We start from the raw sequence: 144,179 nt of genomic DNA on the forward strand, positions 1-144,179 counted from the left end.
CTCAAATTGTTGAGTTTTTTTAATTCCATTACCTTGCACAATATGCCTCCAATAGTGTTAACTAGGGTTTTTAAACTTTCATCCTACAACCACTTAGAATACATATTGAATCAGCTCATTGGCTTATGCAATTGTCCCTTGATTTTAAACAAGATCAGAGAGTAATAATATTCTCTACCCAACCCAACCCATTGGCACATAAACCCAAACTTACGCACCAAAGGCTCCACCACCAAGAACTTATCAATATGTTTTTATACACTTTCCTCGCCAACTCTCAAATTCCTCCAAGTTGGCTTAAGCCTGCTAGTCTCTATATCAATAAACTTGCAAGAGTATAAGTGGGGAGAAAATAAATCAAAGAGCACACTTGGTCTAGCTCTCACACCCCACGATTCTGCCACCCCCATAGAAAATTGGGATCCCATCCCAGAATGAGATTTCTTCACTAGACAATCTACTTTGGAAACAAATCATTCCAGAATCCTATTATCTCTTCATTTAAACCATAGATGTTCAGTAAATTAAAGGTTGTATCAAGTTCCATGGAAAATAATTCCATCCTAAGTCCTGCAAATACACTCCAAGTGTTGTGGGCCTAAATTTTGCGGCAATTCCACCCCAACGCCATTCCCCCAAAGCATCATCTAACATCCATCCATACAAACTTCGAATAAGGTAGAGAACACTCTACAAAATTTGAGATAATATCCTTTTTCCCTAGGATATATTTTAAGAAGATGACCTGAGGATATTATATCTAGATCAATCTCTTAAAAGAAATTTATTTAGGGTTTCTTGCTAACCCTCTATAGTTGAATCAAAGGATTTTCATTGGGGAACAATTCCATGGGCCTTCAAATCTATAAGGGCCCTGTCGATAGAGGATTTTCTTCCTGTAACTAGCTCTTCTCTAGCTTGATATTTTGCCAAAAATAAGTGAAATTTCCTCCCAACCTTTTTCGTAACCAATAAGGGAAGGGAGTTTTCCTAAGCCACCTAGATGACTAGTTAAGCCAAGAGGAATCTGCCTCGACCTCAAATTGTAACAGATCGAGTTAATATTCTCTTCTTATGAGAAACAAGAGTCAATGTTATGGTAGGGAATGAGGACCCCCGATTCCATTCAGGAGGAGACATGAAACTTCCTTAAGGGATAAGGAAGTTACTATATTCTTGTTGTAGCGGCTACAACCATCCTCCAAAATTTTTCCTATGGTTCAATTTTGGAGCCTTCCTTCTTAACCAAAACATCTCATCTCATACTGATCCAGGTATTCATGCTTCAACTGAGACTTATCTTTTCATTTTCACTTTTGTTTTCTTGCTTAGTTGATTTTTTCTAAGTCACAAGCTAATCTCCCAACTTGGTCTAACAATAGTTTTGGGCTTGCCTCCAGAAACTGTGTAGTCCTTGAAGGCAAGCAACCTTGATGGGAATTGTGTAGTCTTGACTACCAGTGAGCCTTGAGATTATAATTGTGCACTGAGCCGAAAATTTGCCTAGTTCCCCACAACTGCACAATCTTTTCTAGTAGTGTGCATGGAAAGTTTACCGGAAAAAAACAAAAAAACAAAAAGAAAAAGCATCCCTAAAAATTAAGGATCTATTTTTACTATCCTGAAGGAGGCACTTGAACTATTTTTAGAATCTTTCGCCGAGTGCCACATATTCCTTGATTTTAGGCATGCATGTCATAAACCTTAATTTGTCAAAATATATTTAATCAATTCTTCTGGGACTCATTTTCACACTCGATCTTTGAGCTCTAGAATTCCTGTGGAGATCAAAGAACCTTCGATGTGATCGTCATCGCTTTTTCGTGTAAGTTTTGCTTTTGTTGCCTTTTTCTACTTCTTCTATCACTTTTTGTCGTTTAGCTTGTGTGAGTGATGTTTCACTTGTTTCTCTTAATGGTTGCTGGAATTTTGAATTGTTTTAATATGCAGAAGTGTTGGTTTAAGTTATATATTTCTTTCCCAAGTGTCGCATTAGTTTTCCTGTTTTTCACTAATGGTTTTTGCTGCGGAAACTTTCCTCACTTACTTTGTTTTCCTTCCAGTTGATCAATTGTTGCACTTGATTCACATGTATTTATCTACATTTAGTCATATCTGCACTTAGCTTCAGACTATCTCTCAGACCTGATTTTTTTCACACTTCCCTTAGGCAGATTTGGGTTTCCCTTGGCCATATTTCACTTTGTGCAGTTGGCACTGCACAATATGGAGACTCAATCCATAAGCTTGGCCTCTGGAATTTCATAGTGCACAATTCAAGCTGGTTCAAAATACATAATGTGAAGTTCCAGGAGACAACCTCTTAGCTTGGCCACTGAGACTACACAATATCCAGTCTCTCCTAGACTGAAATACGCATCATGTAGTTTCAACCATCGGGCTTCCACCTTGGCTACTGAGACTACGCAGTGGGTAGTTCCCACAGGCATCCAATCCCCCCCTATCAGGAAAAATTGCACAATCCTTCCCATCTACTACCCGGTTTGCTTCCTGAACTTGCCTTGTAGGTTGTTTTTCTTTATACTAACATTTTCTTGCAGCGAGTGTCCTTTTTTTCCTATAGGTACACCATTTGTTGAGCAACTCTCCAACAATAACTATTACCATGGCATCTAAGAGATTTGCATCAAAGGAAACCACCGAGATTAATACTCGAAAAGAAGTTTAGAAGACATTAGTTGATTTTCCAGTATATGGAGATACTCAGTTGTTTACAGAGAAGGAATCAACATTGACATGGAAATAGATTAAAGACACTTTTGTAAATGAATTTGAGGCATATTTAGAGGACCAAAGATTTTATCTTAGCATCTTACAGTCAGGGTTATACAAGGTTGCATGCAGGTATCCAGCCTTCCCATGTGTGGATATCATCAGCTAGACTGTCTCACATATGGATGAAAAAACCATGACATTGATCAGTTCCAACAATCAAAAGCTTGCCACCTTCAAGGAAAAATATTTTCAACAGATGTATCAGTTTCCCAAGTTAGTAGAGTGCATGGAATCACTCTTCTATGCCACCCATAGCTGTGTGAACACAGGAGAAATTGTCAATCACTGGGTGAAAGAGCCATCGAAGTTTAGACAGAAACCCACCCATGTGTATAAGAAAAAGTCCCTCAGGAAAGCTTACCAGCTCTTGGTTATATTGTCTTGTAGAATATATGGTCAAGAGAGCACTAAAACCTTTCCTAAAGGGTGGGAAGTCTTATTGGACCAGTTGGTGAATGATGGTAGGTTGTTCAATTGGTCAAATATGTTGGCTCAACAATTGAAGGCACATGTATAGCAAGCTTGGAATCCGCCCAAGGATGAGAAAGAAAGGTTCTATATGTATGCATACTTAGTGGATGCAATTTGTGTGCAACAATAGTTCCTTGGCATGAGATGGACATGGACACCACAAGAGACTTCCATGAGCATCTAATACAAGTTTCTTTCAGACAACAGTTATTGAGGAGTAATGGAATGACTACGTGACCACTTTCATACCGTTGTACAATCTTATCTTTGAATAAGATCCACCTTGCATGTCTCGAGAAGGAATGGAGGTGATAGTAGACATTTCAGATTGGTATGCCTCACTAGGTGCCACCTTCATTAGATTTTTTGGCAGAGAGAAGTCTCTGCATGTATTACCAAGGTATGCCACTGACAAACTGATCATGCAAGAAGTATCATACCATCTCGCTACAAGGTTTTCAATAGCACTACACAAGAGGAAGAAATAACCATGGCCCACTCTTTCTTTGGAGAGAGGATTATACAAGATAAATAAATTAAAATTCCCAAATGCCAAGGCCAAGGAGATAGTGAAATTTGAATTCGTAACTAAGGACTTTAATCCATATGATCCGCACAATATTTGCAAGGACCATTGTACGAGGGTTTACTTTCTATGGATCGACTAGGAATTTCATTGGCCATAGGAGGATCCTTGGAGGTATTGCTACAATTCCTCCAAACTCGATGAGTCGATCAGTATAGCAAGGACTTCATGGGTTGCTCCACAGACAGTGGCATCTTCGGAAGCAAAAATAATAGAAGGTAGAGATCCTGTGTAGGACAAGGGAAAGAGGAATACTATTGATAGTCCAGAGGGAGAACAAAGTTGCAAAATGAAAGCAGATCCTCTTATCGAGAAAGAAACTTTGGAAGTAGAAGAAAAGAGGAAGCAAAGGATGCAGATAAAAGAGAGGAGGAACAGAGAAAAGAAAATGTTGTAGGAATAAAAACTAAAGCTGAGGGAGATAGAGAATAAGTTGAAGGAAGAACAAGAGTTGAGGAGGAGAAAACAAGAAGAGAAGCAGAATCAAGAAGAAGAACAAAGGAAAGGCTCGATGGGAGAGGAAACAATGCCGACATAGGTTGAGGAACATGGAAAAACAACAATTGAGGAGGAAGGTGAACAAATGTAGGATCGATAGCTTGCTCAGTAGATTGAGCAATTGATCGAAATGACAGACATTGATTTGGAATATGAGCCAAAACATGAAGATGACGACCTGATGAAGATGGCTACCAGGAAATAGGCAGAACAACTCTAAGCAGCATTACAGAATGCAGTTTCCACATTGGGAGAGATGAGAGCAGCGATACTTGCTAAAATATCGACACTTGGAGAAACCATGTGGAAGCTCTATGAAGGATTTGTCACCGTACATAAAGTAGTTGTATTATTGCATGGATTACAACAGTAGAGAAAAGAGTTTGTTAAGAATATAAAAACCATACAAGCTTCCATTCCATATGTATAAGAATGGATAATTTTGTTCAAAGGGGACCCACTTGACTTAGTGAAGAAAATGAAGCCACGAGCAGAGCCAGAGAAAGTGAAGGTTTGGATGTTGATTCAGAACAACAAGCAGCTTTCCTCATTCATTCCCAGCATACAAGCCTTATATGTGCAATTTTACAATAGTTTGGATATCTTGGTGAGAGCACACCATATCCCATCAATTGGTTCCCTCACCAAAGCTAAACCCAAGAACCAAGTCCGATAGGAGGTCAAAGAGTACTTGGAGTAGTTAAGATAGGAGTCCACCAAGGATGAATTGGAGTTGAACACACACAACATGCAGAATTTCATCGGTGGTCTTGTCAAAGTCAAAAAATTATTGCTCATGCTTCAGAAAGAGTTGGACACAGGTTCTAAGATAGTGTACCTAGATTCCATGAAGACTAGAGTCTGCTTCCAGCAAGACACAATTAAGCAGTTTGGAGACACCATCACACAGTACGAAGATTAGCACCAATAAGTGACTAAGAAGTAGTAAGTGGAGGTTGTTGAGATGAACTTCTCCAAAAATCCAGCATCTTTTGGAAATACTGAGGGGGGGGTGAATCAATATTCCTTTCAATTAGAGTTATTATTAATCTTTTAGAGCATTAGTTAATCTTCAATTATTATCAATGTTTGTACAATTATAGCAGTAAACAAAAGGAACACGAATGCACACAGTTTTTAAGGTGGAAAACCCCTCCGAGACAAAAACCACCTAAATTCTTTTCTAATAATTATTTAATCTTCAACTCCAATTAAAAAGAAAGCTCCAACTTCCTAGAATCTAGAAAATCATTCTTCTCCAACTCCCACTAGATGGATGCTCCAACGCCTGAGATTCTTCAGTAGTCAACTGAACGGATGCCCCAACACCCAATGAGCTACAACTCACCCTAGCACCACCCTACCACCCTATAGAAGAATAAAAGAAGAATGGACTCCCGTACCAAGGAAAATGGTCCACTTTATAATGATATAAAATGATGTAGAAGAAGAAGACACACTAGACCATAACCCCAACTATGACACAACCACCTAATGATGATCCTAGACCTCCCAACACCGCCTCTTCAACTCTTGGCACATAGAAAATTTTACAAATTTTACAATGATTCTTTTACAATGACTCTGTCTAATGACACTTTTACAATGACTGTATGAAGTGCTGCCCACTTGAAGACTTCATGTGGTGAACTTATTGCTGTTGTTCTGCACCTCGATTTATGCTCTTGTCATGCTACCCTTTCTCACTCTTAATAAAATTAGATTATGCATTGAGTCTTCTCTTGATGAATATATAATACCTGCAAAAATTCTTCAAGGAAATACCCATGACATGATAATAGCAAAACTTACCTCATCCTACAGAGCATATGTTCGTGCTAAACAAAAACAAAAAATTAGAATACAAAGAACCTAATGCAATTAAGATATGAACATGCATAAACAAAATATACTTACCTGGACCTTACCTTTTCTGCATCATTTTGCTGCACCTTGCTCAAGTTTGCTGCCCTAGAAAGTCTGGTCCTTTGTAGCCCTTAACAACACTTGATCTAGTTTTTTTTTCTTGCCTTCTAGGAGCATGATATTTAATCTAATGTATCTCTGTGATTTGAGATCCCTAATATGTGATCTTCAGTCCTGTAGTAGCCCTCTAAGTCTTCTTTCCAATTCCGCAAGTCTGACCTGACTTGGATTCTTCAAGGCAAAGTTATGCCCAATCTCTCACAATGACCTAATTATGGACTAGTTCAGTAGAGAGAAATTGTACGAAGTTCCATGTGTCACTGTTTCCTCCTTCGGCTCTGAAATTGATACACAGAAAACTATAGTCCATGAACTATCCTTCACCATTTACAAAATTCCAATCCGCTTCTTAGAGAGAGAGTTATGAAAATTTTCCCAAGGTCACCTCTTTAAGATGAAATTCGGAAGCCTGCAAAAACCCTAACTTCCACAGATCCTATCTCTGAAAATATATCAAAACAAGATCTTAAATTCGGTCACAATGTTCATCAGGATTTCGGCTCAAATGGGTTTTAATTTTAGAATCTAATAATTCGCAGAAATAAAGTTATAGAAAAAATTCCATGATCACTACTTTTGGAGGATATATGAGATTTCTTTTTATAGAGTTGAGAGGGGCTTCTATAAAGAATGTTGGAGGGATTTTAGGAGCTTAAAAATTTATTAATTATTGACTATTAAATGACCAAAATCAATGATAAATTCCATGCCACAACCCCATGTGGTTTTAGCCCACTAATTGGGGTTACTAACTTCAATCTTGAATAACTTACAAACCGTGAGGAGTTACGAGGAGTGCTATATACCGCTAGAAATATATTCTTGAGTAGAGTATTACCATAATGGTTATGAGATGAGAAACCATGAATGATGATGCCCAATGTTCCATGGAAGTTCAAGGTCATCCTTGGTGCTACTTGGGTTGACATCAATGACAACCTTAGATCATCGTTAGATCAACAATATCCCCCTTTGGCATTGATGGCAACACAAGTACTCCCCTTGCGATCAAGGCACCTCTTCCTACTGCCTTCTCTCCCCCTTTGACATAAATGGAAAAGGGTAACTCCCCCTAACACACAACCATCCCACGGACTTGTACACACTTCCACTCCCCCTTTATTTTTTGAATAAGGAAAATCTAATGAGAACTTAGGATAATCCCAAGCTTCTAGTGAAGATATTCAAATACTTCACGAGGTAAAGGTTTAGTGAAGATATCAGTGATTTGTTCTTTTGTACCAACATATTCAAGTTGGATATTATTTTCAATGACTTGTTCTCTAACAAAATGATATTTGATGAGAATGTGTTTTATTTTTGAATGCATGACATGATTCTTGGGGATGTTGATGGCACTGGTGTTATCACAGAGGATGGGAATAGGCTCACTGAATTGTACTTGAAGATATTGCAAAGTTTGTTTCATCCAAAGGACTTGAGTACAACAACCTGTCGCTGCAATGTATTCTGCTTCCACTGTAGATAACAAGATTGAGGTTTGCTTTCTGCTCAACCATGATACGAGACAACCACCTAGATAGAATGTTGCTCCATTAGTGCTCTTACGATCATCAATGCTTCCTGCCCAATCTACATCTTTAAAGGCTTGAATAATGATATTGTTTCCCTTGGGATACCACAAGCCATATTCTATTGTGCCCTTTAGATATAGAATAATTCTTTTGACAACAATAATATGTGACTCTTTTGGTGTTGCTTGGAATCTTGCTACTTGTCTAATTGTTTGCATAACATCTGGTCGAGAGGCTGTTACATATAGAAGACTGCCAAACGTAGATTTGTACAACCTCTAATCCATATCCTTAGATGAGTCGTCTATGCTCAATTTACAACCTGTTACCATCAGAGTAAGGACGATTTTGCAATCTTCCATTTTGAATTTCTTGAGCATTTCCTTGATGTACTTGGCTTGACATATAAATATTCCTTTCTCTTGTTGAGATATTTGAAGCCCTAAGAAGTATGTAAACTCACCAAGTAAATACATCTTGAACTCACTTTGCATATTTGTAGCAAATTTCTTACTTAGTTGATCATCATTGCTACCAAAGGTTATATCATCCACATATACCTCAATGATTATTAAATTATCTTTATCTATTTGTACGTAGTGATTGTTATCAACAGTACATTTCTTGAACCCCTGTTGACGTAGATATCCATGAAGACAAGCATACCATGCTTTGGGAGCCTGCTTGAGACCATACAGAGCCTTCTTTACCCTGTAAACATAGTCTTCTTTTTCTGATAGTAGAAAACCTTCAAGTTGTTTGATGTAAACTTCTTCTTCTAATTCACCATTTAGAAATGATGACTTAACATCCATTGGTAGACTTTTATTTTTCTTGAACATGCATAGGCAAGAAACATCCGAATGGCTTCCATTCTAGCGACTGGTGCAAATGTTTTGTCAAAATTGATTCCTTCAACCTATGCATATCCTTTGTAGACTAATCTTGCCTTATTCCTAGTAACCTATATTTCTTCAATTGTTTTTCTCCCCCTGAACCTTTAATGAAACTACCATCTTGTTCAAACTACCTTCCTGTCAATCGTAGACTTGTTCCATATACTATTGCATATACTCCTCCTCTACAAACATTAAGGAGTCAACAAGCCAGATTGTTCAAAATAGTGAGTCACCTAATGGGCCATCTTGACTTGAGTCATTATCTGAAGCAACTACTAATTCCTCGTGACCTTTTGCTTTTACAAATCCTGAAAGCATAATTGTTGAAACCTTGTTATCTACTTTGTCTTCCTATACTTATTTCCTTTTCCATACCTTCTTATTCCTACAATCTCGAGCCATGTGCCCATATTTATGACACTTGAAGCATTCAATGTTGTCCATAGGTGATTCCATCTGATATATTCAACCACGAGCGTTATGGCCATAGTTATGGAATTTGAAACATTCAATATTTGGCCCATCTAGCATGTATTCTCTTCTGACAAAATCATTGTGGAACCTATCTTGTGATCCTATAAACTTGCTTCTAGGGTTTTGCAGATAATGATTGTACCTGTCAAAAACTTCAGAATCCCTAGCCATATGTCCATAGTTAGCACATAAAAAGAAATAACCGTTAAATAAATGAACATACTTGGAAGATTTTTCATTCTTCTTTGGAGGCGGTGTTGTAATTTGTTGTGGTCCTTTGTTCTTGATTGCTTTGGTCTTGTTCTTTGGAGTTGCAACATTCTTCTTTGGCTTTTCACTTTGATCAACTTCCTTCTTGGAATCATCCTGCAAAGATGTGGAGCTTGTACCTTCATCAACTGGAGCTTTACCATCTTTAATTGCCTTCATTTTCTCTTCTTCATTTGTCTTATCTTGTAAGAGTTATTTTTTCAATCCCTTGAGTTTTTTGATCTCATCACGGGTTGCATCCAGTTCTTCTTGCTTTTGAGCAAGATCTTCTTGAAACCATCTTTTCAATATCTTCCTTCTTTTTTTTTCCTCCTCAATGTGTAGCTTGAGAAGAGTGGTCTTCTCTACTTCTCTATTGAGAACATGTATCTGTTCCTTCTGCTTCTCATTTTCAATCTTAAGCCTGCTTATTTCTATTGAATATGTTTCTAATTCCTTTTTCTTTTGGTCAACATGGGATATGTATCTTTGATCAGATTCCTTCCTTTCAATTTCTGCTTCCTACATCTATTGTGTGATCCTTCTAATCTCTGCAAATGTTGTGTCGAGTTCTTGTTGCTTCTGTTGGACTTCTCGCTTAAGGTCTTGTGTCGCTGTATTATTGATTTCTTCCAATTCCCTTGAGTTGTTGGCATAGTTTTGGACAATGTTTCCCTTCTTCACTTCCTTACGCAGTGAGACTACTTTAGCTTCTAATTCTTCCCTTTCTTGGTTGCTTTCTTCCAACTTCTTTTGAAGTGACTCTTCAATACATTTGTGTTCTTCAACTTCAATTTTGAGACCTTGAACTTGTTCTTCAAGAGTATTGGAACGGATCTTCTCAACCTTGAGCTCTTTTATAAGCTTGATTGCCTCCTTAGAAAATTCTTCTATGGTCAACCCTTCTTCTTCGTTGTTTGATACCTCTTGTTTATTATGCTTGGCCATAAACAATACTCTCTCATTGGCTTCTTCTTCACTGTCAATGTCTTCATTGGATGATGAGCTATCTTCTTTAGAGAGAAAGTTCCTTTTGAATCCTTTCTTCTTGCCAATTTTTAGTTTTCTCGTAAAGTAAGCATATTCTCCATCTAAAAAACCTTCTTCATCATCTTCCTTTTCTTCACACTTGTAGGTGTAGGTCTTTGCCTTTGAAGGTTGTTTTTCCTTATTGGTTTTCTTAGATGCAGTGAACGCAGTTTCTAGATGCGAAGTACCCTCTTCTTCATCAAGTCTCATTTCATATGCTATGAGAACTCCATGTAATTCCTCTTTGATGAGTTTGGCCATATTTGCACTGTATTCTAAGACCGATACCTTTGGGCTGAATCTTCCTTGTAATGTTCTAATAATCTTTCGTATAATAGTCTTCATCAATAGGCTCTCCCAATCCTTCCAGAGTGTTGGTTATTTCATCAACGTGTTGGAAGTATGCAACAATGTTGTCATATTCTTTCATTCTGAGTTGCTCAAATTTTTCTCTGTAGATTTGAAGCTTTGCTTCTTTGACATTTGAGTCACCTACATATATATTCTCAAGCTTGTCCCATACATTTTTGGCGGTTTTACAACCCAACACCTTATGACAAGAAGATTCAATATGTCCACTGATAACAATATTCTTTGCTTTTGCATCATTTACCAAATTCTTCTTACCTTGTGCATCCGCGGTTGGTGTAAATCCATTTTGAACAGTGTCCCATACTTCGTAACCTTGCGCCAAGAGATAGACCTCCATTCTTCCTTTCCAGAGTGCATAATTATTTTCATTGAACAGAGGTACACCATTGTTGGTATGCTCCATGATGTCCTTCTAGTTGTTAAATTGCTATTGAAGGAACCAAGCTCTGATACCACTTGTTGGAAATACTAGGGGGGTGAATCAATATTCCTTTCAATTAGTATTATTATTAATCATTCAGAGAATTAGTTAATCTTCAATTATTCATTGTTTGTACAATGATAGCAGTAAACAAAAGGAACACAAATTCACACAATTTTTAAGGTGGAAACCCCCTACGGGACAAAAACCACATGAATGCTTTTCTAATAATTCTTTAATCTTTAACTCCACTGAAAAGAAAGCTCCAACTTCCCAGAATCTAGAAAATCATTCTTCTCCATCTCCCACTGGATGGATGCTCCAACGCCCGAGATTCCTCAGTAGTCAACTGAATGGATGCCCCAACACCCAATGAGCTACAACTCACCCTAGCAACACCCTACCACCCTATAGAAGAATAAAAGAAGAATGTACTCACGTACTAGGGAAAATGATCCACTTTACAATACTATAAAATGATGTAGAAGAAGAAGACACACTATACCATAACCCCAACTATGACACAACCACCTAATGATGATCCTAGAACTCTCGACACTGCCTCTTCAATTCTTGGCAGATAGACACTTGTACAACTTTTACAATGACTCTGAACAATGATACTTTTACAATGATTGTATGCAGTGCTACCCACTTGAAGACTTCATGTGGTGAACTTCTTTCTGTTGTTCTGCACCTTGATTGCTTCTCTTGTCATGCTACCCTTTCTCACTCTTCAGAACATTATATTATGCATTGGCTCTTCTCTTGATAAATATATAATACCTGCAAAAAGCCTTCAAGGAAATACCAATGACATGATAATAGCAAAACTTACCTCATCCTGCAAAGCATATGTCAGTGCTAAATAAAAACAAAAAATTAGAATACAAAGAACCTAATGCAATTAAGATATGAACATGCATATATAGAAGATACCTAAAGCTTACCTCTGCTACATCATTTTGTTGCACCTTTCTCTTTGCTGCCCTAGAAAGTTTGGTCCTTTGCAGCCCTTGACAACACTTGATCTAGTTTTTTTTCTTTCCTTCTAGGAGCATGATATTGAATTTGATGTATATCTATGATTTTAGATCCCCAATATGTGATCTTCAGTCCTGTAGTATCCCTCTAAGTCTTCTTTCCAATTCTACAGATCTGACTCGATTTGGATTCTTCAAGACAAAGTTATGCCCAATCTCTCACAATGACCTAATTATGGACTAGTTCAGTATAGTGAACTTGTACGATGTGAAACCTCATTGTTTCCTATTTAGGCTCTAAAATTTATACATATAAAACTACAGTCCGTGCACTATCCACCACTTTTTACATAATTCCAATCTGCTTCTCAGAGAGAGAGTTATAACGATTTTCCCAAGGTCACCTCTTTGAGATGAAATTCGGGAGCCTGCAGAAACCCTATATTCCACAAATCATATCTCTGACAATATAGTGAACCAAGATCTAAAATTCGGTCAAGACATTCATTAGGATTTCGGCTCAAATGGGTTTTAATTTTAGAATCTAAGAGTTCGCAGAAATAAAGTTATAGAGAAAATGCCATGATCACTACTTTTGGAGGATATATGAGATTTCTTTTTATAGAGTTGAGAGGGGCTTCTATTAAGAATGTTGGAGGGATCTTAGGATCTTAAAGAATTATTAATTATTGATTATTCAATGACCAAAATAAATGATAAATGCCATGCCACAACCCCATGGGGTTTTATCCCACTAATTGGGGTTACTAACTTCAGTCTTGAATAACATACAAACCGTGAGCAATTATGAGGAGAGATATATACTGATAGAAAGATATTTTTGAGTGGAGTATTCCTATAATGATTATGAGATGAGAAACCATGAATGATGATTCCCAATGTGCCATGGAAGTTTAGGGTCATCCTTGGTGCTACTTGGGTTGACATCAATTACAACCTCAAATCATATTTAGATCAACAACATCATAGTGTTGTGTATTGTTAGGTTGTCTCTACCCTATTTTGTCTTATATGGGTACAAGTGCAAAATGTAATATTATTTGTAATTATGTTGTATGTGAAATTCCAAGTCTCAAAATTGGAATATGAAAATTCACCATGTAATGTAATATTTCATTTTGTAAAAAAGTTGAAGAGTCATGTGGGTAGGCCAAAGGTCTCAAAGGGGAGTTAAAGAGTCACCCCCTCTTTTTATAACTAGAACCTCATAATGCATGTAACGGGCTTTTGGGAGCCTAACATTTGGCTAGGCTTATGCTTAGAGAGATTTTGGGAGTATTGTGAAGAGCCTTGGCTTCTCCTTAGCATAGAGTGAGAATAATTCTTTGGAGGAGCAGGTGTTCTTGACTGTAATGTTCCAATATTGGGACTAGTGGTCATTAATGATGTATGTATGGATGGAAGTTTCACTTATAATAATAAAATCATATCCAACACACTTTCATGCATATGTTGTTAATACAGTAGGAATATTCTTGTTGTATTGGAAATGTATGTTATTTAACTTAAACATATACTTATGAAATATTTTGTTTTCATTTGTACAAATCTTGTTGAATGCATGTTGTTGGATTAACTCATAACTTTAAATTGTGGACTATTTTGTATCTTGGCTTGTGATGTCATTTCGTTGGTGTGTTCCTTTTAAGCTGCATACTATTACAGGCTTCCAAGGGGCACACTTCCTTTTCCCTTCATGTGTTGGAACCTTCATGCATCGCACTTGACTCTCCATAGGTTCACACACTTTCTCTTACCCAAATTTATCATACTTTCCTCTACGTGTTTTTGCGGCCAAGATATAACATTACCACCCACTTCTAGGACTCCTACTACAAATGGAGTGAGGTCTAGTTGGGGCTTCATACTCAGGGAGATTCCCTAAATGTTGGCGGGTCCAACACCATAAACATTTTCGGCACTAGAAGGAGGGTCAAATGACAAGTTGAGCCCTTGAAGTTTGTTTTGAATTTATGCACATATTTGATGACTTCTAACAAATTCATAACCCTGACATGTTTTTCTAACTCTGCAAATATGAAAGTGTCAGTGAGAATTTTAAATGACTTGTTTGAATCCAATTTCAATGGCGAGGGTGGAACAACCTTACTTAGGCACACATTTGATTTTCTTGGTTTATGTGACAGGCATGCCATCTAGTATGAGGATGTTGCATGTAGGTTGTTTTCTCTCGTGTTCAAAGGGTGCATGAAACAATGGTGTTACACATTGCTTGAAGCCTCCATACAGTCTTTCAAAAAGTTTGTTGTAGAATCATGTACTTCTTTTGTTATCTACAATCATAAAGCCCTTAATAAGAAATTTTAAAATTACGAAAATCACTTGACGAATCTCTTCAATATTTTCACAATCATTTTATTCATTATTGCTTTGAATTTCCTCAAAATGAAGTTGATTGGGAGTTCTTAGCTAGAAGATTTCAATATATTGTTCACATTTATGAAATCCACACGAGTTAGAATCTTTCGAACCTCTCCCAACATATCTCGGTGTTAGAGCTTATAAATCGGAGATAGACAAGGTTGTTGTCCCAAGTGACCCTCCATCCCCTTCTCATCAAACAGCGTTAGCTCCACAGGTCAAGGTGGGAGAAGTTGAGAATTCACTTGTTAATCTACCACCATCTCCTCCTACCCCACTTACTCAGAATTTCAATGCAGATTTGGATTGTGACTCCGATGGTTGTGATGAAGTGATATCTCCTCGTCCTCCATCCTTTGGTCCCTTTGATCCTCCAGATTTTGATGTGTTGTTTTCACCTGTTTCAGATTTCTCTTATGATGTTCATGAGGATCAAGTTTTGTATGGAGTTGGTGTTGAAAAACCAACATTTGATATCTTTTTTTATGAGTATGTGTGGGAGTCTGAAAAAGAATCTACGGTGAAGGACGACCTCCTTCTGTCTGCACCTCTTCCGCATTATCCTAACATTTTCCACAATTCTGTCATTTCTATTCAATCTTGTGAAAGTTCATTTTCAAATGTTGTTACTTTTGATAATTTGTAGAACACATGGAATGCCAGTTTTTCATCTCAATGCAATGACGACAAATTTGTTTTCCCTGATCCTCCCAATCTCTCATCTTATCTTTCTGGGAACATAGAGGGCGAAATTTCTCATTTTTCACTATCCCCTCTTTATGATTCATCATATCATGAGAGTGCCTCTATTCGTGATCTTGAAATTTATGATCGTGGTTGTCATGATTTTTTCCTTCATTCATCTACTCATGATTCTGATTCTTCCACTGTCAATCTTTCTAAGCCACTGATTTTGATGATCCATATTTTGATAATTGGAACCTCCCCAAGTTGTTGAGCCACTACACCCTGAGATGATGGTTATGTCAGGTTCTCATATCCTTGAGGTCCGTTTCACTTCTAATCATAGATGTGTTGAATCTTTCCAAGATCCTCATCACTCTGTTGTTCACATTGAAAATCAATCTATCTTACCATTTTCACATCCTCCATCTGTATCACACGATCCTATTGCTCAATCATTGGAGGAGTCGTACATAGCAAGCACTATTGAAAAATGAAAAATTTCTTCTTTATTCATGTTTTCTCGTTTTTCAAGTTCGAAATTTTGTGCATACTTGTCTTCGACTTTCAATGTGTTTGAACATCATGGTACATCCGAAAAATGCCTTTCATGCACTTTTTATTTTTACTTTTCTGTGGGTTCATTCAAGCTTTAGGCATTCTGGTTTGTATAGCCTTATCTTTCTTGTTTATTGGTTTTCTTGTATATCCTTTTCGACATACATTTTGTCGCCTACATGGGCCAACCAATGCGCTGATGGCTGCATTGGAAGTATCACTTTACGTAAATCATCCTATGTTCTGCTTAGGTTAGGAATAGGAGTAGTTGTTTTCTTTTATTTTTTGTTTCTTTGATTTTCTTTACTTTGTTTTGCTTTACCCCGCTTCTTTCATTTAGCCATTTTTTTCGGTTGTAGGTTATTTTTCGCATGAAATCATGTTCGGTTTCTTAGCCAAGAAAGGTGAATTTCAAGAGGAACTTGTACTGCTATCAACACTCGGTTATGTGTCTATTCCCTCTCTTTATGTGGATCTTTAATTTCTTATAGTTAATGATATCTGAATGGAAAATGTGTTCCTTTCAGAGAGAGTCATGGTGAAATCACAATGCTTGCACTTTTAACTAGTACTGCCTACTCTAATTGGTTTTCTATTTTTGGTTAACCCTTTTAAACTAAGTCAAGTAAAGTAAGGATATGGGGAAAACCTTACCAAGTATGTCATAGGTATATATAAATATCCTTCTTTCAAGGGACAACCTCTTCTGCTCTCAATAAGTCAAGATCCTTTTTCCACCTCATGAAATAAAAAAGTGCCTATGCACAATTCTTTGAACAAATAAATATGAAAAAATGAAATAAAGGGCGAAATAAGAGAAAGGCTTCCTGTGCAGAGAGGTGGAGAAAGTAACTCTGTCAGGGTATTGTCCAAGCTCACTGGAAGTGGAGCAATTTTTTTTCCCTGAAGTGACTCCGCCAAGGTACTGTTTAAGCCTACTAGCAGCGGAGCAACACCATAGGTGAAAAAATTTGACAATCTATTTTACTTGTGCATCTATATACCCCTCATCCCCAATTGAATCAACTTAGTTTGACTTGGCTTGGTATGTGTGCGGAAAGAGAGAATGGTAGGACCTACATCTTAAGTCAAGCTACATGAAGAATCTATGATAATCAAAGAACTGAACAATGCTCTCAGAAGAGTTAGACTCGCTTTGCATGAGACAAGATCCATACAAAAAGCGGGAGTTCTACTAGTGTGTCGCCAATGTTGTAACGACTACAACCACCCTCCAAAATTTTTCATGTGCTTCAATTTTTGAGCCTTCCTTCTTAACCACAACAACTCATCTCGCACTAATCTAGGTATTTTTGCTTCAACTAAGACTTATCTTTTCATTTTCGCTTGTGTTTTCTTACTTAGTTGATTTTTTCTAAGTCACAAGTTGATCTCCCAACTTGGTCTTACAATAATTCTGGGTTTGCCTCCAAAAAGTGAACAATCCTTGAGGGAAAGTAGTCTTGATGATGGGAATTGCATAGTCCTAAATTCCAGTAATCCTTGAGCTCAAGAATAGTGCATTCATGGGAGGCAGCCCAACATTGAGCCCAGAAATTGTGCAACCCTCACTCAGCTTAGAAATTATGCAGTGCACTGAGGTGGAAAGTTGCCTAATTCCAGACAATTGCACAATATTTCCTAGCAGTGTGCATGGAAATATTCCTGGAAAAATAAAAAAATCAAAAAGAAAAAAGCATCCCTAAAAAATATGGATCTATTTTTAGTATCCGATGGAGGAACTTGCACTATTTTTAGAAACTTCTGCCAAGTGTCTCTTTTTCCTTTATTTTAAGCAAGTGTGTCATAAACCCTAATTTATTCAAATCTATTTTATCGGCACTTCTAGGGCTCATTTTCAAACTCGATATTGAGCTCTGGCGTTTACTGATGAGATCAAGGAGCCTTAAAAGCGATCATTGTCACTTTTCTGGGTGAGTTTTGTTTTCATCATCTTTTGCCATTTTTTTTGTCTCTTTTTGTCGTTTGGCTTGTGTGAGTGTTGCTTCATGTGTTTCTCTTCATGTTTGCTATAAATTTTACTTGTTTTAACATGTATAAGTGTTGTTTTAAGTTTTATATTGCCTTCTCCATATGTCACATTTAGTTTTCCTCTTTTTTCACTAATGGTCGTCCTTGCGGCGACTTTCCTCACTTACTTCGTTTTCCTTCCATTTGATCAATTGTTGCAGTTGATTCACATGTATTTATCTACACTTATTTAGATCTGCACTCAACTTCACTCTATCTCCAAAATCTGCTTGTTTTTCACACTTCCCTTGGGTGGATCTAGGCTTCGCTTAGCCAGATTTCACTTTACACAGTTGGCACTATGCAATATAGAGGCTCAAGCCACACGCTTAGACTTTGGAATTACGTAGTGTCTAGTTCAAGCTAGCTCCAACTATGAACTGCACAGTTCTAAGAGCCAACCTCTCATCTTGGCCACTGAGACTACACAATGTGCAGTATTTCCCATGCCTCTCCCCAAGCTCAACTACACATTATGTAGTTTCAACCATCAGGCTTCCACCTTGGCTGTTGGGAATGCATAGTGAATAGTTCCCATAGGAAGCCAGTCCCCCCCTGTCAGGAAAAATTAAGCAATCCTTCCCATATAGTGCCTAGTATGCTGCTTGAACTTGCCTTGTATGTTGTTTTACATTAGACTGACATTTTCTTGCCATGAGTGTCCTTTCTATCCCACACGTACAACAATTGTTGAGAACCTCTCCAGCAGTCACTATTACCATGGCATCTAAGAGACTCGTGACAAAGGAAACCACTGACAGTAGTACTGGGGAAGAATTTGAGTAGAGATCAATTGATTTTCCAGTATATGCAAATACTCAGTTGTTTATAGAGAAGGGATCAACACTGACATGGAAACATATTAAAGACACTTTTGTAAATGACTTTGAGGCATATTTAGAGGATTGAAAGGTTTATATTGGCATCCAACAATCAAGGTTATACAAAGTTGCATGCAGGTATCCTACCTTCCCATGTGCGGACATCATCAGCTGGATTTTCTCACATATGGATGAAAAAACCATGACATTGAGTAATGCCGACGGTTAGAAGCTTGCCACCTTTAGGGCAAAATATTTTTATAAGATTTATAACTTTCCCAAGCCAGTAGAGCGCACAAAGTTATTCTACTATGCCACCCATAGTTATGTGAGCACAAGATACATTTTCAAGGGTTGGGTGAAAGATCCATCGAATTTTCGATAGACACCCACCCATGTGTACAAGACAAAGTCCCTCAAGAAGGCTTACCAACTCTTAATTATCTTCACTTGAAAAATCTATGGTCAAGAGAGAATTGAAACCTTTCCTGAAGGGTGGGTAGTCTTATTAGACTAGTTGGTGAACGATGGGAGGTCATTCAACTAGTTGGATCTGTTGGCTCAACAATTGAAGGCCCATGTAGCATAAGCTTAGAATCTTCCCAAGGATGAGTGAGCAAGGTTTTATATGTATGCATACTTACTGTATGCAATCTGTGCACAATGGCAGTTCTCTAGCATGAACTAGACATGGACACCACGAGAGACTATCGTGAACATATATTGCAAGTTCCTTTTAGACTACAATTATCAAGGAGTAATGGAACGATTAACTGACCACTTTATCATCTTGATGTACAATCTAATATTTGAACAATATACACCTTGCATGTCCCGAGAAGCAATGGAGGCAATAGTAGAAATTGAATATGAGTATGCCTCACCAGGTGGCACCTTTATTATAATATTTGGTGGATAGAAGCCTCTGCATGTCTTACCAAGGTATGCCACTGACAAACTAATCATGCAATAAGTATCATACCATCTCGCTACAGGGTTGTTAGTAGCACTACACAGGAAGAAGAAAGCACCATGGCCCACTCTTCCTTTGCAAATCAGATTATATGAGATAAAGAACTTGAAATTTGTAGACGTCAAGGCTAAGGAGATAGTGAAATTCGAATTTGGCACTAAGGAATTTAATTCGTATGATCCCAATAGTATTTATAAGAACCACTATACGAGAGTTTACTTTCTGTGGATCGACAAGGAATTTCATTGGATAGAGGAGGATCCTTGTAGGTACTGCTACAATGCCTCCAGACTCAATGAGCTGGTCAATATAGCAAGGAATTCCCAAGATGCTCCACAGATAATGGTAGCTCTGAAAGAAACAAAAGCAAAAGGCAACAATCATGTGTAGGACAAGGGAAAGAGGAAGATTGCTGACAGTCCAGAGGGAGAAAATAATTGTAAAATTAAATCAAATCCTCTTATTGAGAAAGAAACTTTGGCAGCAGAAAAAAATAGGAAGAAAATGATGAAGAGAGAAGAGTGAAGGAAGAGATAAAATCAGAGGTTGCAGGAAGCAAAACTAAAGCTATAGGAGACAGAGAAGAAGCTGAAGGAAGAACAAGAGTTGAGGAGGAGAGAACGAGAAGAGAAATGTAGAAGCAGGAAGAAGAACAAAGACAAGGCACGATGACAAAGGAAACATCACTGATATAGGTTGAGGAACATGAAAAACCAACAAATGAGGAGGAAGGTGAATAGATGCAGGATCGAGAGCTTGCTTAAAAGATTGAGCAATTGATCGAAATGACAGACATGGAATTGGAACAGGAGCCACAGGATGAAGATGTCTACCTGATGTCGAGAGCACCATATGTTATACCTCAATATCAACAACCTCCAATAGCGGAGCAAAACCCCTGCCGAGTAAGATGTTTCTCTCCTTGATGATGATCTGTTCATGGATGTGTACAATCTATAGTTCGATGAGTTCCAAAATAGGATTGTACAAGTGCGGAGGAATAAATTTCCGTCAATCACACATCACCTACATTCATAAGAGGAATGATGACAGTTTCAGATACCGGGAAGAATCCAAATGCCATTGTCAAATCCATCTTGGCCTATGCAGGACCAACAAGATCTAATGTTCATTATTCGACAACCGAGAATGAGCAATTGGCACAAAACTTGCAAGTTGCTAGGAAATAGGTAGAACAACTCTGAGAAACAGCAAAAAATGTATTTTTTGCATTAGGGGAGATGAAAGCAGCGATACTTTCTGAAGTATCAACACTTGGAGAAACCATGTGGAAGCTCTAAGACGGGTTTGTCACCATACATAAAGCAGTTTTCCAATTGCATGTCTTATAGCAGCAGAGAAAATTTGTTAAGAATCTCAAAAAATACAAGTTGCCATTTCCTATGTACAAGAATAGATAATGCGGTTCAAAGGGGCCCCACTTGACTTATTGAAGTAAATGAAGCCATAGGCAAAGCTCAAGAAAGCGAAGGTTCAAATGTTGAATCAGAACAACAAGCTGCTTTCCTCATTCATTGACACATATAGGCCTCATATGTGCTCTTGTATAGCAGTTTGGATGTATTGGTGAGAACACAATAGATCCCATCGATTGATTCCCTCACCAAAGTTAAACCCAAGAACCAAGTCGGTAGGAGGTCCAAGAGTACTTGAAGAAACTAAGATAGGAGGCCACTAGGGAAGATTTGGAGTTGAACACACACAACATGAAAAAATCATCGGTGGTCATGTCAAAGTAAAAACAATGTTGCTCATGCTTTGGAATGAGTTGGACAAAAGTTCCAAGATAGTGTACCCAAATGCCATGGAGGCTAGAGTCTGCTTCTAGCAAGACACTATTAACTAGTTCGAGGACACCATCACACAATACCAAGCTTGGCACCAATATGTGACCGAGAAGCAGCAAGTGGAGGTTGTTCAGCTGGACTTCTCCCAAACTCCAGCATCATAGTGTTGTGTCTTGTTAGGATGTCTCTACCCTATTTTTTCTTATATGGGTACAAGTGGAAAATGTAATATTATTTTTAATTATGGTGTAAGTGAAATTCCAAGTCTCAATATTGGAATATGAAAATTCACCATGTAATGTAATGTGTTATTTTGTAAAGAAGTTGAAGAGTCATGAGGGTAGTCCAAAGGTCACAAAGGGGAGTTGAAGAGTCACTCCTCTTGTTATAAATAGAACCTCATAACTCATGTAACAAGATTTTGGGAGCCAAGATTTTTTCTAGGCTTTGGCTTGGAAAGAGCTTGGGAGTATTGCAAAGAGCCTTGGCTTCTCCATAGCATACAGAGAGTATACCTCTTTGGAGGAGAAGGTGTTCTTGACTGTAATGTTCCACTATTGGGGCTAGTGGTCGTTAATGGTGTATATATGTATGGAACTTTCACTTATAATAATAAAATCATATCCAACATGCTTTCATGCATATGTTGTTAATATAGTAGGACTATTATTGTTTTATTGGAAATGTATGTTGTTTAACTTACGCATATGCTTATGAACTATTTTGTTTGCGTTTGTACAAATCTTGTTGAATGTGTGTTGCTGGATTAATTCGTCACTTTAACTTGTGGACTATTCTGCATCTTAGCTTGTAATGTCATTTCGCTTGTGTGTTCTTTTCAAGATGTGTACTATTACAGGCTTCCAAGGGGTGCACTTCCTTTTCCCTTCATGTGTTGGAACATTCATGCGTCACACTTGAATCTCCGCAAGGTCACACACTTTCTCTTACCCAAATTTATATTACTTTCCTCTGTGTGTTTTTGCGGTCAAGGCATAACATTACCACCCACTGCTCAGAGTCCTACTCCAAACAGTGTGAGGTATAGTTGGGACTTCATATCAAGGAGATCCCCTAAATGTTGGCCGGTCCAACACCATCAATAGTTCTGTATGGTATCCACATTTGGATCATTACATTTCTTATCCCAATGTTGTTATGATATTGAAGAAGAACAAGAAAATAAAGTAACATAGAGATAAGGAGAAGAAGTACCCTTCAGGATGTTGCCAATATCCAGTTGTATGTCCATGTTTGTGACCTCCTCATTTTGTGACCTTGGCTCCAGGTCATGTGGAAATAAATCCTCTGCCTCACCTATATCCATTTCCCCAAACACAAGCACGCCTCCAACCTCCACCCCTCTTGTCTCCATACCCTTTACCCTAACTTCACCAACACCCTCCACCCCTCTTGACTCCTTCCCCCCATTCCCATACACCTCAGGCTCGACCAATAAATCACTCTGGATCCCCAGTGTAACCACTTACCCCTTTGATTCCTTTGCCTCATACCGCACACTCGATCTAATAGCCCCAACCCCTCTAATTTTTCTCTGCTTTTTATTTGGCATGGATGACTTTAAAGGACATTTTTCAATTACTCAGAATATGTCCTTATTTATGACATCTATTGCATATGAAGGGATCCCTTCGTAATTGAGGTCAGCTAACCATTCATGCTCTTTCTCGATGTTAATAGTTTTATATAACTTTGATCTCAAATATAAGCTAACCATAATTCTTTCCACCGATTAGTCCTTGGAATCGAAAGAATAATCTGCCCCCCAAGAACTTCCTTAGGGTATTTCCAATGTTCATGAAACTCTACAGGTTCCACATATGCACTGCAATTCCTAGAATTCATACCCAGATGGACATCTCATCCATTTTTCCCTACGAGCATCAAATAGCAGGGACCAAATTTAAAAGCAATTGGAGTCAAATAAATAAACCAAACCTCTTTGAAAATTAGATATGCATCTGCCCAAGTTTTGAAGAACAACTGAAACCACCATTTTGCAATAAATCTAACCTCTTGAGGATCCAAAACCATACCAGTGATATTTTCATCTCTCAAAGCCTCCAGTGTTTCCACATTGAAAATCCTCATTCTCACCCTCCTGACCAAAGATTTTTCAGCTACCTCTACTGCATGTTCCATCTCCATGTCTTCCTCGACACAAACATTATATTGGATTGACCCACTTTCACACTTCAATACCCTATTCTTCTTCTTAGTTTTTTTTTCCACATCCTTGACTCACACCAATAGGGACCTCTACTATACTTCTATCCTCTTCATTCCTTCCCTCACCTCCTGTGCCCTAAGTAGGATTTTTTTGAGGGGTAGTTGCCCTAACAACTTCAAAAATATCACATGATAATTAGATTTGGGAGGAATTTATACCATGGGAAGAGGTGTCTCCTCTCCTGGTTGACCTAGAGTGCCATACGAGAAGATTCTCCCCACATTGGTTCCAAAGTTTAACCCCTTTTCCCCTAAGACCCTCGTTAGTTTCCTAGGACCAAAGATATTTTCAATACCTCCTCCCCTTTAAATATAAAAGGACCCTAGTCCTTATAAGTCCTCAATTAGAAAACCCTGATAGCCCCTTGCATCACCGAACCCTACCCCTTGCTTCTTAGAGTAGTTTATTTCCAGGATTCTGGTAGGAAAAATGACATAAGGAGAGAGAGAACTATTGTATATGCTCGAAGACACCACCTTGCCTCTAACATTCACGACTGCTTCCACAGGTGGTTAATAGCACACAACTGCCCCCTAGACTTGTCATATCCTGCCACTTGGAACAGAGAAATCCCACATGGGCATTGAATCACTACCCTCTTAGCACTAGAAGCCCTATTCCTTGTCAAAGTGGTAAAAATTGACCTACTCACAGGGATTTCTGGTTCATAATCCACCAAATCCATATATGCTTATTCTAAGAATATGTTCCCATCTCAGCTTGAGACTCTATCCTTACAACCCTACGCAAAGGTAAACTGTGACCGGAAAAAAAAATAAAAAAAATAAAAATAAAATTAAAATTAAAAAAATAAAAAAATCACCTCCCTCTCCTCTAATATCATTAACGCCAGTCTAGGGAAAATTTTAAGAACCCCCCCTAAATTTATAAATATAATAAATGGGCGAATCTCCATGGTATATAGGAAAAATGAAAAGCGATTTTATCAATAATATAATATGTATATATAATTTTTTGGCGAATCTCTCACCAGGCATGGCGAATATTTTACTCAATTATAGAATCTTGTAAGATCTTGGCGAGTTTTTCACTAAATAATAAAACTTTGTAAAGTCCTAGTGAATCTTAGCATAGGCTACATGCTGGTTTAATTCCCCCATTTAAATAGGCTACATTCCAGGTGAATACCATGGGTCAATACCATGTGCCATTTTTATTTTTATTAATTCTAATATTAGGGTTAATAATGGTTTTTTGCATGGTATTAATAACAATCTAGTCCATGGTATTTGTCCCATAGTATTTTGGCCATAGGTTTCACCTAAACATAACCCATTTTTTGAGTGTTCTTAAATATAAGGTGACTTATGGAGTAAATATAAAAAAATGTTTTATTTGTTTACCATACCTCTCGTTTATTTATATTTTTATTAATTTACCATACCTCTTTTACAAATATGGTATTTGGCCCATAGGATTCACTTAAATAAAACCTCTTTCTTGAGCCTTCATAAATAGAACGAGGGTTATGGACTAAATATAAAAAGAGGTTTTATTTATTTACGACATGTCTAGTTTATTTATATTTTTATTTATTTACCATACCTTTTGAGTAAGTATAAAAAGACGTTTTATTTATTTACCATACCTCCACTTTACTTATATTTTTATTTGTTTACACCCTTACATGTATATAAGGTGACTTATGGAGTAAATATAAAAAATGTTTTATTTATTCACCATACCTCTCATTTATTTATATTTTTATTAATTTACCATACCTCTTTTATAAATATGGTGTTTGGCCCATAGGATTCACTTAAATAAAACCTATTCTTGAAAATGGGCGAAAAGATTCACTTAAATAAAACCTATTCTTGAAAATGGGCGAATGGAAGGTTGTAAGTCCTAATTTCAAGGGCTAAATTTACCTTTTTTACCCTCTCCCTTAAAATAAGGTGGGCTATTTGAGGTGATTTGTAAAAATGTACTATGATACAAAATATTCGCCCACTAAAAATTTAAAACCCCTTAATTTCGCCAAAGGGCGAACATTCGCCCCTAAAATTATCATTGCGCCAGTCCCTCCTTTAACTAGAAGAACCATTTACAACCTCTTGCTTCCTTAATTGCCACCAATATGGGCCTGCAATAAACCCTATCCACCTCAAGCTTGAACTTACCTCACCTCCCATCATTTCCTCTTTCTAACCAACAACTTACCCATGTAACTATCTTTAAATTGGTTGCATTATTAAACTACTATGTGCAATAAGTTAGATAAATACCTAAAACACTGCATAAACCAATAAAAAAAGAGAAAAAAACCATATAATTTATTTAAATTTAAATTTAATTGATTTAAAATTATTATAATTAATTGTACACAACTTAAAATAGTTATGGATATACATGTTTAAGACATTCAACATTATTTTGTATTTCAATTTCTATGGTTAGGATTTAAAACAACCAAATTATGCATTTTGTTATCATTGTTAATAATAAGTATTTATAGTGAGGTTGTAGATCGAATAATTATAATTTATTATACTTATTTAATATATAGTAAATCTAAAAGCATTAAATTTAATATGTTAATTGAACCTTTTTAATGATTAAAACAATCGAATTTTAGTTTACTCATATATTTTTTAATGGCTACTTATAATATGTGCGATTAGGTATATTTTGTTTTTTCATAAGTATTATATAAATATGTAATTAAAATGAATAAATATGCATTTTAGGTGTGGTTTTTATTATTTCACTGAGTCAAGATTTATCTAACAATATGCAATTCATTTAAAGAACATGAGTAGTTATTCAAAGTAGGAACAACGAGACATACAATAGATGTGTTGAGCTTGATATATAACTTGTTGAATAGTTTAACTTTCTAACCATACTAATTAGAGAAATTTTGAGGTAAAAAATGGGCCTCAAAACAAAAATGTACAACCAAAATCAGCTTTATAAGAACCAATAGGATTCAAGATGATGATGTCAACCACGAGGGATGATTCACCATTTCTTGAGTGAAAAAAAACAACAACAACAACTACTTTTTAACTCGTATTTTCAACTTATATCCCTACATTTTTACTCAACTTTTGAGCAGGAGCCCTCGTTGGAAGTGGAATTTAATTTCTCATCCAAGGAGTACCCATGTTGCATACTTTTTATGGACCCTTCTACGCAAAAAATGAAAATACATGAAAAATGTGATTGCAATTATGTTTTCTTCATGCATTTCTCTTTTTTGTGTAGCAATGTCCATCATAAGTATGCAAAGTGGGTACTCCTTGGGTGAGGAATTAAATTATGTATCCAACGAGTTCTCACTAAAAATTTGAGTAAAACCATAGGGAGATAAGTTGAACAAGTAGTTTTTTCTTTTTTTCCCTTTAAAATTCGATGATATAATCTAATTTTATGTTATTATTTTATAATAGTCCTTAGGAAGCCCATTCTAGACCTCAAAATTTCTCTTATGGTTCATAATCATGAACATGAATATATGTGGAGTAGTGATTTGTGTGAATCGTTGCACCACCACATAAATGGGCCTACCATAGCCACAAGGAACAACGATGAAAGGAATGGAGTTGCCCCTAATTTACAAAGGTCGAAAAAGCCAAAGAGGGGAGGTAAAAGGAATCCACTATGTTAATTATTAATCTCATGTTAATGTTTTCCTAGGTTTGGGTAATTTAGGAAGACACTTCTCCTGGGTGTTAAGGCTGCTTGACAAAACAAATTTTAATATGCAAAAGGAGAACCAATTGTGGAAACAAAAAAGAGAGAAAATATTGGAGGAAAAGAGGGGAAGAAGAATAAACACACGTGAACCAATAAGAGGTTGTAGCCTATGGTGATGCCAACAAAGAGGATGAAACTCTGACCAAGCTTCAAACCACCAATGATCTCATTGATTTGTACCTAAACATAGTCTCCATTGGTTTGTAATATATCTATAAATCACATTAAGATCTACTAAAACATAAATGATTAATATTACTAAATAATAAACAATGTTGGCCCTCAATTGCAAGGTATTCTTGCTACAAATATGACACCAATAATCCTCCTTGGAAGGGGGGTTGAGAATATCTAAGAGAAACCCACCAAAGAAAATCATAGATCCAAGCTCAACCAATAGTTGCAAAGGGAAGAATTCAAGCTAAGGAATGAGAAAAACAATAAAAGTAATAGATATTAGATGCCCAAGTTAAAATATAATTCATTCTTAATGAGTGACTTATTAGTGGTTAGAATTGAGAGATCCATGAGTTTTTTGTTGATTTAATGCTCTTCGAACGATTTGTCTATTGGAAATTAACAAAAAAATTGTGGTGTAATCCATGGATGACATGCTAGGAGTGGAATGAGAAGGTAGGAGATCATCTTTGAACGTGTCAAATCTTATGTGCATCCATAATGGTTATGTGGGCATTTGATACATGAAAAATAACATCTTTAACTAACCAACATGGACCAAATCAAGGAGTTTGATCTAAGGTAATGAGGGGAATTCCCAAGTAACGAACCCACAAGATATACTCATGACCTAGGAAAACAATAAAGGGGACCTTGTAGAGGTACTAAACATCAAATGGCAAGTGCACATTCATATGTCTAAGCCTAGGCAAGGGGTTAACCAAAGGGATCTTACCAACAATCATACTTTGTCTCAAGATGATGTGAGGCGTCATAGTCATCTTTGGGTGTTGAAGGCATGGATGCAAAATCTATTACATTCAATCTTTTTTGGATCCCAAAAGCCACATAGTAATGCCTAAAAAATGTAAATTGCACTTTTTAGTTGAAACCACAAGTTTGGGCATTTGCAAAATCTAATTCCAAACAATCATTTGGATTAGAAATCTCATAGATACATATTTCATGTCACCTATGTTGTCTCATTTATGCAAGCTATTTAGTGCATGTGGTTATTCTAGGTGCAATTCTGGAATGTCTTTGGCAGAGTATATATCTCACTCACTACTTCTAAACAAAAGGAGTCTTCAAAGAGTGTTGTAATCCGATTTTATTCTTTGTAAATCGATTTAGAAATGAAGAAAGATACAATACCAATTTTTTTAATTTTTTTTTCATTAATTTTATATTTAAAATCAAATTATTAATTAAAATGGCATAATATAAATACTCTTAAAATTTCAAAATTATCAAATAAAACTATAATTTTTTTACCCAAACTAAAAACATTTAAACCAAATTTTCTTTCTAAATTTCAATAATACTTTATCCAAAACTCTATACTATTTTATTTTCATCATCTAATTTAATTTATTCATATCTAAATGTTCAACCCAAATTTTACTTTTTATATCTAAATGGTTTTTTATTATTGTTTACAAACTGGCCAATCCCTTAATTAGTTATTCAACTCCCTTCTAGATAATGAAGCCAACTCCTCTAAAACACACGACTGACAATGAGATGGAAGTAAACTCAATTGGAAGTAACTCAGGCAACGATGATATACTCGATTCAAGGAAAGTATAATAAGCACTTACATGTCTAAAGATTGGGACCCATCTCTGGAAAAGAAACACACATTTCCTCAACCCATTTCTTATTCTCTACCATTGTCCATGTGTGGAATATGAATATTTAAATCTAAGGTTGGGAGAATGGACTGACAAAGAAACACACGTTGTGTCATCACACTTCTTGTTCTCTAACACCATCCATGTGTTGACTATTCAACTTTAAATTTGATGTTGTGAGAATGCCATTTGATTTCAAACAAAAATAAAAATTATTATGTTGAAAAGCATTATTGCAAAATATGGCCTCATGTTAGATAATTAGAGACACAAAACCAAAACCCCCTAAGTGTGTGTCACACTCTCTAAAACAAACTTTCATAATGAACCTTATGAGGGTAGCAAAACCACGATGACTCTGCAAAGTTGGAAACTTGTCCTATATCTTTTTTATCCAGGTATCCCATGAAAATTTCTAATGTTTCACTCCTTCCCTATATCAACCCCATGCAAAGCTACTTTTGTTGATTTCACTAGGTGTTTGGAAACCAATATTGTGTTCGATCATTTCTCTGTAATCAGAATAGGCCCTTGACATGTTTATGTGTTGTAAATCCATCTAACAAAGATTCGATTTTCTTGATTTTGTACCCATGGAGATTCAAAAGAAATCAATAACAAACACATGGTTTGATGTCAAATTGATCCACTTAAGATTCAACTCATTTTTTCTTAAGACTGCACCAAATTGTTTTATGATTGTGTTTCCTACTAGAAGCATGTCAATTATTCTTGAGGTTAATGGCATCAGAATTATTCCCTAAGAGAAAACCTCTTGCAAGCTACAAAGAGATAGAGTGGATACATAATTCACCCATGGGGGCTTCACTCAATGAACCTATAACATAACACATGCGTTCGTGGCATACTAAACAATACCTTTAATTTGACTACATATTGGAAAATACTTTTAGAAACCAATTTATTTAACCCCCTACCAATACAAATCCAATACACCTTCCCAATTTAAAAATCCCCTAATTTCACTAGATATTGTAGGTATCAATTTTTTCATTAACATTTTTTATACCCCTTTATATCTATATCGCTTTATTTTCATTAACAATGGTAAGTAGATTTTGCAACTAGAAAGAATAACCTAAATACTAGGTAGCTAAAAACTTGAAAGTTTCAATAAAAAAGAGGCAAATATAAGTTGGTTGACTTGCAAATAAATATTGTGGAAAATTTGAATGGAAAATTCATATATTTGAACTCTCAATTGCATCTATCTTCTATTGAATATTGAAAAAGATACACTACAACAGTTCAAAATAAAACCTTGATAACCAGCACGATGGCACACCTTTCATCTCGCTTATATAAAAGGAAGAGGCGAAAAAGTAAAATTAATATGGACACATGCAAAATCTTATCTGGTTGGAATTTATCAAATCGTAACCCTAGATTGATGACCTGATGTACCATAGTTGCATGGTAAGAGTCCCAAGTAAGTGTGTCTCCATCAAAAGATGAACTGAAGCATGCAAGCATGCATCCCTGCCTTGAGATTTGTTTCATCTACAAGATGGGAATTTCTCATGCATAAGTATTCTAATTTACTAAGGATTTGCACCCTCTTAGTAAGAATATATCATGCATGCTAAAAATAACAAAAGAAAGTATCTAATATTAGAAAAAACCTATTAAAAACTGAAATTTCTAAATTTGAAACAACATTTGAACTAGGATTAATTGAAGGTGTGACATGCATTCCCTTATCATGCATGCACCCTCTTCCAAAAAATAGTCAATTTCACTATCTCATGTGGCATGCATGTTCCCTATACCACACAATAGTCGGTATCAACTATCTCCTTCACTTTCATTCAACGCGTTCATCACTAATTTAAGGAAAGGGTGAAGGTGCCATACATGTTGTCTTCTCTACAACCCCATCATTGGGAGGATCACTAGCTTAGCAACAGGTAAAAAAATATTAACACACACATTAAACATAGATCATAGAGGTATTAATAATGTGATGCATGTCTGTTTTGGAGCAAGGCTGCTTGGCAGTGGGAGAGGAAGTGGCAAGTGCGAGTAGAAGCAGGAATTGGGAGTGGAAGCAAGAGCGAGGAGTGACATTTTCCAAAGCACCCATGTTGGGAGCGAATTTCATATAATTTATATTTTTATAAATTTTGATGGATATATGTAAACAAGAGATTCTAGAGTGATGAATTTGTGACAAAAATCATAAAAACATGGATTAAACCATATAACATCATTCATTTAGTAGTTATAATCTTCATTAGCCACAAGTCCACAAATGGCAAGTTCTCATTTATATAGAATGTAAGGGTGCACATAAACAAAATAACATTGAGTGCAATCCATTTCTTTACCAAAAATACATCAAAAAATAGGCTTAGGATGGCCTCTAGCATCCAAAGAAATCATGCTACAACAAATACCTACATATCATCAAAATCATTGCCTATATTGGGATATTTGTCATTAAAATCACCCACTAAGCATTAAAATAAGATAGAAAAAATGTAGCATGTCAAGTCAAGATTTTGTTTGAGTATAGGTACATTTTTAGTAAGGTCATGATAGAGGAGTTTGAAAATCAATGTCACTAACATCAAAGTACATAGAAGGTTTGGTTCTCTTGATTAAATATGAGTTACATTCCCTAGTACATGAAAAAATCCAATGGAAACATTGCAATTCCCCTAATCTTCAAATATTGAAAAACTAATAAGTATGCTAGATTTTGATTGAGATTAAAATTATACTTTCTCCATATGAAATCTAAAGAGTTTGGAACCACTCTCAAACATCTTGATTCATTTCATGGTAATGTTAAAAATTTAAGTAAAAGGATGAAAATGAAATATAAAGGAGGATGTCACTTTTACTTTATGAATTTAACATTACCATGAATTGCATGTCAATACTACGACCATATGTTTGAATATTAGGCTACTATGGACCTAATATTACCATAGTTTTTTCTTTCTTCCTCCCACTCTCAGTACTCCCACAATACTCGTGAACCTCTATTTCTATATCCCTCTTGTTTTTTGACTCCATGTGGCCAATGTATTGCATAAACAATACCTTATAATACGCATATTTCTATACAACATATACAAACTCTTTACCCCCTTATTATATGCTCAATATATTTTTTCATTTTTTCCTCATTTTTTATACCCCAATATGAACGCATGTGATATGGTATTGCTTTGTTAGTGACTTTACCTAGGAAACTTATATCATTATTGTTAATATTCCCACCAATCATGGTTTTCCCTTTGAGCTCCATCATAGAGGCCAACTCCCTATTACAGGGAATTTTGAGAGTTTGTCTTTGGAAAATTCTAAGTCTAGGAAAAAGGTTTTTACCATGGAATGTACCTATGCAATATCTGTTGGATCTTCCTATATTCTATCTAGTAAGGCTAAAGTGCTCTAAGGTCTTAGTGAACCATTCCTTTAAGTTTATGTCATTGGGAGATGCTTGGGTCACCCTATAGTATTGACCAAGATGGTGCACTTGCTACCTTGTAAGAAATGTATCTGATGCATTTCTTTGGATGCAATACTTGAAAATGATGATACCGATGGTCCAGTAATCGACAAATTAAATTTTAAGTCTCAGGTGAACAAATTTTTTGTGCTTTTGGCACTAAAATGTTTGAATATTGTTCTTCATTACATTATTTATCGAGTATTTATTTTTGTAGGAAAGATTTGGATCATTGCTTCCAATATTCTTAATAAACCACTATTCTTGACCAATTCCTCCTTGATAATGCCTTTAAAATAGGTTCATCAATTTTTCCAGGCCTCCGTTTAATCCCTCTTGTTAAGATAATTAGATATTTTTTCATCTAATCCTTCTTTCAACTTTACATTGTCAAACATTCATCACTAGTCTTCTTCAACCATAATTTCAGTACATCCACCTTTCCATCTTCACCAAAAATATGTTTTTACAAAGTGAATTTTGAGCTATATCAATAGGACCTAGGATATTGTTTACACTTTATAGAAAATTAGTTCAAAAAAATCAAACTCTATTAAAGATTACATTTTTTTTACAACTACCTAACTCGAGTTAACAATCATGATGTTTCAATCACCACTTGAGGTCACTTTCTTTAAAAATCAGGAACTATCAAGCTCAACTTCATCCCCCAACACATTGGATGACCATTCGAACCCGAACCAAACTAAACGACCATAATCACTTCACATTACAATGCTAAGTGTATGAACCAATTTTTTTTGGAGGACTTAAAATCTTTAACTTTGAAGCCTTTAGCCTTTAATGGAAACTCCAATTATTAATCATTGTAATTAACATAAATCATATATAAGTTTCCTATTTATCTTTTAGGATGATCTGTGTATTTCTAAGTACTTTTTTGTCCCACTGTATGTATCTGTTCACTGCTGCGAGTTAGAAGTTTTTTCTCTTCTGATAGTTTCTCTGATAGCTTCTCTATGTATCAAGGAATATGTTTATCTTTCTCAAGATCTCAAAATATGTATGTTCTCTCGGACTATCAAGATCTTCCTTTTTCGGGATGTTTTTGATATCTGTTGTCGGATCACTCTGGTTATCAGTCACAAGATTTTGATGAGCTCTCTGCTATGTAATATGATTGTTATATTCTCTTAATATAATCTATGATGATTTTCTCTTCTGAAAAATATAAGTTTCCTATTTGATTTTTGAAAATTTCCCATTAGAGTAAAAATTATTAATCCAATTGTTGTAAATATCCAACCATGTTTCCTTCTCGATTGAATTTTGATGTAATGTTGTGAATCTATACGGGTATGATAAAAGAATAAGTTTGAAACTAGAATTTTTTTAATTTTATGCACATTCATTTTCTAGTATTTTTTTAAAACCTACAACAGAAAGAAAGCCTAAGGCTTGATTTTGCTATGAGGAGAAGTACCCTTTTTATTGGTTTGTATCTCTGATTTGATGATGTTTTCAAGAGTTATTTGCAGGTTGAGAAAAGCACATCTAGAACGTATTTTGGTTCACTTTGGCCATTGCTAACCAGTTTGTAACAGAGTATTCAAGGCACCTTTACTATCTAATATGGATGTGTTGTTGGGACTATGACTACCTTCACAAATTTTTTCTTTCTAAAATTACACAACTTAACGGTTATTTCAGTTTCTTATATAATTCCTTTTTCTTCTCCCTACAGGGTCATTATATTCATGCTAGCGAGACCTATAAGGTTATGTCATAGTTTAGGTTTTAATTGAAAATGACCCTGTGATATCTATTCCTCATCATTTTTTTCTCAGCATATTCTATATTTGAGATTTTCGTTTTCTAACTTGTTTATGTCTTAGCCTTGAAAATGCCTCAATAAAATTTATCATTGTTATTCATTTTACTATTACAGATAGGTAGTGGTTGTAGAGGCCCAACCATAAAAACACAAACATATAGATTCAATTTTTTCTTACAGGTCAATTGATTTTCTGAGATAATTCTATGACAAAAGGAGGCTAGCAAATGAAATACATGCATAATCCATGCAATAAGACGTCACCGCTTCCATGCAAAAAGCCAACCCCGATAGTGTCCACCATGCAAAAAAATTTTAGGAAAGAATTCAACAATAACACTATCATGGCTCTCGCAGGGACAATCCTCAACTCCAAATACACACGATTCTTCAAAATTGCACAGAAACCCAAGTAATATCACATAGCATTTTTATGTTAAGTAAAGTCAACATTCCAACTTTAAATATAAAAATTAAAACAATCCCTTTTAATCCACCAAATTACATATCTATATTTTTAATTTAAAATATATTTAAATTTGATAAATAATATTTTAGATTAAGATGTACAACGATGTACTAGCATGCTAAATGCACAACTACTCAACATAAAAGATTAATCCACCAAATTACATGTATATACTTTTAATTTAAGATAGATTTAAATATGACAAATAATGCTTTTAGATTAAGACATACATTAAATGCATATCGACTCAACATAAAGGACATTTAATGCAACAAAGTTATATTTCAGTAAGTGGACAGTTATTTGTTCAAACATTAAATGTATGATATTAAATGATTTATTATTTTGGAAAGCACGTTTCTGAATCGATAGTGAGTGCCATGCATGGCAACCAATATTTCCAATCCTATAAATGATTTATTATTTTGGAAAGCACGTTTCTGAATCGATAGTGAGTGCCATGCATGGCAACCAATATTTCCAATCTTATAAATGATTTATTATTTTGGAAAGCACGTTTCTGAATCGATAGTGAGTGCCATGCATGGCCACCAATATTTCCAATCCTATACGTTATTTAATACACTTACATCATGTAGGTAAGAAATTTCTATTTCACGTCTATAGCATTATAAATGTCTTTTTTTATGCGAGGGAAATAGCTCTAGCCTTTGAGTGACAGCGCGTGAAGAGAGAGCGAGTGTGGAAAGCGAAGGCAAACCCTATTTCCCTTGCATGTCAGAGAGCATTTATAATGCTATAGAGGTGGAAATAGAAATTGCCATATATATGAGGATACGGACACTCAGTTACATGGATTCCCATGATTTTCCCGCAACTATGATCCATAGCTTTCCCAGCGAGCGGCTCCCTTCCAACCTGTCACATGGTGGATAAAACAGTGCACTATACTCATTCAATGCAACCTCAGTGCCTACGAAATTTCTAAAACGAAGTGAAATGAACACGGATATATCGGTGGTATTGTAATTGAAAAATTCATCGAGCAAAAATGGATTTGTATGAATCGTTCATATCTCTCTTCCAAATCATGGGAGGGGCAAGCTCACTCTTGTCTTCGATTCGTACTTCAGCTCTGGAACTTAGGGAGATCGTGATGTCTACACTGGCAGTGGGAATAGTTTGGCACATTCATAGCCAGAGGAGCTCCTGCGCTTACGTGGTGGCCTTCAGCTACTGTAAGCCCCCGAAAGACCGAAAAATGAATACAGAGCTCTCCGAATACATCATTTGCAAGAGTGATCCGATGCCGGAGTCGTTGAAATTCGTGGTAAATGTTCACATAAAATCGGGCCTCGGGCAGGAGACTTACGTGCCCAATTCCTTCTTCCAGGGTGACATTGTGTCGTCAATGGCCGAAGGGTGGCTAGAGATGCACGAGGGCTTTGTTTCTACACTCGACATATTGTTCACCGACAACGGGATTCGACCCTGCGACGTTGACATACTGATAATAAATGTCTGCTGCTTTGCAGCGGCCCCGTCTCTGTCGGCAATTCCTATTTCTTACCCTATAGGAATTTTAATGCGGCTTGACATGGGGCCGGTATAAAGCGATACAACACGCCGTTAGGTGATGAGAGAGAAAATAGCGGCGTGTTGTATCGCCTTATACGACCCCATGTCAGCCGCATTAAAATTCCTATAGGGTAAAAAATAGGAATTGCCGTCTCTGTCGGCCTAGATTGTTAACCATTATGGCATGAGGGAAGACATCAAGTCTTTCAATATTTCCGGCATGGATTGCAGCGCCGGTATCATAGGAGTGGACATGGCGAAGGATCTGCTGAAAGTTCATAAAATTCTTATGTCGTTCTGGTTAGCAACGAGAATCTAACCATGAATCGGTATGTGGGCAATGACAAGCCGATGATGATGTCCAATTGTTGGTTCCGTATTGGGGGTTCAGCATCGTTGATGTCGATCAAGCCCAGTGATGTGGGCAGAGCCAAGATGAAGCTTCTGCGTTCTGTCCGAACCCATCTTGGCCAAAACGATGAGGCTTATAACAGCATAGTACAGATAGAGGACGATGAAAGCATCATTGGGGTTTCTCTCAGCACATACCTGATCGAAGCCGCGGGAATCGCGCTGAAAAACAATATCACAACCCTGGCGTCCAAGGTTCTCCCCTATTGAGAACAGCTCTACTTCGTCTACAATATGCTCTGCATCAAGCTCCTCAAAATCAAGGAGCTAAAGCCCTATGTGCCCAATTTCAAGCTCGCCTTCGAGCATTTCTGCATTCACCCGGGGGACGGGTGATCATCAACGGCATCGGAAAGAGTCTGAGGCTGATGGATTACGACACAGAGCCAGCCCAAATGACGCTTCACAGGTTTGGGAATACTTCCTCCAGCGAAACCCTCTGATTACAACGTGTGGAGGGATTGCATCAATGATTATCCCTGCAATACATGGAATCCCTTTGAGCAGGAGTATAAGCAGCGGTTTCAGATAGTCTCTAAACCAAAATAGTGTTCATAGGGGGTTGAGAGTGTTTGTCAGGTATTGCTTGATTGGTTATGAAGTGAGAATACATGTTTAATATAGTAGTTTATTAATTGTAAAGTGAGTATGCCTATGTCTAATCACCTGATTATATTGTTTGAGTCCTTGTAAGTTGAGTATGCTTATGCTTATTTACTCAGTCTTCTCCTTTCCTTTTCTTTGGAAAACTAAATAACTGTGTAAAACAACAGAACAACAGCCAAATAAACAAACCTTAGAATTGCTTTTCCCACTGTATAATCTTTTCTTTCTTACTGTCTTCTCTATTCCTCCTTCCTTTTTCATCCTTTCTTTTCCTCCAATAAACTAGCCTCCCTTTTCATCCTTTCTTTTCTTTTCTTTTGATAAACTTGCCTTGGTAAAAATTCACTGAAAGAATCAAAGTTAAAGTTAATAGGTTTAGAAGGGCGGTTTTGTACACATAGTTTTGGTAACCAATGTTAATAAGTTATGAAACCTGTAAAAGGTTTATAGATTCTTCATTGTAATGTGTTGAGCTAAATGCTCAGCTGCCTGATCCCTAATGTTTGTTAGTCAGCTTGGCTACCTAAAAGGCGAGGCATGAATAATAAATCTATTATTGGGAGAACTACCCTAACATAGATCATTCACTATACCATATTTGATTTCCTATATTGATGGTGAAACCCAAATCATTCATTTCATAGGCCAATTCATTTAGGTTATTCCCTTTCCTTGAGCCAAATTATGTGTATCATGGGCCATTCCAATAAGGCCATGCTTCTCCGTGGGAGATTTCCCACTCTGTCAATCTATGCCTGTCACGGGATCTCCAATAGATTTAGAAGTTTATCTACCTGTGTGCTTCTCACATGGAGTTTTGAACAGATTGTCATGTAATCAGACACAACCACTGTACATGGTTTATTGGGTTAAATGTAATCAGCCATAACCATTGTTCATGATTATGTTTGGCTTCATTTGAATTGTACAAATAGTACATTATAGTTAATTTCGTTATTTTTTGCTATGTAACAATGAATTATCTTTCATAGCAAATCTTCCATATTCTTAATTGTTTTTAAGGTGCCATTATCATAAATTCTCTTTTACAATTTTTTTTTTAATAGTTAAATTTATATTTTGTTATATTTTTCATATGCATTTTGATTTATTTATATATATATATATATAAAATTTTGATATAATTATGTTTTTTAATTTCATCTTTAATATATTAATTCATTATATATATTAATATATAATATCTTTCTCTCTCTATATATATAAAATTTACGGATTTTAAAAATCAACATTTATACATACAATATTATAGATTATAGATTAAATAATAATTATTTACACACTTATATATATATATATATATATATATATATATATATATATATATATATATATATAAAAGTAACCCTATTAAGTTAAAGGTGTTTTTTCAAATTATTATGATTTTTTTCTAACTTCTTTTAAAGCATTCTTCATAATATATTATTAATTATTTACCGATCTAAACCATGATTACCTTAAGGGTGGTAGGAGATTTGATCCTAATTGAATAACAAAGGTAAAAATTCTCATGGATCCTAGGAAGGAAATCTAACAACCAAGCATAGATGTATGGGCTTCTGCAAGGTCTATGCATTGCTTAAGACAAAGGTGTGGAAGATATTATTGTCTTAGGAGACTCATTGCTTACAATGCAATATCATAATAGTCAAAAAAATCTAAAAGACAACTCTCTTGCTATGGTACTCTAGAGAATTAGAATTTTGGTGGTATTCTTTCATTCAAAGAGGTTTTATCATATACTTAGAATCAACGGTACATAAGTTGATTTGCAAGAAAATAAAGTATGCTCTCTCGAAGAAGCAAAGATCGAACTTAATGACTATAGTAGTCTCTGTCCAATCCCCAAAATTGTCAAATGGTTCAGTTCTAAAATTTTGGTTACTAAATAGGTTCATCCCTCATTAGAATATGGGCTTAATTAGAAAATTTATAATTACTGACCCCTTCTATTTTATCCCCTCTGCCCTTTGTTGCAGCACCCAATACAAATCATCACAATCATTCCAATCGATCTAAGGTTTGGTTCTATGATAGTAGGGTTTCCCTTCATGCCGTGTCAAATAATGTGTGTCACCACCATGCAATGAATTTGTTCCTTACCTCACATGATTGGATTAACTACATTTATTAGCCCTAACCCTCAAAATGTCTTCCCATTAGAATAATGATGGATCTCTTTAGACGATGTAAAGGGAAATTTAATGTTATGAGTATGAGATTCATGTGGATTGACAAGGGAAGCAGTGTTAAATCAAGATGACACCCCACCTCAGTTCCATTCATGTCTGCGTTTGTTCCTCTGAATGTTTCGTCTCCACAATGGTCCACGAATTTGGTTTGGTTTCAGCCTCACAAGTCAATTGTGGCGTTAAGATAGCCAATCTTCTGGTAGCTCTGCTTTAGGTTTCAGTTTCTTCTCTTTTTGGGTGGTGAATTTGTGGGTCAGGCACTCCAACTTGTGGGAATTCTAGAGATTAGGGCTCGTTGGTACAGAGGCCTCATTGAAAGAGCTGGGGCTTGCTTTTTTTGTCGTTCTCAGTTTGGTCTAGGCTCCAATTCTGGAAGGTACCTCTTTGTTTCTTGTTTTTAATTCTATCTTTTGCACTCAATTTCTCTTGGATAGAAATTCCAGGATTATAGGCTCTTCTCTCAGTGCTATATATGTTAATTGGAAGTAATAAATGTGGTTTGAGATGGGTTTGAGGCTTTGTTAGTTAACACAACAATTTTGTTGTCCTTCTTCCCTGGAGCTTTATGCATAACCCTACTTTAGTTGCAGGGTGAAATTTTATTATTCTTGATTCAAAGTTGACCTTAGACTTCTTTGTAGAGATTGTTTTAAATCTTACATGGTTATTATATCATTTGGGCTAAGGTTTCATACAATTCAAGGTTCAAAAAAGCAGAATTAAAGTTCTCTAGTTATCATTGCCTTGAAGCCATCATGGGGTGCCTTGGGTCGCTTCCATTTGCAACCGGGCCTCGTTGAAGTCTTGCTATGTGTGCTCTCATGAATTGTAGATCAAAATCAGAGTCTTCCTAAAACAAAAGCCCATGCTCTCACTCTGTCTTCTCATGGATCTCTTCATAGGGAAGATTATGATCTACAAGTCAAAATTTTCCAAATGTATCACACTTAGTTGGATCTCACTAACAAGTTATTGACCTTCCAACACTAGATCTCCCGCTTGATAGATGAAGTGGACGTGATTCAAAATATTATAATGGAATTCACACCTAGTAAAGAAGTACCCACATGTCTTAACCATCAACAAGAGGATTCAGGCAAGCAAGACATAGATCTCAACAAGTCAACAATAGAAAAATAAATAAATTTCAAGACTGTCCATAAATGTGGGTCTTTGTCTTTTTGCAATTTTACAATTCTAATGTAATCGACTCTACTGTTAGTTTTTTTTGGGTCATTTTCTGTAATGGGTTAGTTATCTCTCTGAATTTTGGTCACTTTTGAATTTTAAGGATGTAACCCTCGTGTATTTGTTATGATTAGGCATACACTTCATATTTTTTGTGTAAAACGAAAACCATGATTACCTTGATAAACCAAATTATTCAATAATTTGTGTAAGGACACTTTTATAAGAGATTATCATAATCTCTTTATTATAAAATATTAATTTACATATATGTTTATTATAAAATATCAAAAAAAGTTTATTATATTTTTCAAGTCATTATTTTGGTTTGTTAATTGGTTGTTATTAATGTTGATGGGCATTTAGTTAGTTCTACAAAGAAATTAGAGGAGCAAACATAGGACACATATCACACACACAATAATTTGTATATTACATTCAAAGCCAAATTACAAGACACATAAATAGTGCTCATGAGATCGAACAAATTCCCAACAAGGAGAATATTGTTTGAGAAATATCCCAACAAAACTTCAACAACCAACAACCCAATCCTACCTATATACTATTTTAAGCATTATCCCAATTCCCCCTTTTAATGCTTACATTACATCATTACAAAGATTATTACATAAAACACAAATTATAGTTCACATATAGTCACATATGTCTCTCTGGTCTTCATCAACACTCATATCCACTCTGGAATCTCACAAAATCCGCTCTTTCTTCACCACCTCATCTATGATTTGTCATTTGAACTCCATTTAAAACATAAATGCTTCTAATAACATTTGACGAACTTGCATGATCAACAATGTTGACATACTTTATTCTGCCAAATTACATAGCTTGTTGTAACTATCAGAAAAAGTAGTCAAGTAATGAACCATCCTATAGACAACCTCCCATCTATCAGATGACATAGCTTGTTGTGTCTGACAGTTATCTAGGATAGTTGTCTGGGTACTGAATGTGTTCAAAATTTGAACATACAATTTGATCTGTCTCACACATGGATCTCATAAAATTAACATGTAATTGATGCTCTTGAAGCCCAAACCACAACAAGACCCATCAACATATAACAAATTCACACAATCAAATTAGCAATACGTTCTCTCGGCACCGAAGAACGTCGAGAACCACTAATTTAATTATATTTCATTGTTCAATAATTGGTTCTTCTCTTTTAATTTCCAAACCAAAAATAAATATAATTTTACTACACAACCACAGACAATCGCTCAAACCAAAACCAAATTTTTTATAGTAATAATAATATAATTGCACCTCCATCATATTTGCCATATGGTTAATATCACATTTTTACCCCAAATATATCAAAGCACGCAAATGATGTGAACACCTACAACATATCTGAAAACCCCACTGCCAAAGTAACTGAAATAATTTTATTGGTAGACATCCAAAATTTTCTCCATACAGGCTCACAACTTTTTTCCTCAATTTCATACTATGTGAGATATAACATAGACACTACAAAAACATTGATAGCAAGCTATGTGTGATCTAGCATATATGAAATATTTTCATATACGTAAGTCACACAAATTCTATACGAAAGTTGTGGATATATAGAAGATATGGGCATATACAAAAGATGTGTGCATATACAGAAGTTGTGTATATATGTGTATATGTGCATTTCTTGTGTATGTGTATATTCTATATATGTGCATATCTTTCGTAATGCACAGTTTCAGTATATGTTTAGATTTTGTATTGCGCATATCTTCCGTATATGTGCATATCTTCCGCATATGCACAACTTTTGTATATGCGCATACATTTGGTATATGCGTAACTTCCTATATGTGCATATCTTCTGTATATATGAAATTTTGTATATGTGCATCTACTATATACGTGCAACTTCTTGATATGCACATTATGAAATATATGCACATATACATAAGAAGAACATATACAGAAGTTATGCATATACAAGAAAAACATGTGCATATACAAAAAAATTGCATATACGGAAGTCACATGGCTTTTATACGAAAGATATGTGCATCTATGGAAGTTGCGCATATACAAAAGATATGCGCATATACAAAAGATATGTGCATATATGGAAGATACACATATACAAAAGACATGTACATATACAAAAGTTGATATACATATATGCATCAATGTGTATCTTTTGTATATGTGTATATCTTTCGTATATGCACAACTTCCATATATGTGTATCTTTCGTATATGTGCAACTTTTGTATATGCGCATATCTTATGTATATGTGCATCTATTGTACATGTGAAATTGTTTGATATGCACATATACATAAGAAGCACATATACGGTAGCTATGTGATTTGAATTGGATTCATAAAGAACTGTCAAAGGAACCATGACTGTATCAGGTTAGGATGAACATCAAAGAAATCAGAACAACGATCAAAAACACCTCTGCACCAGTGGCAGTGGCAGCCAACGTGGAACGATGAGAACCTCGGTTAAAGTGCGCTGATCGAGGCCCACAGAGACTGCGCGGGAGGCGAATTAGCCCCTAGGAGGCCCGGATCGGGAAACGAAGGTGGATTTTGATGCGCGATTGCTGGGCGAAAAGGCTTGAAATGGGGAAGCCCCGAGCACTCGGTCGCATGGGGAGCCGGAGAACCGTAGGACGAAAAGCGAAAAGAGCTAAAGGACAAGGCAGGACTTGCTCCGAAATCGGTGGTATTAATCGGAGGCTCCTTGAACGGTAAGCGGTTTTGGAAAAATTGGAGCGATCCCATTCAGCGATCGACGCATGGCAAGAGGAGGAGAGAGAAAACTGCCGCTCATCACACGCTAATGGTCGAGCAAGTCAACTGCACAAAATGAGCGAATGACGTTGGATCTGGGGAATTCAGATCAGATCGCTGAGATCGCGCCCAATGGGGAAGCAGAACCAATGAGGGATTAAGCCGCAGTTTGTAAAGATTTGAGGTTCGTTTGACCTCCACGGTGGAGGAAGACTCATTCCACGAATGTAACCAAAAAATTCAACTTACGAAGCAGGTTGGCGCGAGTTACAGGAGGACATGTGGCCACTCCTTGTGAGCCTGATGATGACGTTGAATAGGGAACTCCAAGCGCAATTGTAGAAGGTGATTCGACGGAGGCGGAAGAGGAACTGAACAGGCATGGGAATGAATGGCCTTAAAGCCATGAATAGAGACAGAGATACATAGAGAACCCCGAGAGGAGGTCAGAACACAGAGAGGAAGACAGAAGACAGAGAAGCAAAGAAGACAGTGAAGCAAAAGCAGAAGAAGACAGAGGGCCGAGCTGACCAAAGGCAGTGTCGAGCACTAGAGAGCTTGAGAGATTCAAGCCATCCCAGAGAGGATCTGTTCGGACTGAACACCACATTGGGCTCTCTCCATTGTAGACTAGAAGGTCACAGAGCTGGTAGGCAAATGAGTCTGTGCATTCTAGTGGCTTGGGAAATCCAAGAACCACCCTGCCAAGCAAACCTGTTTCAGGAGACTCATATTTAGTCCTTGCATTGTAATTCTCTACTTAAGACACAATAAAATAAGGCCACCACTGAGAGCTAGACCGGAGATGTAGCCCTGGAGGATAGGGTGAACTCCTTATTAATTTCTTGTGTTCTTGTATTTGGTTACTGTATTTCTTTGTTGTCTTTCCATTTCAAGTGTCTGTGTATTTGCAATCTGATCGATCCATTGCTTAAATAACATAGGCACACACACCAACACATGAGTCTGTAATACCTATATTTAATAAATATTCAACTGAGATCACTCATAGGATGATTATCAGATCAAGTGGTGATCCGAATCAGATCCACAAAAGACTGTCAAGAACCTTGATTGTATCGAGTTGAACAAATCCTTGAAAATTCCAAAACAGCGACCGAAAACACCCTGAACCAGTGGCCATGGCAGCCGGCGTGGAACGACGAGGACCTCAGTCAAAGTGCGCTGACTGAGGCCAATGGAGACTGCGTGGGATGCCAAAATAGCCCCTGGGAGCCCCAAATCGGGAAAAGGAGCTGATTTTCAATGCGCGATTAGTGCCTCGCGCTAGGCGCTGGGCGAATAGGGCTAAAATGGAAGAGCCTTAAGCACTCGGTCGCATTGGGAGCTGGAGAACTGCGGGCGGAGAAACAAAAAGTGCTAAAGGACAAAAGTGGGGCCCGTGCTCTGGAAAACCGGCGGCATTGATCGGGACGCCCTTGAACGGTAAGAGGTTTTGGAAGAGAGCGGAGCGATCCAACTCAGCGATCGACACATGGCAGCGGCGGTGAGAGAAAAACCGCCGTGATCGCGCGTTATCAGTCAAGCAAGTCAATCGTGCTCGACGTGCGTATGACGTCGGATCTTGAGGGAATTAAGCTGCGATTTAAAGGGATTTGGAGTCTGTTTGAACGCCACAATGGAGAAAGAACGTATCCATGACATAACTGAAGAAATGAACCGACGAAGCATGCTGGTACCAGTTAGATGGAGACGCCTGGCTACTTCCCGAGCGTTCATGTTGACGCCGAATAGGGAACTCCAAGCACGCAGGTGGTAGGCGAATCGACGTAGGTAAGAGAGGAACCAAACAGGAATAGGGATCGAATGACTAAAGCCATGAACATAGACAGTCGAATGTAGATTCAGAGAGGAGGAATAGAGAGGATTCCAAGCGACTAAGAGAGACAGTGAATAGTGAACCATGAGAGGAGGAATGAACACAGAACAATAAAGCCAAGCAGAGGAGATAGAGGGCCGAGCTGACTACAGGCAGCATCGAGCACCAGAGAGCTTGAATAGTCAAGCCTTTCCCTAGAGGAATCTGTCCGGACTGAGCATCACATTTGGCTCTTTCCACTGTTGACCAAGGATCACAGAGCTGGTAGGAAGAAAAAGAGTCTGTGAACTCCGAGTGGCTTGGGGAATCCAAGAACCACCCTTCCAAGCAAAATCTGCTTAAGGAGAACTCACATTGAGTCCCTGTATTGTAATTTCTCTGCTGTAAGACACAATAAAACAAGGCCACCACTGAAGCTGGACCGGAGACGTAGCCCTGGAGAATAGGGTGAACTCCTTATTAAAATTGTTTGTGTCTTTGTGTTGCTTACTGTATTTCTCTGCTGTCTTTCCACTTATTTTCTGTGTATTGGCAATCTAATCAATCCTTTGCTTAAATAACACAGAACACACACCATCACATGAGTCTGTAATACCTTTTGTTTAATAAATCTTTAACTGAGGTCACTCATAGGGTGATTATCAGATCAAGTGGTATCAGAGCTCTAGGCTGTAAGGTTAGACAAGCTTGTGTTGGTTTAGCTGTGAATTCTCACTAGATCAAAGCTCAAATTAGGAGAAGAGAGTTGGTGGAAACTAATCTTGAAATTGGAAGAGTCTATTCTTGGAAGACAATGTCAGAGGAAGGTTCTATAGGGCCAGACCCTCAATTCATAGAAAGTTTCCTAGCTATAAAGTCTATGGTAGAGGAAATGTATAGGGACTTTAGAAAGCATAAGGATGAAGATTCATCAGGCTCTAAGCAAGATAAAGAAGAAGATAAATCTCATTCCCATGACCACTCAAAAGGAAAGGGGAAAGAGGAAAGCTTTCTCACACCTCCTAATAGCCCTGTGCATAATAAGAAAGCATCTTTGATTAAGTTAATGTCAAATTTGATTTGCCTATATATGATGGAGAGCTAAATGCTGAAAAGTTGGACAATTGGATAAGACAAATTGATGTGTATTGCAGAGTACAAAATATAGACTTAGACAAGAGTAAGATTCAGCTGGCAAGCCTATGCCTAGGAGGCACTGCCTTGGTTTGGTGGGAAGGAAGAACCCAAGCTGATATGAAGAATCATGGTAAGACCATCTCTGTCTGGAGTGAATTTGTTGCTGCAATCAAAAAGCAGTTCTATCCATTGGCCTACATGCAACAAGCCATGATGAGTTGGCAAACTCTTCGGCAGTTGAAAGGGCAAAGTGTACAAGGGTATACTCAAGAGTTCAGAAAGAGAGCATTGATGTTGGGTATCTCATTAGACTCACCAGAAACTCTTTTGAAGTACATTTTTGGTCTACACAGCTACATGAGGCACACCATCCTCATGTTTAATCCCACTAGTATAGATGAGGTATATGTACAAGCTACTCATCTAGAAGCTAGAGGAAAGAATGGAAATCCAGAAGTTGGTGGACCATCCCAACCCACTGTAAGCAAGAGAAAGGAGAAAAGAAAGCAGAAGTGGAAAGCAAGGAAGGCTAACACTGCACAAAAAGGCAAAGCTTCATGCACTCACTGTAAAAAGGAGGGGCATGATGATGAGCACTGTTGGGTTCTGCATCCAGAGCTGAGACCTAAGAAGTTCGAGGGCAAGAAGAAGAAGACTGCTGCAGCTATTCAGAAAGATTTGGGGTCAGACTCGGGAGATGAAACAATCATTGCAGCCACGGGTATAAAAGTTAAGAATTCTGAAGCATCTACTAGTAATTATGCTCAATCTGTTATTGATGAAGAACATGAGAGAAAAGACATGAGCTTTTCCATATTCGAGTTATTTCCAAAAATAAAAAGATTGATACTTTGTTTGATAGTGGCTCACAAGTAAATTTGATTTCTGAAGCAATTGTAAAGAAATTGGGATTAGCAACTACACCTCATAAGAAGCCATACCCATTAGGATGGTTGAATGATAAAGCACAACTACAAGTGACTAGACAGTGCAAACTCAAGTTTTCTTTTGGGTCAACATTTGTAGATGAGGTTGAGTTAGATGTAATTCCTTAGATATATGTGGAATTGTTTTAGGAAGTCCTTGTATGATAGAAAAGCTATTTTCTATAGAGCTTAGAACAAGTATGTACTTGTTAAAGAAGGAATCGAATACTTTGTAAGAGCTCATAAGCTCAAGAATAATTATACTCTCATAAACTCAGGACAGATGAAAAGAATGATAAATTCTTGCAAACAGTTCTTACTAATGGTTGTAAAGGAACGAAAAACTGATAAAACCAATGTATTTGAGGGCTATAATTCTGATCAGCAAGCTGATATAGAAAAGATTGTTTCTGAGTATGATGTCTTGTTTCAAGAACCTCAAGGTCTGCCACCCAAAAAAGGAATAGTACATGATATTATTTTGTAGCAAGATGTTCCTTTGCCTAACATTGGGATGTACAGGTTATCTGCTTTAGAGAATGCTGAAATCAAGAAGCAGGTGCAGGAGTTGCTCGAGAAAGGGTTCATCAGGCCCAGCACATCACCATGTGGGTCACCCATCGTCTTGGTAAGAAAGAAAGATGGCTCGTGGAGAATGTGCATTGACTACCAAGCACTAGATAAGATAACAATAAAAAAATCATTATCCCCTTCCTCGCATAGATGATCTTTTAGATCAATTGAAGGAAGCTGTTTATTTCACCAAGCTGGATTTGCACAGTGGATACCATCAGGTCAGAGTTGCAGAGCAAGATGCATGGAAGACTGCTTTCAAAACAAAGCAGGGATTGTATGAATGGCTGGTTATGTCTTTTGGCCTAACTAATGCTCCTGCTACTTTCATGAGATTAATGAATGATGTACTCAGACCTTTTTTTGATGATTTTGTTATTGTGTATCTGGATGACATTCTGATTTTTAGTAAAACGTGGGAAGAACATTTAAAGCATGTTAAGCAGACATTAGATGTTTTGAAAAGAGAAAAACTTTATGTTAAACTCTCCAAATGTGAATTTGGCAAAACCTCTCTAAATTATTTGGGTCATATAGTAGGGGGAGGAGAATTGAAAATAGATCCCTCTAAAGTGGCAGTCATTGTAAACTGGCCTAAACCCAAGTATGCTACAGAAGTGAGAAGCTTCTTAGGAGAAACACAATATTGGAGGAAGTTCATTTCAAATTTTTCCTCAATTACAGCTCCCTTACATGCTTTGACATGATTGAACAAGGTGTTCCAGTGAGGAGGAAAACAGCAGAAAGCCTTCGACACCTTGAAAGAAAAAATTAGTACAGCACCTGTACTAGCACTGCCAGATCTACAAAGACCATTTGAGATCCAAACTGATGCCAGTGACTATGCCATGGGAGCAGTGTTGACACATCACGGTAAACCCATATGTTATCATTCTGAGACTTTTAATCCTGCAGTAGTTAACTATCCTACCTATGATAAAGAATTGTATGCATTAGTTCAGAGTGTGAAAAAGTGGAAACATTACTTAATGGGAAAAGAAACAATAATACACACTGATCATCAGCCACTTCAATATCTACACTCCCAAACTAAATTGCAACAATCAAGACATTACAGATGGATGGGTTTTCTACAACAGTTTCATTTAGTCATCAGATATAAAAAGGGCATACATAACAAGGTTGCAGATATGTTATCTAGACCCATTATAAATGCATCTACCATACTTAAGTATAATTCTGTGCTGCATGAAAGCTACATAGAACAGTATGCTCAGGATATGGACTTTAAATATGTATATGCAACTTTGAGTCAAGGCAAAAGAGTAGAAGAATTGGACTATCATGTGAATGACCGACTCTTATATCATTGTGGGAAACTCTGTATTCCACAAACTGAGAGAGTAAAGATAATTAGGGAAGCACATACTTCTCTGATATCAGGTCACTTTGGGGTAAGTAAAATAGTTGCACAGCTGCAAAGGTTCTGCTATTGGCCGAAAATGAACGAAACAGTTCCTATATATGTAAAGGGGTGTGCTATGTGTGCAAAAAGCAAGCCTAGCAACAGAAAACTAGGCTTATGCACTCCATTACCAATTCCTTCTCACCCTTGGGAAAACATTTCCATGGATTTTGTTGGAGGACTGCCTAAATCTAGGAAAGGTCAGGGTTATCTGTATGTTGTTGTGGATGGATTCAGTAAAATGTGTATTTTGATACCCTGTAGTAAACAGATTACAACTGAACAAATTGCAAAATTATTCTTTGAACATGTATGGGTTCATTTTGGATTACCCACTTCTATTGTATTTGATCGAGACACTTGATTTGGGGGGAAGTTTTGGTCAAGTATGTGGGAACTAATGGACACCAAGTTAAAGAAAAGCACAGCTTTTCATCCACAAACAGATGGCCAAACAGAAGTAGTTAATAGGACAGTGATCCAGTTACTGAGAGGATATTGCAGCAAACACCCTAAGCTTTGGGATGAACACTTGTGTTATGTGCAGCATGCTTACAATAGAGCCAAAAACTCTTCTACACAGAGATCTCCTTTTGAGACCTATTTTAGTTTCATGCCAAGGTCTCATTTGGATTTTGTCTTTGGTAAAGATACCATGGTTGATAGACACAGTGATGTGGACAAGGCAACTAGGTTCATTGAACAGATCCAGGAGATCCACCAGGCAGTACAGGAACAACTGGAAAAGGGCCAGGCCAAGTACAAGGCTAGGCATGATAAGCATTGGATGGAGCATAGTTTTCAAGTTGGAGACCAAGTTTGGCTATATATCAGCAAGGAGAGGATGCAAGGTGAAGGTAAAAAGCTAAAACCTATCAAGTATGGACCTTTCAAGATACTTGAGAGGATTGGTGAAAATGCTTTTCGCCTTGATCTACCAGCTTACATGCACATCTACTCAGTCGTGAACATGGATTGCTTGAGGTTGTTTGAACCTTCAATGATCGAGGACCCCGAAGAGCAAAGTCAATTCTGAATATCTTAATGAGTTACAGGAAGACACAGTGCTGGACAGGAAGGTAAGGACGACGCGCAGTGGACAGGTGGAATACCTCAGGATTGGGCTTAAGGGTTGTTGAGCCTCAAACCTGCACCTTCATATACACCCTCTCAGCCTTCCTTTTCCACTTATTGCATCCACCCAGCTGCTAAATCATTGCATTATAGTTTAAAAAGAGTTCTTTACATGGTTTTCTGACTATACTTATGACTGCTGTTTGGTTTAGTTTTTTTGTTCATGCAGCTGCAGAAACTTGTCAATTTCCGTAGCCAGCACAGGTTTCCGCAACCAACACAGGATTCCGCAACCATTTTGTTAAAAGCTGTGCTACAGGTGTCCTATGAAGAAACGAGCCACATGGGCAAGCTCCAGGCGACGAATACATGGAACATGTCCCTTCGAAGCAGCCAAATCATCCATGGAAGGTCACGGTCAATGAAGGTCAAAGGTAGAGCCAACCAAAGAGTCCAGCAGTGGCACGGCTCTGTTTTGAGCACGTGAATGTTACGTGGCACAGTCCTCAGCTCACGAAGACACCAGCACACCTGGAGATCACTTCTGCAACCGGAATCTAACAGCAACCACTCCAGAGATTTAATAAACATGATGACAGTTACGCTAGATCTCGGCTGAAGGGATCTACGTGTCTTTGTCAATACAGTCATTAGCGTAGGAGTTAGTTAGCTAGTCTCAGCATTTTGGCATTATAAATAACGCGTCGATGAACGCTGTAAAGGAGTTTTTTTTCTTGATATGTAATTTCTGAACTATCGTGTTGTCACCCCACTGTTTATACATATTGCTGTTTTAATATATGAGGAGACTTTTCTGAGCTTATTCGTGTGATTCCTTGTGACCGGCCGAAGTGGCAGAGGGCCCCTGCGCGCTGAAGCCTTGTAAAGTTGTCATTTGGTTTTATTATGTTTTTTTTCATTAGCTTGTACATAACATACTTTTGATGTTTCTTAGTTCACTGCTGTTTAGATTTTCATCTCTGTTTTCTTGTAATTGTCAACTGATCAGTGCTTTTCTACAGGTTTTCTTAGGCAGCCCGGGCAACTTTTCATCTTTTTGATAACTATTGGCATATGAGATCATCTTGTCCTTCCTGCTAACTTTCATTTTCTGAAGTTTAATTTCAGCACTGTCTTTTCCAAGTTGTGATTTGCTTACTTACTTTCTTTGTTATTTGGATATCATACTGCTCATCAATTTATGGTTTCTTTCTATAGTGAAGTGTCTCTATTAGCAAGAAATCAGAATATCACTAACTGTAGTGTGGTTTAGTTATCATATTGCTTAAACTTATTCATGATTGCTTCCCACAAGGTAGATTGAGCTGAAGGGTAAAGGATCAGAAGAGTTGAAGTAGTGTGATTAGTTTCTTTTCTGCAATTTAGTTCTCATATTGCTTAAACTTATTCTTGGTTGCTTCCCACAAGGTAGATTGAGCTGAAGGGTAAAGGACCAGAAGAGTTAAAGTAGTGTGACTAGTTTCTTTCATGCAATTTAATTTCTTGTCATTTAGATAGCATATTGCTTGACTTATTCATGATTACTTCCCACAAGGTAGATTGAGCTGAAGGGTAAAGGATCTGAAGAGTTTGAGTAGTGTGAATTAGTTGCTTTGCTTTTGGTTTGAGTTGCTTTCAGTTCAGTTTTTACTTTCTTTTCATTCAGAAGCAAGGATATTGGGCCATTGTCATTAGTTCACTTTTTGATGCATTTACTTTCTCTTAAGAATTGATTTCAGTTTAACTTTCTTCTTGAGCACTTTCAAGTTTGAGGAAATCATTGTAGAAACCACCATCACTGTCCATACTTCATACTTCACTTTCACTCTCACCATCACACATTAGGGAAAGATAAATCCAAAAATAAACTAAAAAAAAACTCAAAAACGACAAAAGATTAAAGAAATGGTTATCTAGTACATATAGTACACTTCACTTCGTCAGTTTACTAACCCCGAGTTGACATTATAAATAGTAATTTAGATCACACTAAATTGACCAAACAAGGGTTTGAAGCCGAGCAGTGCAAAGTGGATTGAGATTGGGCAGGTGAGACATCAATTTCCTCACTTAGTCGATGCTTGAAGAAAACCAACTTTTGGTGGTCCAAAATCTTTTTCAGTAGGGAGGCTGTGATCCGAATCGGGTCCACAAAAGACTGTCAAGAACCTTGACTGTATCGAGTTGAAAAAATCCTTGAAAATTCCAAAACAGCAATCGAAAACACCCTGAACCAGTGGCCATGGCAGCCGACGTGGAACGACGAGGACCTCGGTCAAAGCGTGCTGACCGAGGCCCATGCAGACTGCGCGTGATGCCAAAATAGCCCCTGGGAGCCCCGGATCAGGAAAAGGAGCTGATTTTCGATGCTAGGCAAATAGGGTTAAAATGGAAGAGCCTTTTTAACCACTCAGTCGTGTTGGGAGCCGGAGAACCGTGGGTGGAGAAACAAAAAGTGCTAAAGGACAAAAGCGGGACCCGTGCTCTGAAAAACGGCGGTATTGATCAGGGCGCCCTTGAATGGTAAGAGGTTTTGGAAGAGAGCAGAGCGATCCCACTCAGCGATTGATGCGTGGCAGCGGAGGTGAGAGAAAAACCATTGTGATCGCTTGTTATCGGTCGAGCAAGTCAACCGCGCTCGACATGCGTATGACGTCGAATCTTGAGGAGCCCAGATCGGATGGCTGAGATTGCGCCCGATAGAAAGAAGTGGAATCAACAGGGGATTAAGCCGCAATTTAAAGGGATTTGGAGTCCGTTTGACTGCCACGATGGAGAAAGAACATATCCACGACATAACCGAAGAAATGAACCGACGAAGCATGCTGGCACCAGTTAGATGGAGACGCGTGGCTACTTCCCAAGCGTTCATGCTGACGCCGAACAGGGAACTCCAAGCACGTAGGCGATAGGCGAATCGACGTAGGCGGCAGAGGAACCAAACAGGCATAGGGATCGAATGACTAAAGCCATGAATAGAGATAGTCCAATGCAGATTCAGAGAGGAGGAATAGAGAGGAGTCCAAGCACTACAACAAAACCAGCGATTAGCGTCCCTTTTTACTTCTTTTTTTGCATCTAGAGCCCATTTTTGGTGCTATTTGCATCCATTTATCAAATATGGTGCAAAACTTGACACAAAATTTGCATCAAGTTTTGCACCAAATCTTACACCAAGTTTAGCACCAGGTATTGCGATAGGTTTTGCACCACGTTTTGCACCAAATTTTATGCCAAGTTTTGTGTCATCCTTTGCACCAGGTTTTGTTCCAGGTTTTGCATCAATTTTGGCATCTATTTTTGTTTGACATACTTTTGCATCCTCATTTGCATCCACTTTTTGCACCTACACTTGCATCAACTTTTGCATCGACTTTTGCATCCTTTTTTGCATCCATTTTTTCATCCATTTGTGCATCACTTTTGCGCCAAGTTTTACATCGAGTTTTGTGTCTAGTTTTGCATATAATTTTGCATCCACTTTTCCATCTTGTTTGGCATCCATATTTACATCCTCTTTTGCATCTATTATTGTACCCACTATTGCATCTAATATTTTTGTGCCACAATTGGCGCCTAGTTTGGCACCTCCTTTTGCACCCACTTTTGATTATAATTTTGCATCCACGTTTGCATCCTCATTTGCATCTAGGTTTTCATCAACTACTACATCTATTTTTGCATCCCTTTTTGTATCCAATTTTGGACCAGGATTTGCATCGGGTTTTGTGTCTCGTTTTGCATCTACTTTTGCATCGACTTCTATTGCATACAATTTTGCATCCACTGTTGCACCCATTTTAAATTTCACTTTTTGCATCCCTTTTTACATCTTCATTTGCATCATACTTTGATTCTTTTTTTTCATCTATCATTACATCCACTTTTGTTATGCCATAATTTGCACCATGTTTTGCACTCACTATTGTATCCACGTTTGCTTCCAATTTTGCATCCATGTTCACATCCTCTTTTGCATCAAATATTGCATCTATTTTTGCATCCACTTTTGTGTCAGGTTTATGCATTGGGTTTTGCATCTCGTTTTGTATCTACTTTTGCATCTACTTCCATTGTATCCATTTTTTCATCCAATTTTGTTTTGCCTGTTGCATCAATGTTTGCTTCCACTTTTACATCCATTTTTGCATCTTATTTTGCATAATTTTTGTCTATTGTTACATCCACTTTTGTTGCACCATATCTTGCACCTACCATTGCAACCACATTTGCTTCCACTTTTGCATCCACATTTGCATCCTCTTTTGTGTTCAAGTTTGCATCAGATATTGTGTATGTTTTTGCATCCCCTATTGTATCCACTTTTGTTTCATCCATTTTTGCATCTACTTTTGTGTCCGTTGTTGCATCCACATTTGTTTCACCACAGTTTGTGCCAAGTTTTACACCTACCATTGGACCCATGTTTGCTTCCACTTTTGCCTTCATGTTTGCATCCAAGTTTGCATTGACAACTGCATCTACTTTTGCATCCACTTTTGTGTTAGGTTTTTCATGTTGTTGTGCATCTACTTATGTTGTATCCACTTTTCATCCAATTTTACTTCTATTGTTGCCCCCATTTCTATGTTCGCTTTTGCATCCCTTTTCCAACACTCATCATATTTTCTGCATTGATGATATTCCTTATGGCATTGACAATTATGAACAATTGATGACAATGTCAATAATATTGACAATGATGAAAATGAAGATGATGGCGATGACATGAATTGTGATTATGATGATAAAGACGATAGTGGTTACAATGACATTAATGATGATGATGGCAATGATTATGATGATGACGATGCTAATGACCTTGGCGAATCTTCCCAATTTTAGATGTTGTCATTGTCATAATCATAAGCATTATCTTTGGTGTCATCATCATCATTTTCATCTAGGTCATCATCAAAAGCAATAATGGCATGAATGATGATGATGATTACAACAATGTTGATAGAAATTACATTAATGATGATGATGGGGATGATAAAAATGACAATGACGATGATAATGGTGGTGATGATGATGATCATCGATCATCTCTCAAAAATAGAGTTGTTATTTCTCTTACGTATATCAATGTGTCCTAAACAACCCTTTTCTAGCACTGATCACATTTTTTGGGTTGATGATATTTCTTACAACGTCTATAATTATAAACAATTGCAAACAATGTCCATAATGATGATGATGATGGAGCTGATGATGATGGCATGAATGGTGATTATGATGATAATGTAATGATGGCAATAACGATGACAAGGATGATGGTGATGATGATGACAATGATTATGATAATGAGAATGAACAATTACTAGTTTCACTACCATCTTCTGGATACATATTACTATCATACTTTTTAAATTTTCTGTCTCTCTTGAGGTATCTTACTATAATGGTGTTGTCAACACTAGAAAGATATCTTGTTGTAATGGTGGTTCTAATGTTAGCACTAGCAAAGTTTTTGTTAAATTTTGGTTAAAAAAAATCGATTTATGCAATTATTTTGACAATCTATGTAAAAAAGTAAATAACATCCAATTATTTTGACTGTAGTCCCATTGATTATCATGAATTCACCAGTCTGAAGACCATCTTCTACATACATATCATTATTAAACTTTTTGCATTATATCCCTCTTATATCTTGTTGTAATGGCAGTATTAGCACTAAAAAAATATCTTGTTGTAATGGTGATGTTAGTATTAGCACTAAAAAAATCACTAAATTTTGGTAAAAAAAAGTTTATCATTTATTTATTTTTAATTTGGGAAATTTTTGTTTTTATTTTTTTTGTTTTTAATTCTATTTTTATGCAATAATATTTTTTTTGGTTGAATTTTGGTAGTAACTACTTTTTGGTCGAATCATATGTATTAACCATGTTCTTTATGCTACAAGTCTAATTGTTGGGACAAAATTGCTCTTTCAAATAAGTTGCAAAAGCTATTTTACATCCATTGTTGCACCCATGTTTACACCCACTTTTACATCCCTTTTTGCATCCTATTTTTCATCTTCATTTGCTTCTTTTTTTGCATCTATCATTACATCTACTTTTGTTGTGACAAAATTTGTTCCATGTTTTGCACATACTGTTGTACCCACGTTTGCTTCCAATTTTGCATCCATCTTCACATCCTCTTTTGCATAAAATATTTCATCTATTTTTGCATCCACTTTTGTGTTGGGTTTTGCATCTCATTTTGTATCTTCTTTTGCATGTACTTCCATTTCATCCATATTTTGCATCCAATTTTGTTTCTCATGTTGCACCCGTGTTTGCATCCACTTTTACATCCCTTATAGCATCTTGTCTTGCATCTAAGTTTGCATATTTTTTTGTGTCTATTATTACATCCACCTTTTTTGTGCTATTATTTGTGCCATATCTTATGCCTATCATTGCAACCCACATTCTCTTCCACTATTGCATCCATATTTGCATCCTCTTTTGTGTCCAAGTTTGCATCAAATATTGTTTATGTTTTTTGCATCCCATTTCGAATTTACTTTTACATCCACTTTTGATTTGTCTAGTTTTGCAACTAATTTTGTGTTCACTATTGCACCCATGTTTGGCCCATGTTTACATCCCTTTTTTCATCCAAGTTTTCCTCCTTTTTGCATTCAAGTTTGTGTCCCTTTTTTTTTACATTCATTGGAGTATCCACATTTGTTTCACCACAATTCATGCTAACTTTTATGCCTACTATTGTGCCCATGTTTTCTTCCACTTTTTCATCCATGTTTGAGTCCTATTTTGTGTTCAAGTTTGTATGAACTATTGCATCTACTTTTTCATCCACTTTTGTTCAATTTTTCTGTCTTGTTCTGCATCTACTTATGTTGTGTCCACTCTTCATCCAAATTTACGTCTATTTTTACCCCCATTTTTTTATTTACTTTTGCATCCATTTTCCAACACACATCATATCTTTTGCATTGATTATATTTCTTATGACATTGAAAATTATGAACAACTGATGACAATGTCAATAATTATAACGATGATGATAATGAAGATGATGACGATGACATGAATTGCGATTGTTATGATAATGACAATGATGATAAAGACGATGGGAGTTACAATGACAATGATGATGATGCTAATGACCTTGGCCATTCCTCCCAATTTTTAAATGTTATCATGGTAAAAATCATAATAATTATCTTTGGCGTCATCTTCCAAGTCATCATCATCTGATCATCATTATCATTATTTTCATCTTGGTCATAATCAAGAACAATAATGGCATGAATGATGATTATGATGTTCATGATGAAGATGACAAAAATTATGATAAAACTTATATTAGTTATGATGATGGGGATGATGACAATTATAATGACAATGATAATGGTAGTGATGTTGATGATCATCAATCATTTCTAAAAAATAAAGTGGTTATTTTTCTTTCATATATCATGTGTCCTAAGGTTGGTGATATTTCTTATGATACCTATAATTATGAACAATTGACGACAATATACAAAATCATGATGATGATCATGATGATCATGAAGAAGACATGAATGATGATTATGATGATAATGAAATGATGACAATAATGATCACATTGATGGTGGTGATGATGGCAATAATGAAGATGATGACCCTCCCTCTAAACTAGCGAGGTACTCATAATGAGACAAAAAAGTACTTTCAAGTTGAAATATTCATATAAGAAGGGATCTAGATTGATAAGCATCAATGATGATTTACATCATCATAGCCAAAATTTTCAAAATAGTAAGGCCTTGACTAACAAGTTTATCTCTCCATTAGATCAGAGCACAATGTTGGGAGGCATAAATTTGGACACCACTGCCTTTCAAGGCACTTACCCCACCAAGATGTTTACCAGGTATGTCCTCACATGATCATTTCCTAATCCACTATCATAATATTTGACACCAGAAAATGTCAATCCTCATGACTATTCTTATCTTGGATTAATGTACTTGACTTATGGCGATTAGTCCTAGTCAATGTCCAAATTCTCAAAGAATATTGGTCCCAGATGTTTATCCAATCCACCATTATCCCTACTAGTGCCTTTACTAGGCTTACGATTGTTAATCCTAGCCATAGTACATGACACATGGATAACATGGTGTCTACCCTCACTCCCTCTCAACCAGGGAGGAAACATCCACAAGCATAAGATTTTCTCAAGAATACCCATCATTTTCGTAGAGAATAACATCATTAATTTGTTTTCATCACATGACGACTTTATGATTAAGCATTCATAGATTTGTGGCAAAATATTTCCCCTTTTGTATTTGTGATGGAATACAATAAAAAAGTGAAAGCCAAAATCATTAAACATACACTATATTGATTTATCTAAGTCTAAACTCTAAGGTTGAAGTGAAAATTCATGTAAATCTTATATCTATGAGTTGTGCCAAACTTATGAAAACCTTATTCCCTAAGTCCTATATATAAGAAAATGAAAAAGAAAGAAAAATAAGGGCCAATAAATGGTAACTCATGTATTCACTCCCTCTTTGGAAAATATATGAATATATACACTCCTAGTCACACTTGATCACATGTATGTGATGGTTAAATCATGAATTCTTCTTTTCTCCTTGCATTTCACTTCATCATTTAAGCACCTAATTGAGGATCTAAGGAATGTTTGTTTCCTAAGGCTTTCATGTCTACTCTTGGTTTACTTATGTCACACTACTGTCAATTTATGTGACAGAGTGAAATACATAAGTTTGTGGAGCTATTATAGAGGTGTATTGAGTTCGTAACCACACACACATGTATTACATCTCATTGATCCACATTTGGAGACTCATTTCTTGACAACTTTAATGGAGACTACTTTGTGGCTTTAATGGTATAGATTACAAAATATCTTGTTAAACATTTCGATTCATTCTTTCTTTTCCTCGAGACACTTATAATATTGAAGTCACTCCCAACAATCCATGGAGATGGGGAGTATAAATTACTTGTGCTAGAAATAGAATTGAGAAATAGAGGCTTTCCATTTGCGATATTGGAGTCATAGACATTGGATACATGGTAGTAGTCCTCAATGTCAATTAACTAAAATTGTATTGTCATAATGCGAAAAGAGGTAAACATATTGGTAACCTTGATGTCTTAATCATTTCAAATAATAACCATTCCACCCAAGTATCTCTAAGCATCAATCACTACTACTTGGAAATTCCTCCCCCATTTTCTAATTATATGAGGTTGAACCTCACTTAATATTTTTGCTTCTTATATCAACATTATTTATGGGTGCTTTGCATACCATTTTTCTTTTAGGAGTTTGTTTTCGCTTACTATTGACGCCCCTCATGTTCCAAGACTATTTTCATCAAAAATTTACATAGAAAGAAAGTATAAAGTGACTAAAAAGAAACATGTCTCAAGATTTAAGTGCTTGGACAATTCCACTTCATGACTCCTATATTTCCTTAACCTGGGACCAAATGGTGAACTTGATGGCCTTAAGGGAAATTGATCAATGAAAATCTAAAAAAGAGGTGATTTTTGACTTTATCACATACAATTTAATATACTAAAAAAAATATCCATAACAATTTCATCAATCAATGAATCATTAAAAAAAATATCCAAAACAATTTCATCAAGCAAAGAATAATTGCATTATAAAATACAATCTATAAACATTTTGGGAAAGTTTTGCTAAAACATGCTTAAAAATCAGCATATTTAATATTAATATTTAACAATAATATGGACAATAACACATTTTGATAAATTAAATAACATATTATCAAGCCTAAAAAATGTCACTAACTGAAAACTACAAAGCATGCAACTAATGGAAGTGACCACTCAAGGCCACCACAAGACAATTAATCTATTAAGACCAAGATTAATGGGGACAAAGATCTATAAAGGACAAAGGAAAACCTATTTTAACTTTATTGTTTTATTAGCCTGGTTCAAGATGAACATTTCAAGATATCATGAAGAACATAATTAGTTTTATTGCATTAAGAAAACCCAAGCACATTCTATAACTTAGCAAGAAAGAGATGTATAACACCCATCTCAGCAACACGACACATGACATTAAGTTACTTTACTATATATAATTTAAACTCCTATCATAAAATCACAAATTTAGCATGAATGGAATGTTTAAAATCCATTTTTATAAAAACAAAATATAATTTTTCTTATAGAAAAATATACCAAAAACTAAATATATTTTTCTAGAAAAAAAAAAATACTAAAACTAAATATATATTTAAAAAAAACTAAAACATAAGCAAACTAGAATTTGAATTTGACATTCTTGGTCACTTTCGGAAACATATGGTGGAATGTAATCTCTTTATCCTCATCTTTAGCTTTTTCCTAAAAAATAAAAGCATACAAAAGTGGGAAAGAGCCATAAAGCATGGGGAAGCTTTTTCCTAAGCACAAAAGCATCTAAAAAGTGGAAAATTCCTTTTTTATATGAGGAAACATTATTCACCCAAAAGATTTTTCCCAAATTGAACTAATGAGGAATTTTGGAAATCTTCATAGCCTCCACTTTCCTATATATTAGAGGCTTGGCCATTGAAAAAATGATGGGAATTTTGTATTGTCACGCTCTTGAGATTTGTCTTGAGAGGGAGAGTTTTGGAGCTATGAGTTGGGGAAGGTGATGTTGCAACTATATCTGATTGTTGTAACTTTCCTCCAACTCCTTTATTCATATAGATCAGTGGTTCTTCCTTCCATATGTTTCTATTCATTCTTTACTTCTTCTATTTAACTAATGTATGCATGGGTTTTTGGTTTATATTTATTTATTCAATAATATTTATATGTTTTTATAGTTTTGATTATTAAGATATTATGTTGTGAAGGTTGCTTTATTCTCTCTCTTATGTGTAGGACCAAGCTTTGGAGCTAGCTAGGAGCGCTTCTTGGCTATACGAAAAACTCCAAAAAGGCCTGCATGCGAGGACTCACAAGAATTCATTCTCTTTTTCTTAATCTATACTCTACATCTTGATCTACTAAGAATCCTAAGCCTTAGAACAACCTTTCTCTTAATTGGTTTGTCCTAGGTTTCTGAGATAAACTGAGAGGGTTTTGTTTTCATCTTACCATGCATTAAATCCTACAACAAAATGATATTTAGAAAATTTAAAATATTTCACTATGTAAATGAACTTAGTAAAATGAACCCATAGAGGTGGTCATAAATGGAAATAAAAGTAAAACTCTAAACAAGAAGCCAAAAGTGGATTTAACCATGGATGAAAAATTGGGAGTAGAATTGGATGTTAAACTAGCCATCAAAACAATATGCAAACAATGACACAAAAAGGTTTTAAAGTAAAATTAAAAAAGGGTGCAACACTAGACACAAAGAAGGGAACAAAATAGGGCATATGAAAGGATACCGAATTGGGTGCAAACAAGGATGCAAAAATGGACACCAAAATGAGGATGCAAAGAATGGTGTAAAATTAGGATGCAAAAAGGATGTAAGAAAAGACACAAAACAAGATGCAAAATGGGACTAAAAAATGGTGAAACCAAGGATGTCAAAGATGATGCATAACTAGATGAAAATTCCAACTAAAATCTAGGTGCAAAATGAGATGCAAATGTGGACACAAAATGTGGCAGAAAAAAGGATGCAAATTTGGAAGCCAAAAAGGATGAAAAACTAGATACCAAAAAGGATGCAAATTTGGACATAAAAAATGGTGCAAAATTGGACACAAAAGAAGAAAAAATGGTGCAAAAATGGGCATAAAAATGGCTCAATTTTGGATGCAAATTGAGATGCAACATTGGATGTAAAATGATGCAACAAATCATTCAAAACTTGGTGCAAAAACAAATGCAAAAGTAGACGAAAAAATGGCTCAAAAGTGAACGTAACAATAGACACAAAATGGGATGCAAAGGTGGATGCAATATATGGTTCAACATAGGATGCAAATTTAGATGCTCAAAAGGATGAAAAATTGGATGCAAGAAATGGTGTTAAAAATGATGCTAAATTGGATGCAACAAATGATGCAAAATTAAATGCAAAATATGGTGCAAAATAGGATGCAAAAAAGGGAGATAAATAAAATGCAAAAGTGGATGCAAAAAATGGTGCAAAAATGCATGCGAAATTTGGCACTAAATCAGATTCAACATATGGTGCAAAATTGGATGGAAAAGATGGTGTAAAAAAAGGCAGAAAAATTGGCACAAAAATAGATGTAAAAATAGATGTAAAAATAAGTACAAAATTAGAAGCAAAAGATGGCATAAGACCAGATGCAAAAATTGGCACAAATTGGATGTAAAAAAAGGCACTAAATAAGATGTCAAAGATGGTGTAAAAATCGATGCAAATTATGACACAAAAATAGAAGCAAAGAATTCCACAAAAGAGGAAGCAAAAAATGATGCAAAAATAGATGCAAAAAAAGGCACAAAACTAGAAGCAAAACCTGTTGTAAAACCAAATGAAAATCTTGGTGCAAAATATGATGGAAAATTTGGCGTAAAAAAGATGCAAAATTTGGTGCAAAAAAGGACGCTTTAAAAATTGTACAATAGAGCCAGATTTAGCGCCAGGTTGCTCATCCCAATTGAGAAAAAAATGCACTAGAATCTGGTGCTAAATCTGGCGCAAATTACCTGTTTTGTTGTAGTGAAGCGACCAAGAGAGACAGTGAACAGTGAACCTTGAGAGGAGGACTAAACACAGAGAACAGTAAAGCCAAGCAGAGGAGACAGAGGGCCGATTTGACCACTGGTAGCGTTGAGCACCAGAGAGCTTGAAGATTCAAGCCTTTCCCTAGAGGATTCTAGCTGGACTGAGCATCACATTTGGCTCTTTCCACTGTTAACCAAGGGTCACAGAGCTGGTAGGAAGAAAAAGAGTTTGTGAACTCCGAGTGGCTTGGGGAATCCAAGAACCATCCTACCAAGCAAAATCTGCTTAAGGAGAACTCACATTGAGTCCCTGTATTGTAATTTTTCTACTGTAAGACACAATAAAATAAGGTCACCATTGAAGCTGGACCGGAGACGTAGCCCTGGAGAATAGGGTGAACTCCTTATTAAAATTGTTTGTGTCTTTGTGTTGCTTACTGTATTTCTCTGCTGTCTTTCCACTTATTTTTTGTGTATTGGCAATCTGATCGATCCATTGCTTAAATAACACAGAACACACACCATCACATGAGTCTGTAATACCTTTTGTTTAATAAATCTTTAACTGAGATCACTCATAGGGTGATTATCAGATCAAGTGGTATCAGAGCTTTAGGCTGTAAGGTTAGACAAGCTTATGTTGGTTTGGTTGTTGAATGCTCACTAGATCAAAGCTCAAATTAGGAGAAGGAGAGTTGGGGGAAACTAATCCTGAAATTGGGAGAGTTTATCCTTGGAAGACAATGTCAGAGGAAGGTTTTGTGGGGCCAGACCCTCAATTCATAGAAAGTTTCCTAGCTACAAAGTCTATGGTAGAAGAAATGTATAGGGACTTTAGAAAGCATAAGGTTGAAGTTTTATCAGGTTCTAAGCAAGATAAAGAAGAAGATGAGTCTCATTTCCATGATCACTCCAAAGGAAAAGGGAAAGAGGAAAGCTTTCTCACACCTCCTAATAACCATGTGCATAATAAGAAAGCATCTTTGATCAAGCTAGATGTTAAATTTGATTTGCCTATATATGATGGAGAGCTAAATGATGAAAAGTCGGACAATTGGATTAGACAAATTGATGTGTATTGCAGGGTACAGAACATAGACTCAGACAAGAGTAAGATTCAACTGGCAAGCCTATGCCTAGAAGGCATTACCTTGGTTTGGTGGGAAGGCAGAACCCAAGCTGATACGAAAACACATGGTAAGATTATCTCTGTCTGGAGTGAATTTGTTTTTGTAATCAAAAAGTAGTTCTATCCATTGGCCTACATGCAACAAGCCATGATTAGTTGGAAAACTCTTCGACAGTTGAAAGGGAAAAGCGTGCAAGGGTATACTCAAGAATCTAGAAAGAGAGCATTGATGTTGGGTATCTCATTAGACTCACCAGAGACTCTATTGAAGTACATTGGTGGTCTACATAGCTATATGAGGCATACCATCCTCATTTTTAATCCCACTAGTATAGATGAGGTATCTGTACAAGCTACTCATCTAGAAGCTAGAGGAAAGAATGGAAATCCAGAAATTGGGGACCATCCCAACCCACTGCAAGCAAGAGCAAGGAGAAAAGAAAGAAGAAGTGGAAAGCAAGGAAGGCTAACACTGCATAGAAAAGCAAAGCTTCATGCACTCACTATAAAAAGGATGGGCATGATGATGAGCATTGTTGGATTTTGCATCTAGAGCTGAGACCTAAGAAGTCCGAGGGCAAGAAGAAGAAGACTGTTGCAGCTATTCAGAAAGATTTGGGGTCAGACTCAGGAGATGAAACAACTATTGCAACCACAGGTATAAAAGGTAAGAATTCTGAAGCATCTACTAATAATTCTGCTCAATCTGTTATTGATGAAGAAAATGAGAGAAAAAGACATGCGCTTTTCCATATTCGATTTATTTCCAAAAATCAAAAGATTGATACTTTGTTTGATAGTGGCTCACAAGTAAATCTAATTTCTAAAGAAATCGTAAAGAAATTGGGATTAGCAACTACACCTCCCAAGAAACCATACCCATTAGGATGGTTGAATGATAAAGCACAACTACAAGTGACTAGACAGTGCAAACTCAAGTTTTCTTTTGGGTCAACATTTGTAGATGAGGTTGAGTTAGACATAATTCCTTTGGATATATGTGGAATTGTTTTAGGAAGTCCTTACTTTTATGATAGAAAGGCTATTTTCTATAGAGTCGAGAACAAGGATCTACTTGTTAAAGATGGAATCAAATACTTTGTAAGAGCTTATAAACTCAAGAATCATTATACTCTCATAAACTCAGGGCAGATGAAAAGGATGATAAATTCATGCAAACAATTCTTACTGATGGTTGTGAAGGAAAAGAAACTGATAAAACCAATGTATTTGAGGGCTGTAATTCTGAACAACAAGCTAATATAGAAAAGGTTGTTTCTGAGTATGATGTATTATTTCAAGAACCTAAAGGTCTGCCACCCAAAAAGGGAATAGTAAATGATATTATTTTGCAGCAAGATGTTCCATTGCCTAACATTGGAATGTACAGGTTGTCTGGTTTAGAGAATGTTGAAATCAAGAAGCAGGTGCAAGAGTTGCTCGAGAAAGGGTTCATCAAGCCTAGCACATCACCATGTGGGTCACCAATCGTTTTGGTGAGAAAGAAAGATGGCTCGCCGAGAATGTGCATTGACTACCAAGCACTGAATAAGATAACAATAAAAAATCATTATCCCCTTCCTCGCATAGATGATATTTTAGATCAATTGAAGGAAGCTGTTTATTTCACCAAACTGGATTTGCACAATGGATACCATCAAGTCAGAGTTGCAGAGCAAGATGCATGGAAGAATGCTTTCAAAACAAAGCAAGGATTGTACGAATGGTTGATTATGCCTTTTGGCTTAACTAATGCTCCTACTACTTTCATGAGATTAATGAATGATGTACTCAGACCTTTTCTTGATGATTTTGTTATTGTGTACCTGGATGACATTCTTATTTTTAGTAAAACGTGGGAAGAACATTTAAAGCATGTTAAGCGGACATTAGATGTTTTAAAAAGAGAAAAAATTTATGTTAAACTCTCAAAATGTGAATTTGGCAAAACATTTCTAAACTACTTGGGAAATATAGTAGGGGGAGGTGAACTGAAAATAGATCCCTCTAAAGTGGCAGTCATTGTGAATTGGCCTAAACCAAAGTCTGCTACAGAAGTGAGAAGCTTCTTAGGAGCAACCCAATACTGGAGGAAGTTCATTTCTAACTTTTCCTCAATTGCAGCTCCCTTACATGCTTTAACAGGATTGAATAAGGTGTTTCAGTGGGGAGGCAAACATCAGAAAGCCTTCGACACCTTGAAAGAAAAGATTAGTACAACACCTATACTAGCATTACCAGATTTGCAATGACCATTTGAGATCCAAACTGATGCCAGTGACTATGCCATGGGAGCAGTGTTGACACAACACGGTAAACCCATATGTTATCATTCTGAGACTTTTAATCTTGTAGTAGTTAACTATCCTACATATGATAAAGAATTGTATGCATTAGTTCAGAGTGTGAAAAAGTGGAAACATTACTTAATGGGCAAAGAGACAGTAATACATACTGATAATCAACCAATTCTATATTTACACTCCCAAACTAAGTTGCAGCAATCAAGACATTACAGATGGATGGGTTTTCTACAACAGTTTCATTTAGTCATCAGATATAAAAAGGGCATACATAACAAGGTTGCAGACATGTTATCTAGACCCATTATAAATGCATCTACCATACTTAAGCATAATTTTGTGCTACATGAAAGCTACAATGAACAATATGCTCAGGATATGGACTTTAAAGACGTATATGCAACTTTGAGTCAAGGCAAAAGAGTAGAAGAATTGGACTATCACATGAAGGACCGACTCTTATATCATTGTGGGAAACTCTGCATTCCACAAACTGAGAGAATAAAGATAATCAGGGAAGCACATACTTCTCTGATATCAGGTCACTTTGGGGTAAGTAAAACGGTTTCACAGCTGCAAAGGTTTTGTTATTGGCCGAAAATGAATGAGACAGTTTCTAGATATATAAGAGGGTGTGCTATGTGTGCTAAAAGCAAGCCTAGTACAGAAAACTAGGCTTGTACACTCCATTGCCAGTTCCTTCTCACCCTTGGGAAAGTGTTTCCATGGATTTTGTTGGAGGACTGCCTAAATCTAGGAAAGGTCATGATTATCTATATGTTATTGTGGATAGGTTCAACAAAATGTGTATTTTGATACCTTGTAATAAACAGATTACAGCTGAACGAACTGCAAAATTGTTCTTTGAACATGTATGAGTTCATTTTGGATTACCCACTTCCATTGTATCTGATCGAGACACCCAATTTGTGGGGAAGTTTTGGTCCAGTCTGTGGGAACTGATGGACACTAAACTAAAGAAAAGCACAACTTTTCATCCACAAACTGATGGCCAAACAGAAGTAGTTATCAGGACCGTGATCTAGTTACTGAGAGGATATTGCAGCAAACATCCAAAGCTTTGGGATGAAAACTTGTGTTATGTGCAACATGCTTACAACAGAGCAAAACATTCTTCTACATAGATATCTCCTTTTCAGATCTGTTTTGGTTTCACACTAAGGTCTCCTTTGGATTTTGTCTTCAGTAAAGATACCATGGTTGGTGGACAAAGTGATGTGGATAGGGCAACTAGGTTCATTGAACATATCCAGGAGATCCACCAAGTAGTACAGGAACAACTGGAAAAGAGCCAAGCCAAGTACAAGGCTAAGCATGACAAGCATCGGATGGAGCATAGTTTTCAAGTTGGTGACCAGGTCTGGCTATATATCAGCAAGGATAGGATGCAAGGTGAAGGTAAAAAGCTAAAGGCCATTAGGTATGGACCCTTTAGGATACTTGAGAAGATTGGTGAAAATGATTTTCACCTTGATTTACCAGCTTACATGCACATCTACTCAGTCGTAAATGTAGATTGCTTGAGATTGTTTGAACCTTCAATGATTGAGGACCCTGAAGAGTAGAGTCAATTTCCTTCTATTGATGACCTGCTACTTGAGTATCTTAATGAAGTTCAGGAAGACACAGTGTTGGACAGGAAGGTGAGGACAATGCATAGGGGAGATGTTGAGTACCTTAGAATTGGGCTCAAAGGTTCAAATCCAAGCATTGCAAATTGGATTGAGATTGGGCAAGTGAGAAAACAATATCCTCACTTAGTCGATGCTTGAAAACCAACTTTTGGTGGTCTAAAAGCTTTTTCAGTGGGAAGGCCATGATCCGAATTGGATCCATAAAGAACTATAAAAGGAACCATGACTGTATCAGGTCAGGATGAACATCAAAGAAATCAGGACAACGATCAAAAACACCCCTGAACCAGTGGCAGTGGCAGCGAGCGTGGAACGACGAGGACCTTGGTCAACACACGCTGACCGAGGCCCATGGAGACTGTGCGGGAGGCGAATTAGCCCCTGGGAGGCCCAGATCAGGAAACAGAGGTGGATTTTGATGCGCAATTAGCGCTTAGTGCTAATCGCACATCGCTAGGCGAAAAGGCTCGAAATGGGGAAGCCCCGAGCACTCGGTCGCGTGGGGAGCTGGAGAACCGTAGAACAAAAAGCGAAAAAAGCTAAAGGACAAGGCGGGACCCACTCCAAAACCGACGGTATTGATCGGGGGCTCCTTGAACGGTAAGTGGTTTTGAAGAAATTGGAGCGATCCCATTCAGCAATCGACGTGTGACAAGCAGAGGAGAGAGAAAACCACTACTCATCGCGTGCTAACGATCGAGCAAGTCAACCACGCAAAATGAGCAAACAACGTTAGACCTGGGGGATCTAGATCGGACAGCTGAGATCGCGCTCGATGGGGAAGCGGAACCAACGAGGGATTAAGCCGCAGTTTGTAAAGATTTGAGGTCCGTTTGACCTCCACGGTGGAGGAAGACTCATTCCATGAATGTAACTGAAGAATTCAATCGATGAAGTAGGCTGGTGCGAGTTACAGGAGGACATGTGGCCACTCCTTGTGAGCCTGATGATGACGTCAAACAGGGAACTCCAAGCGTAGCTGCAGAAGGCGATTCGACGAAGGCGGAAGAGGAACTGAACATGCATGGGAACGAATGGCCTTAAAGCCATGAACAGAGATAGAGAGACACAGAGAACCCCGAGAGGAGGTCAGAACACAGAGAGGAAGATAGAAGACAGAGAAGCAAAGAAGACAATGAAGCAAAATCAGAAGAAGACAGAGGGTCGAGCTGACCAAAGGCAACGTCGAGCACCAGAGAGCTTGAGAGATTCAAGCCATCCTAGAGAGGATCTGTCCGGACTGAGCACCACATTGGGCTCTCTCCATTGTAGACCAAAAGGTCACAGAGTTGGTAGGAAAATGAGTTTGTGCGCTCCAGTGGCTTGGGAAATCCAAGAACCACCCTGCCAAGCAAACCTGTTTCAGGAGACTCATATTTAGTCCCTGCATTGTAATTATATGCTTAAGATACAATAAAATAAGGCCACCACTGAGGGCTGGACTGGAGATGTAGACCTGGAGGATAGGGTGAACTCCTTATTAATTTCTTGTGTTCTTGTATTTTCTTACTGTATTTCTCTGTTGTCTTTCCATTTCAAGTGTCTATGTATTTGCAATCTGATCGATCCGTTGCTTAATAACATAGACACACACACCAGCATATGAGTCTGTAATACCTATATTTAATAAATCTTCAACTGAGGTCACTCATAGGGTGATTATCAGATCAATATGCATATATAAAAAACATGAGCATATACGAAAGATTTTCATATGCGAAATTCACACAGCTTCTATATATGCACATCTTATGTATTTATCTTACTTGTTCAAACATCATCTAATACCATATTTTCCTATAGTTAGTCCAACTTCATACCTCATAACATCAGTCTAACCTTTAGGAGCTAGGATTTTGTACTTTAAATAATTTGGACAATTTAAAAGTCATGAATATTTAATAGTAGGGTTGGATGAATGCTCATTAAATGAATTTGAATAGGTAGCAAGTCATATCGAATTAGGTTAATGAATTTCCTAGTGAATTAATTTGGGTTTAAAGAAATGATAGAGGAACTACTCTATCAATTTTTGTGACCACTAAAAATAATTGGTCGTAGTTGGTTCTTTTGCGTAAATCTCATGGTTAAGTAAATTATCCCTTATTCTTGATGGGCCCATTTTCTATGTATTTATTGAAATAAGTTGATATATCCCTAGCTCTCTTGGATTTGTGGAGAAAGGAAGTCACAGAGGATAAATTCAAGAAGTGGTTGGATAGAGTGAACTTAAAGTGGCTTTCAATGGTTCCATATCTCATAATATGGGGATCTAGTATGCTAGGAATGCTTACCTTCTTGAAACTCAACATATGTTAACATTTTAGTTTGCACCATATACAATTGATGCACATATATGGAACATATGTGCATATACGAAAGCTACACATATATGGAAGATACACATATAGAGAAGATACACATATACGCATATATGCATAACTTCTATATATGTGTATCTTTTGTATATGCGCAACTTCCGTATATGCGCATATCTTTCGTATATGCACAACTTTCATATATGCACATATCTTTCTTATAGAATCTGTGTGACTTCTGTACATAATTTTTTTTGTATATGCATATGTTTTATTGTATATGCACAACTTCTGTATATGCACTTCTTATGTATATGTGCATATCAAGAAGTTGCGCATATACAGTAGATGCACATGTACAGAAGTTGCACATATACGGAAGACATGCGCATATACGAAAGATATGCACATATACGAAAGACATGCACATATACAAAAGATATGCACATATATGAAAGATATGCGTATATACGGAAGATGCGCACATACAAAAGCTACGCATATATGGAAACTGCACATACACAAAAGATATATGCATATAAGGAAGATACACATATACACATATATGCACAACTTATGTATATGTACACATCTTCTATATATGCATATATTCCGTATATGCACATATCTTCCGTATATCCGCAACTTCTATATAGAAGCTATGTGACTTTCGTATATGCAAATATTTCGTATATGCTAGATCGCACATAGAAGACTACCTTATTTTCTCTCTTTGGTATGAACTATATCTCGCTAGTGCCATCAAACATTGACGGTAGACCCAACTAACCCAACTATTGAACTATAGGACTAATTCCAATGGAATAATGAGTAATCTGTACCCCTGCATTATGGATCATGGAAAGTATATCCCCATGGAAAATATATATGGCACTGAAGATAGACAGAGAAGTAGATTTGTTTTTGATATTCACACAAATGATGAAGAATGGGTATGGGATCGGGAGAATACAGACATAGGCCACATCCATAAATAAATACAAGAAGAGACCTCCCCTTAGAACTGTCTGGAGTTGCATGCGTCATCCATGTAATATGCTCTCACATCTCTCATTTTAATAATTGAAATAAAAACTATGATTTTTTAATTAAAAATAAATAGTATAAATAATAAATAAAATTAAATATGGACATGGGATATACACGCAAATTTTTCATCTATCCCATGTGCTTCTCTAAAACATCATTTTAAATTGTTTGTCGAAGATTTAAATGACAAATTCCAAAGTTGGAGGCATATTTTCTTCATGGTTGTTTGTGAATGACGATCAAATCAAGTGTATGCTAAAACTCATGACTGCCTATGTCAATGTAGTCATTTCTTGCGGCGGAGATAAAAAATGAGCCTACTACATCATTACTTGTGGGTTCGCAGGAATCCAAAATTTTCTCAAACCTTCCAAAATACTCTCGAATCTTCTCCTATTTACAAGAATGATCATTTTCTCCTAAAACTATAGAAAAAATACATTAATTAATTAAATCCTAACTTTGTAAACCAACTCCCTTAGTAAACATTTGTCCTTGGTTAGATGCATCTGCATCACTATGCATATATAGAGGTTGTGCATATACGGAAGTTGTGCATATATAGAAAATACACATAAACAGAAGATACGCATATAAAGAATATGTGTGCATGTACGGAATATATGCACATATATGTGTATCTTCCGTATATGCACAACTTATATATATGCATATTTTCCATATATGTACAACTTCTGTATATTCGTATCTTCTGTATATGCGCAACTTCCGTATATGCACATTCTTTTGTATATGTGCATTTATCGTATATGCACAATTTATTGTATAAGACACATTTTGAGAAGGAGTTGTTATAATTAGGACAACCAGGACACACTTATACAACTAATCAATTGGCTCATGTTTTAATCTTTCTTAAAAAAATATTTCCCTATTTCATGTGAACCATAGTTTATGACATAAGAATTTGGGGATCACTAGCCAAGTTTCTTACCTATATTTTTGTATGTACTCTACTAATCAAGCATTCCTCTCCATGATCTAGTCTTCTAGAGCTATGATTCAACTCTTTAAAGGCATGATGTCATACTTGATCTATGAATTCACATCCAAAGAATGGATGTTGAACCATTTCAACTTCCAAATGGAAAAAAGTACATATAGAGGAATCTTGAATGAATTTGGAAGGATTCTAACATTTCAAGTAATAATGATTAATAACAACATAATATAAATATTTTCTTTTTGTCTTTGTGAGGGTTTCAAGAATGATAAGTGTTGAAGGGTTTGGAAATGCAGGGTTTGCAGTGATCTAAAAATCAAATCTTGAGAGTTTCCTGATAGGGGAGTTTCCCTATTTGGAGAGTTTATGTATAAACGAAAGCTATGGATATACAAAATTCACACAGTTTCTATATATACATACCTTCTGGATGACATATCTTTCGTATATGCCCAACTTCCATATATGTGCAACTTTTGTATATACACATATACATAAGTTACACATATAATGAAAATATGTGCTGATACGAAAGTTGTGTATATACGAAAGATATGCACATAAATAGAGGTTGCACATATAAGGAGGTTGAAGTTAAGCACAAATTTTGCATATGCACATATATATAAGTGACACATTTAAAACAAATGCATATATACAGAAACTATGCATGTATGGAAGCTACAAATATTTGGAATATGCGCATATCTTCGGTATATGTGCAACTTCTGTATATGCGCATATCTTATGTATATATGCAACTTTCATATTTGCACATATCTTTCGTATATACACATACATAAGTTGCTCATATACATAAGTTGTGCACGAATTTTGTAATATGCACACAAATTATGTATATGCACTTATATACGTGTGCATATACAGAAGTTACGCATATACGGAAGATATGTGCAAATATGAAAGTTGAACATATATAGAAGATATGCACATATACATAATTTGTGTATATACAAAAGCTTATATGTGCAAATTCCGTATATGTACAACTTATGTATATGCACATATAAAAAAGATTTTGTATATGTGCAACTCCTTTATATATGCATATATGCGTCGATGAAATTAAGATGAAACGACTTAACTCATCAAATCATGAGAAATCAAGATACATAATACCGAGAAATTTGGAACAGGCATATGCATTGAACAACTTGATAGGCAAAGCATGTCAAGAATACAACATAATGTTTTTCAATACTATAACTACATCCGATATCACTATCAAGAGAAACATAATTTCTTGAGCTCGATCAATAAGAAAATATAATGTGGTTGCAAGTCAAAATTAGGGAAAGATAAACTACAATTTGAAATGTGATTTTTAATAACTTGCATATATTCAATCAATTAATTTAGTTTCAAATATTTTATTTAGAATGACACAATCTCACATGAAACTTTTACACCTAATGCACTTCATGCATATATGAGATCCTCTACATGTGCGCAACTTCCTTATAACGCATATATGAAATATATGCACATATACAAAAGTTTTGCATATACGAAATGCATATATGAAATATATGCACATATACAGAAGTTGTGCATATACGAAGTATGCACAGCTTCGTATATGCACATATATGGAATTTGTGCATATACAATTGATATTTTCTTCACATTGCTTCATTGTCCTTCCTTTGCCTTCCTTTCTCCAATGCTAGAGTGCTCCAAGAATGCTCTAACTGTGCAAGAGTATGAGAGAGTAGAGAGAATAGAGAGAAAGATCCAACCCAAAAATGTCAAAAGGTCGTGAACTGATCCTCAGAAGCCATTTTATTAATGAGGCCTATATTTTCTTCAATTTCCATTCTTTTCCTTCAATTTCCTCCTCACATGCAACCTGTGACCTTTCACCTTCATTTTCTCCCAATTTCCTTTATTTTCATAAATAAAATGCCAATTAATGCCTCTTGTCTTTCCAAAGCCTTTGTCATTGCCTTTGCCAATTTCCCTTAACCATAATAAACCAAATGAACACCCACTATGATGTTTTACCCAATATTCAGCTTGGAATATGTGTCCCATGACCTTTGTCTTATTTTTCCTTTATTAACTTTATTACATGAACTTTTAACCCGAGGTTGTTACAATATGGGTTTGAGAAATGATGCTCTTTATCTACCCCTGTGGGGAGGATGACACTCTATATTGTATCCAACAAAAATCTTCCATTCCGCCTGTTAGCCCACTTCCCCTCCAACTGTGGCCCCACTCTGCGGCCAACTAGTTTTTTTCGCCAAAGGCAAGGTGAATCAGAATGGCTCCTTGTAAATGTTGGAAATTGTAATTACTCCTACATGCAGAGAAGTCCAAATTTAGAGTTTGAGTTAACTAGTGTCAGTGTGAGTTAAATGAGTCAAGTGTGAGTTAGTTTGGTAGGTTCTGTGTTATTCCGTTGTACGGTGATTGGTTGGGTTTTATTTAAAATCCACCAATGTAATGCTTCTGATTGGTATAGGTGGGCCATAACCCACAGACTCATGTAAGGTAATTATGAAAACCAGGGAAATTGCCTTTAGGCAGTTTTTCCTGCGTCAAAGTGGTATCAAAGCAGGGAAAGGTTTCCTGCGAGTAGAAAGAATATTTTGTGTGCAAAAAGGGAAAGTCAACGAGGGGTTGGTTGTTGTTCAGTTGCTGTTCAATTGTTGTTTAGTTGCCATTCAATTACTGTTCAATTGTTGTTGTTCAATTACTATTCAGTTGCTATTCAATTGTTGTTCAACTGCTCTTCAATTGCTGTTTAATTTTTATTTTTTATTTTTTATTATTTTTATTATTATATATATATATATATATATATATATATATATTTATTTTTTTTTTATTTTTAATTTTAATTTATTTTATTTTTTATTTTTATTTTTATTTTATTTTATTTATTATTATTATTATTTTTATTTATTTATTTATATTTTTATTTATTTATTTATTTATTTTTATTTTTTTTCAGTTGCTGTTTAATTGTTGTTCAATCGTTGTTCAATCACTGTTCAATTGACTGCCTACGTCATTTTAAGCGAAATGAAGAGGTACAATTATGTGAAGATTGGTGAGTTTGTGATCTTTATATTGTCGTACAGGTAGCGACAGAAGAAGGTGAGAAGAATGCAACAGCCTAGAGCATGGAGTGCTCATATGATTCCAAAGAAGAGAGAACCAGAGAGATGTTGAAAGACTAAGCTCAGAGGAGAGAAGCTTGGTGAGGTGTCGTGTAGCAAAGGAGACTGTTACTGTAGAGGTTTTGTTGTAGCAGGTATCGTGTAACAGAGGAGATTGTTATTGTAGAGGTTTTGTTGCAGCTCACAGAAAGATCATGAAAGCAATTCCACTGAGGAAGTGGGTAGAATTGCTATGGGATGAAGGAGAAGCATATGACCCGGAGGTCATAAATTTTTGTGCCTCGGGAGTCTAATGCAGGAGCATCCGACCACCCTTAATCAAAATTCAAAGTCAAAGCTATGGAGGAGGAGACATGGACAATCATGTAAACTGGGAGCAAATTTCTGTTAAAAACGAGCTAATTTGATGGAATTGATAAGTCTCGAGAAGACTTAATTTAATGTAATTATCTGCCATGTATGTGCGTTGAGAGATTTAGGCGATTTGTGAGAGGAAATCATGATCTGAGATGATCCACGACTTTGTAATTTCTCTATAAAGAGTCTGTGTGTGAGAAGAGATAGGGAGAGCATAGACAGAGAGTGTGGATTCAATGTAGTCGAGAGGAGAAATTGTGACTAAGGCTGAAATGCCTTAGAATGTAATCTAATTCTGTGTATAATATAAATATGTGTGTTATGTGGAATTTGTGTGGTTGTATATTGTTTATGCGTCGAAAGAGTTAAATCTCATTTATAGGTTTGTTGATCGACCATCAATCACTGTAAGGATCAATGATGATCCAATGATAAAACTCGTTAACTATTGTATGAGTGTTGTGAGTGTGTAAACAGAGTGTGGCAGAGTGAATCTGGGTGGAAAGGCGAATTCCATCATAAGCAAACAAGCGTAGAGGGAGCCGTCAGATAATTTAGATCAATAAATATTAATGGCAAAGGAATAGACTACGGGGGATAGAAGTTTACGGGGGTCTTGATCGAGGTTGAAGGCCCGCAATCGGTCTTAGCTGTCAATCGCAAATTCAAACGCTTGTGTTGAAGTCAACTATGGGGGTTGAGCGTTTGGTAAGCAGCGTGCTAGTTGAAGGGTCGTAGATTGTCAGATTGAATGGTATGATAAACAGTGGGGATCAATGATCAGTTTTGCATTGCAATATTTCATGAATCGTGGCTTAAGGAATTGAAAAATGCGATGTGCGATACGAGGATCCTGAGCAGACCCGAGGAGTTAATGGATGCGGGTTTATTTCATTTGGAGTCTAGTCTTATCCATTCAGGTGGAACCGACTTAGTTGGCAGGTTCTATGTTATTCTACTGTACAGTGATTGGTTGGGTTTTGTTTAAAATCCACCAATATAACACTTCCGATTGGTATAGGTGGGCCATAACCCACAGACTCATGTAAGGTAATTATGAAAACTAGGGAAATTGCCGTTAGGCAGTTTTTCCTGCGTCACTTGATTATTATGGTGTTCTTATCATCAAACATTTAGCAAAACATGAATATCAATAGATAAAATGAACACATGATGTAGGCTACTAGAGAAGGCCAAAAACTCTCATAGAGAGGAAAACTCACAAGAAAATCTCCTCTTCTTATAGAATATTCAAATGACGAATTCCAAGACCTTTAAACCCAAGATTGAGACCCCTCCAAGACAAAATCAAGCTTCCCTTTTTATGAGCAGCATATTTTGTTATTCCAACAACTTCTGTAACTTTGACTCCAACAATTTTCTGCAACATTGACCCCTAGCAAAAAAATTTGTCCTTCATTGCAGGTTTGCAAATTTTGGCCCTTCTGCAATAGCTGCAACTTTACACGTGTGGGATAGAGAGGCTAATTTAGGACTCATTTATTCTTTACTTCTTCTTTCTTAGACAAATGGATGATATGTCTTGCCTTTTGACCACATATTTTGGCCTTCCTTGGAGATCTAAAATTTTGTTCTTTGTAGATACAAAAAACCTAGTTTCCTTTTCAGATGTGTAAGAGAGATTGATCCAAAAATTTCAGATTTGTTGTTTTCTAGACCTTTCCTTATCCTTTGCTCCTCTTTATTGTTTTATACTTATTTATCTTGTGATCTAACTTTCTTGTTAGTCTCTTCCAAATGAGGTCGAATTCCTCTTATATATAGGCTTTCTAGGAGTGTGAATTTCCCTTAATGAGGCCGACTTCTTCTTTGTAGGCCAACTTGGTCTTGGAGGGACTCTTTGACACATTTTGACTCAAATAAATTCTTTTCAATTTATAAAAGATGCCTAATAGGGTCTATTACATATGACAATGACTCTTTTGGCTCCTTGACTCTATGATAAAACCCTAGAAGCACACAATGGGTGTTTTGACCTAAAAGGAAAATTAAATTTGGGCATGAAACCAATGCTATGAAAATAATAATAATTTTCTTTTTTCTTTTTACATCAAATACATAATATCAAGAGTACATAAAATATTATGAAGACCGAACCTAGTTACAAATTTCAACTTTACCCCAATATAAAATGATGAGGAGATGGCATTTGCATGATGTAGTATCTAGTATTAATGATATTCTCCCTCAATTCCATTACATTATTATTCATAATACCTACAAGGAAGGGAATAAGGTGGCAGATGCGTTGGTGAATTGGGGGTGTAGGGAACACTAACTCACACTGGATACCACGTGGTCAGAGATATCAAAATGGCACGGCATAGACACAATTAAAATTTTGATACAAAAAGATGGGGCCACATTATAAACAGTCCCCGATGGGGGTGATCCCATTAAACCATAACCTGACATCATGAATGATTCATGTGTTGAAGAGAAGAATAGCACAAGGCTTGGCGACATTTAATATCTTTGCTACTCTTTCCACCTGTTCGATGGGAATCACCGCTTGGATCCCACTGGAAACCACGCCTCTGGGTTACCTCACCCAATCCCGCCACTATAAATGTGATAGTCATGTAGGCATTATAGGGAAGTATGAGGGTATATTGTTTTATAGTCTCTCTTAAGGAGGATTAATGGAAACCTTAATGAAGGATTGGTTGGAGCAATCTCCCGATATTTTTGACATCACATTCTTTACGATTATTCATGAGAGCATGTTGTTTGAATGGTTGGAAGGTGTTGAAGAGTCTTTCAGGAATGCCAAATTTTTAGTCGACGACCCAACATTCACCACAAAAAATACTCTCATGTTGGTAACTATATTCTCATCCAACTTTTATAGTTGCATGGACATCTCTCCTCAGTGGAAAATTGTTTACGACAATTGGGGTGGTGGAGCTCATTCAAGCTCTGGTATTTATGGTATACTTATCATTTTTAAATCACCAATCACCTTTCTTATGATTACTCTATGGTTATGGTATATAATGTTTTAGTCAGATTAACCATTATTTGGAATGATCTTTTTAGTTCTGTCATCCTAACAGTAGGTCAATATTCTTCATATGTTTCCTCCATAACACAAGCTCAGGGTCATCTTTCGAATTGGTGGCAATATTGTCACCTTCATCGCTCTGAAGCTCTAAACCCATAGGTGTATCCTTTCACTTCCCTATTTTGTTATGCAGTCTTTGGTATCTGGGCTCCTTCTTCATATGGTCCTAAAAGGGTGAGTTGGGTGTGGTCTTCTGTTGTTTCTCCCTTCCTGGGTGTTTTCCCCATAGTTAAGTGTCCAATTTTTGCGACACTTTCTGCCCAGGTCTTGTGGTTTGAGGCTCTCCTGATTATTCACCTGATTTACACAAATGTGCCACCAATTACACTGTTAATTTACTCTATTGTTTGGGGTGATACCTTTTTTTCTTTCCACTCGAGTTATATAACCTTTTATCATAAGTATCTGTAGTCAATGCTCGTTTTTTTTCCTTAGGTCACTCAATTAGTGTGTTTCCATGGGGCACATCTAGTTTCATGGCTCCACGAAAACATCATCTTAATCGAAGGGGCAGACGATGAACTTCTTTGATTATACCCCTCCAGAAGTTAGAAGAGATATCCTACTATTAGAGTCGAAAGAGTTTGGAGGGAGATCTTATTTCTATGATTATAAAGTCTCTAGACATAGATGCAATTAGGATTTGGACCCAGGGCAGTTCAGGAAACGTCGCCTACACTTTCTTCATTATACAAATCTACACCAACAACTTGAGATCCTCATAAGCATAGTTATAAGGGACAAAAAAGTTGGCAAATATCGATTGTTTGCACGAAAGGAAGACATCAAAAGGATACTAAGGAATCTTTGCTTCAATCTTGACGACATTAACACCAGACTAGCTAGAGTGGAAACTCTGGTTAGTCTCTACTTTGGATACTGGATTAGTGGAGGAGAATGTGGAGGATCGTGAGGCTCCTTCAGTTATAAATGAAGTTCCTATTGATGTGGCACCCTTGATCGCTACCTCTCCTCAACAAAATCCAATGCCTCCTTCACTCGTTCTCATCTTCGATTAGTCTCCTTTGATCGTTCTCATCTTAAAAATGATGTGATGGCACTAGTATGGTTGGATACTTCTTGTTGTACTCTTAACATTCATTTTCCTTGATTGTAATGGCATCCTAACTCTTGTTCTGGTTGCACTCCTCGCATGGTTCTCTGGTGGTTCCCTAGGAGCATCAATTTTGTAGTTCCTTGTATCTTTTTTGGAGTATAGTCATCTGACATGTAACTCTTTATGGTATATATTGTGACTATAGTCTTTCTTAATAGCGTTAGGGAGTGCTTACATTTTTTTTCTTTCAAGTAAGGATATTGTAACTCTATTTTGTCTATAGTTCGTTCAACTGAATAACACAACTATGCCTTTGCGAAGGAAACACGTGACTGTATTCTAGTTTTGATCTTGACTCTTGCACTACTGTCATTTTGGAAAACTAGGCCTTCTGTCAATTAGATCTCAATGTAATCACTTTCCATTATAATAGAAATAGTTTGCAGGAATTCACAAAAGAAAGCATGCTCATGATATAGTTTGATGGTTTGATGGTTCTTAGAGCAACGAGGATATTGAATTTAGTTTGTAAAGAGTATTATAGTTGTTCTGTAATAATTTTTATATTACAATATAAGAGTATATATATGTATGGATTAAAATTAAATTTTATTAAAAAGAAATAGTTTTATTAATACCAGTTTTAATAAAATATTTAAAATATATTTTTCTAAATATTATTTAAGTAGTCAATTGAGTATAGTTTGATGGTTTTTTTTTTTAATTTTATTTAAGTAGTCAATTAGTATAGTTTGATGGACCTCTCACACATGTTCAAGTTCAAGTTTTTTAGGTGGACATGTTTATGCTCTCAAGTAGAGTAACTATATAGCAATAAGTGAGGGCGATGGCCTCGTACTTGCAACCACTCTTTTAAGCACACTTTGGTCGGATAAGAGGGAGGATGTTGGACTTCCACCAACAACCTCACTCTTGCCTTTGGTCTAAGACGTTGATGGCCTGGTACCAACAACCTCACTCTTGCCTTTGGTCTAAGACGTTGATGGCCTGGTACCAACAACCTCACTCTGCCCTGAGAGGGAGGATGATGGACTTGCACCAATAACCTCATTCTTGCTTTTGGTCTAAGAGACTGATGGTGTGGTACCAACAACCTCACTCTAAGCTAAGAGGGAGGACGATGACATGTTACCAACAACCTCACTCTTACCTTTAGTGAGAGGGAGGTTGATGGCGTAGTAATAACAACCTCACTCTTACCTTCAGGGGAGAGATTCTAATGGCCTAGTACCAACATCCCCACTCTTCTAGTACCACCAACCTCTCTTGCCTCATTTCTTTCCCATGGTGTTCCCTAATACCCAAAAATTTCCTTGGAAAAAAAATACTATTAAAGTGAAATTATTTTTTAATGTTAAAAGTGAGATTTAAAATTGCTTATATTTTTTTCAAGCATAAGAAAGTAGGTCACCCAAAGGCATTTAACAAAATTGAAAATATTCCCATTACATACCATCAACAAGACAACCCAAAACCTAAAACACTCTTATAAAAGTGAAGCTATGCCTATCCGACTTGACCTCATTTTCCTTCCTTAAATAAAATTAAATCTTCATTAACATATAGAATTTATAATTACCCCACTTGTTTGCACCAGTAAAAGTCTCTATTTTGGAATAGGGTTTGGATCATTTTAATTTTCTTATCAATAATTACTAAGCGGACCATAATAATTTAACCTTCATATAATATTACTCTATTCTAGAATATTCTTTCGTAGTACTCATGGATCAAAGGTTGAGATTTATGTCAAAAGTAGTTATATTGTTTTCACTCTTTTAATTAAATTGATTAATTAAAAACAAAGTCATATGAATATGAGTTATAATATTTTGTGGGTATGGTATTCAAATCCATGGTTTTGTAAGAAAGCCTATTTGCACATTAAGAATTTTCATGATAAAGTGACTGTAAAGCTCCATAGTTAAATATTTTATAATTATTAATAATAATCATATAAAATAAAATTATAATTTATTTTTTATGATTTTCTCAATTTATGATTAACTAAGTGTCTCAATATTCATAGATATTTACTAATCATTTAATTTATATAACTATATTAATATATTATTAATAATCTCTCATCCATTTATATTAACCAATAATTTTTTTTAATATTTTAAAAATAACTTCGAAATAAACCAATTATCGAATTTTTTTTAGTAAAATCAACATAATGCACTACCATTTTGTTTAGCGTGTCACTCATAATAGACTCCAATTTATAAGCCCATCTTTCTCTTTCTCATCTAAAAAATATATAATTTAATGAAGTTAGAAAAAAATTCAATAAGGCCAATAATCGTAAAATATAAATAATAATTTTCTTATTAATACAGCGCTATATTTCAGATTTCCTTTTGCCTTTTCGATTCAATAAATCTTATATTTAATAAAGCCAAGATTGTAAAATATAAATAATAATTTTCTTGTAGAGAAAATTCTACATTTTACGTTTCTTTTTACATTTTGACAGCTTTCGACCCTGGCTGAACATTTTAACCTATAACCACCTTTTAACTTAAAACAGGTAATAGACTGCACCTCATAGGCAAGTCTTTTCTTCTAATTTGTAACCTAAAAATAATAAAGCCAAATTTAATCCGGCCTATGATTGTAATGCTCCTTTTGAAAAGCCTGCCACAAAAACATGATAATGTATAAAATAACAAAATATACAAAATACCAAACCATTTAATCCAATAGGTTGTTTTTTAAATGACACTGAATCATATTAACCATTAAAAAAGGATTACAAAATGCCACTCAGTTTGTAGCATTATAGACCAGAATCTGAACCAACTGAAAAACGGGTGTACTTTCCTCAAAGAGAATGACCATTACACTGATTTGTGTTGCTGATATATTCTTTGGATAATTGGACCTACATGTACAATAGTATCCATCTTTCTTTGTAGCTGGTTCATTAATATTATCTTTACACATAGATGTATGGTACATTTTGTCTTCTGTTCTCCTTTTACAACTCTCTTCTTGAACAAAACCAGATTTACATACTGGATTGTAGATAAACATGATCACTATGTTGCAAGATGAAATCCCTACTTCGATGGTTATGTTCCTTCCTTACAAAAGCAAGGTCACTTTCATCATCAGATGAAATAACCACTGCTTCAGGCAGTTCTTCTAGTGGACCTACATCATAGTCAAATTGGTTCATGTCTGGATGCACATAAATCAATATGCACCTTCTTCATTAGTTGCTCTGGATGACCATTCAGGGCTTTAAAACTATCAAATGATTCCTTTCTCTTGATAGGCTTCATAGATAAAGTTGTCAAGCAATAGGATTTTAATGCATCAATATCAACACTTTTGAATTCCCCAATTTTACTGTTCACTGCTCCAAGTGAAACTCTAAGTGTTTCCAGCCCACCGCTTCCAAGGTGTTTGACAGGTAGCTCATCCCCATATACATCGTTACCAATTTCTTCAACATTCTACAACATCTGATCTTGAATTCCATATTCATCTCTAAAGCAGTCAAGGGGTTCCTTGATGGTTTCTTCTAGAGGACCACTCAAGTCTTTAAATTTATCAAACAGATCCTTTCCCTTGATAGGTTTCAAAGAAGAATATGTCAAGCAACTGGATTTTAATATGGCAATAGCATCATTTATGAATTCAACATTTTTATTGTCCACTCCTCCGAGGGAAAATTTATCTGTTTGCATCTTCTGAGATGTTTGATAGATAGCTCGTCCCCATATACTCCATTTCAATTTTCTCTATCCTCTGCACAAACTAACCTTGAATTCCACATTTGTCTCCATAGAAGTCAAGAGGTTCCTTTGTATTGTGAGATTTTGAAGGTAAAGTTGTCAAAATTGATTGTAAAGGATCAACTCCATCAGAACAATTGGTAAGTTGAAAAAAAATATTTAAAATTTTTGTACCTTCACTTTCCTGGCTCTCATGCTGAACTGGCCTTTCACTGACAAGCATTTCATTTCCAAACTTGTGTCATTTACGACAGGGCATTCACTTGGCACGACACTATAGAACTTCTTATAAATTGAATGCATGCGCGTAGATTTTTCATGTCACTCATTCCCTTCTAGAAAAATGGCAGCCATGAAGATCATGTTGATTGAGTGTATTCTCTTGTGTTCAATTTTCTCAGGTAAGATAGCATTATCCAACATTTTTTCCCTCGTAGTTTTTATACAATTTTTTTTTAAGACTGGATATATTCCAATTATTATTTGAAGTTTAACATTTACAAATTAGATTTGATTATTCAAATGGTTGCAACAATGACCATTGTTTCACAAACAAATAAATTAATGTGTTTGATACTTTTGACTTGGATTTTACTAGCTGCAAGGGGATATATCATTCAAAAAAGGTGATTGTCTCACAAACAAATAAATGTGTATTTTAACTTTTGACATGGATTTTTCTTGCTGCAAAGAATCCTTTTTCCCATGAACAATACGGTCACAATATTTTTAACATTAATTCGATTCATTACGCAGATGAATATGAAATAGGATTCAACAATGACATAGTGGGAGACAATCTGCCACATGCAGACGAGGTGGTAACCTTGCTGAAGCATAACAACATTGGAAAATATAGGATTTTCCAAGGGAGCCCAGATGTATTGAGAGATTTTGAGAAATCTGGGATAACAACATTGGAAAATATAGGATTTTCCAAGGGAGCCCAGATGTACTGAGAGCTTTTGAGAAATCTGGGATCGATGTAATCGTGGGAATCGAAACCAACAGATTGCAGGAAATATCCTCGAGCTAGGACTCAGCAAACGGTTGGGTTGAGGACAACATTCTCCCCTTCTATCCCGCTACCAATATCAAATACATTGCAGTGGGCAATGAGGTTTTCAACAGCAAGGATAACGTCCGTCTTGTTGGTGCGATGGAGAACATTCGAACCGCGCTTTGCCTGGCCAATCTGCAGAATAAGATCAAGGTCTCCACCACCACCCACACTTCAGAATCTCTGATAGGCAACTCCTACCCGCCTTCTAAGGGAGTATTCACAGACGAAGTGAAGTACACCATGAGGGTTGTGCTCCAATTTCTGTCAGATAACGAGGCTCCTAAGTATCTTCCCATTGAACGCCAAAGCTGCCAAAACAATTGGTTGAGCAGTGATATAAATTTAGTTTTTCTAATTTAAATATCGAGCGAGAATGTTGAATTTGAAATTCTCTGAGGAAGATGGAGCATTGAATACATGAAATGAATGTCTCATCCACGCTGGTCTAGATGTCAGATTGTCCAAAAGCCGCGTTAATTACATTGAAGAGTGGAGCTTACCGGAGGTAGAGTGATCGAGTTGCCGAAAAGTCCATGGACATGTATGGCACTCATGGATATGTAGCATCCCTGCGGATGCAGGAGTGTACTGTCACAGATACTTAGCGCTCATTAAATAACCTATAGGGTTGGAAAGAATGGTTGCGGCCACAAATTGTCCACCTCGCAGATTTGACTAGAGATTAACATAAACTTTCTTGTTGCTTTGTTAAGCTCGTACATAGTGATGATGCCTTGCCTTGAGTTTTGGAGCCCTCGTGGTGGCTGTGGTATATGTCACTATCTTGGAATCCCCTAATTCTAATGTAAAGATTAGAAATCGCTTAAAAAAAAAAATTTGTTTGGCAGCCAAATTAATGTACCAATTTAAATATTATATGTTACTTGGCAGTGACATAATAATAGAATTCAAATAAATTAATGTACCAATTTAAATATTATATGTTACTTGGCAGTGACATAATAATAGAATTCAAATAGAAATAACAATAATTTATTCAATTATTTAACCATCACATATGTCTCTATAGCATATCACTCATTGTAAAATGTATTGCAGTGAATGAAATATTATACTGGTATCTTTCATTATTGCTTTTTCATTATTGCTTCTTGGCTTCATTCATTTGTGGATATTAATTGGAGATAGCGTGGAAACACGGTTATAGTTAATAGATTTAAATTATAAAAAAATTATAAAAGTAAGATTATTTATATATATATATATATTTTATATATATATTATATATATATATTGTTTTGAAAATTAAATTATAAAAAATAAAAGGTATTGGAATGATAAAGAATATTTCAGAAGTAATTTACAAGAATGTTATGACTTAAGAAAATATGTGAAAATAAAATAATATATTATTATTGTGTCGCAAGGGGCTCTCCAACATAGTATAGTAGAGATATTGTAATGACATATCTATGTTGTTTAACATTTTGGCTCAGTGAAATTACATAAAAATAAAAATAAATTACTATTTAAAGTAAAATAGTTAATTTACGATTGGTAGCTTTCGACTCTATATTTTGAATATAATATTTTAAAATATAATGTTTATTTTATTTTATTTTTTATTTTTTTGGGAATCGCTTTCCAACCCAATATGGAAGAGATGTTGTCATATATTTTCATGTTATGTTATATAAACATTTTGACTAGATCAAATTAATAATAATAATAATAAAATTAAGGTAAAATGGTCAATTTATCGTTCATAAATTCTTGGTTCCAACTTGACAACCCATAATTTTTCCCATGGTATTCCTATCCCATATATATATATATATATATATATATATTCTACTAGCCTAGAAAGTCATGAAAGAGCTCACTCTTCTTGTGGAGGAGATAAAATCATAAAAAGAAGCACAAGGACGTGGGTAATTTCGAATCTCAAGCATAACCATTATATCTATGAACGATATCGTTTCTTTCAATGAAGTTGATTGATCTACTTCACTGACCACAATGTTTTCTACAATGGAAAAGGTGAAGGTTTATGTGCCATATCTGCCTATAGTGTATCACAATTATAATAGGGTTTCTCTGTCAAGGTGTTGACGGTGCTAGACCCGCCAACCTGTCAGGGGATCTCCCCGGTAAGAAGTCCCAACTAGACCTCAGACCATTTGGAGTAGGAGTCCCAGCAGTGGGTAGTACAATATAGCCTTGACTGTGATTGTACATAGAGCGAATTGATACCAAGCTTGGTAGTCTGTTATGGTGTTCGCATACTCTATGGTGACATCCTTCTGAAAGAGAACTCTTACCTTCATTGCATCCAGGTACACTGATTTGGCACCTCTATCAACCTCGTCAGATAACATGCACATGATAGTCTTGAGTGCAACTAGACCAGCAACATATTGATGCATGGTGTCTGCACTCATCTGCAAGTCTATGTTGGTGGCTACACACATCAACTGATCAAAGTACATGTCTAGCTCCAGTCGGTCTTGGTTCTTTGACTTTGCCTCGATGAGTGTGCCAAATGGATGGGATCATGTGCATGCGCACAATGACATCCATGCTCTAAAACATTGGTGCATGTGAAGCCTGCAAATTGGTGATGCACTGCGAGAGTTCCTCATAGTTCCAGATCTGATTCCAAATGCATGCCTTCAACCCTATTGTCTTTGGCTTCATCATCTTTAACAAGTGCAAGGGGGCTCCTTTGTACCTCATTGTCCATATTTGCATGTGATCGACAACAGTGTGTACGCCTGATAAGATGTGTGCTCTCCAAGCACAGCACTGCTGCCAACCATTGAGATGGACAACTGATTTATGTATGGTGACGAATTTGAAGTACAACTTTTGCATGACTATCTCAAGAGACGATACTTCATCTAGTATCACTATCCTCAACTCTACTCTGGCGGATGCTGTAACATGCTCTCCTCCTTGCTTGAGTGCTTGTAACTCCTTAGCCATGTGCTTGTTCTCAACTATCAGGAATCTAACACTCAATTTTGTGGCTTCGACATATGATTTGGTAGCATCAGCCAATGCAGCTGGATTTCTGCACACATCAGACATGATCACTCGTTCTTCAAATTGTGCAGGAGATACATGGACATACGGAGTAGGAACTCTGAGTGACTGCAAAACTCTATGTTGTGACTTGTTGAAAGATATCTTATGCATCTCTTTTTCTAGATTGTCTTCAAGGATTTCAGTGTCTCCTTGATCACTTGAGACTTGCTCTACTTCTGGATCTGGTGAAGCCGGTGGGGTAACCTCTTGGTTTGAGGCATGAGGTCAATATCCTAATCTGACTCTGGCTAAACCATATTCGTGTCCCTCTTCTCCAGCATCTATTTAATCTCTTGAGCAAAGTCCTGCTCCTGCGACTGCTCACCCTGTCTTCTTTGTGCTAGCTGCTTGGATGAGTCAATAACCTGTATGGGAACAATTTCATCAAGATGTTCATTTTGCGCCTCCTGTTGTGCTCCCTTCTCTCTTCTGCGCAAATCCTGTTCTTCCTTGAGTTGCTGCTTCAACTCCTACAACTCCTTTTCTTCTTCCTCCAGCTTCTGCTTCTCTCCTTTCCTTTGTGCAATTCTTCTGTCACATTATCGCCTCTTATTCTCAATCTCCAAAGCTTCTGTCAACACAAGTGGGTCTACTTTGAACTTGCAGATTTTCTCTGCCTTTACGCTGTCAACAACCTTCCTCTTGCCTTTGTCAGGCGTAGGTCTGCTACCCTCTGCTATTGTTGATGATGTTTCTATCTGAGATGTTGTTCCCTTCTGCTTTGCTAACCACTCTACAACTATGTTGACACGTTCATTAAGCCTTGAGAAGCAATAACAGTATCTCCATGGATCTTCCTCAGGCTAATGACACACCCCGTGTATCCAAGGATGTTTCACTTTCGTACAGTGGTCATTCACTAAGAAATGTGGGTCATATGGATTGAAACTTCTAGTGTCAAAGGTGAATCTTTTGAATTCCTTTGTCTGGACCTTAGCATGATTGAGATTCTGGTTCTCATACAACCTGATCCACAAAGGAAGAGAAAGCCAAGGTGCCTTCTTCTTCCTATGCAGTCTCGTTGACAGCCCTGTCGATATGTGATATGACACTTCTTGCATGACAAGCTTATCCATGGAAAACTCCTGTAAAACATGTGGAGCCTTCTTCACGTTTTACACCTGTATGAAGGTGCCAAGGTGTGAGGCATACCAATCTGCTATGTCGATCAATGCCTCCATCACTATCTGTGACATGAAAGGTAGATCGTGATCAAACATCATCCTGTACACTGGGGTGACGAAGTGGTATGATAACTCCATGGAAGCTGCATTTGGAGAACAACCTACAATAAGTGTGCATAGATGTTTATGAAGGTGTCCATGCCCAACCCAAGCCTGGGAACTTCTGACAAGCACAGATTGCATCAAGTATGTAAGCAGACATGTATAGCTTCACTTTCTAACCCTTGGGTGGGTGCCAAGCTTATGATACTTGTTCCTTCAACCTGAGAGCCAACATGTCAGACTAGTTGAAAGGTCTTCCTTCGCTTTCCAATTGGTCCAACACAATCACCCAACTATATGGGAAGGTTTTCGTGCTCTCCTGGCCGTATAAGCAGCATGCAAAGATGACCAAGAGCTAATATGCATTCCACAGTATCCTCGTCTTGTAGACCTGGTTGGGTGTTGTCCTGAACTCATATGTGTCTTTCACCCAACCTTTCAAGATGTCCCTTGAGTTTGCACTGTTGCTAGGTTTTGTGAAGGGTGTATCCATCATGATCACCGACTGTGGCAAGTGATACATATCCTAAATGTGTTTCTCCCTGAAGGTAGTAATTTGTGTTCCACTGATACTGCTCAACACCATTGTCTCTAGATCAATATGAGAGATAATCCATTGGATCATGTATGTGCATGGAAATGCAGGATACCTGCATGCAATCTGGTACAAGCCAAACTTATATATGTTGACATAGACCCTGCAAACTTCCAGATTTTCCTCAAATGTGCCTAAAAAGGCATCATTGATGTCTTGTCATTTCATCTTGATCTCCTTGTCTATGAACAACTTAGTGTCTTCATAGACGAGCAAAATCATAGACACTTGCTCAACTGCATCTCCAGTTGCACTCTCAACAGTGTCCTTTGACCTTGCTCTCTTGGAGGCCATTCTACCTGTACTGTTGAGAGACGGACGAACACCTATGATACCTGGAGAAAGAGCAACACCCATGGAAAGCATAATGTTAGTTAAAACCAAAAGAAACTTGAGGATTGACATGCGACACACCTGGGTGACTGACTGGAAACATTGCACAATTTTCACCAAGAGGCTGGGAGACTAACTGTAAAAACTGCGCAAAGCACAGTCTGGACTGTCAGCAGGCTGACTGACTGCTGAAACTGCGCAATGCACAATCCATCTTGGCCTACTGAGGAATGAAATTGCGTAATGCGCAATTTCAGTTAGTAATGACTGCAACCCAGCAAATGCATTTGCACAATTCCGAGGGCCAGTAAGGCACTGCCTCTCAAAATTGTGCAAAGAAAGCCTAGAGGCCAGTGTTAGGCTAGCTTTGCACAATTTCTGGGAGGAAGGCATAGCCTTCACTCTCATAAATGGCATTGCAAGTTGGGTAAGACAAGGTCAGGGCCAAGGCAGCCCAGACCCGCCGATAGGCAATTGAAAACATGTAAAGTTGAATGCATGGCGAAGTTGAGTGCAGGCAAGAGTGAATGATCATGCATGGAAATAGTTAGTGCATGATTCAAAAATGGGAAAACAATAAAGGTGTGAAGCAAGTCACCACAATGTCGACCATCAGTGTAGAAAAGTGTCATGCATGTGACAACAGTGAGATGCAATGGAAAACTTGAAACAATGCTTCTACAAGCTAACATGCATTAAAACAATAGAAAGCGTTCAACAAAACCAAGCAAACAACACTCATAGAAACCAAAATACAAAAAGCGACAAAAAATCAGCAAAAGACATGAAAATCGGACTTACTCGGAAAATGTTGAGCTGAGTGTGCCGAATGCTCCTAGATGCGATGTGGGATGCCAGAGCTTCCAATATTGATGTGAGGAATTTTAGCTCTGAAGTGCTGAATAAATAGTTTTGATAAGATCGAGGCTTCTGACAGGCATGCCACAAATCTATGAAAAAGCGACACTTGGTGAGAGGTTTCTAAAATTACTTTTGCATGTAACTTCTAGCTGCTAAAAATGGATCCCTAAAATCAAGGGATGCTTTTTTTCTTTTTTGGGAAAAGAAGCCCAAGCATGAAAACCAATATTTCTCAGTATTGGAGGGAACCAGTCAACTTTGGAGCACATGCAATAGACTACAAGCCTGGTAATGACTTTTACACAGTTTCTAGGATGAGCAATTTTGGCTGTCCCTCAGGCTTTGCGCAATTTATGGAATTAATCCCTGGCTATCAGTCGGAATTGCGCAATTTTTATAGCAAGCCCAGTGATGGGCTGCTCTATGCAATTTCCAGAGGGAAGGATTCCTAGTTGTTCTGTGCATTTTTGGAGAGTAGTAGGCATCCTAGATGGATTGTGCAATTTTGGAGAGGAAGGCTAGTTTCCCTCTAGATTTACACAATTTTCCAAGTGATTATGATAGCCAGAAAATGACCAAGTTTTGGAATGTCAGCTTGTGGGTGGGAGGAAAACAAGCTAGAAAGCACAACTTGATGAACCACTAAAGCATAGGTACTTGCCAGTGCAAGACATGTTGTTAAGGATGGTTGGTAAAGAGGCTCTAAAATGAAGCTAAGGAAAACTTTTGGAGGGTGGTTGTAGTTGCTACAACACTTGGCGACACACTCGTAGAAATCCATCTCTTTGAATGGACCTTGTTTCGTGAAAAGCAATTCTAAGTCCTTCGGAAGTATTGTTAGATTCTTAGATCATCTTGGTTTTCACACTAGCTTGATTGAAACATATAGCACCTATCATGCTCTTGATCGTTCAACACATATTCCAAGCCAAGTCAACATAGTTGTTTCGATTGGGGATGAGAGGTATATTGGTGCACAAGTAATATGACTGTCAGAGTTTAAGTTTCATGTCTAGTGTTGCTCACCTGCCAGCAGGCCTGGGCAATACCCCAGTGGAGTCACGTAGGAACACAAGCATCGCTCCACTGCTAATGAGCTTGGTCAATACCCAACGGAGTTACTTGCATCACCTCTTTGTGTAGGAAGCATTTCTCTTCTTTCGCCTTATTCATTTTTTTCAAAATTTTCACATTTCATTTTTTCAAGAACTATGCATAGGCACTTATTTATTTCAGAGGCGGAAGAGGGATCCCGACTTATTGAGAGAAGAAGATGTTGTTCCTTTAGAGAATTATTTTGTATATACCTTTGACATACTTGTTAAGGTTTCCCCCTCACCTTACTCTACTTGATTGAGTTGACAAGGGTGAACCCAAAACAACTTACTAGAGTAGGTGGTACTAGTTAGCGCACAAGCATTGTTTTTTCACCAAGGTTCACTTCGAACATAACATATTTTCCCTTGGTGTATCATTGACTAAAGACAACAAGTTCTACATAAAGATATAGGAAAACATATAACCAATTATTGATAGGTGTACAAGTCCTCTTGTACTTTACCTTACTTGTTCAAGAGTCGCACACGGTTTCATGTGAAACTAACGTACAATCGTAAAACAAGAAAACAAAATAAAACAAAGAGAAAAGAGCAGAAGTAAATGTTAAAGAAAGACAATTAGGAAAGAAAAGAAACAAACAAAGCAAGAAAGCAAACATGCATGAAAGAAAACAAGACATAAGAAAACACTACTCCTACTCCTAAGCTAACGATGCATGGGTATGATCACGTGAAGTGATATTTCCAATGCAGCCACTGACACATTGGTTGACCCATGTTGGTGAAAGCATGGTTCGCAAATGATCCAAGTGGATATGTGTGGCCACTTGCCAAGTCCACCTGGACCCCCACCATTGTTTCTCTCAGCATTTTCAGTTTCCTTAATTGTAGCACAACTTACTATTTTTAGTAGTTTTTCGGGTCCTGAACTTCCAGAGCCATTTTGAGGCCCTAAACGACGTTTTTTGGGAAATCTGGGGGCAACATGGGTCAATGGACCAATGTTACCCTTCCCAAAGTCGTAGTGCTCGGATAGATCTTTCTAACGAGCTATTGTACGGGTCAAACGGAGATTGTATGCCAAAGTTACGACCCCAAGAATTTGATGTACCAATTAACCCAAACGGGGCCCACAGTTTGGCGTTTCATCTTCTAGGGTTAGGTTTTGGAATGTTAAGAGTTTTCCATTGTTACTCCACAATAAATAGGCCTTCGAGCCTCATTGTAAGACAGTTTAGAGGCATGTAGCCACCACATCTCTTCTCAGAGATAAGCTACCATCGCCCTAGCTGGTTTATTTCCATTACTGTTTGTAAGCATATTTCAGTATTTTACATTAATGAAATGAAGTATTATTTCCACTGCATATCTGTGTTTATGGTTATCTCTGTAATTTGTTGCATTCTTGTTTAAGTCTGGATCAGTGGTATCAGAGCGGTCTGCTTTTTCTCTGTTTTTCTTTACATGTCCCCAACGAGGTCGGGATATAAGGAGTTAGGGCTTGAACTGGTCGAACCTTTGCAAGACCAGCCTCACAAATCCCGACGGCCTCCCATGGCGAATGAGAAGAAAGATGAGGGGGCAGGAGATCCTATCAAAATTGCTTGAAGAAGCCCTTGAGTGACAACGGAATGTGATGATGGAGAGCTTTGCCCAGATCCTTCAACGGCTACCCAGAAGTGACGCATCGTCTTCCAGCAGCTACTTTGGAAATGCCACGCCCTTTAAGGTACAAGTTAATTTTGAAATCCCCATATTCGAGGGTTAGATAGACGAAGATGTCGTAGATAAATGGTTAAATCTGCTAGAGGGTTATTTTTCTGTTCATGAATTTTTGAGTCGGGAAAAGATTGTTTTCGCTCTTATCAAAGTAGCCTCCCACGTCAAGGACTGGTGGGAAACCTACTGCGAGCAGAAGGATGAAAGTACCAGCTCACTATTTTCAGCCGCACCCACCTGGAATTTATTCCGGGAGGCCATCAAGGAGCAGTACTACCCTGTCAGAAGCTATGAGGATGAATACATAAAGTGGACCACGCTGCAGCAGGGAAGGGACCAAGACGTGCCGGAGTTCACCAATCTTTTCCATACCCTTCGCACAAAGTTTGCTATCAAGGATTCGAAGCAGCATTTGATACTCAAATACCACGACTGCCTGCACAAGTACATCTAGGAAGAAATAAAATTCCTGAACATCTCCTCGCTCGGCACATCATACTGATATGTCGTCAAGGTCGAGCAGAAGTTTAAACAAAAGAAGTGAGACTTTGGATCTACGAATCCAAAGCAAGGGAAAGGTGACCCTAAACCACAGAACAAAGGGAAAAGCCGAGGCGGGGCAGCCCAAGACAACCTGCCAAAGCTACAAGCAAAGAACAGTGCCACGAAGCCGGAAAAGGACACGGGAAAATGGTGTGAGTTCCATAAGAGCTCCACTCACAATACAAGTGAGTGTCGGGCCAAGCAGTCACTGGTGGCTGAGCTAAAGGTTTCAGAATCAGATGCATGTTCCGACTCTGAGTCAGAACCCGACAAGGGGAATGACAAAGGGAAGCAAATCATTGATGCGGATTCCAAGCCACTGTTGCTACCGCCAAGATCCAGAAAAATGAACCCGAAGATCCAGAGGAGGAGGAGCGTCTCTTCCACTCCCACATGTGGGTAAAGGGCTCCCCACTACCTTTCATTGTCGATAGCAGGAGCCAAAAGAACCTCATTTCAGCAGAGTTCGTGAAGCGATTGGGCTTACCGACCACAGCACATCCACAACCGTACACCATCGGGTGGCTTCACCAGGACGGGATCTTCACGTGAGCTAGCAGTGTCACCTTCCATACAACATCAAGCCCTTCACGGATGAGGTATTGTGTGACATTGCTCCCCTTGAAGTTTGTGATGTATTATTAGGACAATCATACTTGTGGAAGCGACATGCTGTGTAGGAATCAAGGCCCCGTGCTGTTATTGTTACATTGGGAAATAAGTTGTACAGGATACCAGAGGTAGCACCGCCTCCTGCCATCTCTTTGATTATTGTAAAACAATGCAGTAAGCTCATTTCCAAAACTGGGAAATTTGTTTCCCTGATGATACGCCCTCAAGGAAAGAAGAAGACGGTGGTCACGGCCTCTAGACAGGGCCCCTCTGCATGACAACTACAGATGGACAAGGTCTTGGAGGAGTACGAGGACATCTTCACCTCCCCCGCAGGGGTTCCTCTACACTGTCAGGTCAAGCACTCCATCAATATGACCCCAAGTGCGCCACTACCCAATGGACCAATTTATCGGCGCTCCGTTCTGGAGAACGATGAAATCAAGAGGCAGATTCAGGAGCTCCTGCAGAAGGTTACATCCATCCAAGTTCATCACCTTGTGGGAGCCCGATTGTGTTGGTACAAAAGAAGGATGGGACTTGGAGACTCTGTATTGACTATCGGGCGCTGAACAAGATCACTGTCTGTAATAGGTACCTGATCCCATAGATTGATGGCCTCCTGGACCAACTAAAGGGGGCGAAATATTTCAGCAAGATCGATCTGAAGTCAGCATATCACCAGGTACCAATCGAACCCTCTGATGTGTGGAAGATTTCCTTCAAAGCCAAGGAGGGCCTTTTCGAATGGTTGGTTATGCCTTTCGGATTGACGAATGCTCCTGCAACCTTCATGAGGCTAATGGATGACATCTTGCGGCCATTCACCAACTCATTTGTAGTGGTATACTTGGATGACATTCTGATCTTCAGCTAGAGTTGGGAAGAGCACCTCCACAATATCCGACAGGTTCTCCAAACACTGCAACAACATAAGCTATGTGCCAATTTGGAGAAATGCACTTTTGGCATGACCCAGGTTCAGTATCTGGGATACATTATTGATGAAAAGGGGGTACATGTGGATCCAGCCAAGATCCAAGTCATTCAGGATTGGCCATCTCCAACCACTCTGACAGAGCTTCGCAGCTTTCTAGGTCTTGCCAACTTCTACCGCAATTTCGTGTTGGGGTTTTCTCATATCACTTGGCCCTTGAGTCAAGTCACCAAGGGAGGAGCAAAAGCAAAATTCTTTTGGTATGAATCTCAACAGAAGGCATTCATAGAGTTGAAAGATCGCCTCTGCATGGCACCAGTGCTCGCATTACCATATTTACAACAACCATTTGAGGTCGAGATAGATGCCTCTGACTATGCTATTGGGGCAGTCATTATTCAACACGGGCATCCAGTGGCATATCACAGTGAAACACTTTCAGACACAGTCCAGAAGTATCCCACTTATGATAAAGAGAGGTATTCCATTATGCAGGCCTGCCGACAGTAGAAGCATTACATTTTGGGGAAGGAAATCGTCATCCACACAGACCACTGACCCCTACAGTTCATACAGACCCAAGGGAAATTGTAGAATGATCGCCATCAGAAGTGGTCTACATACTTACAACAGTTCCATATGAATATCAAGTATAAGAAGGGTAGCACCAATAATGTTGCAGATTGCCTTAGTCAACCACCGATCATGGCGTTAACCACTGTGCTCAACTCTTGTGGGCACGAGACTTCTGATTGGCCACTTCTCTACAAAAGCGACCCAAAATTCAGCCACACATACCAAACACTCTTGGAGGGTCGGCATGTTCCAAATTTAAACCTCCAGGATGCCCTGTTATGCCACCTGGGTTACCTTTGTGTTCCTTCAAGGGAGCGTGCCAAGATGATTTGGGAAGCACACTACAGTCTGGTTGTTGGGCATTTCGGGTCGAGAAAATAGTGGCAATACTGCAAAAGTATTTCTATTGGCCGAATCTTCGATAGGATGTTGGGAAGTACATCAGATCATGTACTGTCTATGCCATTGCCAAACCGACCATCAAGAAGCAAGGCCTCTATGCCCCACTGCCTACCCCTAGTTGACCTTGGGAATCCATCTCCATGGATTACATGTCAGGCCTTCCTTCCACTAAGCATGGAAATGACTGTATTTTTGTGGTCGTCGATAGATTCTAGAAGATGGCTATTATGGCAGCCTGCAAGAAGAATATCACAGCAGAAGCCACTGCTAAACTCTTCTTTGAATGAGTGTGGGTGCACTTTGGGATCCCACAGTCTATCATCTCAGATCGGGACAGTCGGTTCCTCAGTACATTTTGGTCCAGTCTCTGGTCAATGCTGGACACCAAACTCACTAAGTCCACAGCCTTCCATCCTCAAACTGATGGCCAGACAGAGGTTGTCAATAGGATGATTGTGCACATTCTGCACATGTACAACTCAAAGCATCCACACACATGGGACAAGAGCCTCCCCTATGTTTAGCACAGCTACAACCGAGCTCTTCACAGCTTTACTGGCCACAACCCTTTTCAGGTGGGCTTTGGATTCCAGTCACTATGCCCCATTGACATGGCCATGCCACTTGCAGCTACTCACATAGATTCGGCTCATGTCCAATCCGAAACAGATAAGGCAACCAGCTTCATCGAGCACATCCAACATATTCGCCAACAGATCCATGACATTCTGGAGAAATAAAATGCCAAGTACAAGCAGCGACATGATCAACATCGCGTGCCACACAAGTTTCAGGTGGGCGACAAAGTCTGGTTACATCTGCAAAAGGAACGCCTTACTGGAGCCTATCGAAAACTGAGACCACTCCGATATGGTCCTTACACCATTAATAAGGCTGTGGGAGACAATGCATTTGAGCTCAACATTCCCCCATTCCTTGGCCTACACCCATTGTTCAATGTGGACCACCTTCGGCCATACTTTCCACCATTACTAGACACATCCAACATTGCAGAACAGCTCACACCCACAGAATTAAATCTAGATTGCATTGAACAACCTGCAACTGATCGGATCATGGACACACAGATCAAGAACACTCGCCAACAGAATATCCAACTGTATTGAGTTGTCAAAGCAGGCCAACTCCTTCACCAGGGCAAGTGGCTCACTAGGGACCAAGTTCAGCAAAAGTTTCCTCATCTCATGGAGGAACTCAACGCAATGGGGACCATTGCTTCCTAAGGGGGGAGGAATGATCCAGGTGGATATTGGTGGCCACCTGCCAAGTCCACCTGGACCCCCACCATTATTTCTCTTAGCATTTCCAGTTTCCTTAATTGTAGCACAACTTACTATTTTTAGCAGTTTTTCGGGTCCTGAACTTTCGGAGCCATTTTGAGGCCCTAAACGACGTTTTTTGGGAAATTTGGGGCCAACATGGGTCCGTGGACCGATCTTGCCCTTCCCAAAGTTGTATTGCTCGGATAGATATTTCTAACGAACTATTGTATGCGTCAAACAGAGATCGTATGCCAAAGTTACGACCCGAGAAGTTGATGTACCAATTTACCCAAACGGGGCCCACAGTTTGGCGTTTCAGCTTCTAGGGTTAGGTTTTGGAATGTTAAGGGTTTTCCATTGTTTCTCCACAATAAATAGGCCTTTGAGCCTCATTGTAAGATAGTTCAGAGGCATGTAGCCACCACATCTCTTCTCAGAGATAAGCGACCATCGCCCTAGCTGGTTTATTTCCATTACTGTTTGTAAACATATTTCAGTATTTTACATTAATGAAATGAAGTATTATTTCCGTTGCATATCTGTGTTTATGGTTATCTCTGTAATTTGTTGCATTCCTATTTAAGTCTGGATCGACAAACAACACATTAAGGTGAACCAACGAACATGAAAGATATAACATGAAGACAAACACACTCCGAGTTTAAATATGTCTAGAGAAAAGAAAAAGTAAAAGTGCACGACATGCACTCTGTGGACTTACCATGGTGTTGTGATACACTGTGTGTAGATGTTAATAATATGCACTCTCTTGACTGTGACATGCAAGAAAACATGAGAAACATAGACAAATTACATCGTGTAAGTGTGCATGATGTGTAAGATTCATCCAATGCATGAGCAATGGGATCATGTGATTCAGGTGGAGGAAGCAAAATCTGTGTGTTGGATTGATCTTCAATGCATACTGATGAGTTTCGACTTCATCAATAGATAGATAATAATAAACAGGTGGCTTTGAAAGATCAATAGCTATAGAATCAACATCGTGATCAAATACGGGAGTAAATAGATCATGACAACTACGATTAGAAAAATCAATGAGTTCATCAACATCCGCATGATCAGATAAATCAAACAGATGGGTATATCTATTTGACCCTCAATGAGTTCACCCTCTATGTTTTCGGAAAAAGCAGATGGAAAACTGAGTTGATTTTCAATGAAGAATTTGTCCTCTCCATTGTCAAATGGTGGACTGGCATCTGGTGTGTTCTGTGAATGATCAAAAGTAGGTGCATCCATGGATGGATTTACACAAGGAAAATCAGAGATATCAGACTCATCGAAGATGTCAGGAAAAAGTGGAGGAGGTGTAAAAAGAAGGAGGTCATCCTTCACCGCTGGTTGATGTTCAGATTCTCAATCATACTCATCGTAAATGATAGTGTAGGTTGGTTATACAACATCAACTCCATCGATGGCTTGATCCTCATTCACAACAAGTGTAGAGTCTAGAACAAAAAGCCACAAGATAGTGCAATCTGGAAGATTAACAAAATGAGAAGATGGAGGTTGAGGTAACAAGTGCATGTGTCAACCCATGGGCTTTCCAACCAAATCTGCGCAGAACTTAAGAGTGGTGATGGTGGGAGGATGTGACAGTTGAACAAAAGTGCATGCATGTTCTCCCACATCACTCTGCAGGGGTGGAACTATTTTATGAGGGGAAGGCGGAAAATCGATTGTGACAAAAATTATGTCCACATGTGATCACGCATCTCCATCATTGAAGTATGTTGAGAGGGGCTTGAACTTCAACTTCATTTTAGGACACAGTGATTTGGTAAGGAAATATTCAAATTTGTTCATGAGATATTGGAATTTCATCTGGTTTTTTGGAGCTTCAAACTGGAGTAAATGAAGCGTTGCCAAAAATCCATATGTTTTTCATGCGGGGCCTTCCGTTGCTTTAATTTTTTTTGTGAATAGGTTCGGGATCAAAATGATGGAAAACAAATTCAACTAGATCACTGAACTTCTTATATGAGTGCACGCAATTATGAGGCAGGTTGCGGCACCATCGTTGTGGGGATTCATGAAGTGTGGTTAAAAGCATGTTAGGTCCCTATAATACTAGTGTAACCCCTTATTATTATTATTGAAACCCCCTTATTATATTGGTGTGCCCAGTAAAAGCCCATTATTGTTATTGTTGTGCCCTTACATTATTAATGTTATGTCGGCTCTGATTATATTATGACACCTTATACTCCTATATATAGAAAGGAGGTCTTTTCATTTGTATCATCCAAGAATTGTTCATTTTTGTAATGTAAAGGAGGTTTCCCCCTCGAAGAGGTTGATTCTGAAGTCGTTGATCTATCTTTTCTTTATTTTGTGAGTCGGTTTCATAACATTTGGTATCAGAGCTTTGGATTCTAGGGTTTCACTGCTCCAAACAAGTCATCATGGAATTTTCGATATAAATTTTGTTCTATAAAGTTTCAAAAGCTAAAAACAAAACCCATTTGATACAAAATCGTTCTGAACCTTGGGTCCGAATTTCAGATCTTGTGTCGCTATCTTTTCGGAGATATTATCTGAGGAAGTTAGGGTGTTTGCAAGCTCTAGAATTCCATCTCAAATAGGTCATCATGGAATGTTCGCTATAATTTTGTTTCTATGAAGGCTCAGATTTTGCAGTTAAAACCAATGTGAGACAAATTCGTGGTGAAGCTCAGACCCAAATTTCAGATCTTATTTCGCTATATTTTCAGAGATACAATCCAAGACATTTAGGGTTTCTGCAGGTTCCCGAATTACATCCCAAACAGGTGACATGGGGAAAATCATTGTAAATTTCTCTGTTAGCATCAGATTGAAATTTCGTAAGAATTTAAAGAAAGAGGAAGGAATTTAGTTTTCTGTGTATTGGTTTCAGGTCCGAAGGTCGAAATAGTAACACGTGGCACTTCATACAAATTCGCTCTACTGAAAAAGTATATAAGCATGTCATATTGGGAGATTGGGCATAACTCTTTCTTGGAGAATCCAATTTCGATCAGACTAGTGGAATTGGAAAGAGGACGCAAAGGTCTACTGTAGATTACAATTTCATACCTTGGAGATCCAAAATTTCAGATAAACAATAGATTCAAGATTTAGATGCTAAAATAAAGAAAAAGAATGATTCGAATCAAGAAAATAGAAACACCTACTAAGCAAAAGTGGATGGAGAATTTGAAGAATGTGTTTGAAGCTAAGATAAATAGTTTTATATGTGCCGTGGAAGTTAATATCGATGGTAGGGAAGAAAATTTGAAGAAAGCCATGGAAGATTTGAAGAAAGACATGGAAGGTTTAAAGGAAGGTGGGACAAAGTTGCTACAAGAAAGGCCTCCTAATGATGAAAAGGTAGTAGAGGAAACTCATAATGAGAAAAAAATAAATGTTAATCATGATTTCATAGAATCTAACATTCAATTGAAGACCCACCATATTCCAAAGATTGAGATGAGAAATTTTGATGGCAAGGATCCCACAACATGGATACTACAGATGGAGAAATATTTTGATCTACATGATGTGCAACTGTTACAAAAGGTACGTATTGCATCTTTATATTTAGAACTGAATCAATTTTTATGGTATAAAGGGTTTTTTTCTTGCAAAACACTTGTCACCTGGTCAATTTTCATCGAGGAAATGATAGCACATTATGAGGATACACAGAGCAACACCTTCTTTAGCAAATTGATAAATCTCAAACAAAAGGGTTCAATGGCGGAGCACATTGAGGACTTCCAAAAATTGAATATAAGGTTAAATGATATTCCAGAGAAGCAGAGGATTGATGTCTTCATAGGGACTTTAAAGGATAACATTCAACATGAGGTTTCCCTTTGGGAACCTGATTCATTGGAGAAGGGATACAGGGTCACAAGAAAAATTGAAAGCAAAATTATGGCAACAAGCAAGCCTACCACTCATATCTATAAAGATGGAAGTGTTGTTGCTCCTAGCCTTTCACCACCTACAAGGTTGAGACCACAAAAACTGGAAAAAAAAAAGAAGAGAAAAAGGGCTTTGTTACAATTGTGATAGAAAATACACAAAAGGTCATAAGTATGTTGAGAAGAAATTAATTTACATAGATGGGGAAGAGGAACAAGAAAAGGAAAAAGAAATGAATCTGACCATATCTTGTAATGCATTGACAGGAATGACCACTCCTTAAACTCTCAATATAGAAGGGCATATCAAGAAGAAAAAGGTAACAATGTTGATTGATTCCGGTAGTACCCATAATCTTATTCATTGTAAGATAGCTAAGGAATTGAATTTCTTCCTATATCTAGCACCAAAGTGTCAAGTAATGGTTGCAAATGGAGGAACCATAAATTTCTTTGGAAAGTCCTAAAATATCAAGCTATCCATGGGAGAATATGTCTTGAATAGTCCAATGATTTCCATTCCAATGGGTGGCGCGGATGTTGTACTAGGAGTTCAATGGCTACAATCTGTGGGTATGATAACTTTTAATTTTCAAGAACTTTTCTTGAAATATTTTTGGGAAGGAAAGTAGGTTGAATTAAGCGGTATTGCAAGGAAACTGGGAAAGATAATCAGCTCAAATAGGATGAAAAATCCTCTAAAGAAAGAACAACAAGGCGAAATTGCACAATTATGCTCATTAGAGGTACCCACATCGAAATCATCTATTTCTCTAGATTTCCAAAAAGTTATGGAAAATCAGTCCAAGGTATTTGAGACTCCCAAAGGCCTCCCAGATATTCATGATCATGATCATGCTGAGTCATTTGGTTCCAGGAAATGTTCCCCCAAACATAATGCCTTATAGATATCCATATGCCGAAAGAGTGAAATTGAACATATGGTTGCAGAAATGCTAGAGGTTGGTATAATTCAACCTAGTCAAAGTTCTTTCTCTGCTCCAGTGGTATTGGTACACAAGAAGGATGGATCATGGTGAATTCATCCAGATTATAGGGAGCTCACAAAGCTTGCTATTAAAGATAAATTTCCCATTCCTGTCATTGATGAATTACATGGAGAAATTTACTTCACCAAGTTGGATCTTCATTCAGGATATCATCAAATCAGAATGAATATTGAATACATTCCAAAAACAACATTTAGAACTCATGAGGGTCGTTAAGAATTTTTGTTCATGCCTTTTGGCCTTACCAATGCACCTTCTACATTTCAAGGTTTGATGAATTCCATTTTCAAACCTTTAGAAATTTTGAGTTAGTATTTTTTGGTAATGTACTAATCTACATCAAGTCTTGGAAGGATCATGTTAAACATGTTGACATGGTGCTAAAACCATTAGAGGAGAAACAATTATATGCAAAAATATCCAATTGTTTCTTTGGAGTACAAGAGGTGGAATATTTGGGTACTCATTTAGCTCATAGCTCATCTTATCATCTTGAATCTGATGGGAAAACTGTGATAGTGAACAAATGTTTGGAAGGATATCTTAGTTGCTTTGTATCTGATAAATAGACACAATGGGTCAAGTGGTTTCCTCTGGTTGAATGGTGGCATAACACTTCCTTCCATACTGCAGCAAAAATGACCCCATTTATGGCACTTTATGGATATCATCCATTGTCCATCACATCATCCTAAAAATAAAATTATAAGGTTCAAGCAGTGGAGGATAACATCAAGCATCAACAACAAGTTCTCAAACTCTTAAAGGATAACCTCACTTTGGCGCATAATAGAATGAAAAAACATGCAGATCAACATCGTAATGAAAGAAGTTTTGATGTAGGTGACTGGATATTTCTACGACTACAACCATACAAACAAATGTCCCTCGAGAAAGCTAAGAAGGGTGATAAATTATCACTGAAGTACGGCCTCTATACCCACCATTAAGAAGCACGGCCTCTATACCCTGTTTCCTACCCCTAGTCGACCTTGGGAATCCATCTCCATGGATTACATGTCAGGTCTTCCTTCCACTAAGCATGGAAATGACTGTGTTTTTGTGGTCGTCGACAGGTTCTCGAAGATGGCCATTATGGTGGCCTGCAAGAAGAATATCACAGTAGAAGCCACTGCTAAACTCTTCTTTGAATGAGTGTGGGTGCACTTTGGGATCCCACAGTCTATCATCTCAGATCGGGACAGTCGGTTTCTCAGCACATTTTGGTCCAGTCTCTGGTCAAGGCTGGACACCAAACTCACGAAGTCCACAGCCTTCCATCCTCAAACTGATGGCCAGAGAGAGGTTGTCAATAGGATGATTGTGCACATTCTGCGCATGTATAACTCAAAGCATCCACGCACATGGGACGAGAGCCTCCCCTATGTTCAGCATAGCTACAACCGAGCTCTTCACAGCTCCACTGGCCATAGCCCTTTTCAGGTGGGTTTGGGATTCCAGCCACTATGCCCCATTGATGTGGCCATGCCACTTGCAGCTACTCACATAAATTCAACTCATGTCCAGTCCGAAACAGATAAGACCACCAGCTTCATTGAGCTTATCCAACATATTCGCCAGCAGGTCCATGACATTCTTGAGAAATCAAATGCCAAGTACAAGCAGCGACATGATCAACATCGGGTGCCACACAAGTTTCAGGTGGGCGACAAAGTCTGTTTGCATTTGCAAAAGGAACGCCTTACTGGAGCCTATCGGAAATTGAGACCACTCCGATATGGTCCTTACACCATTACTAAGGCTATGGGAGGCAATGCATTTGAGCTCAGCATTCCCCCATTCCTTGGCCTGCACCCAGTGTTCAATGTGGACCGCCTTCGGCCATACTTTCCACCATTGCTAGACACATCCGACATTGCAGAATAGCTCAAACCCACAGAATTAAATCCAGATTGCATGGAACAAGCTGCAACTGATCGGATCATGGACACACAGATCAAGAACACTCACCAACAGAATATCCAACTGTATCGAGTTGTCAAAGCAGGCCAACTCCTTCAGCAGGCCAAGTGGCTCACCAGGGAACAAGTTCAGCAAAAGTTTCCTCATCTCATGGAGGAACTCAACGCAATGGGGACCATTGCTTCCTAAGGGGGGAGGAATGATCCAGGTGGATATTGGTGGCCACCTGCCAAGTCCACCTGGACCCCCACCATTGTTTCTCTCAGCATTTTCAGTTTCCTTAATTGTAGCACAACTTATTATTTTTTAGAAGTTTTTCGGGTCCTGAACTTCTGGAGCCATTTTGAGGCCCTAAACGACGTTTTTTGGGAAATCTGGGTGCAACATGGGTCCATGGACCGATGTTTCCCTTCCCAAACTGGTAGTGCTCGGATAGATCTTTCTAACGAGCTATTGTACGCGTCAAACGGAGATCGTATGCCAAAGTTACGACCCTGGGAAGTTGATGTACCAATTTACCCAAACGGGGCCCACAGTTTGGCGTTTCATCTCCTAGGGTTAGGTTTTGGAATGTGAAGGGTTTTCCATTGTTTCTCAACAATAAATAGGCCTTCGAGCCTCATTGTAACACAGTTCAGAGGCATGTAGCCACCACATCTCTTCTCAGAGATAAGCTACCATCGCCCTAGCTGGTTTATTTGCATTTCTGGTTGTAAACATATTTCAGTATTTTCCATTAATGAAGTGAAGCATTATTTCCGCTGCATCTTTGTGTATAGGGTTATCTCTGTAATTTGTTGCGTTCCTATTTAAATCTGGATCATATGGTCCATACAAGGTGTTACAAAATATTAGTACTATGGCATACAAATTGGAGCTTCCTACATCTTCCTGGGTGCACCCATTTTTCCATGTTTCATGCTTAAACAAGGGTATAGGTGAGAAGCTGCTAGTTCAAACAATATTGTCGGAACTTGACGAGGAAGGAAAAATCATATTGGAACCTGAATTAGTCATGGAGACAAGAACCTGACAGCTACGAAATCGATCAATTTCAAAGTATCTCATCAAGTGGAAGAAATTACCAGCTAAAGATTCCACATGGGAGGACGAGAATTTTATACAGAAGCATCCAAAACTACTCAAGCATTGAGGACAACACTTTTTGAAGGAGAGGGGAATGTTAGGTCCCTATACTACTAGTGTAACCCCTTATTGTTATTAGTGCAACCCTATTATTATATTGTTGTGCCCATGTAGTATGTAGTCCCCATATTGTTATTATTGTGCCCCATATAAGTCCACTATTGTTATTTTTGTGCCCTTACATTATTATTGTTATGTCGGCTCTGATTATATTATGACCCCTTAGACTCCTATATATAGAAAGGAGGTCTTGTCATTTGTATCATCCAAGAATTTTTCATTTGTGTAATGTAATGGAGGTTTCCCCCTCGAAGAGGTTGATTATGAAGTTGTTGATATATCTTTTCTATCTTTTGTGAGTTGGTTTCATAACAAAGTAGCATGCTGACTTCAACTTCATTAAACTCTTCTGCATCCTCCAAGAATGCAAGGAAGTCATGTAAGTGCTCAGGACATGCCACTTCACCTTCACGATCATACTTGAATTCTGACAAGAGATCATAAAAATCCTTCGTTATTTCAAAGGGATGTGCATTAGATAGACATCGCGGAGGGTGAAATCTAACGATATCCATGATAGATTTGCAAAGATTCAAAACAAGATGTGAGGACTCAACTTGTCATCTGGGTCTCCTTCTAGCGTTAGAAATGTTGACGGTGCTAGACCCGCCAAAATGTTAGGGGATATCCTTGGTAAGAAGTCCCAACTAGACCTCAGACCGTTTGGAGTAGGAGTTCCAGCAGTGGGTAGTATAGTATCACCTTAACTACGGTTGCGCACAGAGGTAAGTAAGATTTCCTTGTTGGTAGCAAGGGTGTGACCTTGCAGCAAGTCAATGAAGGTGCATGAAAAGATCTAACACATGGAAGGGGGAATGAGTGCGCCCCTTAGCAACCTGTGATAGCACGCAAATTGAAAGGGAAGACATGATTAGAAAGGTATCATGAGATGGATAGCAGAATAGTTGACGATCCAAAGTGATGGATTATACCAACAACACACTTCGATAAGATTGATACAAACACATACGGAATATTCCATACATACATGCGTAAATAATAGCTACATAAATCATTAAAGTAACCATGATAGCCGAACTACAATAACAACATATGTATGAAACATGTTGGCTCTGTTATATTAAAAGAGTGAAAGATCTAATCATACATACAACCATGACTTCCACTAGCCCTGATAGCAGAACATTACAGTCACTTCCGCCTAATCCTCAAAAGAGATGTACTAGCTTTGCACTGTAGAGAAGCCAAGGCTCGTTACAATACACTCCAAGCTTTCTCTAAGTTATCCTACAGGAAGTTTGGCTCCCAAAAGTCAGTACAATGAGTTATTAGGTTCTATAAATAGCAAGGGGTGGGGTGACCCTTGACATTCCCCTTTGTGACTCTTCACCTACCCTCATGACTCTTCAACTACTACACAATTGTTACATTCTACTATTGACACTTCGTCTTTCACTTTTACAACAGGTTTACATTACAATCTGCACCTGTACCATGCGAGACAAAATGGGCTTGAGTAATTCATGAAAGAAATCACTAAGACTCAGACAGTTGTGGGAAGACTAATCTTCGACGTCCTCATGATGATTGATGGTGGTGAATTGATGCCAAGCTTGGTAGTCTGTTATGGTGTCTACGTATTCTGTGGTGACATCCTTCTGAAAGTGAACTCTTGCCTCTATTGCATCTGGGTACACTGATTTGGCACCTCTGTGCAACTCGTCAGATAACGTGTGCATCATAGTCTTGAGTGCAACCAGACCAGTAACATACTGATGCATGGTGTCTGTGCTCATTCACAAGTTTACGCTAGTGGCTATGCGCATCAACTGATCAAAGTACAGTACATGTCTAGCTCCAGTCGAAATTGGTTCTTTGATTTCACCTCGGTGATTGTTCGAATGGATGGGATCACATACATGCGCACAATGACATCCATGCTCCTGAATACTTGTGCAAGTGAAGCCTGCAAACTGGTGATGAATTGTGGGAGTTCCTCATAGTTCCGGATCTGACTCCGGATGCATGCTTTCAACCCTACCGCCTTTGGCTTCATCATCTTTGGAAAGTGCAATGGGGCTCCTTTGTACCTCATTGTTCATAATTGCATGTGATAGACAACAGTGTGTAGATCTGAAAAGATGCGTGCTCTCCTAGCCTAGCGCTGCTGCTAACTGTTGAGATGGACAACTGACTTATTCACGGTGACGAATCTGAAGTACAACTTTCGCATGACTGTCTCAAGAGATGATAGCTCATCTAGTATCTCTCTCCTCAACTCTGTTCTGGCGGATGCTGTAAGCCGCTCTCCTCCCTGCTTGGACACTTGTAACTCCTTCGCCTTGCACTCATTCTCAGCTATCAAGAATATAACACTCGATCTGGCGGCTTTGGCATATGCTTTGGCAGCATCCTCCAATCCAGTTGGATGTCTACGCACAATGGACACGATCACTTATTCTTCAAACTAAACAGGGGATACATAGACATATGGAGTAGGCACTTAGAGCGACTGCACAACTTTGTGTTGTGACTCATTGAAAGATATGTTTTGCATTTTTGCTTCCGGATTGTCTTCAAGGATTTCAGTGTCTCCTTGATCACTTGGGAATTGCTCTGCTTCTGGATCTGGTGAAGCCGGTGGGGTGACCTCTTGGTTTCGAGGCATGGGGTTAATATCCTGATCTAACTCTGGTTGAACCATATCCATGTCCATCTGCTGTAGCATCTATTCAATCTCTTGAGAAAAGTCCTGCTCCTGTGACTGCTCACTCTGTCTTCTTTGTGTCAATTGCTCGGATGAGTCAATAACTTGTATGGGCGTAGTTTCATCAATATGTGCATGTTGTGCCTCCTGTTGTTCCTATCCCTGTTGCGCTCCATTTTCTATTTTGTGCAACTCTTGTTATTCCCTGAGTTGTTGCTTCAACTCTTGCAACTCCTTTTCTACTTCCTCTAGCTTCTGCTTCTCTCTTTTCCTTTGTGCGATCCTAATGTCGCGTTGTCACCTCTTAGCCTCAATCTCCAAAGCTAATCTCAACACAAGTGGGTCTCCTTTGAACTTGCAACTTTTCTTCGCCTTTGTGATGTCAACAACCTTCCTCTTACCTTTGTCACGTGCAGGTTTGCTGCCCTCTACTACTGCTCATGATATTTCTCTCTGAGATACTATTGCCTTCTGCTTTGCTAACCACTCTACAGCTATGTTGACCAATTCATTAAGACTTGAGAAGTGATAGCAGTATCTCCATGGGTCTTCCTCAGGCCAATGACACGCCCCATGGATCCAAGGATGTTTCACTCTCGCACAGTGGTCCTTCACTAAGAAATGCAAGTCATATGGATTGAAACTTCAGGTGTTGAATGTGAATATCTTGAATTCCTCCATCTCGGCCTTAGCATGCTTGAGATTCCAAATCTCATACAACCTGATTTGCAAAGGAAGAGAGGGCCAAGGTGCCTTCTTCTTCCTATGCAGTCTCGCTGACAACCCTGTTGAGATGTGATATGACACTTCTTGGATGACGAGATTATCCATGGAAAACTTTGGTAAAACATGTGGAACCTTCTCTGTGTTGTAAATCTGTATGAAGGTGCCAAGGGGTGAGGCATACAAATCTACTATGTCAATCAATGCCTCCATCCTGCCTGCGAGATGCAAGTTGTATGTTTCTTAAAGATCAACCTATACATCGGGGTGGCTAGGTGATTTGATAATTGTATGATAATTGCACGGAAGCTATATTTGGAGAACAACCTACAATAAGTGTGTACAGAGGTTTCTGAAGGTGTTCATGCCCATCCCAAGCTTAGTAACTACTGACAGGCACATACTGCACCAATTATGTAAGCGGGCATGTATAACTTCGCTTGCGATCCTTGGTCGGTTGTCAGGATTCTTCTACTTGTTCCTTCAACCTGAGAGCCAACATGTTAGACCAGTTGAAAGGTCTTCCTTCACTTGCTAGTTGATCCAACACAATCACCCAACTCTACAGGAAAGTTTTTGTGCTCTCCTGGCCATATAAGCATCATGCAAAGATGACCAAGAGATTATACGACTTCTGCGGTATCCTCGTCTTGTAAACCTAGCTGGGTGTTGTCCTGAACTTGGATGGATCTTTCATCTATCTCTTCAAGATGTCCCTTGAGTTTGCACTGTAGCTGGGTCTGGTGAAGGGTGTATCCATTGTGATCACCGGTTGTGGCAAGTGATACATCTCGTGAAAGTATTTCACCATGAAGGTAGCATGTTTTGTTCCATTGATACTACTCAACACCAATGTCTTTGGATCTGTATGAGAGACAATCCAGTGGATCATGTTCGCGCATGGAAACGCGGGATACCTACATGTAATGTGGTACAAAACAGACTTGTGTATGTTGACATAGACCCTGGAGTGTTCCAGATTTTCCTCAAATGTGCCTGAAAAGGTGTCATTGATGTCTTGCCATTTCTTCTTGATTTCCTTTTATATGAAAAACTTAGTGCCTTCACAGACGAGCAAACTCATAGACACTTTCTCAACTACATCTCTAGTTGTGCTTTCAACGGTGTCCTTTGACCCTGCTCTCTTGGAGGCCATTGTACCATACTGTTGAGAGACGGATGAACACCTGTGATACCTAGAGACAAAGAAACACACATGGAAAGAAAAATGTTAGTTGAAAACCAAAAGCAACTTGAGGACTGACATGCGACACACCTGGGTGACTGATTGGAAAGATTGCACAATTTTTACCAGGAGGCTAGCAAATTGACTGTAAAAACTGCGCAAAGCACAGTCCGAACTACCAGCGGGCTAACTGGCTACTGAAACTGCGCAATGCACATTCCATCTCGGCTTGTTAAGGACTGAAACTACGCAATGCGCAGTTTCAGTTAGCAATGACTGCAACCTAGCAAATGCATTTGTATTTTACAGACACATGTGTTCACGTAAGGTTTTTTTCAATCATTTAAATAAATTGAAAAACAAAAGTACCATTTTGAAGAGGACTCGTAAATGAAGATAGTGGTATTTTTTGAAATTTTTTCGTAGTGTATATTTTATGATATTGATTTTTTATTCAACCTCTTTAAAACAACTCAAATTTTTTTTAGCATTATGTTTAAAAGAAATTAGATGAAAAATACCATATGAATTCAAAAATGTCAAACTCATATGCCATTGGATAGAGGATTCCCTCATGAATCGAATATTATCTACTTCGCCACCTGAGGAAACATTTAACCCTAAGTCTGCTAGGGTACAAAATGGTGTTGCAAGAAATTTTACAAAAGGGGTGCTGAAATTGTGGATTTTAGGACTTAAGAGGATCGATCGAGCACTTAAAACACTTGACTAAGCCATTGGTTTTGAAATTCAAATAATTCGATCAAGTGTTTAAGAAACCCTTGATTGAGCTCTTAACGTAGTTAAATAAATGTTTGATCTAGTGTTAAAGCTTGATCTAGCCTGTAGGTCAATCTAGGTTTAAGGTTGGATCTAGCTTTAAGGCTAGATCTAGATTTAAGCTTCAAACGAGGTGATAGCTTGATTAAGATTTAAATCTCGATCAAGCCACTTTTATTAATTCCATGCCTAGGTTATATTGGCGGGAAATTTCAAAAACATGGCTCGATCGAGCCTATTGCTTGATTGAACCAATGGCTTGATCGAGCTTTTGGGTAACATAGGGTTACATTGTTTAAGCCCTCAAACAACTCAATTGGGAGCGTAAAAAGGCTCGATCGAGCGCTTAACTAGTTCGATCGAGCCATCATTTTTTCCACCCAAATGCGCCCTATCTCTCCGAAAAGTGTAACCCAGCTCCATGCTTTCACCCTGGGGGTGTAAGGACTTCAATTCCTGGTGTTTTGCACCTTCGTGAGTGTGGAGGGAGTGGGCCAGTATTTCAAGATGCCTCGAGTACTACTGCTTGGAGTACTGAGTTGGGTGTCTGCCTTGGCACAAATGAGGTCTGAGCCTTGGGCTATGGTATAGACCAATGAGGCTTTATGCATGCTTCCAAAAGTTGGGAAAAAGGACAAAGATTCCTTGGGATTTTTTTAGTGGTGTGAAATGTTTTGATGCCTATTGGTATGAAAAAAATTCTTTTGCCATAATAATGGAATTCAAATAGAGATAACAATAATTCATTCAATTATTTAAGCATCGCATATGTCTCGATAACATATCACTCATTGTAAAATGCATTGTAGTGAATGAAATATTATACTGGTATCCTTCATTATTACTTATTGGCTTCGTTCATTTGTGGATAGCAATTGGAGAGAGCGTCAAAACATGGTTATAGTTAATAGATTTAAAGTAAAAAAAACTATTATATATATATATATATTGTTTTGAAAATCAAATTATAAGAAATAAAAGGTATTGGAATGATCAAGAATATTTAAGAAGTAATTTACAAGAATGTTATGAGTAAAAAAATGGAGAAAATATGTGAAAATTAAATAAAATATTATTATTGTTTCGTGAGGCGCTCTCCAACTCAGTGTGGTAGAGATATTGTAATGCTATATCTATGTTGTTTAACATTTTGGCTTAGTCAAATTACATAAAAATAAAAATAAATTAATAATTAAAGTAAAATAGTTAATTTACGATTGTTAGCTTTCGAATCTATATTTTGAATATAATATTTTAAAATATAATATATATATATATATATATATATATATATATATATATATATATATATATATATATATATATATATATATATATATATATATATATATATTGGGAATTTCTCTCCAACCCAATATGGAAGAGTTGTTGTCATGTACTTTCATGTTATGTTATATAAACATTTTGACTAGATCAAATTAATAATAATAATAATAAAATTAAGGTAAAATAGTCAATTTATAATTCATGATTTCTTGGTTCCAGCTTAACAACCCATAGTTTTTCCCATGGTATTCTTATCCAATATATATATGCTACTAGCCTAGAAATTCATGAAATATCTCGCTCTTTTTGTGGAGGAGATCAAATAAGAAGAGGAAGCACAAGGACGTGGGTAATTTCAAATCTCAAGCATAAGCATTATATCTGTGAACAATATCGTTCCTTCCAATGGAGTTGATTGACCTACTTGGCTTGACACAATGTTTTTCGCAATAGAAAAGGGGAAGGTTTATGTGTCATATCTGTCTATAACGCATCACAGTCATAGTAGGGTTTCTCTGTCAAGGTGTTGATAGTGTTGGAACTGCCAACATGTCAAGGGATCTCCTTGGTAAGAAGTTCCAACTAGACCTCAAACCATTTGGAGGAGTCCTAGCAGTGGGCAGTACAGTATCACCTTGACTGTGGTTGCGCACAAAGGTAAGTAAGATGCCCTTATTGCTAGCAAGGATGTGACCTTGCAACAAGTCAAGGAAGGTGCATGAAAGGCTCTAACACATGGAAGGGGGAATGAGTGGGCCCCTTAGAAACCTGTGATAACATGCAGCTTGAAAGAGAACACATGAGCAGAAAGGCAACACGAGATGGAAAGAAGGATAGCCGACGATCCAAAGTGATGGATTATACCAACAACACGCTTCGATAAGATTCATACAAACAAATACATAATAGTCCATACATACATGCGTAGATAACAACTACACACATCATTAAAGTAACTAGGATAGCCGAACTACAATAACAACATATGCATGAGACGTACTAGCTCAGTTATATTAAAAGAGTGAAAGATCCAATCATACATACAACCATGAATTCCACTAGCCTCGATAGCAGAACATTACAGTCATTTCTGCCTACTCCTCCAAAGAGATGTACTAGCGTAGTACTATGGAGAATCCGAGGCTTGTTACAATACACTCCAAGCTTTCTCTAAGTTATCCTACAGGAAACCTGGCTCCCAAAATCTAGTACAATGATTTATGAGGTTCTATAAATAGAAAAGGGTGTGGTGACCCTTGACATTCCCCTTTGTGACTCTTCACCTACCCTCATGACTCTTCAACTACTACACAACTGTTACATTCTGTCTATCAACTTGGTCTTTCACTTTTACAACAAGTTTATATTACAATCTACATATGTACCCATGTGAGACAAAATAGGCTTGAGTAAGTCGTGCAAGACATCACTAAGACTCAAATAGTTGTGGGAAGACTAACTCTTTGACATCCTCACGATGATCGATGGTGACGATCTGATGCCAAGGTTGGTAGTCCGTTATGGCGTTTGCGTACTCTGTGGTGACATCCTTTGAAAGAGAACTCTTGCCTCCATTGCATCTGGGAACACTGATTTAGCACCTCTGTCTAGCTCGTCAGATAACATGCACATCATAGTATTGAGTGCACCCAGACCAACAACATACTGATGCTTGGTGTCTGCACTCATCTACAAGTTTGCGTTGGTGGTTGCGTGCATCAAATCATTAAAGTACATGTCTAGTTCCAGTTTGACTTGGTTCTGACTTCACCTCATTGAGTGTTCCAATTGATGGGAGCGTGCATGCGCACAATGACATCCATGCGCCTGAACACCCATGCATGTGAAGCCTACAAACTGGTGATGAATTGCAGGAGTTTCTCATAGTTTTGGATCTAACTCCGAATGCATGCCTTCAACCCTACCGCCTTTGGCTTCATCATCTTTGGCAAGTGAAATGGAGCTCCTTTGTACCTCATTGTCCATATTTGCATGTGATCGAAAGTAGTGTGTAGATCTGACAATATGTGTGTTCTCCTAGCAGAATGTTGCTACCAACTGTTGAGATGGAGAACTGGGTGTTGTCCTGAACTTGGATGGATCTTTCACCCAAGTCTTCAAGATGACCCTTGAGTTTGCACTATTGTTGGGTCTAGTGAAAGGTGTATCCATCGTGATCACTGACCGTGGCAAGTGATACATCTCCTAAAATTCTTTCACCCTGAAGGTAGCATGTTGTGTTCCATTAATACTACTCAACACCATTGTCTTTGGATCTGTATGAAAGACAATCCAGTGGATCATGTCCGCGCATGGAAATGTGGGATACCTACATGTAATGTGGTACAAACCAGACTTGTGTATGTTGACATAGACCCTGCAATCTTCCAGATTTTCGTAAATGTGCCTGAAAAGGTGTCATTGATTTCCTACCGTTTCCTCATGATCTCCTTGCATATGAAAAACTTAGTGCCTTCATAGATGGGCAAACTCATAAACGCTTGCTCAACTACATCTCTAGTTGCACTCTTAATGGTGTCCTTTGACCCTTCTCTCCTGGAGGCCATTGTACTGTACTGTTAAGAGATGGACGAACACCTGTGATACCTAGAGAAAAAGCAACACACATGGCAAGCACAATGTCAGTTGAAAACCAAAAGCAACTTGAGGACTGACATGTGACACACCTGGGTGACTATTGGAAAGATTGCACAATTTTTACCGGGAGGCTAGGAAACTGGCTGTCAAAACTGTGCAAAGCACAATTTGGACTACCAGTGGGCTAACTGACTACTGAAACTGTGTAAGCACATTCCATCTTGGCTTTCTAAGGACTGAAACTATGCAATGTACAGTTTCAGTCAGCAATGACTGCAACCCAACAAATGCATTTGCGCAATTTCGAGGGCTAGCAAGGCACTGCCTCTCAAAATTGAGCAGAGCAAGTCTAGAGGCTAGTTTTGGGAAGCTCTGCACAATTTTTAGGAGGAAGACAAAACCTTCACTCTCAGAAATGTGCATTGCAAGTCGGGCAAGGCAAGGTTCAGGCCAAGGCAGCCCAGACCCGCCAACGAGCAACTGAAAACATGTAAAGCTGAATGCATGGCGACGCTGAGTGCATACAAGATTGAATGATCATGCATGCAAATGGTGAGTGCATAATTCAGAAAATGGGAAAACAATTAAGTGTGTGAAGCAAGTCGCCACAACGACGACCATCAGTGTAGAAAGAGTGTCATGCATGTGACATGAGTGCGATGCAATGGAAACTTGAAACAATGCTTCTACATGCTAACATGCATTAAAACAACAAAAAGCGTTCAATAAAACCAAGCAAACAACACTCACAGAAACCAAAATACAAAAAGCGACAAAAAAGCAGCAAAAGATATGAAAAGTAGACTTATCTAGAAAAAGTTGAGTTGAGTGTGCAGAATGCTCCTAGATGCAATGTGGGATGCCAAAGCTTCCAAGATCGATGTGAGGAATGAGCTCTGAAGCATCGAATAATAGTTTTGATAAGATCAAGGTTTATGACACACATGACACAAATCTAGGGAAAAGCGACACTTGGCGAGAGGTTTCTAAAACAACTTTTGCATATAACCTCCAACTACTAAAAATGGATCCCTAAAATCAAGGGATGCTTTTTACTTCTTTCTTTTTCCTTTTTCGGGGAAAGCAATCCACACATACAAACTAAGATTGCTCAGTCCTCGAGAGAACCGGTCAACTTGGGATCACATGCAATAGACTGCAAGCCTAGGAGTGGTTTTTGTGCAGTTTTTGGGCTGAGCAAGTCTACTTGTCCCTTAGGCTTTGCACAATTTTTGGACTAAAGCCCTGGCTGTTACTCAAAATTGTGCAATTTTTTAGAGCAAGCCCAATGATGGGATTCTCTGCGCAATTTCTAGAGGGAAGGTTGCCTGGTTGTTCTGCGCATTTCTAGAGAGTAGCAGGAAGCCTAGATGGATTGCGCAATTTTGGAGAGGAAGGTTGGTTCCCCTCGAGATTTGCACAATTTTCCAAGTGAGCATAGCAACTAGAAAATGGCCAAGTTCTAGAATGTCAGCCTGCAGGTGGGAGGCAAACAAGCTAGCAAGCACAGGTTGATGAACCACTAAAACTCAATTGAAGCATAGGTACTTGTCGGTGCAAGACATGCTGCTAAGGATGGTTGGTAGGGAGGCTCCAAAACGAAGCTAAGGAAAAATTTTGGAGGGTAGTTGTAGCTGCTACAACACAAGGTTAGTCTACTTTGTTACATAGAGAAATCTATGCAATTTTTTTGTTTAATTATTGTCATTTTTCTTGAATATATGTTCTATATACCATGGATGAACAAACGACAATATATAGAGGAGGAAAAAATATTTGTACCAAATGGGCATTGTTAATTTATTAAAGATTTTGTTTGCTTTAACATTTCTACATTTCTGATAATTGTTATTTGAGGATGCTAAGGCCTACTTTCACTTGTCTGATAGATTTCTAGGATGCTCATGCATTCTTTAACTTAATTACTAGGTAATTTTGCATGTCATTAGGGTTATTTTAATGTACACATACAATAAATAAAATGAATTAATATTAATTGATTTATTTTGATTATTGATATAATCCACCTTAAATTAAAATTATTAAACATTTAAAAAAAGAGATGAAATTTAGATTTAATTAAAATAATATAAAAACAATTTAGAAAAGCTTCACAGTCACCAAATTTATAAAGTATTATCACTTTGTTCACATAAAAAAAATTAGACAACATAATCAATTTATCTTAATTAATTGATAAATTGATTTCAAACTAGAATTCATTAAACACTAAAACGTTCTCAAAGGTTTGTGTCCCTTAATATGTCTGTTGGGAAATATGAATTGTTTGAGATAAAAAATATTCGAAAAATAAGACACTCCTCTCAAAGTTTTTGATAAGGCTATCTTTATGCTCATGGAGAACATATCTGCCCATGTTTTAGACTCCAATGAATTGGCAGCGCTAAACTCCCAAGAGTTGGGTTAAATCAAGCCTCCATCCTTCTAAGAAAGATATCCCTTAATGTCAACCCAAAATCACCTGGGTCCCATGTATAAGAGTGAACCAACAAGAGTTCAAAGTCCAGTTCCAAGAAAAATCTACTTTCTCCTTATTTTTTGATGGGGATTTTAAAGGAAACCTAGGGAGGCTAAAGCCAGAGATATCATTTTGGTCTTTGTGGAAAAATTGTGCAACAATTCACCTAGGGGTATAGGGAGAGCAACTAACAATCATGTTGAGTTCTCGGCTTTATTGAAAGCACTAGATTTATGGAAAGGACTTGAAATTGTGTTGGAACACAAAATAAAAAATCTAAATATATTTGGGGATTCAATGTTGGTTATTCGACAATTTACAAAGGTGAAATCAACCATCTCTAAGGCCCAGCAGCACCAACTAGTCAAAGAATTCTTTCGCTTCTTGCCAACTTTGAAGAGGTAAATTTTTTTCATATTCTACACCATCTGAATCCTGAGGCTCACACATTAGCAAAAAAAAGAACATCAACGGCTCATGGAGAACTCAATTCGAATCAAAAGATAAGTCTCACTCTAATTCCATAAGGAGTAGTCTAACGAGATGGAGGAATTGCCCGGTTTCCTTTCCCGCCTGGAAAAACCTCCGCTCTGGCTGGAAATCCTTCGACCCCGATGCTGATGCGACACCCTCTACATCCCAGCTACTATGAAATAGGGAGTCTGGAGTAGTCTATACTACAACTTTTTGGAGGTGGATGTGACGTTGCCATGTATGATGGTCATACATGGTATGGTAAAGATTATCGACTTTCCTGATTTCCCAATAAAGCCTTTTCCCCTGTGATGGTCGATGGTTGTAGTTACCAATCTAGGGGTCTAGATTAGACTAAATTTAATGTCAACCAAGGTAGGTAAACTTAGAGGCACGTGACTAAAGTTTATAGACCTAAAAGGATCTCATCTACCTAGATATGTGTCTACTGTGACAGGCTACAACACTCTTTTACAAGAGGTTGGAATATGTTTCCTTTCACAATTTAAACACCTATATCCTCTAATTTAATTAGTTGTTCTAAAACAGAGTGTTACTAGTCTGAGTCTTCAATCCTCTTACAAGGATATAGTTAACAAAAACTCTTTCCAGCTAACACACTAAACATTCATGAAAACCAAAAACTCTTTTAAGCATACTAAAACTCAGATTCATGAAAATAGAGTCCATAGAGATACTTTGAAATTGAATGTTCAATTAAACCTTTTACAAGATCTTGTTCAATAATTTAGCAATTGAATTTTCAAGCTATCACCATGAATCATACAATAACACTTGCCAGAACTTCTAATTGAATTAATAAACTCATAAGCAAGGAAATAACATCAAACGCTATTCAGATCTGAAGGCTAAATCCTACAAAAATGAAACGACAGTGTACCAATATTCACGTAGGGCCCTTCCACACTTCGATCGCGCACTTAGAAAACTTCAGGTGATGAAAACGTTAACACATAAACACTGCAATTGATGAAACATTGCCTATGATTAAGTTCTAGAAAATTAATTACATACTAGAACAGAGTTCTGGAATACGCTGTCTTAAGCTTGCCCTTGCCTCCTCCTAGTTATTACCATTTACATCCAAACATACATGCATTATCACTTCAAATGTTTCTGCTTTTACAATAAAAAAGGCTAGGTTCGTTTTTTTCTAATCCTAACTGATTTCTAAAACAAAACGAAATCAGTTTAGGTAACTTCAGATTTTTACTGCTTTTACAACCAAAAAGGCTAGGTTTGACCAGCATTGACCATGTATTCAGGAGCTCCAGAGTCGATGCTGAATATATCTTTCACCATGTATGTACATCCTAGATCACGTCCTTATCCTCTGTTTCGATTTTCCTGCCATGCCACGTGTCACAACATAAACCAATTACAGGAAGTCATGACATCTGGTGGGCTCCAGTATTGCAACAATAATGCTGCAACTCCTGGGACTCCCGTCTTTACTTTTATCAACCCGGTAGTTCGTAACAAACTTGGAAGCGATGGTGCTGTATGCACAAGTACTAGCTCTTGCTGCAGCTGTCACTTGGTCAGCGGGCACAAGTCTGCTAGGGGCTTAAGCCAACTTCTATGAGCTTTTAGAAGAAGCTTTTTAACTGATGGATGAAAGCTAACTCAAAGGAATCTAATCTACTTGCGGAAAGAAACTGAAAGCCAAGAAGTAACGCAAACCCTAATTCTACCAACTAACCCTACTGGTGCAAAGGAAAGGATGCAAACTATTCAAAAAGATGCCATTAATTCTACAAAAGGTAAAATGCACATGCCTATGCTATCTCTATCTGAAGAAAACATCTTTTTGTATTTTTGAATAAGTTTTTGAATTATCATGCGTGTCTTTTAACTGCCTTTTTACTGTGCAGGGGTGGATCGAGGAGGAGAAAGGCTTGGAAAAGGTTGGGAAGGTTCGGAGGGGGTCTAAGGAGTCCCTAACACCCTTCCAGAGAGTTTCACAAAGTTTGGCTATCAAGAAACCTCATTTGTGAGCTTCTACAGGAAGTCTGCAGGGGTTCTACAGGATGTTTCAGGATTTCTACAGGATGTTCAGAAATTTCTACAGGATGTTATACGATTGGATTTTGGATGATGGGTGAGTGAAAGAGGATGCATGAATGGATAGGGAGGTAGGATAGGGGTCTGAAATGACTTAGTGATAGAGGGATGAAGTGATAAGAGGGTGTGGAAAGCTAGCTTGTCTTAAAGAGGGCTAAGGCAACGGAATGGCAAGAAGGTAGGGTGACATGGGCAAAAGAGTAGTTGTGAGACGAGGGACCTAACTTGGAGATGGAGCAGTTGGCCTGGACGAAGCTTAGATGGACGAGAGAGTGATGGAGATGCACCGCACAGTGTATACTTAACCAAATCAACCATGTCCTGCGCACAATCAAAATATTAACTAATCTATCCTAACTGTTAATGACACCAATGAACAACAGCTTTATTCCTAAAGAGAACCATGTACAACACTTAAGTAAAGAAACATTCCAAAAGATCTGAACGCACGACTAACTCCTACAAATGAAAACATTGCACCAAAGATTGCATGGGTAAGAAACCTAGTGTTTTTGTTGGGCAGCACTGTTGGCAATTCCAGCCCCTAGGAAGAGGTGAAAATGAGAGTGCAGGAAACCCTTTTCTGGAGCTCTTATCAATTCTTATCTCATTACTCTATTCTAGACATCTGAAGAAACTCTATTTTTCAACAATGACCTACTTAACCACACAACGAAATCTAACTCAACAAACTGTGTTTCAAATGCATACAAGGAAAATCATAATGCTGAAAGGAAAGATATCAATACAAAGAAGGAGGCCCTAGGCTCTCAGGTTGGGCCCAACCCCGAGAGCTATGGCTCCTCTAGAAACTCAGAGCTGAGATCAAATCTGACTGCTTCCCATTAAAAAAATAATAATCATAAGTCAAGAGTCATGCCAATAATGGCTACAAAAGAACAAAACAGAGCTGGCAGCTTGTAGTGCAGAATGTGCAAAAGTTTTTCCAAAAGTCCTCTTCGAAGGCTGAAGCCTTATCATTTATACACCATGAGGCCCAAGTTGGCCTCCTAAATCTATGGGACTTGGCTGACCAAACTGGGAGTGAACAGTTGCTTCCACAAAATCTGTTTGGCTGCCTTCTAGATCCGGTTTTGGTAGCCTTTGGAGCTCGGAGTTGGGGGTGAAGATCCCGAGGAAGGCTATTTAATGCCATAGACAACCCCCCTACGATTCCTCAACCCCAGCTTGGCTGTCTCCTAGCCCTTGTCTGCTCGGTTTTGCTCCAACATGTGTCAAAAAATCCTGAAATGAGCACGTGTTAGCCACCTAGGAATAGTGACTACCCTTATTCGTACAAATGACATAAACATACTAAAAAAATGATGCATAAGTTATGAAAAATGAAGGATTGAGCAAGGGTAGTTAGGCCAAATGAGCCCAAAATGTTACCAAATTTGGGGCTCATCATCACCCCCTGCTAAAATGATTGCTCATCCCTGAGCAACTAATCCAGCTCCTCGTCCTTCATTGCTTTCACTGCCACTCTCACATCCCAGGCTTCTGAAGTAGTATCCTCCTCACTGACATGGAACCCAACCTTCCTTTCCACCTCTTCCCACTGCTTATGCTCTTCTTTCTCTGTGTTGCCTTCCATCAATCCCAAAAGCAAAGGTGGGCTTAGCTTGAGGCCAATCCAGCTGGCTTGAAGGTTCTGTATGGACTTCTTGTAGAGGGGCACCCATACTAGAGCTCCCCTCATTCGAGGGGCACCCATACTAGAGCTCCCCTCATTCGAGTTGGAGTGTGATATTCCCGGATTTTGAGGCTGTGGGACAAGGTGTTCCACCGGCGGGTGCAAGCATGAACACAATTGTCCCCTAATAATCGCTCCATATCCTCGAAATGTGCTATGGCCTGAGCCTGCTGATCCATGTATTTCAATAAAGCCTGAGAGTCGGTTGCTAAGTGTTGGTGGGCTGATATCAATGCAGTGGGGTCCCCTGGCTCTGCTCTAATCAGTAGTGGTTCATGTAACTCTCGGTTCATGACCTCTTTGACCTCTGCTGTTCTCTTTTCTTCATGGTTCAACCATGAGGCAAATGCCATCAACAGCATATCTCCCATGACTGTGTTGGGATCCCATGAAGTCACATTAGGAAGGGCCAAATTATGGAGATAGAACTCCGATAGCTTGGCCTTGTCCTCTGTTGAACTGCTATTGCATAAATCTGTGAACTGCTGGGGGTCTTGGATTTAGGAGATACCCCTCTGTGCCAATGCATTAATTTGGAATTGCAGCCACTAGTCCCGTAGGTATAGGCCATAAGATTTGGCCAGTTGTCTACATTGTAGAGCATCCATGGCCCAACTGGCCATGCAGGCCAGTTGTGCCTCTTTTTGTTGCAAATGTCGTTTGAGAGCTTGTATCTCGATTTGTGCTTGCAATTCCCTTTCTTGTAGATGCTGGTTTAGTTCCCCAAGACCAACTTATAGTCCTTCTTTGCCTTGAGGTTCTGCTGTAGTGTCCTCTGATGCTATGCCCCTTTCTTTCCTCTATTCCTGTAGCTGCAGTTTGAGTTTCTCATTCTCTTCCTGTAGGAATACCCGCTGGCAGTTTCCCACGTGTTTGGCCATAGCTAATTCTCTTCGTGCCTCCTTGAGTTGTTCCTCCAAGGGGCCTATATCTGCTACTCCTTTAGATTTAGCTATCCTCATCCACGTGTGGGTTCTCACTCTTTCTTCCTCGAACGCAAAGAAAAGCAGCACTGTGAATTTCTGTGGAATAATTTTTCCAGCCTCCAAAAAGTTATAATACGAGCCCAAGCTTGGCTAGGGACTAGGTTCTGGAATGTGCTCTACCTCTTCTTCCCTCCGTGGCTCTCCTCCGTCTTCCCTTGGTGGTGATGTGGCTGCCTCTCCCTCCATTCTTTCGGTCTCCTTGAGCCTGGCCAATGTTTCCTGTAGAACGGCCTCAGCATCCTGTAGCGGGGTTTTTGAAGCCAACCTTTCCATTCTCTCCTTCCAGGCAGTTGTCTTCGGGCTCCCCTGCTCATAAGTGACTGATATTTTTGAGGGGGACCTCTCCCTTGGCGAGGTAGGGGTGTCTTCTATGGTAATTGGGTCGCTGGATGGAGGTTGGGGCCTGCCTGTTTTGATTCTTACACTTCTCCTTGCTTTGAAATACAGAGGGGTCTCCCTCTTTCGTTTTTCCTTTGGCTTGGGAGGGGTACTTAGGGTGGCCAGCACAGCTGCTACCTCCCTAGCAAGGATTTCGGCCGTCTTCCCCTTCTGTGTTCCTTTCTCAGGACTTCCTGTAGAAAGCCCTGTAGCGGCTGATTTTTGGCTTCCTATAGAAGCCGTTTTTGATGTTCCTGTAGAAACAGGTGGCACCGTTTTAGCCTGCTTGGTTGAGGGTGCTTTGTCTTTTGACTTTTCTGAGGCTGCCTTAGAGGTGCCTTCACTGACGTGGACTTGTTCAGTCCTTTCCACCCTGCTCTGTAACCTTTTCTCCCTGGGTGTTAATGTGGGTTTGTCATCCTCTGTTTTGGCAGCCTGGTGTTTCTCTTGTTTCCCCTTGTGTTCTTTCTTTGGTGCTTTGGCCATGGTTTCTTGGCCTTTTCCTTTCTTCTCTGTTTGAATTGGTTCCTTCTCCTCGCTGCTGGAGGAGGTGAGCTCCTCAGCCAACATTTTGATGTCATCATCCTTAGTCAAGTTTCGAAAGGCTTCCCACGAGAGAGGGACGGTGTATGTGTGGAGTGCATCCTCCACGAGGAGCTTAATGAGCCCATGATGGGCTACCTGGTCTGGCGTTCCCTCTCGTAATTTGGTGGCACATTCAGTCATGGACTGCAGGAGGAAGTAAGGAATACTCAACTTGTTTTCTGAGGGTAGGTCCATTTGGTGCCTAAGTTCTGTGAGCAGCCGGAAATGGTATCCATACACGATGCTGAATCGCCCCTCGCACGTGATATACTTCATAATTTGGAGGCTGACCTCACTCCAGAGCGGCTGTAGGCTGGCTCTTCGAACTCTGTTCTTGTCCTCTAAGAATTTCTCCTCCGGCAGAAAGAACTCCTTCTTAGCCTTCTGGCCTACTTTTCTTTCCTCCTTATCCCAAGGTACCCCCATCAGGAGATCAGTGACTCTGCTGATGAACTGTGGGGTGAGTCTGAGGTTCAAACCTCTGAAATTGACAACGGCTAGCGTTTTTTATTTTGGCTTCAAAGCTCGCAGGAATTCTTCTGCCACCTCGTCATTGTAACCTTGAAGCTTGTCGCAGAACGACATCCACCGTGCACGAGAAAACAGGTCTACCACCTCAGGGTTTTCCTGTAGCTTCTTTGAGTCTGTCGGCTCTTTCCTAATGAACCCACCCGGCATGGTGAAAGCTTGCTGTGTTAGCCGGAGCTGGCTGGCACGTATAAAAAGATGGACCTTTGGGATTTCCTTAGACAGAGTGTGGAATTACGCCTCTGGCATGCACATAGTTTGTAAATTCACGACTGTCTATAGGTGAGCCTTGACAGTGGCTCAATTATGAACCAAACCCTGTAGAAAAACCCCGCATACACACTACGACGACAATTCTCATGCAGAAGTAAGACGACGCTTGCAAATTCACGCACAAACTGTAATTCTACTCTTTTAGGACGTCGACTTCACCACCCTTCGAACCAATTGCATGGGAGGACTATGTTCAGGCTTACCTCGTTCCAACTTGCCACCTTTGACGTGAATAGTTTAATTTCCTCCGTAGCGGTGAGCTTCCTGTAGCGCAGCTTCCTGTAGAAGTCGTGCATGGGTTCTGGAGAGCGCGTTAGTGGTTCTGGGCCTCCTGTGCAATCACCAGACATTTGAACAGGCCGAGGACTCGGAGTAACAGTCTTCAGGAAATTTCGGATGCTTACTCGACTGCAAAGCGGTTGAGGATAAATGAGTGGAGTGCCATACGCGATCTAGCCGTTGGATTTGAATCCCTGCGGAACTCGTGGCGCGGGGGTGAGCTGTCCCTACCGGCCCGTTGGACGACGTCACCTGCTATCATTCCATTGTAAGTCTGCCTGACCGCCGAATCATTCCCTGCATATCTACCGCCGCCATTTTCTGTTAGATCGCCGCTTCGCTCTGACTGGATGCTTCCCACGTGTCCATTTCCTGTCTTGTTTGACACAACCAATGCTTTCCAGATCGGACGAGACCATCAGATTGGTCATGGTGGCCAGTTGAATGGCTACCCGACTTGCTCAACCCATTCATTTTCATACTCACACACATTTTAGAGCATTGTTCATGTAATTTGATGAAACAGGGTGAGGCACTTACCTGTGCGGTCGCGACGTTATTTTCATGCTTTAGGATGAGGGTGACGGATCCGCTTGCTGTTGCTTCATGCACAGGCACGGGAGTTCCTTCTTGCCGACTGCTGCTGGTTACGAGATCGGTTTCCTGGCTGCGGATGGTGCATGCGCCAGCTTTATGAGTTGCAGGTGCCTTCATGGTGTATGCTCTAGCCGGATCAACTGCTACAGGATTCCTGTAGGATATCTTGTAGCCGTTTCTCCTCCTAGGGTGCATGCCGAAACGGTGGAATCACGGTCATGGTTGCAGGGTCCTCGGATTGCCTTGATAAATAGCGTATTGGGCCTCTGCATACTTTATTCCATTTGAGAATTGTTTCTTCTGAGAATCCAACGTTCTGATTTGACTGTGCAGGTATTTCCATTGTATGGCAGCAGGGGTGGTAGAAGGAGGCGACAACAGTGGGTGATGGAGAAAAACATTGGTTGCATGCCTCCTTATTGGACTTCGGGCTTCAAATTCTTCCACACAGTCGGTCCTGGGCCGTCCAAAGATTCTACAGGAAGTTTCCTGTAGAAATACAGAACTTCCTGTAGAAAGTCCTGTAGCTTCCTGTAGAAGGCTAAACTGTGATCAAATCGTGCCCAGACCTTGGAAGAGATGAGTGTTTCTGGAGGGAGTGCTGGTGAGGTCACCTGGTAGCATAGTAGGGACCTTTTTCCTTGAGTTGAGAGGCCTCCTTTCCAGCATGGAATACCTGCAACCTGCATGAATTTTCAAATCCTGAGCCTGTTTTCCTGTTTCTGCCCCCTTCTTTTTCTGTTTTCTTTTTTCTTGGTTTTTTCTCTTTTTTTTTTTTTTAGGAGACAGCAGGGGCGCCTCAGTGAGGTTTTCACCCCTACCATCTGCCTTGGGCGCCTCAGGGAGGTTTTCACCCAAGGGTCTTTTTTATTCAAAAATTTTCAGAGAGACAGCAGGGGCGCCTCAATGAGGTTTTCACCCCTACCATCTGCCTTGGGAGCCTCAGAAAGGTTTTCACCCAAGGATCTTTATTTTTTTTTCTTCTTCTTCTTCTTCTTCTTTTTTTTTTTTTTTGATGTTCAGGGTATGCCCAAAACAGAGGCAGAACCCTTCTCTATGACCAGCACTGATTTTTCCACAGTTTTGATGAATTCTTGCCTCGAAAGAGGTTTCCTGTAGATTTTTAGTCGATGCCCATTGACGAGCATGGGGATGGCTTCCTCATCAATGGTCCGAATAAGAACAGACCCATTGTCGTTACACTTCTCCACTGCATATGGTCCCAGCCATCTTGTTCTCAGCTTCCCCTTAAAATCCTTATGTCTGGAATCGTACAACAGTGCCCAATATCCCGGCTGGAATTACTTGTCATTGAGGTGTCGGTCATGCCATACCTTCCTCTGAAGTTGAACCACCTTTGAGTGGAGAAGGGCCTGCATTCGGTGTTCATCCAGCCCATTCAGCTGCAATAACCTTTCTTGTTGGGCATGGCTGAGATCTAGGTCCAACTGAGCTGCCATCCTCAAGGTGTTGTACTCGAACTCAATTGACAGCGAAGCTCTCTTCCCATAGACCAGCTCATAAGGTGTGAAGCCGGTTGTGGTCTTCCAAGTGGTGTTGTAAGCCCAAGTGGCCTCAACCAGGCGATCTGCCCAATCTTTTCTACTGCTGCTCACCACCTTAGTCAAGATCCCTTCTAATGCTCTATTGGTGACTTCCACCTGCCCATTTGCTTGAGGATGATAGGGGGTGGAAGTCCTATGCTTGATTTTGTGATGAGCGAGTAGGTCTTCAATTAAGTTGGAGGTGAACTGGCTTCCTTGATCGGTGACTAGCTCTCTTGGGTAGCCAAATTTGTAGAAGATGTTTTCTCTTAAAAACTCAGCCACCTTTTCTTTTGTCACTGCTTTGATTGCCTTGGTTTTTTCCCACTTTGTCAGATAGTCTGCGCACATAATGATGTAAGACCTTTGCCTTGAAGGAGGATTGATAGGACCCACAAAATCCATACCCCACTTCTCAAATGGCTCAAGAGTCACTTGAGGTTGGAGAGGCATTTCGTCCCTTGGAGTCGGTTTCCCCATCCTTTGGCATCGGTCACATTGGCTGATATATCTTCTGACATCTTGATGAAGCGTGGGACAATAGTAGCCTACCTGTAGAATTTTGAAGGCAGTTCTTTTGGCTGCAAAATGTCCTCCACAAGGCCCGTCATGACAGGTTAGGAGGATGTCACAGACTTCCTCCTCCCTTACACAATGCCTTAAGATCTGATTAGGGCCAAGCTTGAACAGGTTGCCCCCGATCCAAGTGAATGAGGCACTCTTCTTTACAATTCTGCTCTTCTCTTTTGAGGATAGGTGCGGAGGGAACTGTGCTGAGACAAGGTAATTTGCTATATCAGAAAACCATGGAGAGAGTAATGAGATAGCAAACAAATGTTCATCTGGCATCTGGTCATCCACTGTTCCATCCTCACCTGTAGGTAAATCCAATCTAGAGAAGAAGTCAACAACAACATTTTCTTTACCTAGTTTGTCAACGATAGTCAAATCAAACTGCTGCAACAAAAGTAACCATCTAATAATACGAGCATTCACATCCGGTTTATTCATTAAATATCTAATTGCAGCATGATCAGTATGTACAAATGTTTGATAGCCAGTGATGTAATGTCGGAACTTGTTCAGTGCATGGACCATGGCCAAGAATTCTTTCTCAGTTACAGTATAATTCAGTTCTGCCTTGGATAAGTTTTTGCTGACAAAGTATATGGCGTATGGAAGTTTTTGTTCAACTTGTCCTAAGGCTGCCCCTATGGCTTTGTTCGAGGCATCAGTGTGGATGTGGAAAGGTAGGGCCCAATTTGGACCTCTCAAGATTGGGGCAGACACCAACTTATCCTTTAATTCATTCAGAGCCCTCTGACAATCATCAGTCCATTTAAACTCAACATCTTTTGCTAAGAGGCCAAACAATGGCGAGGCTAGCTTACTGAAGTCTTTAATGAATCTCCTATAATACCCTGCTAAACCTAAGAAACTTCGAACATCTCTTACCTTCTGAGGAGGTGGAACCTTTTTGATGAGAGCAATTTTGTTAGGATCCACCTGTAACCCTTGGCGAGAAATGGTATGTCCTAGCACGGTCCCTTCAGTCATCAAGAACTCACATTTTTCAGGACTAAGGGACAGGTTCATCTCAATGCACTTGGTTAGGACTTTTCCCAGATTGGACAATGCTTCCTGGAAGTTGGACCCATAAGGAGTGAAGTCATCCATATAGATTTCCACCGAGTCATGGACCAGCTCAGAAAAGATGCTCAAGACGGCTCTCTGGAAGGTGGTAGGAGCGTTGCATAGCCCAAAGGGAAGAACTCGGTAAGCAAAGGTACCCCAAGGACAAGTGAAGGTGGTCTTATCTTGGTCTTCCGGGCTGATTTGGATCTGATTATACCCGCTAAACCCATCTAGGAAAGAGAAAAACTTCTTTCCCGCCAGTCCATCCAACACTTGATCTATGAAGGGTAGAGGAAAGTGGTCTTTCTTGGTGGCTTTGTTCAGTTCTCGGTAGTCCACACAGATTCTCCACTTCCCGTTTTTCTTGGGAACCAACACCAGAGGGGACACCCACTCGCTATCCGAGATGGGGTAAATGAATCCTGCATCCAATAGTTTTTGCAATTCTTCTTTGACAATGTCCTTAAGGGCTAGATTCATTCTCCTTTGGGGTTTCCTGACCGGTTTACAATCTTCTTTGATGTAGATGTGATGGGTACAGACCGAAGGATGGACTCCTTTCATCTTCTTATAGCTCCAAGAAAAAGCATCTAGGTGACTGGCCAACAGACTACACAACTTCTTTTCCTAGGAAGGAGATAGGGAGGAGTTGATCTTTAACGTTCTCTCAGGGCCAAACTCCACATTTTTTACTCTGGGAGTGATTGGATTGGTCACACAAAGGTCCACTAAGGTGCTGGCTTGGGTATCCTCCACCAATTTCTCTAAGGACAATGCACTGGGAGGTGGATTCTGAATCAAGGTCTCAATCAAATCATCCTCGGTTTGAGGACCTCCCCTGGTGGTTTCTAAGGTGCACAAGGGTGCAGAGTACACCTCATCCTCTTCTCCTTCTCCCAACCAAAGTGGTAAGTCATGCTCTAATAGAGGTTGGGCAGGAGGGTATAGGACTAGCTGCTTGGACATAGGACCATTTTTGATGGTCATGTTTCCTGCACGGCAACTTATGTAAGCATCCGCAATGGCTAACCAAGTCCTTCCCAAAATAAGGGGGTATCCAGTAAGCTTTGCCTTTGGTTGAAGAACCAAGAAGTCTGCAGGGTACTCCCAAGAGTCAACAGAGACCAAGACATCCTCCACAATCCCTTCGGGAGTCACGGTGGAGTGATCTGCTAGCTGCAGGACTGTCGAGGTCTTTCTTCAGGAACCCTGAAGGTTGAGTTTGAGCATGGTATCTCTGGTCATCACATTAATGGCAACCCCTAAATCAATCAAAGTGTGGGGTATGATGGTGCCATTGATGTGGACATCAACTATAGGACTCCCAGGATCCAAATACTTTGGGCAGATTACTTGCCCCAACATAAGATCAGACAGTTGTCCTATGACATTGATGGTTGAGGCATCTCTTTTTCGCCTGCCTGGGTGTCTAAAACACTTTTCCTTAACCAGTTTGTTGTATATCGGTACATCTTTGATGGCTTAGAGAAGTGGTATTTTCACACACAACTGTTTGAGTTCTCCCAGAAGCTCATCCTCCTCTGGGTTGGGTTGTGTGGTTACTGTTAGTCTCTCAGGAAAGGGTGGAATGGCTTTTGGTTCACTTTCCTGTTTATCTTCCTCGTCCTCTGGGGGAGGAGGTTGGCGATCCGGAAGAGTCTTTCCAGATCGCAGGTTGATCTCCTGGATCTCCATAGCATATGTAGGGCATGTTGTTTCCCTAGTATATACCTGTTGGGCCTGTTGGTTGTTGGGGTTCGGGTTCGGTTGAGCAGGTGTTTGGGGTTGTCTTGGAGGAGCAGGAGGTAATGGTTGTGGTTGAGCTGGTGGTGGAGGCAAAATGGCGGGAGGAGTGCTGTACTGGGGCCTCCACCTCGGTTGAGGTGCATTCCACTGAGGCTGCGACTGGACAAGTGAGTGAAATGAATGAGTAGTGGGCTGAGTATGGTATTTAGGTGGGTAAGACCATGGAGGGGGCACAGACCAGGAAGGATGAGCAGGGGGACCCCAAGAAGGCATAGGAGCAGATTAGGTGGGGCTATAATAAGCTTGGGATGTACCTTGCATCCCCTGCTGGTAAGGTCTAGGTCCATATGGCCTCCTTTGGTTGAGGAAATAGAGAGGTTCAGTGGGTGCCTCCGTTCCTTGGTACATGGCTTTAAGCCCAGGTAAGGTTGGGCATTGGTTTGTGGGGTGGTCCTCCTCACAAACGAAACATACCTCTACCGAATGTAATGGGCACTCGTTCTTAGGGTGCTTCCTTGTACACCTAGGGCAGAAGATAGCCAAAGCCCTCCCATCTTCCTCTTTCTTCTGCTGGATTCGGAATGTATCAAGTTGAATGGCAATGGTCTGTCTCACCTCACTCTTGAGGTTCTCTAATTGATTTTCAAACTCATGTTTGGAGAAAGGAATACTAGCTGAGAGGGGGTTTCCTCTACCTCTTTTCCGGGCTGCCCTAGAGTGGTTTCTAAACACAGTCTTTATATCTTCATAAGGTAGTTGGTAAATATCTCCTCCAGCTAGCATGTGAAGGGTATCTAGAAGGTCTTCAGGAACTCCTCGGAGCAGGACCAACTTGAGAGATTCAGGGTCACTGTGCACCTAGCCCGTTTATAGCTAAGTTGGAACCTTTCCTCGTAATCTTCTAAAGACTCATCATTTCCCATGGTCATCTGAAAGATTTCTCCCTTGGCTTCCTTGGTCCTATAGTAGTCCCTGTATTTAGTATTGAAATCTTGCTGCATCTGAGCCCAAGTGGTGATACTGTTCCCAGGTAAGCCCATGAACCAGCGTAATGCTGTATCCTTGAGGGTAGAGGGAAAGAGTTTCAGTTTTTGCTCATCTTCGGTATAGTCATAGGTTCGACAAAGGACAACAAACTCAAATAGGAAGGTATCATGGTCTTCAGTAGTTAGTCCATGGAAGTGAGGTAAAGCGGAGGGGCTTATGTTTTTCATTTTCATGTCTCCATTGGTCTCTCGGATGGGAAAGGCACCTTCTATTCTCTCATCTTCTCTTCTATTGTCAGCCATGGCTTCAGATGGAGTGTTCTCTAACTCTTCTTTTGTTATAGGATCTTCGTATATCTCAGGAGGCTCGCCTATAGGTTCTTCTGGATCACTGTCACCAAAGAAGAGAGAAGGGTGACTCAGTGAAGTGGTGGGGGTGTTGGGTAAGAATTTGCCTGTTTTATCTCGATTTCTACGAGGCATGAAATGGAAAGACTTTTGATTTCTTTTTTTCTTTTTTTTTCTCTGGTACCAGCAAAAATAAAATAGATTGAACTGCAACTAACTATCTTGCTGAAATGGAAATGCGGAATTGAAATGAAAGCATGAAAGGACTAATCTATTTTGCTCAAATGAAATTGCAGGAATGAAATGCTAGGCTACGCTTGCGGAATTGAAATGCTAATCTACACTTGCAGAAATGAAATTGCGGAATTGAAATGCTAATCTATGAAAGCAGGAAATGTCTACGCTACTTTTGCAGAAATGAAATTGCATAATGGAAATGAAATAAACTACTTAACAGAAGGTTGTAGTAGAAAATAGAAGAATAGCAGCAATCACCAATGCTCTGACGCTTCCCCAGCAACGGCGCCAAAAAGATGGTGGGCTCCAGTATTGCAGCAATAATGCTGCAACTCCTGGGACTCCCGTATTTACTTTTATCAACCCGGTAGTTTGTAACAAACTTGGAAGCAACGGTGCTGTATGCACAAGTACTAGCTCTTGCTGCAGTTGTCACTTGGTCAGCTGACACAAGTCCGCTAGGAGCTTAAGCCAACTTCTATGAGCTTTTAGAAGAAGCTTTTTACCTAATGGATGAAAGCTAACTCAAAGGAAGCTAATCTACTTGCGGAAAGAAACTGAAAGCCAAGAAGTAATGCAAACCCTAGCAAACCCTAATTCTACCAACTAACCATACTGGTGCAAAGGAAAGGATGCAAACTATTCAAAAAGATGCCATTAATTCTACAAAAGGTAAAATGCACATGCCTATTCTATCTCTATCTGAAGAACACATCTTTTTGTATTTTTGAATAAGTTTTTGAATTATCATGCATGTGCTTTTAACTAGCTTTTTACTGTGCAGGGGTGGATCGAGGAGGAGAAAGGCTTGGAAAAGGTTGGGAATGTTCGTAGGGGGTCTAAGGAGTCCCTAACACCCTTCCAGAGAGTTTCACAAAGTTTGGCTATCAAGAAACCTCATTTGTGAGCTTCTACAGGAAGTCTGCAGGGGTTCTACAGGATGTTTCAGAATTTCTACAGGATGTTCAGAAATTTCTACAGGATGTTCTACGATTGGATTTTGGATGATGGGTGAGTGAAAGAGGATGCATGAATGGATAGGGAGGTAGGATAGGGGTTTGAAATGACTTAGTGACAGAGGGATGAAGTGATAAGAGGGTGTGGAAAGCTAGCTTGTCTTAAAGAGGGTTGAGGCAACGGAAGGGCAAGAAGGTAGGGTGACGTGGGCAAAAGAGTAGTTGTGAGACGAGGGACCTAACTTGGAGATGGAGCAGTTGGCCTGGACGAAGCTTATATGGACGAGAGAGTGATGGAGATGCACCGCACAATGTATACTTAACCAAATCAACCATGTCCTGCGCACAATCAAAATATTAACTAATCTATCCTAACTGTTAATGACACCAATGAACAACAGCTTTATTCCTAAAGAGAACCATGTACAACACTTAAGTAAAGAAACATTCCAAAAGATCTGAACGCACGACTAACTCCTACAAATGAAAACATTGCACCAAAGATTGCATGGGTAAGCAACCTAGTGTTTTTGTTGGGCAGCACTGTTGGCAATTCCAGCCCCTAGGAAGAGGTGAAAATGAGAGTGCAGGCAACCCTTTTTTGGAGCTCTTATCAATTCTTATCTCATTACTCTATTCTAGACATCTGAAGCAACTCTATTTTTCAACAATGACCTACTTAACCACACAACGAAATCTAACTCAACAAACTGCGTTTCAAATGCATACAAGGAAAATCATAATGCTGAAAGGAAAGATATCAATACAAATAAGGAGGCCCTAGGCTCTCAGGTTGGGCCCAACCCTGAGAGCTATGGCTCCTCTAGAAACTTAGAGCTGAGATCAAATCTGACTGCTTCCCATTAAAAAAATAATAATCATAAGTCAAGAGTCATGCCAATAATGGCTACAAAAGAACAAAACAGAGCTGGCAGCTTGTAGTGCAGAATGTGAAAAAGTTTTTCCAAAAGTCCTCTTCGAAGGCTGAAGCCTTATCATTTATACACCACGAGGCCCAAGCCGGCCTCCTAAATCTATGGGACTTGGCTGACCAAACTGGGAGTGAATAGCTGCTTCCACAAAATCTGTTTGGCTGCCTTCTAGATCCGGTTTTGGTAGCCTTTGGAGCTCAGAGTTGGGGGTGAAGATCCAGAGGAAGGCTATTTAATGCCATAGACAACCCCCCTACGATTCCTCAACCCTAGCTTGGCTGTCTCCTAGCCCTTGTCTGCTCGGTTTTTCTCCAACATGTGTCAAAAAATCCTGAAATGAGCACGTGTTAGCCACCTAGGAATAGTGACTACCCTTATTCGTACAAATGACATAAACATAATAAAAAATGATGCATAAGTTATGAAAAATGAAGGATTGAGCAAGGGTAGTTAGGCCAAATGAGCCCAAAATGTTACCAAATTTGGGGCTCATCAACATCTCGTAATTTTGTTGAAAATTTCCAATTTTTAACATAAAAATCCAAAAATTAAATTTAATGTAAAATAACAATTATAATGCTTCATTAATCAATTTCAATGGACTATGAGGGGTTTATGGCAGAAAATGATAGATAAATGATGGATTTTAAGAATAAAAGAATGGCAATAAAATAGTACCAACATCTCCCCCAAGCTCAATGATTTAGCATGTCCTCATGCTAATCCTGATGTGCTCCCTTTATATTCTGTTCCTGCTTGTGCCTCTGCCGCTTGTAGCAAGACATCTATACTCTTTTGAACTTGGGCATTCTTCTGAACTTGGAACTCATGTTTCAGATTCTTATATTTTTCTTTGAGAGCTTTTTTCTGAGTGTACCATTTTGTCGCCCATTTGCACGTTTCAGTTTGATCAGTCTTAAGTTCTTTGATTTGCTTCTTCAGTTTCTCATTTTTCTACTGAATCTTCTTGCTCTGAGCTCTCAACATTTCATTTTCCTTCTTTATGACCTTCTCCAACATGTTTGCTTCCATCAATTCCTCTTTTAGCTCTTCAATTTGTTTCTCTAACCTTCTCTGTTTCTTGTTTGTAGGTACTAGCTCTTTCCTTTCTTCCTTGTTACTCTCGATTTCCATTTCTGCTTCCTGTTCTGGCTGTGAATTAGTATTGCTTTCAATGTCCATTGGTGCATTTGCATTCGGCTCTGGTTGATCATCTTGTGTTTGATTCCTTTTTATTCTCCTTGATCTTCTCTTATAAGTAGTGAAGATTTTATCTTTTTCAATTTTCTTGGCAGTTTCTTGCCTCATCCTTCTTGTCCTTACACTACTGCTGGGTTGAGGAACATTGCTTGACTTACGCTCAGGGATTTCTTCATCAATATCAAGCATAAACTCTGTGCGTTCTTGTTGTTCTTGTTCATCTTCTTTAATTTGATTGGCAATTAAAAATTCTTTCCATGTTTTTCCTCTCCTCTGAAACTCAAATTCAATTAGAATTTTGATCAACCCAAAATGATACAAACTCTTATCTTCATTACCCTTTTGTTTATGAATGGTCTTTGACATTTTAGTCAAACTCTGTAAGGGAAAATAGGGCAGACTGATCGTGCATTGACCTTTTAAGTGCAACAGAAGTTTGATGTGATATATGAATACTATACTGTAACGTCCTTCACATGTAACAAATTTTTGAATAATGTACTCCATTTCATCCCATGGGTGAGTTAGCCAGCTTCTAGGAACACCCTTTTTCCAATTGACAGAGGAAACCCTTGACCTAGACATAAACTCAGTCCTTGATTTTTCCTTAAATTGTTTGGTTTTGAAATATTTTTCCCCTTCTGGACTGATTCCCAATGTTTGTGCTATGGTATCCTCTGAAATTATAAAAGAGAAGTTTCCTATTAAATCTTTCTCTCCATTGAAGGAAAATGAAAATTGCTTTGTAACTTCTTCATTGTTTCCATTGAATTTCTCTAGAAAAGACAACCATTGTTTTTCCCTTAAAATCGTGACACAGTCTTCATGATATTGTGAACTATCAAATTTTTCGGGCTCTGCTCTATTGGTCATTTTATTAAAAATCTTTGTTCTAACCCTTTTGTTTATGCTCAAAAATTTAATCAGGGTTTTTCAATTTGTTACCTATTTTCCTGCGTTCCACTGAGCTGACCTGGTAACGTCTTTGATTCTCTAAGTTTACTTCTTCAATTGCTTGAGCGAGCGACCTGGTTAACGTCCTCGATTTATGGGCGGAAGTAAAAACTTCAGGGTAAGCCTGTCTGCTATTATCTCCCTTTGTAGCACCTACTATCTCGGCCCTCTTTGAGAAACTCAGAGTCTGAACACTAACACGGTAACGCACTTTATGAACTCAGAGTTTTATAAAATGAAAACTCAACAACCGACCTTCATCCAATTGCTATGATGACAATGTAGAGTTGGAAGGTGCATTCACATCATGAAGACAGAGGAGAAATACTTAATTTGCAGAGGTATAATCATGAGAACACCATATACAAATTGTATGATGGTAACGGATATATATATTTCATGAGCAGACTTGGGTCAAAAGATTGTTTTATAACTCCAGCAGTCGAAATGAATGAACTCATTTGAGGATAGACAATTTAACATTTGTCTTTCCATTTCACAGACTTGTACATTAAGTATCCCAATTGTTGGTACTTGATTGCCAGAAGGCCGATTTAAAAATGATGAGTTGATGACAAGGTTTGAAGAGCGGTGTAGGAAAAGGTTTGAAAATCGTAGTAGGAATATGGCAATAGGCTAAGGTGTGATAGGAAATGATAGCAGAGTGATAATGAGATGAGTAGTTAGGAATATTACAAGGGTGATGGGTATAGGGGTTTTTGAAATTGATAACAAGCAATAATAATTATCATTTTTAACACTAAAATAATTTAAGAATTTTAAATGTTAAAAATAAAATTTCAACAATACATTACACTTGTTGGTTGACAGAATGCTGATTTGGCATGCACAGGTAGGACTGATCTATTTGTATAGGTATGACTGATCTTCACTGTCCAAAACAGGTCCCTTTGAAATGAAATTGAATATAACAGGTCCCTTTAAAATCTGAAGAACTTTGAAGAACTCTGAAGAACCATGTTTGTGAAGCTTCTTTTATCCTTGGTGTTGATGTAGCCTTGATTATAATTATGATGATAAGAAACCTTTGAAAACTTTGTTGAAGTAGCCTGATGTATCTTGAATGCAATCTTTAACAGGTCCCTCTGATATTAGTGATGTTATCATAGCCTTCTGAACAGGTCCCTCTGATTAGAACAAAAACAACTCTTTTATTGAAATACTAAATTACTGAAACAAATTCCTTGAAGATATAAAAATGAGGAGATAAGATAGGGAAAACAAAATGCTGATTCTTGCTGATTCTTCTCCCCCACTAAGGCTTTGACTTGTCCTCAAGTCATTACTGAATGGATGAAAAACAGGAAACAAGTAGAACAAGGAATTCTTACCAGCCAAATGATTGGTTTTCTAGTAAGAATTTTGGGTTAGAGTGTGCCAGAGTCTAGTTTTCACATCTAAACCATTATTATTGTTTTTGTTTTTGTGGTTTTTTTTTCTTATTTATTTATTTTTTTTAATGAAATTGAATGAACTAAGGTATATATATCACAGCCGAAGGCTGCAATATCTCAACCTCCCTTTGCTGAGATACAGTGTGAATAAAATCCTCCTTGCTGATGGGCTTATGATAGAGTTTCAACCGATGGCCATTGACAAGAAAGGTGTTGCCTTCTCCATCAATGGTAGTAAGCTTGATTGATCCATTTTCATATACTTGAACTATTTCATATGGGCCCATCCAATGTGTGGTAAATTTGGCTTTATGATCTCTAAATTTAGAGTCAAAGAGTAAAGCCCAGTCTCCTTCTTTGAACTGTTTCCTTTTAATGTGTGCATCATGCCACTGCTTCCTTTGTTTCTGCATTAGGATTGTTGTCTCCTCTGCTTGCTGCCTCATTTCATCTAACTGGTTCAATTGCCGAATTCTCTCTTGTTGGGCTTCATTGAGATCAATTCCTAAATCTGCCGCCATCTTATAAGTATGTATTTGAAATTCAATAGGAAGCATTACCTCTTTTCCATACACCAACTGATATGGTGTAAATCCTGTAGTGTTTTTCCACGTGATTCTGTAAGCCCAGAGTGCATCTTTGAGCTTCTCTTCCCAATTATTTTTGTTCATTGCTATTGTCTTAGTGATAATTCCTTCTAATGTTTTATTTGTAGATCCACCTGGCCATTGGCCTGTGGATGGTAAGGTGTACTTTTCTTGTGATTGATTTTGTATTTTTTGGTGATGTCTTTGACCAGCTTTGAAGTAAACTGAGTACCTTGATATGTCACTATATCCCTTGGTACTCCATACCTTACAAAAATTTCTTCAAAAAGGAAGTTTACCATTGTTTTTTCAATCGTTCGGACTAGTGCTTTTGCTTCAGCCCATTTTGTCACGTAATCAGTACATACTAGGATGTACTTTTTGCCTTTGGAAGCTGGATTGATGGGTCCTATAAAATCTAGAGCCCACTTTTCAAATGGCTCTAAATGTACTTGAGGCTGAAGTGGCATTTCATATGTAGCTGTTGGTCTGCCCATTCTTTGACAACTATCACAACTTTTCACATACTTCTTGGAATCCTTAAAAATAGATGACCAATAGTATCCAATACTAAGAATCTTGAATGCTATTCTTTTTGTTGCAAAATGCCCACCACACGATTCATCATGACAAGGTTTTAAAATATCAATTATTTCATCATTTCTTACACATCGTCTAATAATCATATCATAACCGATGTAAAATAAATCTCCATTAACCCATGAGTATCTAGCACTTTGTTTGATCAACCTCTTCTTTTCCTTTGGAGTAAAATATGGAGGTGTTTTTCCTGTGGACAAATAATTGGCTAAGTTAGCATACCAAGGATTCACTATTGAAATTGCAAATAAATTTTCATCTGGAAAAGAATCTTCAACCAGAACAACCTTACCTGAATTTTCAGTCTAGAAAGAAAATCTGCCACCTGATTCTCCTTACCTGGTCTATCTAACACTGTAATATTAAATTCTTGTAATAATAACGGCCATCTGGTAACTCTGCCATTAGTGATTAGTTTATTCATTAAATACTTAATGGCAGAGTGGTCAGTATGTACAAAAACCTCATAACCAGTTATATAATGTTGGAATTTATTCACAGCATGTATGATTGCAAGCATTTCTTTTTCAATGACTGTGTAGTTTAATTCCGTAGGTGTTAGATTTTTACTAATGAAATAGATGGCATAATTGAAAGACTCTTCTTTTTGGCCTAACGAGGCACCTACTGCAGTATTAGATGCATCTGTAAAGATGTGAAATGGTAGGGTCCAATTATGTCCTTTTAAGACTGGTGTGGTTGATAATTTTTCTTTGAGTATTTCAAAAGCTTGCTGACAATTCTCATTCCAGTTGAAAGGTGTATCTTTTGCTAGAAGCTTAAACAAAGGTGAAGCTATTTTACTAAAATGTTCAATAAACCTTCTGTAATAGCTTGCATACCCAAGGAAACTTCTTACCTCTTTTTGAGTCTTCGGAATTGGCAAATTGACAATGATCTGGATTTTTGATGGATCAACTTTAATGCCTTGAGAAGAAATATAGTGACCTAATACTATCCCTTCATTTAACATCATAAAACACTTTTCATTGCTCAGGGATAGATTAGCTTCAATACATCTCTTCAAAACTTTTTCAAGATTTTCTAATGAATGCTCAAATGAATTACCATACATTGAAAAATCGTCCATATAAACTTCAACACATTCATGAACTAAATCAACAAAAATAGCTAATACAACTCTCTGAAATGTAGCTGGAGCATTGCAAAGTCCAAATGGTAAAACATTATAGGCATAAGTGCCCCAGGGACAAGTAAAAGTGGTTTTGTCCTGGTCCTCTAAGGCTATCCTGATCTGGTTATAGCCACTGAAACCATCAAGAAAAGAGAATGATGATTTCCCAGCTAATGTGTCTAGCACTTGGTCAATAAATGGTAGTGGGAAATAATCTTCGAGGGTTGCTTTGTTTAATTTTCTGTAATCAACACAAATCCTCCACTTGCCATTTTTCTTGGGCACTACTACCAATGGGGATACCCACTGACTGTCAGAGATAGGATAGATAAAATTGACTTTCAATAGTTTTTGTAATTCATCTCTAACAATATCCTGAAGCATGGGATTCATTCTTCTCTGCGGTTGCCTCACTGGTTTGATATTACTATCCATATAAATATGGTGAGTGCATGTTTCAGGGTGAATTCCGTGCATATCGGTGTAATCCCAAGCAAATGCTTTCTGATATTTTCTCAATAATTGAATCAATTTTTCCTCCTGAGATGAGTCTAGGTGAGTGCTAATATTCAAAGTTTTTCTTGGACTAATCTCTATGGTCTTGCTCTGTGTGTTTGTGATAGATTGAATGGGAAAAATGTTCTGAAATGTTGTTTGCAAAGAATGAATGGTACATGTTTCCTGAAAATTCTGTGCCAAAAGTTCATCTGCAGCATGGTATTGTTCATTTCTTAATTCTTCAGAAATATCAGGTTGAGAAAGGAACAATTCTACCAAATCATCATTATTATGTTCTTGAAAATCATAGATTTGATTGATGCTGAAAACAAATTGAACTTCTTCCTTATCATTGTATTTATCATCAAGCCATAAATTGTGTGCTACTGCTGGTGATTGTGCTGATGGGTAAAGAGTGAGTTGTTTTCTTTCAGTTCCTCGTGAAATAATCATATTACCCGATCTACATCCTATGAATGCATCAGCAGTTGCTAACCATGGTCTACCAAGGATGATAGGGTGTCCTCCTAAATTATATTTTTTCTAAAGAACTAAAAAGTCCACTGGATACTCCCAAGAGTCCAGTGAAACAATTATGTCCTCCAAAATCCCTTCAGGAATCACTTTAGACCTACCAGCTAGTTCTAGAACAATTGTTGTGTGTTGCAAGTTTGTGAGCTGCAGTGTTTTCATTGTTTCAAGAGTCATCACATTTATTGTGGCCCCAAGGTCAATTAAGGTGTTTGGAATATGTATGTTGTTAATGATTGTAGTGACTCTGGGAATACCAGGATCAACATACTTTTCCATTGAAATGGTGTTTGTCATAAGGCCAACTAAATGTCCAATAACATGAATAGTTTGTGGATCAACTCTTTTTCTGGTAGGCTTCTTGAGGCATAGTTCTTTGATTGCTTTAGTATATATGGGAATGTCTTTTATGGCTTGTAACAGTGGAATTTTTATATAGACATTTTTTAGCTCATCTAAAACATCAAACTGTGGTATAGACATGGGAAGTTTTGCTTGTACCAATCGTTCTGGAAAAGGTGGTGGATGCAACGGTTGCATTTGTTTATTTTTTATGTCATCATTTTGTTTCCTTTGAGTTGGAGTTTCATTTTCATTTTCTTCGTTTTCTTCTTGTTTTTCAGCTATTGGAAGTTCTCTTTGAAGTACCTTACCAGACCTCAGTGCGATATTCTTTAAAGGTAATGTGGGATATGATGGTCCCTCATCTACACTATAAGCTGGTCTCTCTTCTCTATTATTTGGATTTGGTATAGGTTGAGCAGGAGTCTGAGTGGGTCTAGGAGGTCATTGGTTAGATGGAAGTTGTAATTGAGGTGGATTTATTGGTGGAGGAGCAGGAAATGCTTGTTGAGTGTGTTGGGGTTGATAAACAACTTGCTGCTGAGGATATTGTTGATATGTTTGAGGATATTGCGAATGTGGCTGATGATACTGTTGATATGGCTGAGAATACTATTGGTATGGTTGAGGATATGGTTGATATTGTTGAGAGTACTGTTGAAATGGTCTCCATTGTTGTTGTGGGTAATTTTGGTGTTGCCATGGCATGGGTACATTCCAAGAATTCTGAGCATACATCTAATCTTGTGCAGGAAATTGCAAATTTTGGTTTGGAAACATACCTGGAGGTGGAGGTCTTGGTTGCCACGGTCTCTTAGCGCCCATGAAATACACATTCTCCATATCTGTGTTAGCTTCCACATTACAATTCTGCAAAATCTTGACTTTAGAGCAATGAAATATATCATGATTTTCAGTACAAAAGGCGTAAACTTGAATTTTTTCTAATGGGCAGTCTTTCAAGGCATGTTTCTTCCAACATTTTGGACAAAAGACATCCATTAATTGATCTTCCTCTTCTTGTCTTTTCTTTGCTTTCAGAGTGTCAATTTGAGTTCCTAAGGTACTTAATAGATCTGTTTTGAATTCTTCTAACAAGTTTCCTATTTCAGCCCTTGTGACACTTGCTGAAGCAGATTTTGTGGCTTTAGATGATAGAGCTCTTTTTCCATATCTGGCTTTGCTCTTTGAATACTTTTCACATAAATCAGCAATTTCTTCTAAAGGTAAAGTGGAAATATCACCTTTGCCCATCAAATTAAGATCATCTAAGTATTCCTCTCGAATGCCCTTCAAAAATATTGTTAGAATCAGATCAAGAGACATGGTTCTGTGTTTTGATTTTTGTAAATTGTAAACAAATCGATCCAGATACTCCTCTAAACTTTCATCCTCTTGTTGATTCATTCTAAAGATATCATCTTTAGAATCTTTCGATCTACAATAAGGTTGGTATTTCTTTAGGAATATTCTTCTCATGCCATCCCAATCAGTTATTGCATGTTCACCAAGTCCCATGAACCATCTTAATGCTGATGCTTTTAATGTTACTGGGAAGAGTCTAAGCCTATGGGCATCATCTGTGTAACCATATGTTCGACATACTATGTCAAATTCAAACAAGAATGAATCTGGATCGTTCGAAGCCATGCCATAAAAGTTTGGTAACACAGATGGAGGTATGTTTTTCATTTTTATTTCCTCATCATAATTTTCTCCTGTTTCTTGAATAGGAAATTTAAAGGTTGACTCTTCCTCCTCTCTTCGACCTTGATTTTGTGGTCCTCTTGCTGATCCATCTCCTTCCTCAACCATTTTGATAGGTTCCTCTATTGATTTAATGTCTTGTTCAGTGTCACTTGTTTCAAAGAGAAGTTGTTCTAGTGATTTTTCTCCTTCTTGAGATTTTTCAAAATCAGTAGGTTCAAGGAGAGATTGTTGAGTTATTTTGCTACTTCCTCTTGTTATAGAGGATTCAGGGAGATGTTTCTTCTGTGATTCATGTGCCAACAGAATTTGTCTCCCAATGAGTGTGAGTATTTGCTCTAATTTCAGTTTATCCTCTAATTTTTCTATGGTGACTTTCCTAGCTGGTGTTGTGTGTTCAAATTTTCCTAAAGGGTCTGCTCCTAGTGGTGAATTAGTTTTTGGATGGGTGGTTTTTATGAATATACCTTTATCATCTCTAGATCTAGAAATAAGTAAACATGACTTCTAAAATGATGAATCAAAATTAAATCTATGTTTTTGTTTGTTTTTGTTTGTTTGTTTGTTTGTTTTTTTTTTTTAAATCCTCTAGCTGCGCC

The 144,179-nt window shown here is 38.2% G+C and overlaps 1 pseudogene; it reads left to right on the forward strand.

The window, feature by feature from the left end:
- The first annotated feature begins 36,119 nt into the window (after window positions 1-36,119).
- LOC149230189 (3-ketoacyl-CoA synthase 1 pseudogene) lies at window positions 36,120-37,606 on the forward strand (annotated as a pseudogene).
- The last annotated feature ends 106,573 nt before the right edge of the window (window positions 37,607-144,179 follow it).

Source organism: Pinus tabuliformis, chromosome J (assembly GCF_031772625.1).
Source record: "Pinus tabuliformis cultivar Carrire ecotype Pingquan chromosome J, CPIR1, whole genome shotgun sequence".
Classification (NCBI taxonomy): Eukaryota; Viridiplantae; Streptophyta; class Pinopsida; order Pinales; family Pinaceae; genus Pinus; species Pinus tabuliformis.